The sequence below is a fragment of the Oryctolagus cuniculus genome, chromosome 6 (assembly GCF_964237555.1).
Source record: "Oryctolagus cuniculus chromosome 6, mOryCun1.1, whole genome shotgun sequence".
NCBI classification, from domain to species: domain Eukaryota; kingdom Metazoa; phylum Chordata; class Mammalia; order Lagomorpha; family Leporidae; genus Oryctolagus; species Oryctolagus cuniculus.
Genome location: NC_091437.1, coordinates 66510651 through 66632546, shown reverse-complemented (window position 1 = coordinate 66632546; position 121896 = coordinate 66510651). Strand labels below are relative to the sequence as shown.

At 41.1% G+C, this 121896-nt stretch overlaps 1 long non-coding RNA gene and 1 pseudogene across 7 annotated transcripts; one reads left to right on the top strand and one right to left on the bottom strand.

Moving 5' to 3' along the window:
* Positions 1-953: 953 nt before the first annotated feature.
* On the bottom strand, positions 954-70630 carry LOC103352428 (uncharacterized). Of its 7 annotated transcripts, none has more exons than XR_007914624.2 (10): positions 70462-70622; positions 58555-58616; positions 57891-57915; positions 39783-39893; positions 30247-30326; positions 29789-29813; positions 25799-25851; positions 25634-25658; positions 25119-25184; positions 954-1599 (listed from the first exon to the last, which is right to left on the bottom strand). It is a non-coding gene; the product is annotated as an uncharacterized lncRNA (long non-coding RNA). The 7 variants fall into 7 exon arrangements; XR_011389445.1 differs by having other exon boundaries at positions 1553-1599; positions 25799-25972; positions 70462-70630; XR_007914625.2 differs by lacking the exon at positions 954-1599 and adding an exon at positions 24016-24235.
* Positions 5043-11140, top strand: LOC127487620 (lysophosphatidic acid receptor 6-like; annotated as a pseudogene).
* Positions 70631-121896: the final 51266 nt, after the last annotated feature.

Below are 121896 nucleotides of genomic sequence, written 5' to 3'. Positions count from 1 at the left end.
TCTTCAATGATCTGCACTGGGTCAGGTTGAAGACAGGCCCTGTGTGTAGAATGCTGGTGATCATTCCTGGCACAAGGAAAAAGTATCAGGTGCCAATGCCCATGTGTTGAGACATGCTGTTTGGAGACTTTTCTATGACCAACAGTTATATTTAGGTGAAATCCTACTGCTCCCAGTACAGGCACAGCCCAAGTTTTGGTAAGTGTCTTTGACAGCACTGAGTTCACTCTTCCTGATAGCCTAGAGCAATAGTGTAGATTCCTCTCTCAAATGTACTGTGAAGATATTTTTAGTATGCAGCCCATTTCCTAATCCCGTACTTGTTAACTCACTGGTACTTTAAATGTGCTAGGTACAAATTCTTTCTTATTCAGTTAAATGATGATAAGGTGATTTCTTAGATGTCTTCCTTCTGGAGTGGTGCAGTGAATCTATTGCCTGGGACTTGTATACTAGAAACCGTCTCTGAATGTGAAATAAACCAAAGTGCTTTACTTATTACTTACATGTGCAACAAGAAGGGATACTGTGGCCAGAAACATTTCCAGGACAGCTGAGAGGGATTCAAGAGGACAGTAATGGCCAAGTGCAGGAACTGTTTCCACCCATGACCTCATAACAGGTGACTGGAGCCACACAACCCCTGTTCTGTTGGTGAGCTCCATGATCATGTAAAGAAGGCTGCCATGAGTCCAGTGAAACCCCAGAACCCTCTGCAGAAGGGAGAACAGGATTAGAAATGCTAGAAAAAAATTGAGAACATCATCCAGGAAGTCCCAACTTCATCCTGAATGTCTCTTGACTAAGAAAAAAATGTATATCCTTGAATTATAAAGTTACCAATAACAAAGTTACCAAAGCAGGAAGAGCAGCAATTTTTACATATTTATTTGGAAGTACACACATAAACACACACGCATATATCTTGCAACCACTGATTCACTCCCCAAATGCCCACAATAGGCTAGTGTGGGCCTTGTGGAAGCCAGGAACCAGGAACTCCAGTCAGGACTCCCATGTGGGTGGCAGGGGCCTTTGTTTTTCCAGCTGCATTAGCATGAAGCTGTATTATAAGCAGAGTAGCTGAGGCTCAAAACAGCTGCCTGATATGGGATGCCAGCATCACAAGTGGCACTATGCCTGCCCTGAGAATGCACATTTCTGCGTTTACCACCAGGACACTGGTCTCCTGGGCCCTGAAATATTACTGCAGTGTTGGTTTCCAAGTCCGGGTTACTATTGTATGCTCCAGTCCAAGCAAATCTTTCAGTGAATTTTATTTCATAGATATATCAGGGTGCTTTCATTTTTAGAATAAACAACCATTGCTGATATGGAGTTTATTGAGATTACTTTGATGTTACATTAAGCTTTGGACAATTAACAATTACCACAATTATTTTCTTTGAGAAATTGGCAGCTGTGGAAGAACAGATCCTCTGTTTCCCTGCTGGGGATGTTGAAGTGAAGCAGTATTGCATGGACTATCATCAGCTTTGGGTGGAGAAGGCCAGGACCTTGAGTCTGATGACCCTTTATTAATATAAAGTTATGTGTGTAAAGAAAGTAGATAATAAGTGTTCCATACTGTTTCCTCACCTGAAAATCAAAAATCAAAGTAATAATGTTACTAATCTAGGGAGAGTTAATACATAAATATGTACTGGTTCATAAAAATCCATCAGTTAGCTATACAGATACCTAGCAATGAACATATTTTAAACATATTTAGTGTGCTAGTTTTTCTTCTAAGAACATTACAAATTTTATCTCATCTAGCTCTTACAACAAATCTGATGGCAGGTGCTATTTTTTCTTTCTTTTTTGACTGGCAGAGTTAGACACTGAGAGAGAGAGAGAGAGAGAGAGAGAGAGAGAGAGAGAGAGAGAGAAAGGTCTTCCTTCCATTGGTTCACCCCCTAAATGGCCGCTACGGCTGGCGCGCTGCACCAATCCAAAGCCAGGAGCCAGATGCTTCCTCTTAGTTTCCCATGCGGGTTCAGGGCCCAAGCACTTGGGCCATCCTCCACTGCCTTCCCAGGCCACAGCAGAGAGCTGGACTGGAAGAGGAGCAACCAGGACAGAACTGGCTTCCCAAATGGGACTAGAACCCGGAGTACTGGTGCCACAGGCGGATGATTAGCCTAGTGGGCCTATTTTTTCTTCATTTTACAAATTGTTGAACACTTTCTTACAATCTTAATGCTATTAAGTTGCAGACTCAGGATTGGGCCCTAGCAGTCTGGCTCACAAACCTGTGTTCTAGAGTGATCCCCTAGGTGCACAAAAAGTATTTCATAGGAAATAGATTACACTATGTTTGCACCCCCATTTATGCTCTTTAGTTAGAAGAACTGTGGCCCAAGGGAAAGCCTGTCTCACAGTACAGCTGGAAACTGTGGAAAAAGCTTCCATTCAGCAAGTGCTAACATGCTTAGGAATTTATTTGGCAACTTTACAAAGAATTGCCTGCTAACTGCCATGTGGGATCCACTGCAGGATTACCGAAAAGGAAAGCTTCGTGTAAAAGAGGAAAAACTGGGAAGGTTTAAGTCTCTGAATCTCTGCACTGCAAAACAAATAAGGATTGAGAACTTCAGCTTAAAGAACTCAGAACCTCAAGTAACTTCAGTTTTGGAATATTCACCTAGACAATTTTATAGGAAATAGAACTTTACAACTGATTATTTTCCTGTATTGGAATACAGCTTTTTGTTAAGTTTATATTCCATTGTTGCTCCCCCATTCACGGAGGAACGACACCGGACCCTGCGCTGTTCTTGCTGCATAGAATTAGTCCTAGTTCCAGTAATTTAGTCTAAGTTGCTCTCCACAGTTCCCCCTTTCTTTTTATTCTTTGGCATTGACACACGCCTGTCTTCAGTGCCCCGCAGCGCACACTCTGCTCAAGTTGCCCACAGGTGCTTACAGCCCTACCAATCAGGCAGACCGAATCGGGGTCCTCTCTTTGCCATGTTGTGAGGAGGTTTTTAGGTGCTGATGCGTGCCTGTGTTCGGTGCCCTGCAGCACATGCTCTGCTCTGCTAGAACTGCCTGCAGGTGCTTACCGCCTTACTAATCAGGCAGACCGAATCCAAGCCTTCTCATTGCCGTGTTGTGGGGAGACTTATTGGTGTTGATAATGTGCCTGTCTTCGGTGACCTGCGGCGGATATTCTGCTAGCCGCCCGCAGGTGCTCACTGCCTTACTAATCAGACAGACCGAATCTGAGCCCTCTCATCGCCATGTTATGGGGAGGCCTTATTTTTCTCTATTTATCTCCGGGCATTCCTATCTCTCCTATTTTACTTCTATCTGCCAGCATTCCTATTTCTCTCATTTTACTTCTATACTTCTGTTTCTCTTATCCCCGCGGTTTCCCGGTACCCGCCCCGAGGCGGCTTCCCAGCTCTGCGCGGCTTCAGCCCGAGCTTCTCTCATCTGCTCGGCTTCCCGGCTTCGCGCGCGCTCCATGGTCTCCGCGCCAGCCCCGCGCTCTCCTATCTGCTTGCGCCCCATGCGCTCTCTCCGCTCGTGCCCCTGGATTCATGCGCTCTCTCTGCACTCGGCGGCTTCCGCGTATCACGGCCTAGCTCACGTTTCCGCTACCGGTTTAGTTTTCAGTCTAAGTTCCCTGGGCTAACCTGACGAATTCCAACCTAGCTTACGTCTCCGCTTTTTGGTTTGGCTTCCCGTCTTTTGCTCCCCGGGCTAATCTGACGGATCCCAACCTAGCTTACGTCTCCACTTCTGGTTTGGCTTCCTGTCTTTTGCTCCCCGGGCTGACTTGACGAATCCCAACCTAGCTTACTTCTCCACTTCGGCCTGCCCCGGCGGCTTCATTTTCCCTAGCTTATATTTTTCTCTACCCGGTACTTTTCCTAACTTTCTTCCAACAATATTTCTCTCTCATTTCTCTTGGCTTCTCCCCACAGTCCGTATCCGAGTCTGTTTCTTCTAGCTTTCACTTTCGCTTTCAACCTTAGATTTCTTTTCCTAACTTTTCCTAACTTTCTTCCAACAATATTTCTCTCTCATTTCTCCTGGCTTCTCCCTGTAGTCCATATCCGAGTCTAAGTTTCTTCTAGCTTTCACTTTCGCTTTTAATCTTAGCTTTCTCCTAGCTTCTTCTGGCATTTTTTCCATCCGGCTTTTCCCTAGGCTCTTCCCTAGTCTCTCTCCGGTATTTTCCTGCTTCTTCCCTCCTAGGTTTCATATCCGAGTCATGGCACCATTATGTCGCTCCCCCATTCGCGGAGGAACGACAACGGACCCTGCACTGTTCTTTCTGCCCGGCCCTTCCTGGGTTAGCTGCCGGTCCCTCACTCGTGGAGGAACGATGCCATCCCGGGTTAGCTGCCGGCCCCTCCACCTCCGTGGAGGGGTGGCACCCCCCGCCGATTTCTCCGCTTCCGTGGAGGAGCGGCACACTGCCGGCCGGCTCTCTCGGGGGCTGCTCAGATGTTCCTCAGGTGTTCCCTCAGATGTTCCTGGTGCATGTTGTCTCTCTCCTCCTCTATAGTCCTCTTCCACCAATCCCAACACTGCTACCCACATGCCGAGCATGCTGCTCTCCTCCAATCAGGAGCAGGATCAGCTCCTGCAGCTTATCAGTCAAACTGATGAGGCAGGTGTGTAGTTGTTTGCTCCTCCCCAGTGCCATATTGTGGGAGAGCAGATGCATAGAATTAGTCCTAGTTCTAGTAATTCAGTCTAGTCTCAGTTGCTCCCCATATTCCATAGATTTAGCTTTGTGGACTGCATGTTTTAAAAGTTGCTAGTCACTTAACTCAACCCTGGATACATGGATTTTCTGGAGACTAGAAAATGAAAATATTTTCTTGTTGAGGAACGAAGTGGAAAACTTACAGCAACAAATTTCATAATTTGGAGATTTTAGAGAATACAGAAATATTTCTAAAAACACTGCAGGATACAAATGATTTGCAAATAAATGAGATTGTAGTAGCTACAATTTCAATACCAAAGACGACTATGGGGACAAGAGGACTTCTATACTATCAACTGCCCAAGCCTTCATAATGGTAAACACTAACCACTCCCAGTGCTCCTATGATGACTCTTATAAGTGCATGTCCAGCATAGTGTTTCTAGTTGGGTTAATATCCAATTGTGTTGTCATATACATTTTCTTTCTTTCTTTCTTTCTTTCTTTCTTTCTTTCTTTCTTTCTTTCTTTCTTTCTTTCGTTTTCTTTCTTTCTTTTTTTATCAACAATTATTATGTTAATGTGATGTTAATACAAAGGGAACAAATTCAATGTAGCTTATAGATACAATTCTAAGAATGTCATGATAATTCCCTTCTTCCCTCCCTCCATATCCCCCTTCGATCCTTCCTTCCTTCCTTCTTTTTTTATTTATTTTTATCTAGTAAATACAAATTTCCAAAGTACAGTTAATGGATTACAATGGCTCCCCCGCCATAATTTCCCTCCAACTCACCCAATGACACCCCTCTCATCTCCCGCTCCCTCTCCCATTCCATTCACATCAAGATTCATTTTCAATTCTCTTTATATACAGAAGATCAATTTAGTATATATTAAGTAAAGATTTCATTAGTTTGCAAGCACACAGAAACACAAAGTTTAAAATACTGTTTCAGTACTAGTTATAGCATTACTTCACATTGGACAACACACTAAGGACAGATCCCACATGAGAAGTAAGTACACAGTGACTCCTGTTGTTGACTTAAAAATTTGACGCTCTTGTTTCTGGCATCAGTAATCTCCCTAGGCTCTAGTCATGAGCTGCCAAGGCTATGGAAGCCTTTTGAGTTCACCGACTTCGATCTTATTCTGACAGGGTCATAGTCAAAGTGGAAGTTCTCTCCTCCCTTCAGAGAAAGGTACCTCCTTCTTTGATGGCCCCGTTCTTTCCACTGGGATCTCACTCGCAGAGATCTTTCATTTAGGTCTTCTTTTTGTTTTTCCAGGGTGTCTTGGCTTTCCATGCCGAAAATACTCTCATGGGCTTTTCAGCCAGATCCGAATGCCTTAAGGTCTGATTCTGAGGCCAGAGTGCTATTTAGGACATCTGCCATTCTATGAGTCTGCTGTGTATCCCGCTTCCCATGATGGATCGTTCTCTCCCTTTTTGATTCTATCAGCTAGTATTAGCAGACACTAGTCTTGTTTGTGTGATCCCTTTGACTCTTAGATCTATCAATGTGATCAATTGTGAACTGAAATTGATTACTTGGACTAGTGAGATGGCATTGGTCCATGCCACCTTGATGGGATTGAATTCGAATTCCCTGGCATGATTCTAACTCCACCATCTGGGGCAAGTCCGATTTAGCATGTCCCAAATTGTACATCTCCTCCCTCTCTTATTCCCACTCTTATATTTAACAGAGTTCACTTTTCAGTTAAAAATTAAGCACCTAAGAATAATTGTGTGTTAATTACAGAGTTCCACCAATAGTACTAGAACAAAACAAAGAAAAAATACTAAAATGGGTAAAGTATTACATTGTACATCAACAGTCAGCACAAGAGCTTATCAAGTCACTGTTTCTCATAGTGTCCATTTTACTTCAACAGTTTTCCTCTTTGGTGTTCAGTTAGTTGTCGCAGATGAAGGGAGAACATATGATAGTTGTCCCTTTGGGACTGGCTTAATTCACTCAGCATGGTGTTTTCCAGATTCCTCCATCTTGTTGCAAATGACCGGATTTCATTTTTTTTGACTGCTGTATAGTATTCTATAGAGTACATGTCCCATGATTTCTTTATCCAGTCTACTGTTGATGGGCATTTGGGTTGGTTCCAGGTCTTAGCTATTGTGAATTGAGCTGCAATAAACATTAATGCGCAGACAGCTTTTTTGTTTGCCAATTTAAATTCCTTTGGGTAAATTCCAAGGAGTGGGATGGCTGGGTTGTATGGTAGGGTTATATTCAGGTTTCTGAGGAATCTCCAGACCGACTTCCATAGTGGCTTGACCAGTTTGCATTGCCACCAACAGTGGGTTAGTGTCCCTTTTTCCCAACATCCTCTCCAGCATCCTTTGTTGGTAGATTTCTGAATGTGAGCCATTCTAACCGGGGTGAGTTGAAACCTCATTGTGGTTTTGATTTGCATTTCCCTGATTGCTAGTGATCTTGAACATTTTTTCATGTGTCTGTTGGCCATTTGGATTTCCTCTTTTGAAAACTGTCTCTTGAGGTCCTTGGCCCATCTCTTAAGTGGGTTATTTGTTTTGATTTTGTGGAGTTTCTTGATTTTTTGTAGATTCTGGTTATCAACCCTTTATCAGTTGCATAGTGTGCAAATATTTTTTCCCATTCTGTCGGTTGTCTCTTGACTTTCCTGATTGTTTCTTTTGCCGTACACAAACTTCTCAATTTGATGCAATCCCAAATGTTAACTTTGGCTTTGACTGCCTTCGCCTCCAGGGTCTTTCTAGGAAGTCTTTGCTGGTACTTATATCTTTATTTCACCTTCATTCACAAATAGAGCTTTGCAGAATATAATATTCTGGGCTGGCAATTTTTTTTTATCTTTTATTTAATGGATATAAATTTCCAAAGTACGACTCATGTGTTACAATGGCTTCCCCCCCCATACCGTCCCTCCCACCCACAACCTTCCCCTTTCCCACTCCCTCTCCCCTTCCATTCACATCAAGATTCATTTTCGATTATCTTAATATACAGAAGATCAGCTTAGTATACCTTAAGTAAGTATTTCAACAGTTTGCTCCCACACAGAAACATAAAGTGAAAAATAATGATGATTTTTTTAAATGATGATGAAATCAGATCAGACCTATTGTCATGTTTAATCCCAGTGAGAGTCAAGTTGGGAATTGATAATTTCTTTCTTTTTTTTTTTTACAGAAGATCAGTTTAGTGTACATTAAGTAAAGATTTCAGTCGTTTGCACCCCCATAGAAACACAAAGTGAAATATACTGTTTGAGTACTCGTTATAGCATTAAGCCTCAGTGTACAGCACATTAAGGACAGAGATCCTACATGAGGAGTAAGTGCACAGTGACTCCTGTTGTTGACTTTACCAATTGACACTCCTGTTTATGGCATCAGTAATCTCCCTATGCACCAGTCATGAGTTTCCAAGGCTATGGAAGCCCCTTGAGTTCTCCGACTCTTATCTTGTTTAGACATGGTCATAGTCAAAGTGGAGGTTCTCTCCTCCCTTCAGAGAAAGGCACCTCCCTCTTTGAAGACCTGTTCTTTCCACTGGGATCTCACTCACAGAGATCTTTTTGCCAGAGTGTCTTGGCTTTCCATGCCTGAAATACTCTCATGGGCTTTTCAGCCAGATCCGAGTGCCTTTAGGGCTGATTCTGAGGCCAGAGTGCTATTTAGGAATTCCGCCATTCTATGAGTCTGCTGAGTATCTCACTTCCCATGTTGGATCACTCTCCCCTTTATTTATTCTATCGGTTGGTGTTAGCAGGTACTAGACTTGTTTATGTGCTCCCTTTGACTCTTAGTCCTTTCATTATGATCAATTGTGAACTGAAATTGATCACTTGGAGTAGTGAGATGGCATTGGCACATTGGGCTGGCAATTTTTTTCTCTTATTACCTGGGCTATGTCTCGCCATTCCCTTCTAGCTTGTAGGGTTTCTGATGAGAAGTCTGCTGTGAGTCTAATTGGAGATCCTTTGAGAGTAATCTGAGGTTTCTCTCTTGCACATTTTAGGATCTTTTCTTTCTGTTTCATGTGTTGAGTTTAATTACATCGTGTTGTGGTGAGGATCTCTTTTGTTCATGTTTACTAGGGTTCTATGAGCTTCCTGTACTAGGATGTCTCTGTCCTTCTCCAAACCTGGGAAATTTTCTGCTAATATCTCACTAGGAACGCCTTCTAACCCTTTCTCTCTCTACATGCCTTCGGGAACTCCTAGAACCCGAATGTTTTTTTTTTTTCATAGTATCCTGAAGATTGCTGACAATATTTTTTAGATTTCTAATTTCCTCTACTTTTCTTTGGTTTGACTGTATATTTTCCTGTGCTCTGTCTTCTAAGTCCGATAGTCTCTCTTCTGCTTCACCCATTCTGTTTTTAAGGCTCTCTAATGTGTTTGTCATTTGATCTATTGAATTCTTCATTCATTATGATTTCTCATCACTATCTATCACAGTTTTATGTTCTGCTAGTTGTTTCATTTCATTTTGATTCCTCCTTAATATTTCATTTTCATGAGAAAGATTTTCTATCTTATTCATTAAGGATTTCTGTAGTTCAAGAATTTGTTTTTGATAACGTCTAAATGTTCTTATCAATTTTTTTGAGATCTGCTTCTTGCATTTCTTCTATCTCATCATCTTCATAATCTTGAATTGTGGTGTCTATTTCATTTTGGGGTATCATAGTGTCCTCCTTGTTCTTGTTACCTCGGTTTTTGCATTTGTTGTTTGGCATATTGGAGATATTCTTTGGTTTCTTCACTGTGGTGTTTTTTCTTGTTATACTATGGCTCTAGATTAAGTGGACTGTCTGCTTTTGATGAAGCCTTAGAGGCTTGAGATGGGTGTGGCCTGAGAGCTCTGTTTGGTTCCTCAGGGTTAAGGGTGTGCCAAAGGTGACACTCCCAGGTTAGGCATGGTAAATCTGTCTCTCTTTCTTTCTTTCTTTTTTTGATTCAAAAGGGAAGGAATTCCGCACAGCTCACGTTCCAATTGTGTTGTCATATACATTTTCTCTTTCTTTCTTTCTTTCTTTCTTTCTTTCTTTCTTTCTTTCTTTCTTTCTTTCTCTCTCTCTCTCTCTCTCTCTTTCTCTCTTTCTCTCTTTCTCTCTTTCTCTCTCTTTCTTTCTATTCCTTCCTTCCTTCCTTCCTTCCTTCCATTTGTTCTTTCTCCCTCCCTCTCTCTCTCTCTCTCTTTCTTTTTTTAAAAGATTTTATTTACTTGAGAGGTAGAGTTACAGGAAGAAATAGGGGGAGAGACAGACAAAAAGATATTCCATCTGCTAGTTTACTCCCTAGATGGCTGCAGCAGGTAGAGCTGAGCTTATCTGAATCCAGCATCCAGGATCTTCTTCCAGGTCTCCCACATGGGTGTAGAGGCCCAAGCACCTGGGCCATCTTCTACTGCTTTTCCCATCCATAAGCAAATAGCTGGATCAGAAAAGAAGAACCAGGAATTAAACCAGCGCCCATATGGGATTCTGGTGCCACAGGTAGAGGCTTAACCCTCTATGCCACAGCCCTGGCCCTGCCACACACATTTTCATCTGCACCCTCAAAGTGTGAAATGAAACTACAACACATGTGATTAACTTGGCAGTGTCAGAGTTGCTTTCGTTTTCACTTTACATTTCAGGATTTTTTTACTTTGCAACATGGGACTGGCCATTTGGAGATTTACTTTGTAAGGTTTCTGTGATGCTGTTTTATATCAACATGTAGCGGAGCATTCTGTTTCCAACCTGTATTAGTTTTATTTCTGGCCATTGTTTAACCTTTTAAGTCAAATACTCTAGGAACCAAACAGAATGTAAAGCTTTTTTGCATTGCCTGTAGCTAACTATGATAGGAAGAAGCATACCAGCAGTATTTTTTTAATCAACCCGTCCTCGAGGTAGATACACCTCAGAAGCCTGCTTTGAAATTTTTCCAGAAGCCACATGGAAAATGCATTTCTCAAGGACTGTAATTTTCATCGAAATTGTGGAACTTTTAATTCCTCTACTTTTGTATGTAACTTGTTCTAGTATGGTGCTAAGAACTTTAAACAAACCCTTAATATTAAGTAGAAGCAAAATAAATAAAACTAAAGTTTTAAAAATGATTTTTGTACATTTGATTATATTTTGTTTCTGCTTAATGCCTTACATTGTCAATCTTATTTTATATTCTCTTATGAGAAAGCAGATATTAGTTAATTGCTCAGTAGTGGAAACAGTAAGGACTATTTATCCAATCTGGCTCTGCATTGCTGTTTCCAACTGCTGTTTTGACCCTAGAATTTACTACTTCACATCCCAAAAAATCCAGAGCTCAATAAAAATGAAAACCTGGTGTGTTAGAAGTGAATCCAGATTCTCTGAAGTTCAAGGCACAGAAGATACTATTCAGCACAGATTACAGCCTTTAAAAACCAAGATATTGGGAGGAGGAGGCAAGATGGCGGAATAGGAAGGGAGCACACAGATAGTCCGGGGAGAGACAGTTTAATAAAAGTGGAGATACTGCAGGTTCAAGGAAGAGTAGGCGAAGAAACAGCAGAAGAAACTCTTCCAGAACGCGTGATTCACAGTGGACCTGCGTGGAGAGCGTGGGAGCCCACAGTTCGGGACACCAGCGGCAGACTCAACACACCAGCGCTGGAACACGAGGTGAGCCAAACCTCAATAGCCCGAGACACCAGCATGCAAGCGGAAAGAGGAGACTAGAGGGAACGACCCCTGGAGGAAAAGTTCACCAGGCTAACTAGAAGAGAGAAAGAGAGAAAAAAAAGTGACTGGTATGGACACGGGTTTCTCTCTCTTCGCTCACCTCTCAAAGGCGAGCAAGACAAAGAGCAGGCACCATCTTGGACATACGTCATAAGCAGAGCAACCTCAGGTCTGCACCGGCCCTGAGCCTAGCAGAAAAACCTGACTCTGGGCGGGGCAAATTAACAGGAGATTAGGACCTAGTAAATCTGTGGTGCTACTGAACTGAGACTGTGAAAAAAGAGACGGTGAGGGAGAGAACTCACGGAATTCACGTGAGTACTCTCCAGAGACGCTACAATTGGGTAACTTTGGCAACCCAGTGGGACACTGAAGGAGAATTTGAGCCCACTCTGAGGGCAGAAGCATTTACATTCTTCTCAGCAGTACATGGAACCTTCTCTAGGATTGACCACATACTAGGCCATAAAGCAAGTCTCTGCAAATTCAAAAGAATTAGAATCATACCATGCAGCTTCTCAGACCATAAAGGAATGAAGTTGGAAATTATTAACTCAGGAATCTCAAGAGCATACACAAACACATGGAGATTGAACAACATGCTCCTGAATGAACAATGGGTCATAGAAGAAATTAAAAGAGAAATCAAAAATTTTCTGGAAGTAAATGAGGATAACAGCACAACATACCAAAACTTATGGGATGCAGCAAAAGCAGTGTTAAGAGAAAAGTTTATATCAATAGGTGCCTACATCAAGAAATTGGAAAGGCACCTAATAGATGAGCTTTCAATTCACCTCAAGGATCTAGAAAACCTACAGCAAACCAGACCCAAATCTAGTCAGAGAGGAGAAATAATTAAAATCAGAGAAGAAATCAACAGGATTGAATCAAAAAAAGTTACAAAAAATCAGCCAAACGAGGAGCAGGTTTTTTGAAAAAATAAAAAAATTGACACCCCATTGGCCCAACTAACTAAAAAAAGAAGAGAAAAGACCCAAATCAATAAAATCAGAGATGAAAAAGGAAACGTAACAACAGACACCACAGAAATAAAAAGAATCATCAGAAATTACTACAAGGACTGTATGCCAGCAAACAGGGAAACCTATCAGAAATGGATAGATTCCTGGACACATGCAACCTACCTAAATTGAACCAGGAAGACATAGAAAACCTAAACTGAGACAGAAATTGAAACAGTAATAAAGGCCCTCCCAACAAAGAATAGCCCAGGACCAGATGGATTCACTGCTGAATTCTACCAGACATTTAAAGAAGAACTGACTCCAATTCTTCTCAAACTATTCAGAACAATTGAAAAAGAGGGAATCCTCCCAAATTCTTTCTATGAAGCCAGCATCACCTTAATTCCTAAGCCAGAAAATGATGCAGCATTGAAAGAGAATTACAGACCAATATCCCTGATGAACACAGATGCAAAAATCCTCAATAAAATTCTCGCCAATAGAATGCAACAACACATCAGAAAGATCATCCACCCAGACCAAGTGGGATTTATCCCTGGTATGCAGGGATAGTTTCATGTGTGCAAAACAATCAATGTGATACACCACATTAACAGACTGCAGAAGAAAAAACATATGATTATATCTATAGATGCTGAGAAAGCATTTGATAAAATACAACACCCATTCATGATGAAAACTCTAAGCAAACTGGTTTTGGAAGGAACATTCCTCAATACAATCAAAGCAATCTATGAAAAACCCACAGCCAACATCCTATTGAATGGGGAAAAGTTGGAAGCATTTCCACTGAGATCTGGTACCAGACAGGGATGCCCACTCTCACAACTGCTATTCAATATAGTTCTGGAAGTTCTAGCCAGAGCTATTAGGCAAGAAAAAGAAATTAAAGGGATACAAATTGGGAAGGAAGAAGTCAAAGTATCCCTCTTTTCAGATATATGATTCTTTATTTAGGGGACCCAAAGAACTCAACTAAGAGACTGTTGACACGCATAGAAGTGTTTAGCAAAGTAGCAGGATCTAAAATCAATGCACAAAAATCAACAGCCTTTGTATACACAGACAATGCCACGGCTGAGGAAGAATTTCTAAGATCAATCCCATTCACAATAGCTACAAAAACAATCAAATACCTTGTAATAAACTTAACCAAGGACGTTCAAGATCTCTACGATGAAAATTACAAAACCTTAAAGAAAGAAATAGAAGAGGATACCAAGAAATTGAAAAATCTTCCATGCTCATGGATTGGAAGAATCAATATCATCAAAATGTCCATTCTCCCAAAAGCAATTTATAGATTCAATGCAATCCCAATCAACATACTGAAGACCTTCTTCTCAGATCTGGAAAAAATGGTGCTGAAATTTATATGGAGACACAGGAGACCTGGAATAGCTAAAGCAATCTTGTACAACAAAAACAAAGCTGGAGGCATCACAATACCAGATTTCAGGACATACTACAGGGCAGTTGTAATCAAAACAGCATGGTACTGGTACAGAAACAGAAGGAATAGACCAATGGAACAGAATTGAAACACCAGAAATCAACCCAAACATCTACAGCCAACTCATATTTGATCAAGGATCCAAAACGAATCCCTGGAGTAAAGACAATCTATTCAATAAATGGTGCTGGGAAAATTGGATTTCCATGTGCAGAAGCATGAAGCAAGACCCCTAACTTTCACCTTACAGAAAAATTGACTCAACATGGATTAAAGACTTAAATCTACAAACTGACACCATCAGATTATTAGAGAGCATTGGAAAATCCCTGCAAGATATAGGTACCGGCAGTGACTTCTTGGAAAACACACCAGAAGCACAGGCAGTCAAAGCCAAAATTAACATTTGGGATTGCATCAAATTGAGAAGTTTCTGTACTGCAAAAGAAACAGTCAGGAAAGTGAAGAGACTACGGACAGAATGGCAAAATATATTTGCAAACTATGCAACTGATAAAGGGTTGATAACCAGAATCTACAAAGAAATCAAGAAACTCCACATGATCAAAGCAAACAACCCACTTAAGAGATGGGCCAAGGACCTCAAAAGACAGTTTTCAAAAGAGGAAATCCAAATGGCCAACAGACACATGAAAAAAAGTTCAAGGTCACTAGCAATCAGGGAAATGCAAATCAAAACCACAATAAAGTTCCACCTCACCCCAGTTAGAATGGCTCACATTCAGAAATCTACCAACAATAGATGCTGGAGAGGATGTGGGGAAAAAGGGACACTAACCCACTGTTGGTGGGAATGCAAACTGGTGAAGCCACTATGGATGTCAGTCTGGAGATTCCTCAGAAACCTGAATATAACCCTACCATTCAACCCAGCCATCCCACTCCTTGGAATTTACCCAGAGGAAATTAAATTGGCAAACAAAAAAGCAGTCTACACATTAATGTTTATTGCAGCTCAATTCACAATAGCTAAGACCTGGAACCAACCCAAATGCCCATCAACAGTAGACTGGATAAAGAAATTATGGGACATGTACTCTATAGAGTACAGACAAAAACAACGAAACCCAGTCATTTACAACAAGATGGAGGAATTTGGAAAACATCATGCTGAGTGAATTAAGCCAGTCCCAAAGGGACAACTATCATATGTTCTCCCTGATCGGCGACAACTAACTGAGCACCAAAGAGGAAACTTGTTGAAATGAAATGGACATTATGAGAAACACTGACTTGATCAGCTCTTGTGCTGACTGTTGATGTACAATGTAATACTTCACCCATTTTAGTATTTTTTTGTTCTAGTACTATTGGTGGAACTCTGTAATTAACACACAATTATTCTTAAGTGTTTAAATTTTAACTGAAAAGTGATCCCTGTTAGGAATTTGGAAAACATTATGCTGAGTGAAATAAGCCAATTCACAGGGACAAATACCACTTGTTTTCCTTGATAGGTGACAGCTAACTGACCACCAAAAAGGAAACCTGTTAAAGTGAAATGAACACTAGGCGAAATGGTGACTTGATCAGCCCTCACTCTGACTGTTGATGAGCAGCGTAATATGTTATCCCTCTTAGTATTTTTGTTTGTTTGTTCTACTTAATACTTTTCGTTGAATACTGTAATCAATACAGAATTCTTATTAAGTGCTGAAACTTAACTGAAAAGTGATCGCTGTTAAATATAAGAGTGGGAATAAGAGAGGGAAGAGATGTGCAATTTGGGACATGCTCAAGCTGACTTACCTCAAACGGTAGAGTCAGAAACGTGCCAGGGGATTCCAATTCAATCCCATCGAGGTGGCATGTACCAATGCCATCTCACTAGTCCCAGTGATCAATTTCTGTTCACAATTGATCATAATGATAGGACTAAGAACCAAAGGGATCACATAAACAAAAATAGTGTCTGCAAATACTAGCTGATAGAATAAAAAAGGGAGAGAATGATCCAACATGGGAAGTGAGATACACAGCAGACCCATAGAATGGCAAATGTCCTAACAGCACTCTGGACTCATAATCAGCCCTTAAGGCATGTGGATCCGGCTGAAATGACCATGAGAGTTTTTCAGGCATGGAAAGCCAAGACACTCTGGGGGAAAAAAAAAACCTAAATGAAAGATCTCCACGAGTGAGATCCCAGTGGAAAGAATGGGTCATCAAAGAAGGAGGTACTTTTCTCTGAAGTGAGGAGAGAACTTCCACTTTGACCATGGCCTTGTCTAAAAATGATCAGAGTCAGTGAACTCAGGGGGCTTCCATAGCCTTGGCGGCTCATGACAAGAGCCTAGGGTGATTACTGATGCCATAAACAAGAGTGTCAATTTGTTAAGTCAACAACAGGAGTCACTGTGCACTTACTCCTCATGTAGGATCTTTGTCCTTAGTGTGCTGTACATTGAGATTTAATGCTATAACTAGTACTCAAACAGTATTTTTCACTTTATGTTTCTGTGTGGGAGCAAACTGTTGAAATCTTTACTTAATGTATGCTAAACTGATCTTCTGTATATAAAGAGAATAGAAAATGAATCTTGAAAAAAAAAACCAAGATATTTGACAATGAATCTATATTAATGAGCTGCCTTATTATTATTTCACAATTTATTCAACTGTGAAAAATGTGCTCTTTGATAAAATATTTCTTACTCCAAAAAATTAACTTGTAGACATTTCAAAGTTTTTAGTATAAAGAAAACTTGCATTCTACATATTCAATATTAAAATATTCTATTGTCTACACTCCATCCCTTTTCTGTGCCTGTTTGATTTGCTCCTTGTTTATTAAAAAACCTGTAAAAAAGCAAAAAAGGAAACAAAATGTATTGTGACCCACCACATCTGTAATTGAAGTGGACTGAGTTTTATAAATGGGATGAAAAAGGTATATTTTATTCCACAATGGAAATAAACAGTAATTTTATTATTCTGGCAGGGAGAGTGTTTTTCAACGCTAACCTACCTTTTAATTGCCCCTAATAGTGGATGGCAAGTGGGGAACTTGCCACAACTGTAGGTGCAAAGGAGCAAGCATTTGATTCTATGCAATGGAATAGCAACCTGTGTGGAGGTCTCTGTATGAGAGAGACCCACATGCTGATGACAGTGACTAGGATGATAAGGAATCTGTGAAGACAGCAAAAGGTTTTAACCGTTAAACCAATCACTATCTATAGTACTTCAGTTCTTGAAAAGATCGTTATGTTCATTCATTGGTTTTCTCAAACAAAATACGCTTACTGTCCTGCCATTAACCCATGCCAAGCTTGACAATTAGTCTAAAAAATGCCAGTAAGCCAACAGTTTGCCTGTGAGTACAATGTTCTGGCTGTGCTGTCAAATATCCACTCAGAATGGCAGAGTAGGATCAGATGCCAGCACTTGATTGTTATATGACCCAACGCACAGCTACCTTAATGAGAAGTGGCCACTGCACTACTGTTACTCATAAATACTGTGTGCTTAAGAAAACAGACACCCATTCTTAGACTGCTCCCATATGCACACATTAATATTATAAGCGCCTCTATCTGAGAATGCTGAATCAATTGGAAGGTGATACTAATTTGAGCATTTTACACTTGAACACTCTGCCAGGTAGAAAGAATCAGTTAGTAAGTGCTGGAACATATCAGATGCTCTTAGAGTATGGGGACCATGAAGTATTTACTTTGCAAGCTCTTGTGTGTGTTGTGCCTCTTTGTGAACAGAGGAATCCAATTCACTTTTTTTCTCTGTGCTCACCTGAAACAGAGAGGTGAGGGTTTGGAGAAGTAGAGGATGGACATCTGGACAGGAAATAGAAACCAAGTGTCTGTTTTAGATTGTACAGAATTTTCAACAAGCTTTCCCAAAGCAATGTAATAAGCAATGGATGGTCTGAGCAGCAGAGTTTCCAGAAGTTGGTTCAATGACTAACAGTTATTACTGTTATTACTGTTACTGTTAGAAATCCAATCATGTGACTCCTGGGCTCCTGACTCTGTTATCTCCAATTGCTTTTGCTCATGTGCAGAAAATAACTCTAGGCTGTTATGGGTGTAATGACCTTGAATGATTTTGCTGCCTGCCCCCCATTTGACTTTTTCTGATCACTCTCCCATTGGCTACTCTTGTGTCAGCCTCACTCTTGGTTGGATTCAAACACACCACATGTGTGACTGTGGGAGGAATGCATCACCTACTGCTCCTTCCTCAGGGCCATAGGGCTCTGCTCAAAAGCCACCTCCTCAGAAAAGAATCACTGGGCACCTGCACTGAGCATACACCGTGCCTCACCCTCTTTTAATTTTCATGGTAACATTCCTTAGTACCCAATGTTGCATACATCAAGTTATTGTTTGCTTTCTCCACAAATACAAAGTAGCATGAAGCAGGACTATTTTTCATATTTGTTATTTTTCCTAATGTGTGTCTTGGGATAAGGCAAGTTATTTAAAACTGCAGAAGGCAGAGAGATAGAGAGACAGAGATGTTGATCTAGACTGGATTTCATGAGGATCTGTGTTCACAATCATGAACCTACTGTGACCACTGCATCATGGGCTGCACCTAAGTAGAGGTGATATACTTCTCTCCATGCCCACATCATTTTTGCAGAAGCAGTTTCTGAGCTACACATGGCCCTGGTATTTCAAATCAAAGTTTTAATTTACTGAGGCACATACTACTTTAAAAATGTTACCAACAATTCGTCTTTTTGATGATGGTTATTCTTTCTTGATGTCCCATTTCTCTGAAAAGCTGGCACAGGTGCACTTGGCAGGAACTGGTCTTCTATGCTGAACTGAGGGTGACCTTACCATGCATCCACTGAGGCCTGGGTGCCCAGGTTACATTCTCAGTGAATGAACCATGAGAAGCCAGGTAGAACATGACAGCCTCCCCAGCCGGAAGCCTCCTATGGAAGCTGTAAGTACTAAACTGTGAAACATTTTTGTTACAGGATACACATATAAGTAGATAACCAACAAAAATGCAAGTCACTAAAAGGAGAAATGATGCATCGGTGATATTGCTACTTTAACCACATTCAGACTTAATATCACCACCATTTCTCTAATTTTACCATTATCTGCAATGCAATTTTTTAAACTTTTAACTTTTTTATTTATTATTTTTGCAGTTTAGTTTGCAAACAGACTTTTTATAATAAATTATTTTAAACTGAACCATATATTGAAAACTATTTATATGTAGAGTGTAGTTTTTATAGGAGTAAACTGAAATGTTCATTGTGGAAATTTTTAAATTAAATTATTACAGTAGACAATTTGTTCAATGTGAATTAATGCTATAACTAGTACTCAAACAGTATTTTACACTTTATGTTCTGTGTGGTGCAAACTGATGAAATCTTTACTTAATATATACTAAATCGATCTTCTGTATATAAAGATAATTGAAAATGAATCTTGATGTGAATGGAAGGGGCGAGGGAGCAGAGATGGGAGGGGTGCAGGCGGGAGGGAAGTTATGGGGGGAAAAGCCATTGTAATCCATAAACTGTACTTTGTAAAATTATATTTACTAAATAAAAGTGTTTATAATAAAAAAGATAAATAAAAAGACTAACACAACGTAAGATTCCAGTCTTAGCTCCTGTAGTTACTTAAAACAGGTTTTAGACACTACACCCAAACATTTCCAGTAACCATAGAAGTAATTAAAATAAAATTTGCCATGAAGGCCTTTGTATTATGCTTGAAATAGGGAGGTAGGAACATATAAGAACTAGGAAAGATGACATTCTATCTGTAAGTCCTGTTGCATGTCTTTATATGTCCTATTTTTCTTCTTATTATTTATTTCTGATTTTATTCCTTTATGGTCTGAGAAGATACATGGTATGATTTCAGTCTTTTTAAATTTACTGAACTTGATTTGTTGACTACTATATGGTAATTCCAAAAAAAATCCCATGTGCTGATGTGAAGAATGTGTATTCTGTAGCCATTGGGTAAAATGTCCTGTAAATGTGTGTTAGATCCATTTGCTCAAAACTATGGTTCAACTGTAATGTATGTTTATTGATTATCTGTCTGGCTTATCTATCCATTGATGAAAATGGAGTATTGAAGTTACCCACTATTATGTAGTGGAGTTTATCTATATTTTTAGGTCTAATAGAATTTGCTATATATATATATATATATATATATATATATATATATATATATATCTAGGTGTTCTTGTGTTGGATGCACAAATATTTATGTTTGTTATATCTTCTGTACTAAATATTTTATAAAAATATAATGTCCTCCTTTGACTCTTATACAGGTTTTGTTTTAAAGTCTGTTTTATCTGATACGAAGATAGCTACACTTGTTCATTTTGGGCTTTCATTTGTCTGATGTACCTTTTTCCAGTCCTTCACTTTCAGTCTATGAATTCTTATTTGTGAAGTGAGTTTCTTGGAGGCCACATACAGTGAGGTATTGGTTTTATTTTTAATCATTCAGCCAACTAATGTTTTTTGCCTGATGAATTTAATCCATTTACATTCAGGGTTAGTTCTGATACAGAAGAATTAACACCTGTCATTTTATGGACTGGGCATTTATTTTACCTGCTCTCTAAAGTGAATTTGGTGGTGCCATGTGTTTTCATGATGCTTACTTTTAAAATAATTTATTTATTTGAAAATTAGAGCTACAGAGTGCAAGGGAGAGCCACAGAGAGAAAGAGAGAAAAAATAGATAGATAGATCGATTGATTGATTGATCTTGCATCCACTGGTTTATTCCTCAGAAGGCTTCAACTGCTAGTGTTAGGCCAGGTTGAAGCCAGGAGCCAGGACCTTCTTCAAATTCTCCCATGTGGATGACAGGGGCTCAAGCACTTGGGTCATCTTCCTATTCTTTCCCCAGGCCATTAGCAGGGAGCTGGAACAGAAATGGAGCAACTAGTACTTGAATCAGTGCACATAGGGGATGCTGGTATCACAGGCAGCAGCTTTACTGCTATGCCGCAATGCTGGCCACCATGATGTTTGCTTCTAATGTAGAGCTCTCAACAAAATTTCTTGTAAGGCTGGTCTGGTGGTTGTGAATTCTCTGTTTTGGCTTATCTGGAAAATAACTTACTTCTTTTTCACTTTAAAGGATAGCTATGCTGAATATAATATTCTTGGTTGGGAGCTTTTGTCTTCTAAGATCTTGAATGTATTATCCCATTCTCTTTTGGCTAGTAGAGTTTCTGCTAAGTAGACTGATGTTGCTCTATTTTGATTTCCTTTACATGTAACTTGACACTTTTTTCTGTCTTCAGAATTATCTCCTTGTTCTTAACCTTTGACAGTTTGACTACAATATACCTTGGAGAAGCTCTGTTTTTAGTTCAATGTGCTTGGAGTCCTTTGAGCTTCCTGTATCTGGATGTTCATGCCTCTTTCAAGACTTAGAAAATTTTCAACTAAAATTTTGTTTAGCAGCTTCTCAATGCCTTTTTCACTTGCTTCTCCTTCACTATTTCCTATAATACCAATATTCAGTCATTTAATAATATTCCAAATTTCACATGGACTCTCTTCTTTCTTTTTAAACCTTTTCTCTTTATTTTTGGTGATATGGTTACTTCAAAAGTCTTATCCAAGAGAAATTCTTTCCCCAACTTGGTCTATTCTGCTGCTCAAACTCCTAATCATATTTTTTTACTTCACTGATTGAAGATTTGATTTCTAAAATTTCTATTGGGTTTTTCTTGATTATTTCTATCTCCTTAGTAATATTTTAATTTATGTCATTTATTGATTCCCTCATTTCTTTAATAAATATTTATGTATTATTTTGCATCATATTTGAGTTTCCTTATAGTCATTATTTTTAATTCTATATCTGGAATTTTATAGATTTCCTTCAGTTCCAGATATAGTTCTAGAGTATTACTGTGCTTTTTTGGAGGTGTTATGCTACTTTGATACTTCATGTGTCCTGTGTTCCTACATTGATGTCTGTGCACCTTTTCTAATTGTTCTTTCTTCTTTCTTGGAAAAGAATTTAAAGTCTATATAGAATGCAGGGTATGACTTGACTTGTTGCTTTGGCTTTTGTTCTAGGTGAGTCCAGATGTGTAGCCTCTGAGGGGTTTGTTTTGCTTTAATCATTATCAGCTGTGTCTGTAAGTGGTATAGTGGTCTAGTCTGCTGTAGCTTACTGGGTTAGAAATGTGACTTTGAGTTGATTGTCAATTTCATAGGTTACGTATCTTCAGTCCACAGAGAGTTGATGCTAGTTACACTATTGATTCTGATAGTCAGGGCCTTGTTCTTGTGCTAAGGAGGACACATCATGCTGTTCCTTTGTCTTCCTTGGAAGTCTGAGTGATCTTGTGACTTGTTGTACCAATTGTGACTCTAGGAATATGTGATGTGTATGGGCCCTTCCTCCAGTCTTGCTAGAAAAGCACATTTCATGCTGTGGCTTATAACACCAAAAGCCCTGGTTCTGAGACTGGCTGATGTGAATTGAACCTATTTCCAGTCTTGCAGGGTGATTACAAGCTATACAGGAGATTTGCCTCTGGCAAGTATGGGTGCAGAGAGGTGGAATGCAGGTAAGGCTCTTCCCTAGTCCCACCAGGAACATTCTAATGGGATTGAGGAAGAGCTGACTGTTACAGTTCTGGTATTTCAGAGTGAAGGAGGGGTATTACTCAAATGCCATGGTGGGAGCAGACTTTTTAAAGGCTGTTTCTATTGCTAGCCCCCTAGAAACTAAGAGTAATGACCCTGGCTCACATAGAATGAGTGATGTGATCATAGCTCCAGGATTAATGCCTAAAATATCCCACAGTTGCAGGATGTAGGGGATCTGTCCTGTGCCCTACAGGTTGTCCTGACTTTGATTGCCTCTGGTAGCAGCAGTACAAATCAGCTGTGCAAATTTCACAGCCAAACCTGGTATATTGCGGGGGTAAAGGAGGGGAGAAAGACAATGCAATTTCCTTTATTTGGTCTCAGTCAGCTCCCCAGGCTGAAGATAGTGGGTGACTCTGGAATTCTCCCTCAGCTACAGCTGTGAGTGGAGGGGCATGTGGCAATTTCTTCCTACCCAGCCACATATTTGTTTTCTTTCCTCACTGTCCTTCAGAGTCTGTTCTTTTTGTTATGTCTCCACTAGAAATTTCTGTCAATCAGACCCCTTTTATTTAATGAATATAAATTTCCAAAGTACAGCTTATGGATTACAATAGCTCCCTCCCACATAACTTCCCTCCATCCGCAACCCTCCCCTCTCCCGCTCCCTCTCCCCTTCTATTCACATCAAGATTCATTTTCAGTTATCTTTATATACAGAAGATCAATTTAGCATATATTAAGTAAAGCTTTCAACAGTTTGCACCCCCACAGAACCACAAAGTGTAAAATACTGTTTGAGTACTAGTTATGGCATTAAATCACAATGTACAGCACATTTAGGACAGAGATCCTACATGGGGAGAAAGTGCACAACGACTCCTGTTGTTGATTAACAATTGACACTCTTGTTTATGGTGTTAGTAATCACCCTAGGCTCTTGTCATGAGTTGCCAAGGCTATGGAAGCCTTTTGAGTTCACCAACTGGGATCTTATTTAGACAAGGTCAAGGTGGAAGTTCTCTCCTTCCTTCAGAGAAAGGTACCTCCTTCTTTGATGGCCCATTCTTTCCACTGGGATCTTACTCACAGAGATCTTTCTTTTTTTTTTTCTTTTTTTTACAGGCAGAGTGGACAGTGAGAGAGAGAGAGACAGAAAGGTCTTCCTTTGCCGTTGGTTCACCCTCCAATGGCCACTGCGGCCAGCACACTGCGGCTGGTGCACCGCGCTAATCTGAATGCAAGAGCTAGGTGCTTCTCCTGGTCTCCCATGGGGTGCAGGACCCAAGCACTTGGGCCATCCCCCACTGCACTCCCGGGCCACAGCAGAGAGCTGGCCTGGAATAGGGGCAACCGGAACAGAATCTGGCACCCTGACCAGGACTAGAACCTGGTGTGCTGGCGCCGCTAGGCGGAGGATTAGCCTATTGAACCGCGGCGCCGGCCTCACAGAGATCTTTCATTTAGGTCTTTGTTTTCGCCAGAGTGTCTTGGCTTTCCATGCCTAAAAAACTCTCATGAGCTCTTCAGCCAGAACCTTAAGGGCTAATTCTGAGGCCAGAGTGCTTAAAACAGGATTCTCTTACCATCCAGCTGTAAGGAGCTCTCTCTGATGTCTTATGGATGTTGGTGTAGAACTCCTTTGTGGAGAAGGTACCTGTGCAGACTGCAGTGGTCATGGATCTCAGATAAGGATGGAAAGCATCCAAGGTACCATGTTGTGGCACCAGAGTAGTGTTCACAAATGAGTGGGAGAGTGGGAAAGATGAATCACTGCACTCGAGGGCCCTTCAAAGAGAAAAGTGTGCTCTGTATCATTGACTGCTGAGTTGCCTATTGACACACTTTAACCTGTCACATTTTTGCATAGCTCTTGTTTATTTTATAAAATCCAGTCTAGAATTTGAGTTCTGGATATAAGCTTAGAGACTGAAGTTTATTCTTGGAAGACAGGAAAAATTTAAATATCATCTTTCTTTGAGGAGAGATCCCATGTCTTCTTGAAAAACTGCAGGATTGGTGAGGAAGTAGCCTTATCCCAGGGTTTGTGACTAAAATGGAGAGTTGAGCCCAGAAATGTGCTCAAGGTCAGAATTCTCCCTGCATTCCAAGGACACTGGGAGATTTAATATTTATTCTGTCATCAACACCTGCAAGTGTCCTTCAATCCAGGAGTAAATGTTGGAAGAAGCAGGAAGGTGCTGCCACAAGGCCTGAACCCAGAGGGAGAGCATCTGTTTCCCCTGCAGCCCTGGGAAACACACAAGAACTTTGTCTCTGGGTTCAAGTGAGTGCCTGTGAGAGTTGTGTCCCACCTGACTCCCTCCATGCCAGGTCAAAACCCAAAACCCAACTCCAATCTGTGCACAATTCCCAAGGAGTGCTAATAATCAAAGCAGAGACTACCATGTTTGGCAAGGATAGGAAAGAGCAGGTGTTTTGGGAAATATCATCTTTAAGTAACAAAGCAAGACAGGGTGGACTGATTCTCCACACACTCAATGCCATCAACAGAAAATCTCTTTCTGTTTTGTCATTGGACTATGAAAAGAACAAAAGCAGCCTCCACATACTGCCTTTTTCTTTCCGATTTCATATCCCCCTTGCTCAGCCTTCTAAGCAGCAAGTGTAAGCTGACTGCTCCTGGAAAACTTCTCCCATTGGATCTTACATGGGCTGCTGTCACCTACTGGAGGGCCATCCTCATCACTGCTGATGCTCTCCAGGGCCCACTCTTCTGGAATAGAAACAATGAGAAGAAGGTTGGTAGAGACCGTGCCACCTACAACTCCCTCTGCCAGCTGAGTCCACAGAGGCTCACACACAGGTCAACCAGCTCTTTGCTCTGGTTTTTAGGCCCTCCCCAGTGTCTCTCTGCCCATAACCTCTGTTCACGAAATCATTATCTCTCATGACAACATCAGTCCTCCTTCCCAGAAGGAACCCAGAATCAGGTTCCTATGAACTAAAACCAGTAAGTCGCTTTCAGAGACTGCGAAGGTGGGAAGGTCTGGGCTGAGGATGTCAGATTTGAATCAGCCCCAGCGCAGGAAGTAGTCAGATTTGAATCAGCCCCAGCATAGGTTCAAGTTCCCCTGCCCACCCCTTCAAGCCTCAATAAAGGACTTTGACCTCAAAAAAAAAAAAAACAACAACCCAGTAAGTCAGTGATTTCAGAACACATACCACTCCTAAATCTGGACAATGACACCTGAAATTACAAAGAACACAGCATGAGGATTAGATCCTGTTGTGCACTTTACACGGGGTGTTTTCCTCTTGATTTTAGAAAACCATTTGGTTGAAAACCAAATCTGCATTTATACACAAGACAAAGAAAGGTGACCTTACCTTTGAGAGAGGTGAGTTATCCTCAAAGCAGTCCTTTAGGACTTGAGAGTGATCTAGGAGGACAAAGAGGAACTTTCAGTGAGTTGGTTATTGGTGACTTTGGCTCAGTCAGGGATCTTTTCTTGGTATGGTTGTGGGACTGGAGTGTGTTCCTGGGCTGTGCTGTCCATTCCTCTAAGACAGACAAGGGCAGTTAGGGAGAGGATTGGGAAAGAACTGAAAAACAGAGGTTTTAGCCTTGAAACTAAAGCATATAAAAGAACACAAAGCAGTCCATCAAAAATGGTAGCAAATTCACACTGTGCTTCCATGTTATTCCCCCTACCCCAGCTCAGTTACAAGCATCTTCCTGACTTTTGCAAGACCATTTATGCCAAACAAGGATCAAATCATGCTATTATCATTTGTATAGAATTAATCACTTGATTAGACAGTTATCTGTGAAATAGATTTCATTCTCAGCAAACATTCTGTTTTTTTTTCACTAATTCTTTGTCATGAAGATGATGATGTATAGAATATCTGAACATATAAAAGTGTTGTAATTTTAAAACAGGATTCCCACCTGGAGGTGGTCCCTTTCACACGATGTGTACACATTTTACCTTAAGGTTCCCTGTGATTTGTGGGCCAATCAGCTTTTGTGTTATTCTCCCTAGACAGCTGCCTTCATTCAGAGGGGCCCAGGGTCACAAAGCTTTCTTTTTGTCTTTTAAAAATTTTTACTTATGAGAGAGAGAGAGAGAGAGAGAGAGAGGGAGAGGGAGAGAGAGATGTCGATAGAGAGCTTTCATTCGTTGGTTAACTCCTGAAGTGTCTTGACAGGATTCAGGTGGCAGGGACTCAATTAGCTGAGCTGACACCTGCTGGCTCCCAGGTTTCTCATGAGCAGGAAGGTGGAATCAGAAGTAGAGCTGGGACATGAATCCAGGCATTCAGATATGAGATGAAGGTATCCCAGTGACATCTTAATCATTAGGCCAAATGCCTTCCTGAAGCTCACAAGGCCTTCTGTACTACTCAAGTAAAGCTAAGAGCTGGGACTTTGAACACTGCTTGCAGTGAGTAGTTTCAAGTTTGAAGTATGCATCTCCTTCAGAAATGAGCAAAGACAGAAAAGGGTACCTGAGGAATGCAGGGGTACTTCAAAATTGTGAAATATAGAATTAAAAGTATATGCTTTAGTATTGCACATTTGGTCTAGCAGTTAAGACAGTGCTTGGGATGACTTAATCCCAAAACAGTATTTTTCACTTTATGTTTCTGTGTGGGAGCAAACTGTTGAAATCTTTACTTAATGTATGCTAAACTGATCTTCTGTATATAAAGAGAAACGAAAATGAATCTTGATGTGAATGGAAGGGGAGAGGGAGTGGGAAAGGGGAGGGTTGCGGGTGGGAGGGACATTATGGGGGGGAAGCCATTGTAATCCATAAACTGTACTTTGGAAATTTATATTCAATAAATAAAAGTTAAAAAAAATCCCATGTAGGAGTGTCTGAATTCCAACCAAGGATGAGCTTCTGACTCTAGCTTCCCTCTGTTGTGCACCTGGGAGGCAGCAGATGATAGTTTAAGCATTTAGGGTCCTTACTCCCCCCGTGGGAGATACAGAGTGAGTTCCTGGCTCCTTTGTTGGTGGATTGGCTTAGTTCTAGCTGTTGTGGGGATTCAGGGAGTAAAGTAATTGATGGGTTATTTCTCTCCCTTTCTCCCCCAAATATTAAAGACAAATTAATTATTTAAAATATGTTTATTTTGGTGTAAAAATTTTGAAATACATGCATAGCCTCTTCATAATATGTGATTATATGAACTCCTCAGTTCATGTATAATATTATGCTATGTATGATGAAATAGACCATCTGCACAAGGCCCTAAACTTTATGCCGCAATTCAGTGACAGAGTCGCATCATTGTTTTTGCCCATTTTGTAGTCCAGCTAAGCACCCCATCTTCTTTACATGCAGAACCACTGGATCCATGCACACTGTTGCTGCATTTATTTATTGCACAGGATTCACACTTGATTTAAAGCAAACTTTCGCTGGGGGACCTGAACAAATTATTGGCAAAATATCTTGAATTTATTCACTGATGCTAAGTCAAAAGAGAATCATTTATATAAGATTTCAAAATAATTGTATCTAAACAACTAAAACTAACCACTACGTTTTGACAGTTTTCTTTCCCATTTTTAGTTCTCCTGTAGAGTGTGTACTTCCATTGGCTTGGAGGCTGGACAGGCCATGGTAACCAGTCCACAGTGAGAGAGATGGTTATGGAGGAGAGGCCTGGCATGGCTGCTGATGCCCCTTAATCTAAGTATGCAGGAGAGTTGTAACAAGGGGAATGAAACCAGGCTGATATGCAAGGGGTCCTTTGAGTTTTCATTTGTTATTACCCTGAGGTTGTTAGCTGGAAGGTTTACAGAGATACAGAGATAGGTAGAGGTAGAGGTAGAGGTAGAGGTAGAGGTAGAGGTAGAGGTAGAGGTAGGAGGCAGAGGTAGAGGTAGAGAGAGAAAGAGAGAGAGAGAGAGAAAGTTAGTTAGTTCCCCAAATGATTGCAAATGGCCTCAATGGCTGGAGCCAGTAGCCAGGTCTCCCACATGGGTTCAGGGGCCCAAGGACTTGGGCCATACTCTGCTGCTCTCCCAGCCTCATCAGTAGGGAGCTGGATCAGAAGTGGAGCAGCTGGGACTTGAACAGGCATCCATATAGGATGCTGGCATTGCAGGCCAGGGCTTTAACCTGTGCCACAGTGCCAGCCCCTAGCTGGCAAGAGTTTATGGCTAACAGTGGCAACATTATTAAGCACACAAAAATATGTCATGAATTCTTACAGGGTGACGGCCACTTTCTAAGACACAATTCTAAGTCTTAGGGAGGTGGGTCACATTGTCCTACATAAAGTTTCACACTTCTTAGAATCTTTGCACTGATCAGAAACATGGGTATATAAGTGCCTTTCACACTAATGACCATCTAAAAGGTTGAAGAAAAATGCATCTGTTACTACCTGGTTTCTTGACAAGTGAAACAACTATATAACAACAATTGGTGTCTGGAACTCTGTGAGATGGGGTCCTAGAAGGCTCACACACAAATGCTGAACTCCCCAAATTCTCACTATTGGAGAATTGGACCACAATCCTGGATTCATGTTCATCTTGGTTCCATTGTTTCTGCACTTTAGTTTCTCCAATTGAGCAGTAGGAATAAAAATGTCAAATCTAGGCACAACTTTGTTAAGTATTGATTGAGTTAATTTTTATAAAGTGTGTGATAGTGATGGATTTTTAAAAAAAATCTGTCAAGGGTAAATATGCTGTTTAAGCGGGAAATATCTCCTGAGGAACACAAGACCTTACATACACAGAGTCACATAACAGTCATAACTCCACCATACCCATTAACAGAAGACATCGTCAGTACTCAAGCATGCAACCCCACACCAACCCACAAAGACTAGAATTGTTTCTAGGTCCTGGAGAAATGTGTCTGAAATTACCAAATCAATTTTTGTTCACCATTTATACAATCTTTTTTTTTTTTTTTGACAGGCAGAGTGGACAGTGTGAGAGAGAGACAGAGAGAAAGGTCTTCCTTTGCCGTTGGTTCACCCTCCAATGGCCGCCGTAGCCGGCGCGCCACGCTGATCCGAAGGCAGGAGCCAGGTACTTATCCTGGTCTCCCATGGGGTGCAGGGCCCAAGTACTTGGGCCATCCTCCACCGCACTTCCGGGCCACAGCAGAGAGCTGGCCTGGAAGAGGGGCAACCAGAACAGAATCTGGCGCCCTGACCAGGACTAGAACCCAGTGTGCCAGCACCGCAAGGCGGAGGATTAGCCTAGTGAGCCGTGGCGCTGGCCTATACAATCTTCATTCCCAACCAGCACCCAGAAACAGGGTTTTCTGAAAAGGATGCCACATTACTTTTGGTATCTTTTTTTTTTCTGAAGAAAATGAGTGATTCCAGAATACTTACTGTTTCTAGACTTTATAGAGGCCTCCTGTAATTTGAGAAACAAAGACACTATGAGGAAGACATCCTGTTGTGAGTTCATTGCCCATGAAGAGAATTGAGGAGTATTAGCCAGATCAAAGACTGCCTAAGCTAGCAGAGTATACAACTTTAAAGAAGACATGAGCTTTTACTGGCAGATGACTCTCTCCATGACATTTTGTTTTGGATTAGAAAATACTTAACCCAAGGAGGAGTTGCTGCTTCTGGAGGAAAGAACCCCTGGTACACAGTTTACAGCCTGGTTTTGCGGTTTATAAAATCCCTTTGGCTCATGCATCAGTTGTATTCTTCCACCAACACAGAAGATATGTGCTATCCATACTGTATGCTGTCATTTTCTTTCACATCTGAACTCAATTAAAAAAGCAGAAAACCAAGAAAGCACTGTTATTTTTTGAGGAAAAGAAAGGTGACCCTACCTTTGCAAGAGATGGCCTGTCTTCTTCCTCTACAGGTGGAGCCTGCTCTGATTTCCTCTCAACAGGATGTCCTGGAGAACCTAAGAGGGCATACAGCACCTGTTAGTTATTGGTGGTAGTGCTCATGATTTATTCAGGGATTCCTGATGATCTACCTTAGATAACAGTGCAGTGTGTATGGCCATGGTTGATGATTAAAAAGCATGGATTGAGCTGCTGCTGGAGCACTCTCCCCAGTGGAAATAGAGGTAAAAACCTCCAGGAAATAAACAAGAACCTGATCCCTTGGCATTGTGTTAATGACAACCTAAGGTCAGAATAAGTCAATCCACAAGTGTTGCTGACTTAACATGCTATGAATTGTTGATAGAGTCCCATCACTCATCATACATGATCCAAGATTCAGATAAATGGTATTCTGAAACCATGATGCAGTTTGAGCTGTAGTTTACACTAAGTGACATTAGAGTAAACTATTAAGGATAATTTATTATGTATTATAGTCCAAGGTTATTCAGAAGAGCATGTTTAAGGGAATGAGATTAGTGAACACATAGCAGAATAAAGAAATTCTCCCATAATATGTTAGGTAATTGAAAAGATGGCGGAATAGGAAGGGAGCACACTGATAGTCTGGGGAGAGATAGTTTAATAAAAGTGGAGATACTGCAGGTTCAAGGAAGAGTAGGGGAGGAAACAGCAGAAGAAACTCTTCCGGAACGCGTGACTCACAGCGGACCTGCGTGGAGAGCGTGGGAGCCCACAGTTCGGGACATCAGCGGCAGACTCAACACACCAGCGCTGGAACGCGAGGTGAGCCGAGCCTCAATAGCCCGAGACACCGGCAGGCAAGTGGAGAGAGGAGACTAGAGGGAATGACCCCCAGGGGGGGAAGTTCACAAGGCTAACTGGAAGAGAGAGAGAGAGAGAAAAAAAAAAAGAAAAAAAAAAGGGTGACTAGTACGGACACGGGTTTCTCTCTCTCCGCTCACCTCTCAAGGGCGAGCAAGACAAAGAGCAGGCGCCATCTTGGACATACGTCATAAGCAGAGCGACCTCAGGTCTGCACCAGCCCTGAGCCTAGCAGAAAAACCTGACTCTGGGTGGGGCGAATTAACAGGAGATTAGGAGCTAGTAAATTTGTGGTGCTACTGAACTGAGACTGTGAAAAAAGAGATGGTGGGGGAGAGAACTCACGGAATTCACGTGAGCACTCTCCAGAGACGCTACAATTCCGTAACTTTGGCAACCCAGTGGGAGGCTGAAGGAGAATTTGAGCCCACTCTGAGGGCCGAACAGATTCCCTGTGGGGATCTTGGGAAAGAGCTTCCGATCTCTGGCTCCTGTGGGTATATCATTTGCCTGCTAACTACCTCCAACTTCGTTCAGCTGTGCGGAATTACTTCCCTTTTGAATCAAAAAAAAAAAAAAAAGAGAGAGAGAGAGAGAGATTTACCACGCCTAACCTGGGAGTGTCACCTTTGGCACACCAAACAGAGCTCTCAGGCCACACCCATCTCAAGCCCTAAGGCTACATCAAAAACAGATAGTCCACTTAATCTAGAGTCATAGTATAACAAGAAAAAGCACCACAGTGAAGAAACCAAAAATCTCCAATATGCCAAATAACAAACGCAAAAACCAAGGTAATAAAAACCAGGAAGTCACCATGACGCCCCCAAATGAAAAAGACACCCCAATTCAAGATTATGAAGATGATGACATAGAAGAAATGCAAGAAGCAGATCTCAAAAAATTGATAAGAACATTAAGAAGTTCTCAAAAACAAATTCTGGAACTACACAAATCCTTAATGGACAAGATAGAACATCTCTCTTGTGAAAATGAAATATTCCAGCTCTCTGCTATGGCCAGGGAGTGCAGTGGAGGATGGCCCAGGTGCTTGGGCCCTGCACCCCATGGGAGACCAGGAAAAGCACCTGGATCCTGGCTCCTGCCATCGGATCAGTGCGGTGCGCCGGCTGCAGCGGCGGCCATTGGAGGGTGAACCAACGGCAAAGGAAGACCTTTCTCTCTCTGTCTCTCTCTCTCTCACTGTCCACTCTGCCTGTCAAAAATTAAAAAAAAAAAAAAAAAAAAAAAAAAAGAAAATGAAATATTAAGGAGGAATCAAAATGAAACGAAACAACTAGTACAACAGGAAACTGTGATAGTGACTGAAGTGAAGAATTCAATAGATCAAATGAAAAACACAATAGAGAGCCTTAAAAACAGAATGGCTGAAGCAGAAGAGAGAATATCGGACTTAGAAGACAGAGAACAGGAAAGGATACAGTCAGACCAAAGAAAAGAAGAGGAAATTAGAAATCTGAAACATATTGTCGGGAATCTTCAGGATACTATTAAAAAACCCAACATTCGGGTTCTAGGAGTTCCTGAAGGCATGGAGAGGGAGAAAGGATTAGAAGGCCTTTTTAGTGAGATATTAGCAGAAAATTTCCCAGGTTTGGAGAAGGACAGAGAAATCCTAGTACAGGAAGCCCACAGAACCCCTAATAAACACGACCAAAAGAGATCCTCACCACGACACGTTGTAATTAAACTCTCCACAGTGAAACAGAAAGAAAAGATCCTAAAATGTGCAAGAGAGAAACGTCAGATTACTCTCAGAGGATCTCCAATCAGACTCACAGCTGACTTCTCATCAGAAACTCTACAAGCTAGGAGGGAATGGCGAGATATAGCCCAGGTACTAAGAGAGAACAACTGCCAGCCCAGAATATTATATCCTGCAAAGCTATCATTTGTGAATGAAGGTGAAATAAAGACTTTTCATTGCAAACAGAAATTGAAAGAATTTGTTGCCACTCGTCCAGCCCTGCAAAAGATGGTTAAAGATGTGTTACACACAGAAACACAGAAACACGGTCATCAATATGAAAGAAGGTAAAGGAAGGAAACCAAGGAAGGAAACCTCACAGCAAAAGATCACAGGGAATTCAAAGCATATATTAGAACTTATCTTTGGCAAATGGCAGGGCAAAGTTACCACTTATCATTAGTCACTTTGAACGTGAATGGCCTGAACTGTCCAGTTAAAAGACACCGATTGGCTGATTGGGTTAAGGAACAAAACCCATCTATATGCTGCTTACAAGAAACACATCTTTCCAACAAAGATCCATACAGACTGAAAGTGAAAGGCTGGAAAAAGATATACCATGCCAACAGAAATGAAAAAAGAGCGGGCGTAGCCATCTTAATATTGGACACCATAAACTTTACCACAAAAACTGTTAAGAGAGACAAACAGGGACACTATATCATGATTAAGGGATCAATTCAACAGGAAGATATAACAATTATCAATGTATATGCACCTAACTACAGGGCACCAGTTTATCTAAAAGATTTATTAACGGACTTAAAGGGAGACTTAGACCCCAATACAGTAGTACTGGGGGACTTCAATACTCCACTCTCAGAAATAGACAGATCATCTGGTCAGAAGATCAACAAGGATACAGTAGATTTAAACGACACTATAGCCCAAATGGATCTAACAGATATATACAGAACTTTCAATCCTACAGCTAAAGATTTTACATTCTTCTCAGCAGTACATGGAACCTTCTCTAGGATTGACCACATACTAGGCCATAAAGCAAGTCTCAGCAAATTCAAAAGAATTAGAATCATACCATGCAGCTTCTCAGACCGTAAAGGAATGAAGTTGGAAATTAGTAACTCAGGAATCCCTAGAGCATACGCAAACACATGGAGATTGAACAACATGCTCCTGAATGAACAATGGGTCATAGAAGAAATCAAAAGAGAAATCAAAAACTTTCTGGAAGTAAATGAGGATAACAGCACAACATACCAAAACTTATGGGATGCAGCAAAAGCAGTGTTAAGAGGAAAGTTTATATCAATAGGTGCCTACATCAAGAAATTGGAAAGACACCAAATAGATGAGCTTTCAATTCACCTCAAGGATCTAGAAAACCTACAGCAAATCAGACCCAAATCTAGTAGGAGAAGAGAAATAATTAAAATCAGAGAAGAAATCAACAGGATTGAATCAAGAAAAACATTACAAAAAATCAGCCAAACGAAGAGCTGGTTTTTTGAAAAAATAAACAAAATTGACACCCCATTGGCCCAACTAACTAAAAAAAAGAAGAGAAAAGACCCAAATGAATAAAATCAGAGATGAAAAAGTAAATGTAACAACAGACACCACAGAAATAAAAAGAATCATCAGAAATTACTACAAGGACTTGTATGCCAGCAAACAAGAAAAAAATATCAGAAATGGATAGATTGCTGGACACATGCAATCTACCTAAATTGAACCAGGAAGACATAGAAAACCTAAACAGACCCATAACTGAGACAGAAATTGAAACAGTAATAAAGGCCCTCCCAACAAAGAAAAGCCCAGGACCAGATGGATTCACTGCTGAATTCTACCAGACGTTTAAAGAAGAACTAACTCCAATTCTTCTCAAACTATTCAGAACAATCGAAGAAGAGGGAGTCCTCCCAAATTCTTTCTATGAAGCCAGCATCACCTTAATTCCTAAGCCAGAGAAAGATGCAGCACTGAAAGAGAATTACAGACCAATATCCCTGATGAACACAGATGCAAAAATCCTCAATAAAATTCTCGCCAATAGAATGCAACAACACATCAGAAAGATCATCCACCCAGACCAAGTGGGATTTATCCCTGGTATGCAGGGATGGTTTAATGTGCGCAAGACAATCAATGTGATACACCACATTAACAGACTGCAGAAGAAAAACCATATGATTATCTCAATAGATGCCGAGAAAGCATTTGATAAAATACAACACCCGTTCATGATGAAAACTCTAAGCAAACTGGGTTTGGAAGGAACATTCCTCAATACAATCAAAGCAATCTATGAAAAACCCACAGCCAACATCCTATTGAATGGGGAAAAGTTGGAAGCATTTCCACTGAGATCTGGTACCAGACAGGGATGCCCACTCTCACCACTGCTATTTAATATAGTTCTGGAGGTTCTAGCCAGAGCTATTAGGCAAGAAAAAGAAATTAAAGGGATACAAATTGGGAAGGAAGAACTCAAACTATCCCTCTTTGCAGATGACATGATTCTGTATTTAGGGGACCCAAAGAACTCTACTAAGAGACTATTGGAACTAATAGAAGAGTTTGGCAAAGTAGCAGGGTATAAAATCAATGCACAAAAATCAACAGCCTTTGTATACACAGACAATGCCATGGCTGAGGAAGAACTTCTAAGATCAATCCCATTCACAATAGCTACAAAAACAATCAAATACCTTGGAATAAACTTAACCAAAGACGTTAAAGATCTCTACGATGAGAGTTACAAAACCTTAATTAAAGAAATAGAAGAGGATACCAAGAAACGGAAAAATCTTCCATGCTCATGGATTGGAAGAATCAATATCATCAAAATGTCCATTCTCCCAAAAGCAATTTATAAATTCAATGCAATCCCAATCAAGATACTGAAGACCTTCTTCTCAGATCTGGAAAAAATGGTGCTGAAATTCATATGGAGACACAGGAGAGCTCGAATAGTTAAAGCTATCTTGCACAACAAAAACAAAGCCGGAGGCATCACAATACCAGATTTCAGGACATACTACAGGGCAGTTGTAATCAAAACAGCATGGTACTGGTACAGAAACAGATGGATAGACCAATGGAACAGAATTGAAACACCAGAAATCAACCCAAACATCTACAGCCAACTTATATTTGATCAAGGATCTAAAACTAATTCCTGGAGCAAGGACAGTCTATTCAATAAATGGTGCTGGGAAAATTGGATTTCCACGTGCAGAATCATGAAGCAAGACCCCTACCTTACACCTTACACAAAAATCCACTCAACATGGATTAAAGACCTAAATCTACGACCTGACACCATCAAGTTACTAGAGAACATTGGAGAAACCCTTCAAGATATTGGCACAGGCAAAGAATTTCTGGAAAAGACCCGGGAGGCACAGGCAGTCAAAGCCAAAATCAACTATTGGGATTGCATCAAATTGAGAAGTTTCTGTACTGCAAAAGAAACAGATAGGAGAGTGAAGAGACAACCAACAGAATGGGAAAAAATATTTGCAAACTATGCAACAGATAAAGGGTTAATAACCAGAATCTACAAAGAGATCAAGAAACTCCACAAAAACAAAACCAACAACCCACTTAAGAGATGGGCCAAGGACCTCAATAGACATTTTTCAAAAGAGGAAATCCAAATGGCCAACAGGCACATGAAAAAATGTTCAAGGTCATTAGCAATCAGGGAAATGCAAATCAAAAGCACAATGAGGTTTCACCTCATCCCGGTTAGAATGGCTCACATGCAGAAATCTACCAACAACAGATGCTGGCGAGGATGTGGGGAAAAAGGGACACTAACCCACTGTTGGTGGCAATGCAAGCTGGTCAAGCCACTATGGAAGTCAGTCTGGAGATTCCTCAGAAACCTGAAGATAACCCTACCGTTCAACCCAGCCATCCCACTCCTTGGAATTTACCCAGAGGAATTTAAATTGGCAAATAAAAAAGAGGTCTGCACCCTAATGTTTATTGCAGCTCAATTCACAATAGCTAAGACCTGGAACCAACCTAAATGCCCATCAACGATAGACTGGATAAAGAAATTATGGGTTATGTACTCTTAGAATACTATATCGCAGTAAGAAACAACGAAATCCAGTTATTTGCAACAAAATGGAGGAATCTGGAACACATCATGCTGAGTGAAATAAGCCAGTCCCAAAGGGACAAATACCATATGTTCTCCCTGATCGGTGACGACTGACTGAACACCAAGAGGGAAACCTGTTGGAGTGAGGTGGACACTATGGGAAATGGTGGCTTGATCAGCATAGCCCTGACTGTTAATGAACAACTTAATACATTATCCCTCTTAGTAGTTTTTTTATCTGTTCTACTTAATATGACTGGTTTAGATCTGTAATTGATGCACAGTTATTCTTAAGTGTTGAAAATTAACTGAAATGTGATCCCTGTTGAACATGGTGGTGGGAATGGGAGAGGGAAGAGATGTATAATTTGGGACACGCTCAGGCTGACTTGCCCCAAGTGGTGGAGTTGGAAGCATACCAGGGGATTCCAATTCAATCCCATCGAGGTGGCATGTACCAATGCCATCTCACTGTTCCACGTGATCAGTTTCAGTTCACAGTTGGTCATGGTGAAGGGACTGGGAGTCAAAGGGAGCACATAGACAAGTCTAGTACCTGCTAACGCTAACTGATGGAGTAAATAAAGGGGAGAGTGATCCAACATGGGAAGTGAGATACTCAGCAGACTCATAGAATGGCAGATGTCCTAAATAGCACTCTGGCCTCAGAATCAGCCCTAAAGGCATTCAGAGCTGGCTGAAAAGCTCATGAGAGTATTTCAGGCATGGAAAGCCAAGACACTCTGGCAAAAGATCTCTGCGAGTGAGATCCCAGTGGAAAGAACAGGTCATCAAAGAAGGAGGTACCTTTCTCTGAAGGGAGGAGAGAACCTCCACTTTGACTATGACCTTGTCTAAACAAGATAAGAGTCAGAGAACTCAGAGGGCTTCCATAGCCTTGGAAACTCATTACTGGAGCATAGGGAGATTACTGATGCCATAGACAGGAGTGTCAATTGGTAAAGTCAACAACAGGAGTCACTGTGCACTTACTCCTCATGTAGGATCTCTGTCCTTAATGTGCTGTACATTGAGATTTAATGCTATAACGAGTACTCAAACAATATATTTCACTTTGTGTTTCTATGGGGGTTCAAACTGTTGAAATCCTTACTTAATGCATACTAAACTGATCCTCTGTAAAAAAAAAAAAAGAAATTATCAATTCCCAACTTGACTCTCACTGGGATTAAACATGACAATAGGTCTGCTCTGATTTCATCATCATTTAAAAAAAATCATCTATTATTTTTCACTTTATGTTTCTGTGTGGGAGCAAACTGTTGAAATCCATACTTAATGTATACTAAGCTGATCTGTATATTAAGATAATCAAAAATGAATCTTGATGTGAATGGAAGGGGAGAGGGAGTGGGAAAGGGGAGGGTTGTGGTTGGGAGGGACGGTATGGGGGGGGAAGCCATTGTAATCCATAAGTCGTACTTTGGAAAATTATATGCATTAAATAAAAGTTTAAAAAAAAAGAACAATTTAGAATAGTAAAGGCTTGGGCAGTGGGAATAGGGTACTGGAACAGGCAAAACTCAAGTGTGAAGTGTGGTGCCATAGAATTGAATAAATGAAGTTATTCCAATTCAATCCATGAAAAAAAAAAAAGAAAAAAATCCAAATTGAACATATGTCTTTTGAGAAGTTTAGAAATTAAATGCCTTTTTAAGCACTGAAAGAAGTCATTATTCAAGAAAAAAACATGAATCATAAAAAAGGTAACATTTGTGGCATTCTGAGTTGTCCTACCTCATCCTCCAGTTTCTAGTCCTGTATGTAGCATGATTTGAGAAGTTTCAACATGTTTCCAGTTATCTAAAAGCCCACACTCACACGTACAACTATTTAAATAGAACTATGCACATAGCCAGGAAAGACACTGAGAGTGAAAGGCAGACACACACACAGAGATTTCCCGTTTGTTGGGTCATTCGCTAAATGACCTCTACAGCTTGTTCTGGCTGAAGTCAAAGCTGGGAGCTGGGAACTGAACCCAGGTCTCCCATGTTACTGCAAGAGACCCAATCTATGGAGTCATTACCAACTGCATCCCAGCATCTCCCTGATCAGGAAGCTTAAATGGGAACAAAGCCAGGATTCAAACTCAAATGCTGATTCAAACGGTGATACATGATGTACCTAGCAAGTATGATCTGTGCCCAAATCAAAACATCAAGACCAAAATGACTTTTAATATTTAATTTATTTGAAAGGCAGATATGTTCACATATATGTATGTATATGTGTATTCATGCATATGTATGTATGTGATATATATACATACATATATACACACATACACATATATATATATAAATATGAGAGAGAGAAAGAGAGACACAGAGAGAGAGAGAGAGAGAGAGAGAGACCACCTACTGATTCAATAGTCTTCAAAAGGTAGCCAGGGCTTGGACAGGCCAAAACTGGAGCTAAGTGCTACATCTGTATCTACATGTGGATGCCAGGGACTGAACTATTTGGGCCATAACCTACTGTCTCTCAGGGTTTATATTTCATGAATCCTGATTGAGGACTTGGAACCAATACTCAAGCACAGTAACTCCAATAAGGGATGCTGGCATCTCAATCAGTGTGTTAACTGCTATGCCAAATGCCCATACCCAAACTTAACTTTCAAAGACTTTTTAAAAATTCTGTGGTTTTAGCAGTTGTGATTGACTAGGTAAAATAAAATTTCCACAAATTAAAAACTATGATTTAACCTTTTCATAATTTTCATTGATATAAAATTTTCTAAATGTTCTATAATTATACTTGAATCATTAATTACTTGAATACTTAATTACTGGATTTTCACAGTACCTTCATTTGAATCGTTTATAGGGTGCATCCAGAAGTGTTGGATGGTGAAATTTTTTTTGATCCCCCTCTGTGAGCAGGTTGAAAATCTAAAAAAATCCATTAATGATGTTCCTGAGAAATGAATTTATAACAGAGAGAGCTGTTGACATCTTGCTGGCAGGGGAGCAGCATATTTTGTGTTTTATAAACCTTACTTTTTCTTAATGATCTTTTGTTTTATTTGGAGTTTTCTGGCCTCCAAGTGAACTTTACATATCAATGCATGCAATTCTTTATTGACATTTTTTACATTTTAAAACTAAATATGAAAAACCATGCATATTGCATCTCTCACTTAATAGTACAACAAATTATTTGCACATTCAAAAAAATTAACAAAAAGGCTGAAATCAAGTTGAATAACCTATGTGTTCTAAATTTTTCACATTCCATACCTGAATAAAGAAATACTTGTTCAAAAAAAAAAAGAAATACTTGTTCAAGGTGGCATGTACCAATGCCATCTCACTAGTCCCAGTGATCAATTTATGTTCACAATTGATCATAATGATAGGACTAAGAGTCAAAGGGATCACATAAACAAGAATAGTGTCTGCAAATACTAGCTGATAGAATCAAAAAGGGAGAGAATGATCCAACATGGGAAGTGAGATACACAGCAGACCCATAGAATGGCAGATGTCCTAAACAGCACTCTGGCCTCAGAATCAGCCCTTAAGGCACTCAGATATGGCTGAAGAGCCCATGAGAGTATTTTAGGCATGGAAAGCCAAGACACTCTGGGGGAAAAAAAACCTAAATGAAAGATCTCCACGAGTGAGATCCCAGTGCAAAGAACAGGTCATCAAAGAAGGAGGTACCTTTCTCTGAAGGGAGGAGAGAACTTCCACTTTGACATGGCCTTGTCTAAATATGATCAGAGTCAGTGAACTCAGGGGGCTTCCATAGCCTTGGCGACTCATGACAAGAGCCTAGGGTGATTACTGATGCCATAAACAAGAGTGTGAATTTGTTAAGTCAACAACAGGAGTCACTGTGCACTTACTCCTCATGTAGGATCTTTGTCCTTAGTGTGCTGTACATTGAGATTTAATGCTATAACTGGTACTCAAACAGTATTTTTCACTTTATGTTTCTGTGTGGGAGCAAACAGTTGAAATCTTTACTTAATGTACGCTAAACTGATCTTCTGTATATAAAGAGAAACGAAAATGAATCTTGATGTGAATGGAAGAGGAGAGGGAGTGGGAAAGGGGAGGGTTGCAGGTGGAAGGGCCGTTATGGGGGGGAAGCCATTGTAATCCATAAGCTGTACTTTGGAAATTTATATTCATTAAATAAAAGTTAAAAAAAGAAATACTTGTTCAGTGTTATATATTGCTGTTGTCTAATAAGTCAGATTGTCAGAGATGCTTCAGTAAATTATCTTGATTTTAAAATTATATCTTAATACACTTCAAAAGATGATTTGGTCAACATTAAACATTGTACATTACTCAATATTGTCCCAAATGCTTAAATAAGAATAAATCTTGAAGATTTAGACTGAATATTTTAACCTCAAAATTATATTACTATGTATACACATATGAAGGCTGCATATTAAATTATTTAAGTAACTTAAATATATTTAGCAAGCATTCAGCAAACACTCTTTCAAAGGCTTATTTAGACATCAATGTCTAGACATAGTACTATGCCTAAGAAACTTGAAAATCCAAGAAAAGTCATTCTGCTCTTCGGTTAAACCACAGATTCAGTCATTATCATTACCTTCATTTAGTAAAAAGAAGTGAGCAGAATGAAAAATAGGTCTTGTTCCAGTTTCAAGTAAATTATTGGAATTCTGTAACTGCCTGCCACCTAGTCTACTGTCACAGTTTTGGGTATGAGGCTGGGTGCTGTCATCATCCCATGACTTTCAATGCTGTCATCTTCAGCCTTCATGTCTTGAGAGGAACCTTCATTGTGCTAGCTGCTGTCATTAGCTGTAGCTAAGTTATTCAGTTCTGAGTGTGTCTCTGGCAAATGCTGATCATATCTTTGAATCCCTGAATCATATTCATTCTCCATTAGAGAACTCAGTTCTCCAAACCCATTAATGAGCTGCCTTAAAATTGACCTCAGAGCAAATGATGAAGGTTCAACAAGTTCTTTCTCAGAAATCCTATGAGGAGGAACAGTTATGGTACTAACATAGGTTCAAATCCTTGACCTCTCTAAATGAGAAATAGTTTGATGAAAACCTCACTATTCCTTTCAATAATAACTGTATTTTCTGTTAGCCCTACTCTCAATAATTTATTCTTAGTTTAAAGTTTTGATATTATTGTTTTCTGCCTTATGATCAGAGCCACCCCGTCAGATATTGGCTCCAGGTAGACTGATGTCCGTTGAGCTCTCAAAACACCTGTTGGGATAGATTGTGTGGGCCTTGCATTTATGTAGAAGGGACAATGTTGAGAGGCAGCTGAGCAGGTGCCCGAGAGGTGAGTGCTGGTTCTTGGGGGCTTGGGATCCGATCCCTTGTGGAGCTGTGTGAATCTGGGAAGATACTGCCATTCCTCTGGCTGCAGTGTTCTGTAATATCATGTTCCAATTCTTTTAGGGCCTACTTATATTCATTACATTATGACTGTAAAAGGTCTAAATTCAGATAAACCTATGAAGAGGACTGGTACAGTTGAAAGGCTCTCCAAGTGTTAATTACGCTGGAGGAGGAATAAGCTGCATGAATCCAGAGAGGGTGCATAGATGGCTCCAGGGCAGGGAGGATGGGATTTCCTTTCCAACCCATATTTTGGTGTGATGATTTAGAGCTCATGAGGAACACCTGTCATTAACTCCTGTGATTCTCTAATCAGCCCAAGGGGCTGGTCCCAGGAACCTGATTCCAGAGCTCCCCTCATTCTTTTTCAGACCTTCTAAGCCATATTTTGTGACACGACAAGTTTGTACCCTGTAGGGCGATGACTAAGACAAGGTCAGATCACACACAACAAACTGCTCTTATGTCTAATGTTTCCTCTCTGACCCCAAATACAATTTTTTTTTCCAAAATAAGTCTTCTGGGTGTATGTAGCAACACAGAAGAATGTAGGGTCTTCGTCTTTCATTTCCTTTGTGATACCATTGCCTCTCAGTTACAGTTTTGATGATTAGATGACCACATTGAACAACCAGTGTCTTCAGGTCTACAAGAATGGTTCAAACTCCAGCACATTCCAAGCCAACTGCCACATGGCAGATCTTAAAACAATAAACTTCCCTGCAACTCTAGAATGCTGGATAAGCAGTTAATGTGAATTAACTGTGAATTGGACATCCACACGGATGCTGTGATGGGTTAATGAGTTGTCTGCAATCCACACTGCCCTGTGAAGTCTGGACTAAGGTCAGGAGGAGAATGGACATGAGCTGTATTGGCACTCGGTATTCACTTTCTCACTTCATTTTTTTAAAAAAAGATTCATTTATTTATTTGAAAGACAGAGTTACAGAGAGGCAGAGGCAGAGGCAGAGAGAGAGAGGGAGAGAAGGGGAGAGAGAGAGAGAGAGAGAGAGAGAGAGAGAGAGAATCTTCCATCAGCTGGTTCACTCCTCAAATGGCCGCAACAGCCAGAGCTGTGGCAATCCTAAGCCAGGAGCTTCTTCCGGGTATCCTACGTGGCTGCAGGGGCTCAAGGACTTGGGCCATCTTCTACTGCGTTCCCAGGCCACACCAGAGAGATATATCAGAAGTGGAGCAGCTGGGTCTTGTTCTAACCAGCGCCCGTATGGTATGCTGGCACTGCAGGCAGCAGCTTTATACATTAAGCCATAATGCCAGCCCCTTCTCAGTTCATTTCTTTCTCAGTAATCTTCAGGGTCTTCTCTACAGAGTCTCCATCCACCCCTGATGCCTGCTGTGGCAGAGGCCATGGTCCTCTAGGGGCACCCTGACCCTATTCCTTCTGTTGCTGAATGATCACTATACTAGAAGTGTCCCCTTCTCACATCACTCCCAGTCCTGATTTCAATAGGCAAGGATGATTTCTGCATAAACCCTATGGAAATTTCATCCTGCAGTCACCTTTCAGTCTTTTCTGAAAAGTCTTTCATTCTAGATTGGTAATGTCTGATTTCAGATGTTGACTTCTACATTGTGAAGAGTTTCTCTCTCATCCATTCCTGCTGTGGTGGAATCAAAATTCTGCATATCTGATGAAAGTAGCAGGGATGTGTTTGGTCTGCGTATATTCTGGGAATATGTGTATAACTTTGTTACCACTTCTGTTTTCACGACTGATAGAAACTGGGAGAGAACACCAGTTTCTGATATTTGCATAGTGGAATAACTCATTTTTTTGTAGATGCAAATTTTACATATTTTAAGATACACATCTTGGTGGCTTATTCTAAATATATAGATGTGTATTTCCAAAATCCAGAACAATATAAATATGTCTGAAAGATCATGGCAGCCTTTTTGTTCTGACTTCCCCATCACTAGCCCCTAATGTATCCTCATTCTAACTATGATCGTGATAGCTTACATTTTTCAACATCATATGAATTAAAACATACAGGATAAAATCTGTCATGTCAAGTTGAATATTGTCTCTATACTGATTAGAATTCATCTGTGTTGCTTTGTTAAGCCCAAGTATGTTACTTTGAATTGTTCTGACAATGTTCAACATTTGAAATGTATAGCACAAAATTTATTCCATCCCCTCTTTTCAGACCCTGTTTTCCATGGCAATTGCTGAGAACGATGGTGCAATGCCTGACTCTGTAAAGGCCTTCAGTAGACAGAAATGTTCCTGTGTCATGCATATCTTTTGGAGACAGTTTGCTGGGCCATAGGTACAGACAACTGTAATAGACAGTTTACCATTGACCAAAGAGGCTGAAAGAATGTTCAAAGAAAGTATGTGACAGTGTCAGTTCCTCTACATTATCACCAATTCTTCATATCCAATATTTATTCTAGTGGGTCAGGTGAGATGTTACAATTTTAATTGCTTGTTGCTAATAAAGAGATATATTCAATGTATTTTCTTTTACTTGGACTGCTGAACTTATGGGTATTTCTATAGTTTATGGTACACCAAACTGGGGGCATTGCAGATTATCTCTTTCAATGACACAACATCCTTATTGAGCCCCTACTTTCTTTCATAGAGGTCCAAAATTCCTGAATTTTGCAGTGACATTGCATACACTGTACATAAAATTGCCTTAGAAAGTCATGCATTTAGTGATCAATTTCAGTTCACAACTGATCACACTGATAGGTCTAAGAGTCAAAGGGATCACACAAACAAGACTAGTGTCTGCTAATACTAGCTGATAGAATCAAAAAGGGAGAGAACGATCCATCATAGGGAAGCGAGATACACAGCAGACTCAAAGAATGGCGGATGTCCTAAACAGCACTCTGGCCTCAGAATCAGCCCTTAAGGCATTCGGATATGGCTGAAGAGCCCATGAGAGTATTTTAGGCATGGAAAGCCAAGACACCCTGGAAAAAAAAAAGAAGACCAAAATGGAAGATCTCTGCTAGTGAGACCCCAGTGGAAAGAACGGGGCCATCAAAGAACGAGGTACCTTTCTTTGAAGGGAGGAGAGAACTTCCACTTTGACTATGACCCTGTCGGAGTAAGATCAAAGTCAGCGAACTCAAAAGGCTTCCATAGCCTTGGCAACTCATGACTAGAGCCTAGGGAGATTTCTGATGCCAGAAACAAGAGTGTCAAATTTTTAAGTCAACAACAGGAGTCACTGTGTACTTACTTCTCATGTGGGATCTGTCCTTAGTGTGTTATCCAATGTGAAGTAATGCTATAACTAGTACTGAAACAGTATTTTACACTTTGTGTTTCTGTGTGGGTGCAAACTGATGAAATCTTTACTTAATATATACTATATCGATCTTCTGTATATAAAGAGAATTGAAAATGAATCTTGATGTGAATGGAATGGGAGAGGGAGTGGGAGATGGGAGGGGTGTGAGTGGGAGGGAAATTATGGCGGGGAAGCCATTGTAATCCATTAACTGTACCTTGAAAATTTATATTTACTAAATAATAAATAAAAATAAAAAAAGAAAATCATGCATTTATTTGGAGTATAAGAATTTCCAAATGTTTTAATAGCTTAGACACCATTAAAAACCTATTGTATGAAATTTTGAATGTAATTTAAACAATGCAATATTGTTCCTAAATTGAAAAGTAGTCGTAACAGTCTGTTGAAAGCAGTCAGTAACCCTACGTTATAATCAACTACTAAAAGTTTGTAAATAATGAAATCAATGCTATATGTAAATTTGTTGAATATGGTGACTCTTGTGCTGGGACTTGCCTATCAATGCTGAGATGGCCATGAAAGAGGAAGGTGCTGTGTGAGCTCTGACGCTCTACAGCCCAGTTTTAAATTTTTTATTATTATAGAAAGAATACATTTCATGAATTTCATGGATACAAGTCTAAGTAGTTCACCATACTTCACACCTTCCCTCAATCCCCCTCTTCCCTTTCTTTCTTTTATTCAGTTAATTTTTGCAATAATATAATTTCTGTTTACTTTGTGTTCATGGGCTTAATAAATGCTCAGTGAGCATAAAGTAGAAAGACCATTAATTCACTGGAATACGAAAAAGGGCTACAAACAACATTCAAATCAATGTTTCATTCTTATACATTTTTGTATTCTATATTAACTATCATGCATCACAGAAGTTATTATACTTATATATATATTTAACTTTTATTTAATGAATATAAATTTCCAAAGTACAGCTTATGGATTACAATGGATCCCCCCCCATAACTTCTCTCCCACCCGCAACCCTCACCTTTCCATCTCCCTCCCCACTTCCATTCACATCAAGATTCATTTTCACTTCTCTTTATATATGGAAGATCAGTTTAGCATATATTAAGTAAGGATTTTAACAGTTTGCTCCCACACAGAAACATAAAGTGAAAAATACTGTTTGAGTACTAGTTATAGCATTAAATCACAATGTACAGCACATTAAGGACAGAGATCCTACATGAGGAGTAAGTGCCCAGTGACTCCTGTTGTTGACTTAACAAATTCACACTCTTGTTTATGGCATCAGTAATCCCCCTAGGCTCTTGTCATGAGTCGCCAAGGCTATGGAAGCCCCCTGAGTACACCAACTCTGTTCATATTTAGATAAGGTCGTAGTCAAAGTGGAAGTTCTCTCCTCCCTTCAGAGAAAGGTACCTCCTTTTTGATGACCTGTTCTTTTCAATGGGATCTCGCAGAGATCTTTCATGTAGGGTTTTTTTTCCAGAGTGTCTTGGCTTTCCATGCCTGAAATACTCTAATGGGCATTTCAGCCAGATCCGCGTGCCATAAGGGCTGATTCTGAGGCCAGAGTGCTGTTTAGGACATTTGCCATTCTATGGGTCTGCTGTGTATCTTGCTTCCCATGTTGGATCATTCTCTCCCTTTTTTATCCTATCAGCTAGTATTTGCAGACAGTAGTCTTGCTTATGTGATCCCTTTGGCTCTTAGTTCTATCATTATGATCAATTGTGAACAGAAATTGATCACTGGGACTAGTGAGATGGCATTGGTACATGCCACCTCGATGGGATTGAATTGGAATCCCCTGGTATGTTTCTAACTCTGCTGTTTGAGGTAAGTCAGCTTGAGCATGTCCCGAATTGCACATCTCTTACCTCTCTTACTCTCACTCTTATATTTAACAGTCATCACTTTCAGTTAAGTTTCAACACTTGAGAATAACTGTGTATTGATTATAGTATTCAACCAAAAGTATTAAGTAGAACAAATAAACAAAAAAATACTAAGAGGGATAATGTATTAAGTTGTTCATTAACAGTCAGGGCTATGCTGATCAAGTAACCGTTTCTCATAGTGTTCATTTCACTTTAACAGGTTTCCTTTTTGGTGCTCGGTTAGTTGTCACCGGTCAGGGAGAACATATGGTATTTGTCCCTTTGGGACTGCCATATTTCACTGAGTATAATGCTTTCCAAATTCCTAACAGGGATCACTTTTCAGTTAAAATTTAAACACCTAAGAATAATTTTGTATTAATTACAGAGTTCAACAAATAGTACTAGAAAAAAATACTAAAATGGATAAAGTATTACATTGTACATCAACAGTCAGCACAAGAGCTGATCAGGTCACATTTCTCACAGTACCAATTTCCCTTCAACAAGTTTCCCTTTTGGTGCTCAGTTAGTTGAGCAGAACAGAGAGAACATATGATATTTGTCCCTTTGCGACTGGCTTAATTCACTCAGCATGATGTTTTCCAAATTCCTCCATCTTGTTGCAAATGACTGGGTTTTGTTGTTTTTGACTGCTGTATAGTATTCTATAGAGTACATGTCCCATAATTTCTTTATTCAGTCTACTGTTGATGGGCATTTGGGTTGGTTCCAGGTCTTAGCTATTGTGAATTGAGCTGCAATAAACATTAATGTGCAGACTGCATTTTTGTTTGCCAATTTAATTTCCTCTGGGTAAATTCCAAGGAGTGGGATGGCTGGGTTGAATGGTAGGGTTATATTCAGGTTTCTGAGGAATCTCCAGACTGACTTCCATAGTAGCTTCACCAGTTTGCATTCCCACCAACAGTGGGTTAGTGTCCCTTTTTCCCCACATCCTCTCCAGCATCTATTGTTGGTAGATTTCTGAATGTGAGCCATTCTAACTGGGGTGAGGTGGAACCTCATTGTGGTTTTGATTTGCATTTCCCTAATTGCTAATGATCTTGAACATTTTTCATGTGTCTGTTGGCCATTTGGATTTCTTCTTTTGAAAAATGTCTATTGAGGTCCTTGGCCCATCTCTTAAGAGGGTTGTTTGTTTGATGTGGTGGAGTTTCTTGATCTCTTTGTAGATTCTGGTTATCAACCCTTTATCTGTTGCGTAGTTTGCAAATATTTTTTCCAATTTGTCGTTTGCCTCTTGACTTTCCTGACTGTTTATTTTTAAGTACAGAAACGTCTCAATTTGATGCAATCACAAATGTTAATTTTGTCTTTGACTGCCTGTGCTTTGGGGTATCTTCCAAGAAGTCACTGCCGGTACCTATATCTTGCAGGGATTTTCCAATGCTCTCTAATAATTTGATGGTGTCAGGTCGTAGATTTAAGTCTTTAATCCATGTTGAGTGGATTTTTGTGTAAGGTGTAAGGTAGGGGTCTTGCTTCATGATTCTGCACGTGGAAATCCAGTTTTCCCAGCACCATTTATTGAATAGACTGTCCTTACTCCAGGAATTGGTTTGGTGTCCTTGATCAAATATGAATTGGCTATAGGTGTTTGGATTGATTTCTGGTGTTTCAATTCTGTTCCATTGGTCTATCCATCTTTTTCTGTACCAGTACCATGCTGTTTTGATTACAACTGCCCTGTAGTATGTCCTGAAATCTGGTATTGTGATGCCTCCGGCTTTGTTTTTGTTGTGCAAGATAGCTTTAACTATTCGAGGTCTCCTGTGTCTCCATATGAATTTCAGCACCATTTTTTCCAGATCTGAGAAGAAGGTCTTCAGTATCTTGATTGGGATTGCATTGAATTTATAAATTGCTTTTGGGAGAATGGACATTTTGATGATATTGATTCTTCCAATCCATGAGCATGGAAGATTTTTCAATTTCTTGGTATCCTCTTCTATTTCTTTCTTTAAGGTTTTGTAATTTTCATCGTAGAGATCTTGAACGTCCTTGGTTAAGTTTATTCCAAGGTATTTGATTGTTTTTGTAGCTATTGTGAATGGGATTGATCTTAGAAGTTCTTCCTCAGCCATGGCATTGTCTGTGTATACAAAGGCTGTTGATTTTTGTGCATTGATTTTATACCCTGCTACTTTGCCAAACTCTTCTATGAGTTCCAATAGTCTCTTAGTAGAGATCTTTGGGTCCCCTAAATACAGAATCATGTCATCTGCAAAGAGGGATAGTTTGACTTTTCCTTCCCAATTTGTATCCCTTTAATTTCTTTTTCTTGCCTAATAGCTCTGGCTAGAACTTCCAGAACTATATTGAATAGCAGTGGTGAGAGTGGGCATCCCTGTCTGGTACCAGATCTCAGTGGAAATGCTTCCAACTTTTCCCCATTAAATATGATGTTGGCCGTGGGTTTTTCATAGATTGCTTTGATTGTATTGAGGAATGTTCCTTCCAAACCCAGTTTGCTTAGAGTTTTCATCATGAACGGGTGTTGTATTTTATCAAATGCTTTCTCGGCATCTATTGAGATAATCATGTGTTTTTTTTCTGCAGTCTGTTAATGTGGTGAATCACATTGTTTGATTTGCGAATGTTGAAGTATCCCTGCCTACCAGGAAAAATCCCACTTGGTCTGGGTGGATGATCTCTGATGTGTTGTTGCATTCTATTGGCGAGAATTTTATTGAGGATTTTTGCATCTGTGTTCATCAGGGAAATTGGTCTGTAATTCTCTTTCAATGCTGCATCTTTTTCTGGCTTAGGAATTAAGGTGATGCTGGCTTCATAGAAAGAATTTGGGAGGACTCCCTCTTTTTTGATTGCTCTGAATAGTTTGAGAAGAATTGGAGTCAGTTCTTCTTTAAATGTCTGGTAGAATTCAGCAGTGAATCCATCTGGTCCTGGGCTATTCTTTGTTGGGAGGGCCTTTATTACTGTTTCAATTTCTGTCTCAGTTATGGGTCTGTTTAGGTTTTCTATGTCTTCCTGGTTCAATTTAGGTAGGTTGCATGTGTCCAGGAATCTATCCATTTCTGATAGATTTTCCTGTTTGCTGGCATACAGGTCCTTGTAGTAATTTCTGATGATTCTTTTTATTTCTGTGGTGTCTGTTGTTACGTTTCCTTTTTCATCTCTGATTTTATTGATTTGGGTCTTTTCTCTTCTTTTTTTTAGTTAGTTGGGCCAATGGGGTGTCAATTTTTTTATTTTTTCAAAAAACCAACTCCTCGTTTGGCTGATTTTTTGTAATGTTCTTTTTTTTTTTTTTTGAATCAATCCTGTTGATTTCTTCTCTGATTTTAATTATTTCTCTTCTCCTACTAGATTTGGGTCTGGTTTGCTGTAGGTTTTCTAGATCCTTGAGGTGAATTGAAAGCTCATTTATTTGGTGCCTTTCTAATTTCTTGATGTAGGCACCTATTGATATAAACTTTCCTCTTAACACTGCTTTTGCTTTTGTTTTGAATTTGCTGAGACTTGCTTTATGGCCTAGTATGTGGTCAATCCTAGAGAAGGTTCCATGTACTGCTGAGAAGAATGTAAAATCTTTAGCTGTAGGATTGAAAGTTCTGTAGATACCTGTTAGATCCATTTGTGCTATAGTGTCGTTTAAGTCTACTGTATCCTTGTTGATCTTCTGTCCTATTGATCTGTCTATATCTGAGGGTGGGATATTGAAGTCCCCCAGTACTATTGTATTGGGGTCTAAGTCTCCCTTTAAGTACCTTACTAAATCATTTAGATAAACTGGTGCCCTGTAGTTAGGTGCATATACATTGATAATTGTTATATCTTCCTGTTGAATTTTCCCTTAATCATTATATAGTGTCCCTCTTTGTCTCTCTTAACAGTTTTTGTGGTAAAGTTTATGTTGTCTGATATTAAGATGGCTATGCCTGCTCTTTTTTCATTTCTGTTGGCATGGTATATCGTTTCCCAGCCTTTCACTTGCAGTCTGTATGGATCTTTGTTCGAAAGATGTGTTTGTTGCAAGCAGAAAAGAGATGGGTTTTGTTCCTTACCCCAATCAGTAAATGTGTGTCTTTTAACTGGACAGTTCAGGCCATTAACGTTCAATGTGACTAATGATAAGTGGTAACTTTGCCCTGCCATTTGCCAAAGATAAGTTCTAATATATGCTTTGAATTCCCTGTGATCTTTTGCTGCGAGATTTCCTTCCTTTACCTTCTTTCATATTGATGACCGTGTTTCTGTGTTTCTGTGTGTAACACATCTTTAAGCACCTTTTGCAGGGCTGGAGGAGTGGCGACAAATTCTTTCATTTTCTCTTTGTTGTGAAAGGTCTTTATTTCACCTTCATTCACAAATGATAGCTTTGCAGGATCTAATATTCCATGGCTGGCATTTTTTGTCTCTTAGTACCTGGGCTATATCTCGCCATTCCCTCCTAGCTTGTAGGGTTTCTGATGAGAAGTCAGCTGTGAGTCTGATTGGAGATCCTCTGAGAGTAATGTGACGTTTCTCTCTTGCACATTTTAGGATCTTTTCTTTCTGTTTCACTGTGGAGAGTTTAATTACAACGTGTTGTGGTGAGGATCTCTTTTGGTCGTGTTTATTAGGGGTTCTGTGAGCCTCCTGTACTAGGATTTCTCTGTCCTTCTCCAAATCTGGGAAATGTTCTGCTAATATCTCACTAAAAAGGCCTTCTAATCCTTTCTCCCTCTCCATGCCTTCAGGAACTCCTAGAACCCGAATGTTGGGTTTTTTAATAGTATCCTGCAGATTCCTGACAATATGTTTTAGATTTCTAATTTCCTCTACTTTTCTTTGGTCTGACTGTATCCTTTCCTGTTCTCTCTCTTCTAAGTCTGATATTCTCTCTTCTGCTTCAGCCATTCTGTTTTTAAGGCTCTCTATTGTGTTTTTCATTTGATCTATTGAATTCTTCACTTCATTATGATTTGTCATCACTATCACAGTTTCCTGTTGTACTAGTTGTTTCATTTCATTTTGATTCCTCCTTAATATTCCATTTTCACGCGAGAGATTTTCTATCTTGTCCAGTAAGGATTTCTGGTGTTCGAGAATTTGTTTTTGATAACTTCTTAATGTTCTTATCAATTTTTTGAGATCTGCTTCTTGCATTTCTTCTATCTCATCATCTTCATAATCTTGAATTGGGGTGTCTTTTTCATTTGGGGGCTCATAGTGACTTCCTTGTTCTTATTACCTCGGTTTTTGTGTTTGTTATTTGGCATATTGGAGATATTTGGTTTCTTCACTGTGGTGCTTTTTCTTGTTATACTATGACTCTAGATTAAGTGGACTGTCTGTTTTTGATGGAGCTTTAGAGGCTTGAGATGGGTGTGGCCTGAGAGCTCTGTTTGGTGTGCCAAAGGTGACACTCCAAGGCTAGGCGTGGTAGATCTCTCTCTCTCTCTTTCTTTCTTTTTTTGATTCAAAAGGGAAGTAATTCCGCACAGCTGAACGAAGTTGGAGGTAGTTAGCAGGCAAATGATATACCCACAGGAGCCAGAGATCGGAAGCTCTTTCCCAAGGACCACACAGGGAATCTGTTCGGCCCTCAGAGTGGGCTCAGATTCTCCTTCAGTCTCCCACTGGGTTGCCAAAGTTACGGAATTGTAGCATCTCTTGAGAGTGCTCATGTGAATTCCGTGAGTTCTCTCCCCCACCGTCTCTTTTTTCACAGTCTCAGTTCAGTAGCACCACAAATTTACTAGGTCCTAATCTCCTGTTAATTCGCCCCACCCAGAGTCAGGTTGTTCTGCTAGGCTCAGGGCCGGTGCAGACCTGAGGTCGCTCTGCTTATGACGTATGTCCAAGATGGTGCCTGCTCTTTGTCTTGCTCGCCTTTGAGAGGTGAGCGGAGAGAGAGAAACCCGTGTCCATACCAGTCACCTTTTTTTTCTTCTCTCTCTCTCTCTCCCTTCTAGTTAGCCTGGTGTTTTCCTCCCCGGGGTCGTTCCCTCTAGTCTCCTCTTTCTGCTTGCCTGCCGGTGTCTGGGGCTATTGAGGTTTGGCTCACCTTGCGTTCCAGCGCTGGTGTGTTGAGTCTGCCACTGGTGTCCCGAACTGTGGGCTCCCACGCTCTCCACGCAGGTCCACTGTGAATCACTTGTTCCGGAAGAGTTTCTTCTGCTGTTTCTTCCCCTACTCTTCCTTGAACCTGCAGTATCTCCACTTTTATTAAACTGTCTCTCTCCGGACTATCAGTGTGCTCCCTTCCTATTCCGCCATCTTGCCACCTCTCCGCCTGTAGGGTTTCTGATGAGAAGTCAGCTGTGAGTCTGATTGGAGATCCTCTGAGAGTAATGTGACATTTCTCTCTTGCACATTTTAGGATCTTTTCTTCATGTTTCACTGTGGTGAGTTTAATTACAACGTGTTGTGATGAGGATCTCTTTTGGTCAAGTTTATTAAGGGTTCTATGAGCTTCCTGTACTAGTATGTCTCTGTCCTTCTCCAAATCTGGGAAATTTTCTGCTAATATCTCACTAAAAGGGTTTCTAATCCTTTCTCCCTCTCCATGCCTTCAGGAACTCCAAGAACCCGAATGTTGGGTTTTTTAATAGTATCCTGAAGATTCCTGACAATATGTTTTAGATTTCTAATTTCCTCTTCTTTTCTTTGGTTTGATTCTATATTTTCCTGTGCTCTGTCTTCTAAGTCTGATATTCTCTCTTCTGCTTCAGCCATTCTGTTTTTAAGGCTTTCTAATGTGTTTGTCATTTGATCTATTGAATTCTTCACTTCATTATGATTTGTCGTCACTATCACAGTTTCCTGTTGTACTAGTTGTTTCATTTCATTTTGATTCCTCCTTAATATTTCATTTTCACGAGAGAGATTTTCTATCTTGTCCATTAAGGATTTCTGGAGTTCGAGAATTTGTTTTTGATAACTTCTTAATGTTCTTATCAATTTTTTGAGATCTGCTTCTTGCATTTCTTCTATCTCATCATCTTCATAATCTTGAATTGGGGTGTCTATTTCATTTGAGGGCATCATAGTGTCTTCATTGTTCTTGTTACCTCGGCTTCTGCATTTGTTTGTCATATTGGAGATATTCTTTGTTTTTTTCTCATTATACTGTGACTCTAGATTAAGAGGACTGTCTGTTTTTGATGGATCCTTAGAGGCTGTGATGGGTATAGCCAGAGAACTCTGGTTCTACAGGGTTAAGGGTGTGCCAACGGTGATTCACCCAGATTGTTCTCTCTCTCTCTCTCTCTCTCTCTCTCTCTCTCTCTTTTTGACTCAGTTGGGAAGTAATTCCACACAGCTAAGTGAAATTGAGAGTAGTTGATGTATGAAATCTGGCCCCTGTGGGTATTCGTTTGCTTACCAGAGTCAGGTTTTTCTGCTTGGCTAATGAGAGACACCTACTTTACATATGCAAAATGGCACACACCACTTTACTTACTTAAAATGGCGCCTGCCCTTTGTCTTGCTCGGCTTTGTAAGGTGAGTGGAGAGAGAGGCTAAATGTCCATGCCAGTTCCCCTTATTTATGCGATTTTTTCTCTCCTCCAGCCAGCCTGGTGAACTTTCCCCAATGGGGTTTCAGGCCTCATTCTCTGCAGGCTTTTTCTGCCTTTCCCTGCCAATGTCTCAGGTTACTGAGAGGTTTTTAGTTCACCTCCCCTTCCAGCACTGCCACGCAGACTCTGCGGCTCCAGCGGGTCCGGCGGGTCCGGCTGCTCCGGCAGGTCCGGTGGCCCTGGCGGCTCCTGCAGCTCAGCTTCCATGCAGTGGGCGACCTTGCTCTCCCCTTAGGTCCTCTGAGTCACAGCCACTAGATCCAGAAGAGTTTCCTCTGCAGTTTTTCCCTGATCCTTTTCCTGAGGCTACTGTAACTCCACTTTATTAAACTATCTTTTCCCGGACTGTCGGTGCGCGCCCTAACTATTCCGCCATCTTCATTATATTTATATTTTTGTACAATCCAGTTTTTTTTTCTTTTTTTTTCTTTTTTTTATTATTTTTTTTATTTTTTGACAGGCAGAGTGGACAGTGAGAGAGAGAGACAGAGAGAAAGGTCTTCCTTTGCCGTTGGTTCACCCTCCAATGGCCGCCGCGGCCAGCGCGCTGTGGCCGGCGCACCGCGCTGATCCGATGGCAGGAGCCAGGAGCCAGGTGCTTTTCCTGGTCTCCCATGGGGTGCAGGGCCCAAGCACCTGGGCCATCCTCCACTGCACTCCCTGGCCACAGCAGAGAGCTGGCCTGGAAGAGGGGCAACCGGGACAGAATCCGGCGCCCCGCCCGGGACTAGAACCCGGTGTGCCGGCGCTGCAAGGCGGAGGATTAGCCTAGTGAGCCGCGGCGCCGGCCTTGTACAATCCAGTTTTAAAACAGAGTTGCAAAAAGGAGGATGGGTACCACACTGATATCTAGCAGGTAACAAGAGTTCCAATGAGCACTGCCTATATAGTGTTTAACTCACAGAACTTGTGGAGACAATGTTGTCTGATATTCTAAAGCACTTCCCCAATTGTTATTGTGTTTGGATCTCATTTCAATAGACCCCACTATGACATTTGTCCACCATTTGGTCTATCTTAGTTTCTTCCATTTATTTATTTATTTATTTTTGACAGGTAGAGTAGGCAGTGAGAGAGAGACAGAGAGAAAGGTCTTCCTTCCATTGGTTCACCTCCCAATGGCCGCTGCAGCTGGCGTGCTGTGGCCAGCACACCTCACTGATCCAAAGCCAGGAACCAAGTGCTTCTCCTGGTCTCACATGCAGGTGCAGGGCCCAAGGACTTGGGCCATCCTCCACTGCACTTCTGGGCCACAGCAGAGAGCTGGACTGGAAGAGGAGCAACTGGGACAGAACCTGCGCCTTGACTGGGACTAGAACCTGGTGTGCCGGTGCCACAGGTGGAGGATTAGCCTTTTGAGCTGCAGCACCAGCCTCCTCCCTTTGTTTTAAAAATACTTGCTTATTTATTTGAAAGGCAGAGTTATAGTTGGGGAGAGGGAGAGAAGGTAGAGATGTCTTCTGTATGCTACTCTCCAAATTGCTGCAATGGCTGGCGCTGGACTGGGCCAAAGCCAGTAGCCAGGAGCTCTGTCTGGGTCTCCCACCTATGGGTAGGAAGGGCCCATGTACTTGAGCATTCTTCCACTGCCTTTCCAAGTGCATTATAAGGGAGCTGGATTGGAAGTTGTGTAGCTGGGACTGTGACTGGTGCTCATGTGGGATGCTGACACCACAAGTGGCTGCTTAACCTGCTGTGCCACATGCCATGCCAGGGTCTTCTCTTTTTAAGGTCTGTGATCTGTTATGAAACATGTAGGCAAGGCCGGCGCCGTGGCTTGATAGGCTAATCCTCTGCCTTGCGGCACCGGCACACCAGGTTCTAGTCCTGGTTGGGGCTCCGGATTCTGTCCCGGTTGCCCCTCTTCCAGGCCAGCTCTCTGCTATGGCCCAGGAGTGCAGTGGAGGATGGCCCAAGTGCTTGGGCCCTGCACCCCATGGGAGACCGGGAGAAGCACCTGGCTCCTGCATTTGGATCAGCGCGGTGCGCCGGCCACAGCGCGCTGACTGTGGCGGCCATTGGAGGGTGAACCAACGGCAAAGGCAGACCTTTCTCTCTGTCTCTCTCTCACTGTCCACTCTGCCTGTCAAAAAAAAGAGAAAGAAACATGTAGGCTGTCTATGTGTGTTCCCAGTAACAGCTGTTGGAATGTGCAGAAATATTCCCAGATAGCTACATTGGGCTACATGATCAGTGAGCCTATTTTATATTTGTGACAGTGTTTGGATCTCTGTGGGCTTGGGAATTTCCAGGAACAGACTTGGATGAGAGAACTCCCCTGTAATGGTGATGAATAATACATGACTGGGTGATATCTGGAAACTGTAGTTCAGAACATCAAAACTGCAACCACACATGTAGGTATGCATATTGGCTATTCTATACAGTATCTAGTGGGCTTAGCTGCATTTTTGTGGCTTGGATTTCTCCATCTGTGGGCTAGAATTAGTAAATGATAAAAAATGAGATTTGAATTAGAGAAGATAAGATGTGTAATTTAATTGATAAAGTTACCACTGAAAAGTGTGCTGAGTGATCTTGGCACTCATCTAGGGGAAATATACACATAGACACACATTCACACATTCACAAACATGTCTCACTGTATAACACATACACTCCCCACTCTGGTGAACACAAATTCACACCATGAGAGGAAACACAGCTGATTTCAGGGACTGCAGACACATAGAGTGTTACCTGCAACCAGTTTCTTTGGCTACATTCCCGCCATCCTCATTCCCACTGAAGACTGTGACCTTGGTTTTTCCCCAGATAAAAGCCAGCAAATAAGTATCATATTCTAATCTATATCATGTATTCACGCAGTGAGTGAATGTAAAATGCATACATACCATTTCTTCTTGTTCTTGGGACCACCTACAATAAAGAAAACACTGTGAGAACCAGAAATTCTGGACTCTGTTTGCCATGGTCTTTTGTTCTCTTGGTGACTCTAAGTAACCATCTGGGAACCAGTAGACAAGTCAAATAATACAAAACTAGAGGAGAGGACAGTAGTGGAAAGGGCATGCAATTTTCCTATGATATGATAGTCAAACTATGATAGGTATGATAGGTATGATAGTCAAAGGGCATGTTGGCAGGCAACCACAAAATTGTTAAAGAGGAAAAGTTACTAAAGAAAAGGTTCCCAATGGAAGGAGGGAGGGAGAGGGAAAGGGGAGGGTTGTGGGTGGGAGAGAAGTTATGGGGGAGGGAGCCATTGTAATCCATAAGCTGTACTTTGGAAATTTATATTCATTAAATAAAAGTAAAAAAAAACATACACACAAAAAGAAAAGGTTCCCAAATACAAAAAGTATGACCCGACAATGTCAATGATGCTTGTTCTCTTGAACCAGGAATCAGTTGGTAAGATGCTCCTCTTCCACCTCCACTGCAGGTAAACACTACCTACCTTACAAGGTGCACACAAACAGTTTTTGCTTATCTGATATCAATTTAAAAATAAAGAAGAAAATAATTTCTATCTTAGGCAAATAAAGGCTATCTTACCTTGCCAATTTTCTCATTTGCTTTCTTTTTTGCATCCTCATTTCCCTCATCTTGTGGTAAAGCTGGAAAGATGCAGAATAACTGAGTACCTAGTGGAGTCACTCACTAATTACTCAGGAACTTGCTTTATATGGATAATAGACTAGAATTTAAAGATGTATTTTTAAGAAAGATTTATTTATTTATTGTTTTATAAATTATTATCCTTCTTTGAATATTTTAAAAAATTTGTTATACAAGTTCCATGTATTTCATATGTAGAGATTTAGGAACACAGTGATACTTCCTACCCTAAACTCCCTTCCATCCATGCTCCAACATTTCTTTCTCTTCCCTCTCATATTCTCACTCTTTTGAAAAGATTTATTTTATTTACTTGAAAGAGTTACACAGAGAGGTAGAGACTGAGAGAGAGAGAGAGTCTTCCATCTGCCTGTTCACTCCCCAAATGGCCGCAATGGCCAAGTTGAGCTGATCTGAAGCCAGGAGCCAGGAGCTTCTTCTGGGTCTCCTACATGGATACATCTTTTGTTATTTTCCCAGACATATTATCTGGGAGCTGGATTGGAAGTGGAGCAGCCAGGACTTGAACCGGCGCCCATATAGGATGCTGGTGCTGCAGGCCGGGGTTTTAACCCACTGTGCCACAGCACCAGCCCCATCTCACACTTAATTTTTACAAAGATCTATTTATTTATTTTGAGAGAGGTGGAGAAATAGAAAGAAAGATAGGGGAGAGAGAGAGGGAGAGAGGGAGAGAGGGAAAGAGGGAGAGAGGGAGAAGGGGAGAAAGGGAGGGAGAGGGAGAGGGAGAGGGAGAGAGAGAGAGAGAGAGAGAGAGAAACTATCTTCCGTCTGTTGGCAAGAAGATGGCCACAAAGGCCAGGACTGGGCCAAACTAAAGTCAGGAGCCAGGAGCTTTACTATGGTCTCTCATATGGGTGGCAGGGACCCAAACACTAAGATCGTTCATTCTCCCATTGCTTTCGTCAGGCCATTATTTGGGAGCTTGATTGGAACTGGAGCAGCCAGCACATGAACAGGCATGCATGGAGCATGCTGGCATTACAGGTGGCAGCTTTATCCGCTATGCCACAATGCTGGCCCAAAAGGGTGGTTTTTTTTTAACAGGCAAGAATCAGCTGCTGCTGAACCATCATTCATGGTAGGTAGATAAAGAGAGGAGCAGGAAGCAAATGAAAAAGGAAACTTTTGATTTTCCAAACAGTGGCTACTCAAAGGAACATGGAATAATCTGAAACTGGGGTAACATTACAATAATGCTATGATTCAACGACAGAATCCTACCAATTATTCAGGCTGATTAATGTTCAATAATATTGCCTCTTTGCACATTTGCCAAGTCTATTTCAATACCTATAGGTACACATGTGTTATTTGTGAATTTATTGTGTCAGTTATAGGATCTGCCATCAATTATAAGCAACGTTATATTGATAAAAATATATCCTGTAACAGGAACAAAATTAAATTTATTTTATTCACAATTTTTAGTAATAATAATCAATAATTAAAGAGTCAACAATATTGAAATCTTTAGAAATAATCGATAAAAGTCAAGGATGTTTTTCCTTCTACTCCCCCTTTCCTATGTCATATGTTCTTTTTTTAAAGATTTATTTATTTATTTGAAAGACAGTGTTAGGAAGAGAAAGAGAGGCAGAGAGAGAAGAGAGAGAAAGAGAGAGAGAGAGAGAGAGAGAGAGAGAGTCTTCCATCCACTGGTTCACTCCCCAGTTGGCCACAATGGCTGGAGCTGCGCCAATCTGAAGCCAGGAGCCTGGAGCTTCTTCCAGGTCTCTCACGTGGTTGCAGGGGTTCAAGGACTTGGTCCATGTTCTACTGCTTTCCCAGGCCATAGCAGGGAGCTGGATCAAAAGTGGAACAACCGGGACATGAACTGGTGCCCATATGGGATGCCTGCACTGCAGGCGTGGCTTTACTTGCTATGCCAGAGTACCGGCCCCATATGTTTCTTTTTAAATATTTATTTATTTGAAATTAAGAGCAAGAATGAGAGCAAGAATTAGGGTGAGAATGAGAGTGAGTGAGTGAGTGAGTGAGCAAGAGAGGGCTATCTTTCATCTGCTGTTTCACACAGCAAATGGCTACAAAAGCCAAGGCTGGGCCAGGCTGAAGCCAGGAGCCAGGAACTCCAGCCAGATCTACAATGAAGGTGGGAAGGTTCCAAACATGTAGGATATCTTCCAATGCCTTCCCAAGAACATTAGCTGGAAATTAGATGGAAAGCTGAGCATCTGGGACTGGACTCAGTGCTCCTATATGGGATACCAGTGTTGTGATGGCTTAATCCTCTGTACACACCACTGGCCCCTGTGCCATGTGTTCTACTGTATGAGGAGGCTGTTTATGCTCAGAGAGGGAACAAACAGTGAGATGTGGCATAGGGAGCTGGATCCTATTGAGCACTGAGGCTCTGTTGCCCAGCTATCACAAGAGTTACGAGGAGCTTGATGCATAAAGACAGAAAGCAAAGTGGTACTCTCCAGTAATGCTTGCCATTTTCCCCAATGTGTGTAGTTCACAGGATTTCAGCATCCCTACTCATCGTTTCTTCCATGCCTTCAAATGTCACTTCTTAACAACTTTGGGATAGATGCTAATGAGTGAGCCACACTGAAGGGGTTTGAGTGATTTGTCAAGTCGTGTTTTCCACCTGTCAGTACCTACAAACTATCTAAAAGCATCAGGGCTTTATATATGCATTTTATATATTTGCACAATATTCTGAAAATGTAGTGATGATGGTGATGCCTGCCCTGGCATTAACACTGAGTAACACTCAGTAACACTGAGAAGGCTTTATAATGTGAATAGAGGGTAAAGTCTATATGTTTGGACAATTCCAGGTATCTATACAGACTTGGAACCCTTGTCCATGGTGAATTCCAATGCAATGCCACAGCTGAGTGATGAAGGCAGGTAAGTAATTCAGAGTGTCAGCACTGGGGATACATGCTTAGATTCTTTTGTACCTGGGAGCTCATGAGCTTGTGCACATTATCTGACTTCTTCTTAATCCAGGTGGTGGAGTTTTCAAAGAAAGCATGCCTTGTGTTCGTGGTGAGTGTTGAGTGATTTCATATCTATAAAGTGAGCATTGTAAAATCCCATGGGGGTAAATTCTTGGTGAAATGGCCTGCCTCTGCTCTCACAGCTTGACAGAACTCAGAGACTCTTCTTGTGTAGACATTATATACATACACAATATGCTTCCTTAAAAACAGAAATATTAATATCTCAGAAGGAGATATTAAGGTGAGATTCATGACAATGATCATACTATGAGAGAAAGAAGGACCTATTGTCATGCACACGGTATAATTCAGTGAATCAATATTTATAAGTATATGACAAATGTTATGGTATCCATACAATTTTTATACTCGATATACCAACTTCCACAAATAAGAAAAAAAATGTGATATTTGTCTTTTTGGGTCTGGCTTATTTCAGTTAGTATAATGATCTCTATTTCCATGTATTTTGTTGCAAATTTCAGGTTTTCATTCTTTTTTGTGGCTGGGTAATATTCCATTGTGTATATATACCATGCTTTCTTTATCCAGTCACTAGTGAATGGACATCCAGGTTGATTTCATAGCTTTACTATTGTGAATTTAGCTGAAGGTATCTCTTTCATATGCTTATTTTACTTCTTTGGGATATATTCCCAAGAGTGAGTTAGATGGATAATATGATAGATCCATTTTTAGTTTCCTAAGGAATCTCCATGCTATTTTCTATAATGTTTGAACCAATTTGTATTCACATCCACATTGTATTAGGGCACTCTTTTCTCTGTTATTTTTGATTTTTGGATAGCAGCCATTCTAACTGGAGCTAGGTGATGGTGTTCTACCTTTTGGTTTTTATTTGCAATTCCTTGATGGCTAGTGATCTTGAGCATTTTTTCAAGTTTATATTGTATATTTGTATTTATTCCTTTGAAAAAATCTATTCATACTCTTTCTCATTTCTTCACTGGATTGTTGGTTTTGTTCTCAAGTTTCTTGTACTACTTAAGTATTCTGGATATTAATGTTTTATCAGATGCATAGTTTGAAATTATTTTCTCCTAATCTGTCAGTTGTCTCTTGAATTTGTTAATTGCTTCTTTTGCTGTGCAGAAGCTTCTTAGCTTGATGCTATTCCACTTATCTATTTTTGCTTTTATTGCCTTTGTTAATTGTATTTTTCAATAATCTTGCAATCATTCTTTTGAATTCTTTTTCAGGCATTTTGTCAATCTCTGTTCTCAGTTCAATGTAAATGTGTTATTGTGTTCCTTTTGGGGAATCCTATTGACTCCCTTCACATTTTTTTGTGTTTCTACATTGATTTTTATCCATCTGATCTTTTCTTTCTATAATATCCTATAGGATGGTTTTAGTTGATTGAAGGCTTTATTCCTGGAGATGTGTCTGTAGTAGCATTCTTTATCTTTAGTGCTGGTTAGATTTTGTAGTACAATCTCCTCATGCCTTTATTTGCTAATGGTGATGAAAGTCACATTAGGGGCCTGGGCTGTTCCTATGGTACAGTGTGGTCATTGAGACTGCTGTTATTGCAGGTATCCAATCGTCTCTGGAGGGAGGGACTGGGGTGATGTGCTTCATGGGTATTGGGATCAATGCTTGCTGATGTTCTGGGTGTGCCTGGCACATGGATTGCCACAAAGTTTCCACATCAGGTACTAGGGTTGCAAGATCAGTGTTGGTTAAGTGGGTGCATGGAATTAGCGACACCTAGCCACTGCTCCAAGTTCCAGAGCTTTGAAAGTTGCACTAATGCTGAGTGGAGAAGGTGGAACCAACAGATGCTGTAAAAGAGAGTAATTGCATCTGTGAGTTTTCCCCCAGAAATTTTTTGTTTAATGTATACAAACTTCATTCACTTCATAAATACAAATTCAGGAACACAGTGAACTTTCACTCTATAGTCTCTCCCATCCAGACTCCCACACTTATTCTTCCTCCTTCTCATGTTTCCATTATTATATTTTACTAAGATCTATTTTAAGTTAATTTCATACACATAAGATTAACCATACACTAAGTACAGAGTTCAACAGATAGTATGAAAAAAAAAAAACCCAACATGTTCCTAAACAGTTGAGAATAGGGCTTTGAAAGTCATTGCATTTCAAAGTGTCAATTTCACTTACATAGATTACCTTTTAGGTACTCCATTAGTTATCACAGATCAGGGAGAACATATGGTATTTGTCTTTTTGGGACTGGCTTATTTCACTAAGTAATGGCTTCCAGTTGCATATATTTTGTTGCAAATGAAAAGATTTCATTTTTGTTACCACTGTGTAGTGTTCCATGGGTACATATCCCATAATTTCTTTATTCAGTTTTCAGCTGGTGGGCATCTGGGTTGATTCCAAATCTTATCTATTGTGAATTGAGCTGCAAAAACATGGGAGTACAGATGACTCTTTCATATGCTGACTTCATTTCCTTTGGGTAAATTCCCAGGAGTGGGATGTCTGGGTCATGTGGTAGGTCTATATCCATATTTCTGAGGTCTATCCATGCTTTCTTCCACAGTGGCTGCTCCAGGTACATTCCCACCACAGTGGATCAGGGTACCCATATTCACCAGCCATTGTTGTTTGCTGATTTATGCATCAGAGCCATTCTATTGGGGGTGAAGTAAAACCTCATTATGGTTTTGATTTGCATTTCCCTGATGGCTAGTAATCTTGAGCATTTTTTTCATGTGTCTGTTAGCCATTTGGATTTCTTCTTTTGAAAAATGCTTGTTCAAGTCTTCTGCCAATTTCTTAACTGGGTTGTTTGTTTTGTTGTTTTTGAGTTTCTTAAGCTCTTTATGTATTTTGGATATTAATCCTTTATCAGTTGCATAGGTTGCAAATAATTTCTTCCATTCCATTGGTAGGCTGAGTGTTTCTTTCGCAGTGCAGAAGCTTCTCAATTTGATGTAATGCCATTTATCAATTTTGACTTTGTCTTTCAAAGAATTCTTTGTATATGCCAATGTATTTCAGGGTTTCCCCAATGCTCTCTAATAATTTGAAAGTATTGGGTCATAGATTTATGTCTTTGATCCATTTTGAGTGGATTTTTTTTTGACAGGCAGAGTGGACAGTGAGAGAGAGAGACAAAGAGAAAGGTCTTCCTTTTGCCTTTGGTTCACCCTCCAATGGCCGCCGCGGCTGGCGTGCTGTGGCCGGTGCATTGTCCTGATCCAAAGCCAGGAGCCAGGTGCTTCTCCTGGTCTCCCATGGGGGTGCAGGGCCCAAGCACTTGGGCCATCCTCCACTGCACTCCTGGGCCATAGCAGAGAGCTGGCCTGGAAGAGGGGCAACCGGGACAGAATCCGGCGTCCTGACCGGAACTAGAACCTGGTGTGCCGGTGCTGCAAGGCGGAGGATTAGCCTAGTGAGCCACGGCGCCGGCCTTGAGTGGATTTTTTGTAAGGTGTAAGGAAGGGGACTTGCTTCATATTTCTGCATGCAGAGATACATTTTTCCCAATATCATTTGTTGAAGAGACTGTCTTGCTCCAAGAATTGATTTTAGCTCCTTTATAAAAAAATTGATTGTAGATGTGTGGATTGATTTCTGGAGTTCCTATTCTGTTCCATTGGTCTATGCATCTCTCTTTATACTAGTCGCAGGCTATTTTGATTAAAACTTCCCTGCAGTATGTCTTGAAATTTGAATATGGTGTTGTGATGCCTCCGGGTTTGTTTTTGTTGTATAAGATTGGTTTAAGTATTTGGGGTTTCTTGTGTTTCCATATGACTTTCAGCATTATTTTTCTATATCTTAAAAGAATGTCTTTGGTGTTTTGATTGGTATTGAATTGAATCTGTAAACTGATTCGGGCAGCATGGACATTTTGATAGTATTGATTCTTCCAATCCATCAATATGGAAGATTTTTCCACTTGTGGTTTCTTATATTTCTTTCTTTAGTGTTTTATAATTTTTGTCATAGAGATAAGATAAGCTTGATTAACTTTATTCTAAGTTATTTGATTATTTTCTAGGTATTCTGAATGGGATTGATCTTAGAAGTTCTTTTTTTTTTTTGACAGGCAGAGTGGACAGTGAGAGAGAGACAGAGAGAAAGGTCTTCCTTTTTTTCATTGGTTCACCCCAAAATGGCTGCTGCGGCTGGTGTGCTCCATGCTGATCTGAAGCTGTTTTCCTGGTCTCCCACATGGGTGAAGGGCCCAAGGACTTGGGCCATGATCCACTGCCTTCCTGGGCCACAGCAGAGAGCTGGACTGGAAGAGGAGCAACCAGGACAGAATCCAGTGGCCCGACCGGGACTAGAACCCCGGGGTGCAGATGCCGCAGGTGGAGGATTAGCCTAGTGAGCCACGGCGCTGGCCAGAAGTTTTTTTTTTAAATATTTACTTATTTGAAAGAGTCACACGGGGTGGGGAGAGAGAGAGAGAGAGAGGTCTTCCATCTGCTGGTTCACTCCCCACTTGGGTGCAATGGCTGGAGCTGCACTGATCTGAAGCCAGGAGCCAGGAGTTTCCTCTGGTTCTCCTACATGGGTGCAGAGACCCAAGGACTTTGGCCATTTTCTTCTGCTTTCCCAGGCCATAGCAGAGAGCTGGATCAGAAGTTGAGCAGCTGGGTCCTGAACCGGTGTCCATATGGGATGGTGGCACCGCAGGTGGTGGCTTTACCTGCTATGCCACAGCGCCGGCCTCCAGTCTCAGTTCTTTCTCAGCTGTGGCATTGTCTGTGTGTACAAAAGCTATTGATTTTTGTGTGTTAATTTTATATCCTTCCACTTCACCAACCTCTTTTATGAGGTCCAATAGTTTCTTAGTGGAGTCTTTGAGTTCCCTATATATAGAATCATGTCATCTGCAAATAGGGAGAGTTTGACTTCCTCCTTCCCAATTTGTATCCCTTTGATGTCTTTTTCTTTGCTAATGGCTCTGGCAAAAACTTCCAGGATGATATTGGATAGCAAAGGTGAGAGTGGGCATCCTTTCTGGCTCTGGATCTTAGTGGAACTGCTTCCATCTTTTCCCCATTTAATAGGATGCTGGCTGTGGTTTTGTCATAAATTGCCTTGATTATGTTGAAGAATGTTCCTTAAATACCAAATTTGCTTAGTTTTCATCATGAAAGGGTGTTTATTTTTATCAAATTCTCTCTTTGCATCTAATGAAAATGTCATATGTTTTTCATTCTTCAGTTTGTTAATGTGATGTATCACACTGATTGAGTCTCAAATTTTGAACCACCCTTGCATTGCAGGGATAAATCCTGCTTGGTCCAGGTGAATGATTTTTGTGATGTGTTGTTGGATTTTAATTGAGAATTTTTGCATGTATATTCATCAGGGAAATTGATCTGTAGTTCTCTTTCTCTGTTGTATCTTTTTCCGCTTTAGAAATTAGGGTGATACTGGCTTCATAGAAGGATTTTGGAAGATCCCCTCCCTTTTGATTGTTTTGAATATATTGAGAAGAATTGGAGTTAATTCTTCTTTAAATGTCTGAGAATTCAGCAGTGAAGCTATCTGATTTGGGCTTTTCTTTTTTGGGAGAGTCTTTATTACTGATTCATTTTCCATCTTGGTTATTGATCTGTTAGCTTTTCTATGTTTTAATGGCTCACTTTAGGTAGGTTTTATGTATCCAGGAATCTATCCATTTCCTCTAGATTTCCCAATTTGTTGACATACAACTTTTCATAGTAATTCCTGATGATTCTTTTTTTTAAAAAAGATTTTATTTATTTATTTGAGATGTAGAGTTATAGACAGTGAGAGGGAGACAGACAGAAAGGTCTTCCTTCCGTTGGTCCACTCCCCAGTTGGCTTCAATGGCCGGAGCTGCGCTGATCCGAAGCTAGGAACCAGGTGCTTCTTCCCAGTCTCCCATGTGGGTGCAGGGTCTCAAGGATTTGGGCCAACTTCTACTGCTTTCCCAGGACACAGCAGAAAGCTGGATTGGAAGAGGAGAAGCTGGGACTAGAACCAGCACCCATATGGGATACCAGCGCTGCAGGTGGAGGATTTACCTACTGTGCCTTGGTGCCGGCCCCTGATTCTTTTTATTTCTGTGGTATCTGTTGTTATATTTCATTTTCTTCTCTAATTTTATTGATTTGGGTCTTCTCTCTCTGTTTTTGTTAGTTGGGCAATGGTGTGTCAATTTTGTTTATTTTTTCAAAAAACCAGCTCTTCATTACTTTGATTTTTTGTATTGTTTTTTTTTTTGTTTAAAGTTTGCTTATTTATTCTCTAATCTTAATTATTTCCTTTCTCCTACTAATTTTGGGTTGTGTTTGCTGTTGCTTCTCTAGGTCCTTTAGGTATATTAGTAGCTCATTTATTTGGTACCTTTCTAATTTCTTAATGTAGACACCAATTGCTATAAACTTTCCTCTTAACACTGCTTTTGCTGTATCCCACGTTTTGATATGTTGTATTGTGTTCATTCATTTTCCGAATTTTTTTGATTTCTCTCTTGATTTATTCTGTGACCCACTGTTCATTGAGTAACATGTTGTTCAGTGAGTGAGTGCATCTTTGAAAGTGAATTTGGCTTTGTAATAGCGGAACATGCACTCTTGAGTTACTCTCTGTGTGTTGCTTTCTGGGTTAGGTCTGGTGCATTCACAACATTCCTGAGCATCAAGTGAGCAGCAGTACCCAAACTGGCAACTTTTGGACCACATTGTGTTATCTCAGGTCAAGGTTTTTTTTTGTTTGTTTGTTTTTTCTTTCATTTTTTTGACAGGCAGAGTGGACAGTGAGAGAGAGAGACAAAGGCCTTCCTTTTTCCGTTGGTTCACCCCCCAGTGGCCGCTGAGGCTGGTGCACTGTAGCCAGCGCACCGTGCTGATCCGAAGCCAGGAGCCAGGTGCTTCTCCTGGTCTCCCATGTGGGTGCAGGGCCCAAGCACTTGGGCCATCCTCCACTGCATTCCCGGGCCACAGCAGAGAGCTGGCCTGGAAGAGGAGCAACGAGGACAGAATCCGGTGCCCTGACTGGGATTAGAACCCGGTGTGCTGGTGCCGCAGGCAGAGGATTAGCCTATTGAGCTGCAGCACCAGCCCTCAGGTCCAGTTTTTAAGGAACTGATGAGGGTGTCAGAATTGCTTCCTGTGGCCAACTGAGAGCATAATTAGTGACTCTTCACAGAAGGGTAGCATTGTTCTACAAAATGTCCCAAATGCCTAGCTATGGTCAACAGATACCTGTTTACAAGAGATTAGGAGCTGTTTATTGGGTGGAGCAGCATTATCTATTACAACATATGGTACTCTAAAACCAGGGAAGAAATATCATGTTGCATTATTTTGCCTCGCAAATCATATGTGCTTCTAAACTTTGCTGCCATGTCATGGAATTTACTAGAGCTCTTTTGTAAAGATCTCTGGATGATGGGTCAGGAGAACTAAGTAACACAATACATCAAAACAGCACCAATGATGAATGGTTTTTTTTTTTTTTAAACTTTGATCATTTTGCAAATTTATAAAGTTATATTCTAATAAAAATTGTTTATCTTGAAATCTTTACCTCTTATCCACATGTGTCTCATTTTAAATGAATCTCTCTGTTCTTTTCTATTAATTTCTACCAATAAATCCTATTCCCCTGTCTTTGGGCTGGATGAATGGCTACTCCTTTAGCAACAAAGGAAAAATGGGCACTGTATGTAATCATGCTTAAATCTGGGAAATCAGTGGTTTTGGTGATAGGTAGAATATCTGTAATTTTAGATAATACCCAAAGCAAGAATGTAGGTTTTTGCTCACACACTTACACCTATGTGATACACATTGTTAAGATTTCTTTTGAAAACTAAGGGTATGAATGGAAAGAAAATGCCACAAATTGATGGAAAACCTTGTAGAAAAAAAACAAAATTGAAGAGAAGACATTTGGCACAATGGTTAACATGCAGTTTGGTACATTCACACCCATATCAAAGGGCCTGGGACTTCAGATTCTTGCTAATGCACTTCCTGGAAGGCAGCAGGTGATGGCTCAAGTGCAGGATCACTGCTACCACATAAGAAATTAGGATTGGGTTCTGGGCTGGCTCCTGACTATCTTGGTTTAGCCCCAGCTATTGTGGACATTTAGGGGACAGAACCAGTAAGTGGAATCTCTCCCCCCACTCCCTTTTGAGTACACAAAAATTATTTACTTAAAAATATATGGTAGTGTTCGACACGTGATTGGGTTCAGGAGTTTGAGCCATGACTCTGCTTTCAATTCCATCTTCATGCTAATGTAGATCCTGTGAGACAGCAGGTTATGACCCATATCTTTTGATCCTTGCCACCCATGTGAGAGACCTGGTCTGAGCTCCAGGCTCCTGGCTTTGGCCTGGCCCAGTTCCAACTTTTGTGGTTATTTTGGGAGTGAATTAGCAGATGGAAAATCTCTCTCTCTCTCTCTCTCTCTCTCTCTCTCTCTCTCTCCTATCAAATAAAGTCTTTTTACAAAAGCAAACTCAAGTATACCTTATTTTGTGAAGTCACTTGAAACCATATACACCATTCTATATTTGTTTCAAATTTCTGATATTAATTATTTTAATAAGCACTTATTTAGGTAAAAACTATATGAAAACAGGTTTTGCCATATTTTCCCCAGAGGTTTGATGTGTCAGAATGTAATAGGGAACAATTTACTTTTTTAAGTGTAAAAAAGGCTAAAGTCGACTTGCATGATAGAAGAATAAAATATAAATTTGAGGAATAAAACAAAACTATAAAACATGTCTATAACTGTCCATGACAAAATGCAAATGGTAACATTTTCAAATCAGGAAGTATTCTAAGAAATATTAACTTGTATTTGAAGGTACAATATTTAATAGTGTAATATTAACATACCTTTAAGACAGGTACACCCCATAAAAAGGGGTCTATGGGCACAGAATAAATCAATTCTCTGTCAAAATGAGTTGGATTCCCAACGCAGCCAAGATAGTGGCAGTTAGAACCAAGGGCATGCTGTTAACAATCACAGCCATTGAAATGAGGCAACACAGAACTTTCTGAGAGATTCTATGGCCCACGCTGTGAGGTATAGCTGCTGCTGTGGAGACAAGGGTGTTCTTCTATGTATAATGATGCCACTTAGGAGTAAATATATTGTTTCAGAAAGTTAATCCCAAATTCACATTTTTTTCTGTTCTGTTTCTGAAAATAAGCTCAATAAGGGAAGATGCTGTAGACTTATATACATTTGATAGCAAGATTTCACTCAACAGGAGTGGAAGAGAACAGATGGGAGAGAATGCCTAGAGGTTTCACTCTGGATTGAAATGCTTTCCTAATTCACCTTGACCATTCCTCAGCCTCCAAAAATTTCTAAAAGTGATAATTAAGCTTAGTTCTGAAATAATTGAGACAAAATAAACAAATAATTAGATATAAAAAGTGATCTTTAGCTTCATTTTATAATTTCATTTTTTATTTATATAAGGGGAAAATTTTATGTATTTCCTATTTATACAGTTTTAAGAGCATAATGATACTTCCTATTGTCTTCCCTCCATCCCTGCCTTCTGCCCTTCTAGCTCAACCTTTTATTATTTTTTTAAAATTTCTACAATGACATAATTTCAATTTAGTTTATAATCACAAAATTAGCCCTCCATTAAATTAAGAATTCAACAAGTAGTAAGCAGAAAAATCATTGTTCCTTAAGAGTATAGATATGGTTTTTAAACAATAATTAATATCAAAATATCAATTTCACTCACAAAATAACTTTTTTTTGGTACTCTGTAGTGTATTTGTTACCACCAATCAGGGAAAACACATGATAGTTGTCATTTGACGACTGGCTTATTTCACTGAGCATCATATTCTCCAGCTGTATCTATTTTATTGCAAAAGTTCTTTTTATAGATGGGTAGTGTTTCATCATGTAAATATACTACAACATGTTTTTGTAATTAAAGAAATAAAACACAAACCATGGAGAGCTGTCTTATATATGTCTTCTGGTACACATGGTTGAACTGAACCTGACTGATGACCTTTGACTTTCTGGTGCCTAGACAATTGTATCTTTCACTAGGTTTGGAATGCTTTCTGGTGTCTCTTTGAAGTTGTGTTTTTTTTTTAAAGAAATGATTTATTTACTTATTTGAAAGGCAGAATTACAGAAAGGAAGATGCAGAGGGAAAGAGAGAGAAGTCTTCCATCTGCTGGTTCATCAAATAGCCACAATGGTCAGGGCTGAGCCAGACTGAAGCCAGAAGCCAAAGGCTTCTTCCAGTTCTCCCATATAAGTGCAGTGGCCCACTTGGGCCCATCTTTCATTGCTATCCCAGGCAAGAGAAAAGCAGTAAATAACACATAAAATAGTCTCAATTCAGCTGAATGCTGACTTATCAGCAGAAACCTGCAGCCCAGAAAGAAATTAAATGAGAATTTCACTTTACATTTCACTTTACTGAAAAGGAAAAGATGCCTGCTGTGCAAAACTATCCTTAACATGAGGGAGAGAGAAAAACATTCTAAGATAATCAAAACTTAATTTGCCACCACCAGACATGTCAGATAAGAAATGCTAAAGGGACTTCTTCAAATTGAAAGAAAAGATGCTAATGAGTAAAAACATCTCATAAATTGGAAAACATCTATAAGTGTATAAAAAGTACATAAGGCTTTAATATTTAAAACATAGTGCATAAACTATTCATATTTATAGTGTGAAGACTAAAAGTAATAATAGGTTTATTAAAATGTTAAGGGACACACAATATAGGCAAGGTAAAGTGGAATATCAAACTTTCAGAATGTGGGAAGGAATGGAATACAAGTGTAAAGTTCTTTAATAACTTAATTTCTTATCCCTTTCTATTGTTGATATCTTTATAATCATTGTTAAGTTTCTCTCATTTCAAAATAGCTTGATAAAACTAAAAAAATCTTTCTGTATATGCCTCATGATAATCACATAATAAAAACCTATAGTAGACTTACCAAAGAAAATAAACAATAAATCCAACCACACAATCCGAGTACAAAATAAGAGAAACTCAATTAACTAAGAGAGGGAAAAATTAAGAAAGGAACTAAAAAAATCTTTGTTCTTATCTATACATACTAATATTTATTATAAATGGATTAATTCAACAATAAAAAGACTTAGGTTGGCTGAATAAATGAAAAATAAAAACCAAGACCCTACTATATGCTGTCTACAAGGGACTCATCTCAAAAACAAAGATATACCAGGCAAACAGAAACCAAAAGTGAGCAGGCATAGCTATCCCGATATCAGATAAAACAGACTTTAAATCAAAAACTGTAAAAAGAGACAAAGAAGGACATTGTAATTCGATAAAAGGTTCAATTCCGCAAGGAGACATAACAGTCATAAACATATGCACCCAAAAAGGCCATCCAGATATATTAAAAAATACTATTAGACCTAAAGGGAAAAGATAGACTACAATATAACAGTGGGTGACTTCAGCACCCCACTGTCATGAATGGACAGATTATTCAGACAAAAAAATCAATAAGAATATATCAGAGTTGAAACATACATCAAGCAAATGGACCTAACAGACATTTACAGGACATTTTCCCAAGAGTTAGCATAAGACATTGAATATTTTTTAGGATAGGACCAAATACTAGGGCACAAATCACATCTCTGCCAATTTAAAACAATTTAAGTTATATCATGTGTCTTCTCAGACCAAAAAGAAATAAAACTAGAAATGAACATTCATAAATACTTGGAAATTAAACAATACGCTACGGAATGATCAATTGAAGACACTAAAAAAGATATCAAAAACTTTCTTGAAATAAATGAAAATGAAAACACAATATATCAAAGCCTATTGGATATAGTAAAAGACGTATTAAGAGGTAAGTTTATAACATTAAGTGCTTACGTTAAAAAAGAGAACTATCTCCAAAAGATCTAATGACACATCATGAAGACTTAAAAAACAAGAACAAACCAAGCCCCAAATCAGCAGGAGGTGAGAAATAATAAGGATCAGAGCAGAAATAAATGAAATTGAAACTAAAAAACAATACAAAAAGTCGACAAAAAAAAAGTTGATGGTTTTCAGAAGATAAACAAAATAGATAAACCTTTAAGAAAAAAGGAAAAAAAAAACCTCAAATATATAAAAATAGAGATGAAAAAGGAGACATTACAATGACATCACTGAAATACAAAGGATCATAAGAAAGTATTATGAAGAACCATATGCTAATAAACTGGAAAACCTAGAAGAAATGGATAAATTCCTGGGTTCATATAACCCAACATTAAGATTAATGTTAATTAAGTTAGTGCTAATTAATTAATGTCAATGAAACACTAAGATTAAATCAAGAAGATACAAACAACCTAAACAGGCCCATTATAAGCAATGAGACTGAAGCAGTAATCAAAAGTCTTTCATCAAGGAAAAAGTAGTCGGAAGTAATCAAAAGTCTTCCATCAAGGAAAAGTCCTTGACCTGATGGCTTTATTACTGAATGTACAAAACATTCAAAGAGAATTAACTCCAATACTCTTCAAACTATTTCAAAATATTGAACAGGATGGAATTCTGCCAAACATTTTATAAGGCCAGCGTTTCTTTTTTATTTTGTTTTAAAGATTTATTTATTTATTTGAAAGGCAGAGGTACAGAGAGGCAGAGGCAGAAAGAGATAGAGATCTTCCAACCATTGGTTCACTCCCTGGATGGCCACAACAGCCAGAGCTACGCGGATCCAAATCTAGGAGCCAGCAGCTTCTTCCAGGTCTCCCATGTGGGTGCAAGGGCCCAAGGACTTGGGCCATTTTCCACTGCTTTCCCAGGCCATAGCAGAGAACTGGATTGGAAGTGGAGCAGACCTGAGACTATGAAGTTACTGGAAGAAAATGTAAGGGAAACACTCCAAGACCTTGAGGCAGGGGATGACTTCTTGGACCCCCCAAAGCAAGGCAACAAATGCAAAACTAAACAAATGGAACTATATCAAACTCAGAAGCTTTTGCACAGCAAAGGAAATGATCCATAGAGTGAAGAGACAACCAGCAGAATGGGAAAAATATTTACAAACCACCTATTTGACCAAGGATTAATACTCCAAATATATCAGCAACTTAAATACCTCAACAACAAAAACTAAAACCAATCCAGTTAGGAAATGGGCAAAGGAATTCAATAGACAGTTCTCAAAAGAAGAAATATAAATGGCCAACGAATATTTGAAAAATTGTTCAACATCACTAGCCATCAGAGAAAAGCAAATCAAATCTGCAATGAGATATCACCTCACCCCTGTCAAAATAGCTAAAATTAAAACACAGAGAGTAACAAATGCCAGTGAGGATGTGGATAAAGATGAACACTTAAATACTATTGATAGGAATGTAAATTAGTGCAGCCACTGTGGAAAACAGGGTAGAGACTTCTTTAAAAACTAGAAAAATCTTGCCCTATGATCCAGCAATCCCACTACTGGGTATATACCCAAGTCTAGTAGGAGGTTTCTCCCTCCCCTGCAACCTACTGAATAAACTATAATAATTACTCTTGATTCACCCTTAGTAACTCAATTCCCACAGTTACTTCACTGGAAGGTTGTATGAGATGATATTTGAGGCTAAATCCTGCTCTTTGGCCAGAGCCCATTCTGATGTTGCTGAATGACTGTGGGGCCAGGAGCAACATTCTCTCCCCAAGGATCAATCCCTATGTATGTTTGTGTGAATGAATGATTCCCATTACCCATTGATTCTCCCATCTGCAGATTCAAACCTTAGATAGAGAATATTCAGGAAAAAATATTACATCTGAACATTTATGGACTTTTTTTCTTGTCATGAGTCCCTGAACAATAGTCTGACAACTTATTCACTGCATTTACATTGTGTTGGATAATTTAATAACCCAGAGATGATTTAGTGTATATGAAAGTATTATATACTTTATGCAAATACTATGCTATTTTGTATCAAGGACTTGAGCAGATGTGGATTTTGTTAAGTGTGGAGTAGGAGTGAGTCCAGAAAACAGAGATTTTGAGGCTAACATGAACACTGCATTGTCTTTTTATTATTAGATTCCTGCAGTGTAGTGCATGGAAATACATTCACTAAAAGATCTATGGACATCTTCCTTGAAAAACTATAGAAAACTATCCTCAAGTCAAATTTTGGATTTCATTACTCCTAGCTGTCTAGAGTCACCTGTGTCAGTGAAGAGCTTAAGAAGGTCTAGCAGTTGGGTGTGCACGTGAAACATCCAACTGCCTGATTTCGTGGGGATGACAACTGTGCCTGGATGACACAATGTAGAAACTAAGCACAGGCCAGTGCCATGGCTCACTAAGCTAATCCTCCGCCTATGGCACCAGTAATCCGGGTTCTAGTCCCGGTTGGGGCACTGGTTCTGTCCAGTTGCTCCTCTTCCAGTCCAGCTCTCTGCTGTGGCCTGGGAAGGCAGTGGAGGATGGCCCAAGTGCTTGGGCCCTGCACCACATGGGAGACCAGGAGAAAGCACCTGGTTCCTGGCTTTGGATCGGTGCAGTGCACCAGCAGTAACGGCCATTTGAAGGGTGAACCAACGGAAGGAAGACCTTTCTCTCTGTCTTTCTCTCTCTCACTGTCTAACTCTGCCTGTCCAAAAAAAAAAAAAAAAAAAAAAAAAAAAAAAAAGAAAAAAAAGAAAAAAAGAAAAGAAAAAAGAAACTAAACACAGTGCACTTAGAGACAGCTTGGAGCTTGGAGTGCTGCCACCTTCTGGCCTGATGTCAAAGTCACCTGTACCTGAGAAATGTTCCTTGATTCCTTGGATGGGGCTTCCTTTTCCACAGAGGCATGGGAGACTTTCCACTTCATGGACAAGTTCTGTTATCTTTTGTGATGCAGGGTGGGCAGACTAGAGGTTGTGTGTGTTTTATGGTTTCAAGGCACTGACCTTCAGTGATATTAAGTGGCTAGCCCAATATTATATCACTGATGAGTAACCAATCTGAGGCAGGAGGGTAGTTGGATCCCTGGGCATCAGATCCCTAAACTTGTGAGACCACTGGATTGTGTCCTGGCTATGGAAGCGAGGACTCTCTTTTCACTCTTTCCAAAATTCTCTCACCCCAAAGGTGACTGCATGGAGACAGTTGATGTCCTTGCAGAGGCATCTGGTCTTAAAACCTGACCCAGCTCTGGACTGCATATTTCAATCCCTGACAGAATATGCAATACCCTTATCCCACATGAAGCTGAAGAACCATGGGATCCACATTAGTGTCCGTCACCCCGAAGCATGTGACTCCATTCACTGCCCTACAGTGAGGCTTCCATGTGGTCAGGTAACCTCCCTGAATGCCCAGCAACTACTCAACTCCCAACAGCCCTAACCTAGGACATTCCAAACTAACTGCCCATGTGACAGTTGGCCAAGAATTGGCATGGCCTTTAACTGACCAGAGCTGGGTGATGAGCAGTTAGGAGTAATCAACTTGGACAGTGGCTTGTGGGGCTGGTGGTTCATGCAGTCCACAAGCCCAGTGTCTCCCTGAGCAAAAATCTGAGCAGCTGGTGAAGGCCTGGCTGAGAGAGGGCAGCAACCACACCAGCTCAAAGTGTGCACCTTTCTGCAGATGCCCTTCCTTCCCAGAGCTCAGTCCTTGTTGTCAAACTGCAGCCAACACTCAAGAATCTACTTACAGGCTCCATTCCCACAGGGTGGCTGATATTTGTAGCTCTCTCCTGGTGCTGGGCCAGATATCCATGTCTGCTGAAGGCCTGTTGGGAATAGGCATGTAGTGTCCTTTACCAGATCACCTTCTTTGTGCTTGTTTTTTTTTTTGTATCCTTGATTCATGATCCTGGAAAATAAATTTAAAACAAACTGTTGACATGTTGGTGGCAGAAGACCACCCAAGCGTGTAAATCTATTCCCACACCCTGCTTCTGTTCTCTTGTTCACCCTCTGCTAAGTGAGCCATTGTGTCAAAGCTGGGTTTAAGAGACTGGGATTTTTGCTGAGTGGTGCACACTCAGAATGCCTACAATCACACAGCAGACACGCTGGAATGACCACACAGTGGTCAGGCACAGTGGCCAGGCACAATGACTGGAACCCAGTCTCATATCTCATGCAGAAGCCACACAAACTCAGGAAAGTGACCTCACTCCTTTGCCCTCAGTTCCCTGTCCTAGCATAGGAAAAGTTTCCTAGGACCTACTTTCTGGTATCATGTTAAGAAGCTTAATATAAGCAAATACACAAAAACTCTGAGGAAAAACACCTGGTACTTCCTAAGCCTCACAGTAGTGCTCATACAGTGACTGGAAGAACGAAGCTGACAGATGTGGGGCTTGCCTCAATACGGGCACCGGAGGGCTCTAAGTCATCAAAGATGGGAGGGGACTTTCCAGTATTCGCATGGGTGCAGTGCTTCACAGCTCATCAAGAATATCTGGTGGTATCTCCTGGGATCCCACATCATAGCCATGAAGGGAACAGGGTAGGTCTGTGCCCCACAGGCTATAGACCAGTATGTGAAGAGGGTGAAGGGACTTGCACAATTCACACACTGAAGAGTGATGGACCTGAGACAGGAGATATGGTTTATACCCTGATGACAGAGATCCCTGAATGATCCAAGAGCTTCTCCAAGCTCATTTTTCAAATTGTCCTGCCCCAAATTTGCTGACGGGAGAGGGAATGCCCTACAGGGGTGCCAAGAGAAAGGCACATTGCTGATCCAGCTTCCAGCCTCACCAAATTTTGTGCAGTTTTCTTGAAGGACCGGGGAAGCCCACCTGTGCTCCTCATCCTCCAACCCTTCCACACTGAGCTGCCCCAGGTGAGCCTCCTGGAGGACAGGTACTCCCTGATGAACCAGTGGTCTGCTTGCCTCCCAGAGCTCACCACACCAACTCCTCACATGGTGTCCCTAAATGGTTTAGCTTTGTCTTTAACTGACAGACTTCACTTGAGGCCTCTGGCAGGGTGGGATGCAGCCTTTCTGACACCTAGCGCAACTCCTTGCCTGGGCCATTCAGAGTAGCTCAGTATGATTTCAGTGGTTAATGTTTGGGGTCAGAAATGAGGGCAAGGTTAAGAAAATGGGAGAGGAGGGCTGCACAGAGATGTTCCAGATACTAAAACGAGACCAGAGGTTTTAGGATGAGCATATAAAAAGTGAGAGAGGATAGGGAGGCGAGCTGCAAAGAACTTGCAAATAAGCAAAAAGCAGATAAAAAGAAGTGGGAAGAGTAAATACCTTACAGGCAGATGGCTGAACTGAGTTTCTGAATCTTCACTATCAACAAAACAATCCTCTGCCTTGACAGTAACAGGAATGGGGATGGTATGACCTTGGGAAAGGAAAGGGGAACATTAACACTGAGGTAAGAACTTGCAGCCCTGTTGCTCCTGACATAAGGAAGCCTGACCTTAGATCCCATTCTGTCCTCATTTCTGCACTCCTCTCCTAGGCCTCAATCATATCACCTCTACAATAGAGTAGATCTAGGATCTCCAGTTCTTTCCAGGCCTCACAAGCTATACTTGTGAGAAGTAGGGGATTTCTATTCCTCCAAGAAGTCAGCCCCTGTCCCCATGCCTTCCTATGAGTGAAGTTGGCTTTCTCCCCTCCTCTTTCCCTCCTTTCGTATTCTTGTTTCTTTTCTCTCCCCCAGTTACTACCCATTTCATATTTCCTTAATCCACCAATCATACTGTTCTCCAATATGAGTGTGTTGGAAGAATGATCATTGGCCAAATATCATTCTCTCCAATTGGTCAATTTGTGACTTATCCAATCCACCTTACCCATGGAGCACCTGTCACTAGCCCAGAGTTATGGTGAGCTCTGTAGAGTGGAAAACAACTCTACATATCTAGAGACTGTCACATGCCTGAGATGTCCTTGGCCACTTGGGAGATAATCTTTATAACAATCTCATTGAGTTTTCTAGCTCATTGGAGAGGATGGCTGTGAAAATAGAGGTAATATAACTTATCTGATGCCTTTAGACTGCAAGTGATGCAATAGGATTCCATAGGGGTGGATTTGTGGTCACATAAATAAGCAAGAACTGCCAGGGTTTATGTCAATCTATGGAAGGAATGCAAGGCGGGACACCAGGGCATGGATGAGGACAGGGAGCAGATATAGCCTTGGCTGAGGAAGGAAGGGAGTCAGGGCATCTCTTGTCTAGAAGAGCAGCAACTCTTCAGCCCTGCCACTTGGCTCTGTTATGGCTCAGCTGATTCCATGAGACAAGGTCAATGATACTATGAGGGTCAATATATGTAACCAGCCTGGCAGCTTTCTCACATGTGCTCTCTAGAATTCCTCTCTGGCCATGGTGGGTCTTGAGGAGCATCTGGATATGGGCCTTTCAAATGGGACAGATTCAAGTTTCATTTCACTTGATCTTAGCCAAAAGGCCCAGAAGCGAACAAGTTTCTTTTTTTTAAAGATTTATTTATTTGAAAATCAGAGTTACACAGAGAGAGCAGAGGGAGAGAGAGAGAGAAAGAGAGAGAGAGAGAGAGAGAGAGATCTTCCATCAATGGTTCACTCCCCAGTTGGCTGCAACAACTGTGCTGATCTGAAGCCAGGAGCCAGGAGCTTCTTCTGGGTCTCCCATGCAGGTACAGGGGCCCAAGCACTTGGGCCATCTTGTACTGCTATCCCAGGCCACATCAGAGAGCTGGATTAGAAGTGGAGCAGCTGGGTCTCAAACCGGTGCCCACCTGGGATGCCGGCACTTCAGGCCAGGGCGTTAATCCACTGCATCACAGCGCCGGTCCCCAAGTTTCATTTCTATTCCCAGGATTTGAGATTGGGTAAGCAGCAAAGGCCAGAATTGTGGTCAAAGTTATGTTCTGTACCTGTTTTCTAAAGTATATGGAAATATTCACAAGAAACCCCCATTAGATATCATTTGCCTCATCTGCCCCTGGGAATGCCTTGTGAACCAGTAGCAGACACTGGGGATAGTACACAAAGATGCTTCTCCAAGATGTGAAAGTGCAGGGTCCATTTCATATTCACCACTGGGCACGTGCTGGGAGAACTTGGTCTCCAGATCCATGTGGTACATTTTAGGGAGTATGTTCCACAAGATTCCTTCCATTTTTTGCACCAACACCCAAAACTCAAACTAAACTGCCCAAGATGTACTACCACACATGAGCAAAATGTTTCAAGTTTGCTATGGCAAAGGCTTGATCTGGCTTTCTAGGTTAGATCATCTTTAAATATATACCTCACAAATACATTTTTAAAACTTTTTAAACAAGTGAATGAATGAAAGCACATCAAAACCAAGATAGACGATTCCTCTTATTTTTCTTGTCAACCACAGGCTTAGAAAGAAGACTGGGATGGATATGACAGTGATCACAGGAGCTCTGAAGACTCTTGTTATTACTGTTACCTCCCTTTCAGGACCTGTGTTACATGGGTAGGAACTCCAATATCAGATGCTTTGTCCATTTAGGGCTGCAAAAAAAACTGAAGCTGGGTGTCAGTTGCACAAGTTATTCAGTAGCCAAAGACCTAGCTCACAATTCAATTTCCCAACCAGCTGAAGAGTCACAGATATAAGGAAACAGGAATGAAGGGGAGTAATATGCTAATATTAGGAGGAATATTCAGTATTTCTCTGGGAAAGGGAGGCATAATTCTCGAAATTGGAGATCTTGCTTCTTTTTGTTCTTTATGCTTCCTTCCAATGGTTGTTATGCTGTCAACTGTCACGGTGCAAGTGAGAGTATAATAATTTAGCATGGAAATTAGGTTCTAATGAATGTGAAGGTGCAGGTACCTATATTGGTCTTTCTGGTTCTAGCAAGTTAGCCCATGGGGAACAGTTGGCATCTTGTTCATAGAAGGAAACAGTATTAGTTGGGGTTGGGGTAGAAGCAGAACTAGGTAGGCCCAGCAGGCACTGCCATAGACAACCAAAAATTTTTTTCTTATTTTCATCACTTGCTCTGTAGGGGTGCTGAAAGGTGGGTCTTCTGTAACTTCTTGCCCCTGAATTTGGACATCGTTAGAGGACCTGTTGGAGGAGTGACATCTCTTTCTAATCTCATATAAATCTGATAACCACCTTGCTGAAGGCCTAGCTGTTCATACCCCTGGGTAATTATAATTTATAACTTTATGGCCTCATTTGTGTGAATGAGACTAATTTAGCAGACAGGGCCCCCAGATGAAGAAGAGCAAGATTGCATCCAGAGGGCCCAGGAAAGGTAAAACACAAGCAAGTTTAGGATGGCTGGAAGCTGCTTTATGATGTCCCACAACCCTGAGGGCCAATATCCTTTCAGTTAATCTGCTTTAGCCATCTGGCCTGCTTGTATATTTATTTGACATTATTTTCAATCAGCCTGAATTGTTTACCCCAGCAGAACAGGAAGTATTGCTGACTGTGTAAACCCTTCCCTGTTCTGCCAACAAGAAGTCAATCCAGAACCCAACAGTTGTGAAGGATGATACTGGACAACCAGTCTAAGGAGACTTTAAGGTGCATCACCAGTCTTATAGACCAAGGTTTCTGCAACTACCACAACACTGGAGAGGGCAGCCTCATGGCAGTAAAGCCATCACTAAGGGATTGGGGGACCACCTGACATCCGGACGTACAAGGCACCAGTCAGAAAATGCCTTACTGGTTTTTTAGCTCTCACTAGGGAGGTTTAGCACTGTACTGGTCATTTGCTCTGAACTGTCCTTAGCAGAGCTTCCAAGGAGAATATCTTCTACAAGTTGAATCATGGCCACCCAAGGACCAAGTCCCCAAGGTCATTAATCAAAGCCACACAAAAATGGTAGAGTATTTGAAGCCTTGAAGAAGAACCAGCCCATGTAGCCTTTTCCCTTTGTGCTCTGGAGGTTCCACCATCCAAGGCAAAATAAACAGTTTCAGAAGCCGGGGGCACACAGAAGAAGACACCACCAGGTCAAAAACAGAGTGCCACATCCCATTGGATGGAGGGCAAATAGCATGGCACAAGGAACTGGGCATTACTGAGTGTAAGTCACCATAGTCCCATCTACCCCCAAGGTCCTAGACTAGTTCACCTCTGCAATTAGGCTCTCCTGTGGGAAGCACAGGATAACCACAGGGAGATCAACAGGATTTGAGCAACCACCACCCCAAAAGACCATCTACAATAGGCTCAATTCTCATATTACTTTCCAGCCACAGGGGACACCCTCCTACCCCAGGACAAGCACCTTCTGGCCCCAGCTCTATCAGACATGGTAGTGATAGGGGGTGGACATCCTCCATGTCCCTCCTGGCTGCAAAATGCTGGCCTCTGCCTCCAGGGGTTTTGCAATCTGCCTGGCAACACTTTGGAGCTGCAGGTCCTGTCCCTGAAGGGGGTGGGTTTGGGTATCTCCCTGTCCGCCTTTACCATCTCCCCACCCCCACACTGACTTTCAAGGATGGTCTTCCTACCACTTGGAAGTCCAGCTCTGCAACTTCTGGAACATCAGAACTATTTAGGGATACAAAGTGGCTTCAGAAGACAGCTGCCTCTCTGTGGACTCATGGACTCATGGACAATGTCCACACAAATGTGAAGTGGACCCCTGTTGAAGCCTTCCCACAAGACAGAAGGCCTTACTGGCCTCTATACCCCAGTAACCACCTTGGAACCATTATAGTAACCACATTGGACCTATAGGCCCCACCCCTGCCACTACCTCCCTGCCACTGATACCTTTCACCCACAAATCAATAATCCCCCCCTTATGCCTCCTAATAATCCTTTCAGATGTGAATGTCAGGGGAACCAAAGGGGATACAGACACCAACTCACCTAATTTCCACTGAACACCTCCTCCAAATTAGAAGTGTCCAGTTGACAGCGTGACCTATAGCTCGCTCTCCCAGAGGTTGGGAGAGGGGTCTATACAGGAGGGACAGAGTGCTCAGATGTCAGGTGGCGGGGGTTGGGGGATGCCTGTTCATATGTGCCTTGGTGCTATGGATGCAGAGAGCCTCAAACTCCATACAGAAAATGGTGGGATGCAATGTCCTGAGCAGCCCAGTAGAGCTGTGGGCCCAGGAGTAGGCAAGGGCTTGCAGTGCTGTTCAGATGTGTTGCACCTCTATCCCCTGTAGTGTTGCTGGTGGTTATTCCTGGAGCTTGTGCTGGGCTCTGGAGAAAAGAGAGGGAAGTCATAGAGGACAAGTGGAAAGCAGAATTGTCTAGAAGGATATGGGTGTCCATTGGAGGATAGAGGAATGTGCACATAAACCCCACAGAAAATGCGCACAAATGCTGTGCAGCCAGAATGCCAGATAGGCATTCCCGTGTGGGATGCCCACTCAACAGAACTCGTTCAGGTTTTGAAACTTCCACTCAGGACAGGATTGAGGACTTTGGGAGAACCTTACATTCAGCCCTGGTCCTGGATGGCAGCGTCTCCTGTCTCCTTATCTCAGGGGTCTTTTCCTTGGCACTCAGTCTTGGAGCTCCTGGGAACCTGATCTTTTCTTGATTGCTGAGAGTAACTTGGACTTTCACTGAGGAAAGTCCACAGTCCTCTGACTTTGGGTCAGAGGAGCAGATGTGTTTCCACAAATGGAAGAAAAGGGTATAATCTCATAAAGGGGTTGGCGAGAGTGTTTTTTTTTTCAGATCACTCAGGCAGCTGCAGGGGTGTGGCTGGTGCTGACCCTTAGCTTGAGGCAGAACTGTTAACAGCAAGGCATCTTGTTCTTGAAGAGAAATGGTGTTCTGGTGGGTATAGAAGCACAGCTGACAGCAAGGTGTGCTGTTCTCAAAGAAAAATGATACTAACATGTAAAGGAGGCAGGGGGTGGTAGGAACACATCTAGGCCCTGCAGAATTAGGCTGCTGAATAAACTCCTATTAGCTTTTTTTTTTTTTGCTTCTTCCTCTGTAGGGCACCTGAGGCTTAGGTCTTCTAGATTGGAGGAACCACTTTGCTCATACCTCTTAAGAAATGCTTGTAGTATGATCCTGATTGGCTCTGAAATTTTGGAATAAAATCTCCTTTCAGTTAACATATATGTTCTATCCCTCTTTTTTTTATCTTGTTTAGCCTGCAGCATTCAGCTTTGAATCCTGGGAGAGGGCCTTCTCTTGGGGGTCACAGCCTAGGGATCTATCCTGGCAGGATTCACTGATCAGTGGCAAGCACCATGCTTGGTACTGGTGGTAGTGATAAGACAGCAGACTTGGGCTTAATGTTAATGTACTGGTGACTGCAGGTCATTGAACAGCCAAGAGGAGTGCTGGAAAGAAGAGTCAGCTTGCATAGCATGGTGTTGGGGCAGAGAGTGAGACAAGACTCTTGCCCATGGCTCCAGACAATGCCCAGGGAGCACACCCTGGATGGGCCACAATTCTGCAGCTGCTAGCTCCAGCTAACCAAGGTATCAGTGAGATGGACCAGTGAGGAAGTCAGGATCTCTGATGTGATCCTGAGCCTTAGGAAATGGAGATCATGGAAATACCACAGAGAGCTATGGCAAGGACTGAGATAGTAAATGTGGAGAGCCAAACATGGTGCATGAGTCTTTGCCTCTCTTTTTCCCTCAGACATAACTTACCTTCTTTCATTTCTGATTATTTGTACAAGTTCGTGAGGCTTTAAGAGAATAAACTGGGGACAGGCACTCAGCCTGGTGGTTCAGATGCCCACATTCTATATTGGAGTGCAGGGTTTGATTTCCAGCTCCGGCTCCTCACTATAGCTTCCAGGGAGACAGAGGTAACAACTCAAGGGACTGAGTTTCTGTTACCCACATGGGATACCTGGCCTGAGTTCTTAGCTTCAGTGAGGCCCTAGTCTCAATGTTGCAGGCATTTGTGCATGGAGTTCTCTTTCTCCCTCAAGTGAATTTTTAAGAGTTTAAAACAAATTCCAAAGTGGGAAGAAGTCAGTGTGTTTATTTGGTTTTAAAATGCCCTCTCCATAGGCTTGTCATATATTGCATTTTTTGTAAATAATATAATGCCCAATAAAGTAATAATGCCTTTTTAGTTGCAAATATATCTGTGTTAAATTGTATATCTAAACTTTTATTCATAATAACAGTGGGAAAATGACTCTTCAGAGAAAAGGCGAGATAATTAAAGGAACAGAGTGAACATGATCTCAGAATGCACGTTGGAGAGTTCAAAATCATCATTCAACAAGTATTGATAAATGTTCTGGCAATAATATAAAATCATATTTTTTTCAAATGAGAAGTAAAAAAAGAAGTAGTCCATGAGATAAAAAGTAACATATAAGGTGAAAGGGATGACAATGGGATAAAGTGTCCTGGTTTTGTGTGGAGGAAGATTATTTCCCATTTTAAATTACATTTGAGTTAAATTGTAAGGGTGACTTCAAAAGTGACAGAGTATGTAAATTCCATTACAAAATAATTGTAAAAATTTTAAAAATAAACTACTGGGAATTAATCCAAAGGAAGTAAGGGGGGGCACAGAAACTTATCAGGACAAATAGTAAAAAAAAATACAGTGTATGTAAATGCAAAGGTTTTGGTAGTCACAATAAATCTAAATGAACTTAACAGAGTTTAAAAATTAATATTGGATAGACTAAAAAGCATAATGAAAAACAGGTACATGCAAACACTGGAAAGATAGTCGAAGCAAATACTAATAAAAGTGAGAAGATGAAGCTATATTAATAAATAGATTAAGTAGGCTTGAAGAAAAAGGCACTATTTTGTCTTTCTATGGTCAATACCTAGTAATAAATTGGTCAGTTTGAAGAATTATCAAGAGTTCTCTTGGCTCCAATTTAGGAAGGGTGACGGTAGACATGAGCTGATGTGTGGTTAAGTGAGAGGAAGGACCTAGATGTCTTAGAAGCATGCCTAGAAAACTACTCTACACTTGCACATCAAAAGTCCCACCCAGTAATATCACAGGGGTGGTCCAGCACCCAGAACCCTTCCTGTGCAATAGCACTCCAGGAGAGCATCGTGTCTCCACTCCCAGGGATATCCTAGGAAAATCTTCCTGGCCCAAGGATCTTTCTGTCGAAAAACACTGCAGGATGATACCCCCAGGGTGAATCTCTCATGGGGGAAGACCTCTGCCTGACAAAGTCCAGAAGAAGAGGAGAACGCAGGAAAACCAACAGAAAAAATTTTGCTCCACACTCATAAACACGTGGTACATGCTCAGATCAGGTGTTTGGTTTTCTGCTGAGCTGCCCACCTCAAGTGTCAGGTGTGTACCCTCACTAAACTTGGTCAACTTGCTTACCACTAGTCTTTGTGTTTCTCTTCTGAGTTCTTATACGGGGAGACAGGGACCTCTGTTCTAGCCTGACCATTAGAGCTCTCAGTAGTAATTCTGCCTCCATGGGAGAATTAAGGATTATCCCAGTAGCTGCCAAGGCCTAGTTGCATGTGGGAAACTCCATTTTAGCCTCTGTTGGAGACACAGCCACAGTTTTCTCCATGTTTAAGATCAGAAGTGGATCTGGCAAGAACCAACCTTCAGGGACCAGCTACAATGATATCAACCATGTTGCCTGATGCCTGATAAGTGGAGATGGCACTTTTACTTGCCTTTTTCTTCAATTTTTGGAGTAGTGACTTTCCCTGTGATTCAACTCTGATAGAAGAAGAGGGGTTGATTATCAGTTTGTTCTGCTTTATACTTATTTGGAAGACAGGACTTGTGACTTCCAAGTTCCAAATCTATTAGACAATAAACATGTAGTCTTCATGCCTTTTATTCCCTTCTATCCTATTTTGGAAAAAGGATGAGATGTATTCAGGACATCCTTCCGCTTCTTTAATACTCAATAACACAAAAGTCTGAAGAACAGTACAGCCCAGAATCATGGTTGTCTAGGGTTACCGAGCACAAGTGTTTTCCTTTCCTGATTCTCCCTGGCCCAGGAGATTTGGTGCCAGGCTCATACTCTGTGGGTGAGACGAGTTTTGAGGTGGTATACTGAAAGAAAAAGTCAAACAAGAAATTGATAAATGAAAAAGACTGAATAAATAGGGTATGCAACCCACTCTAGGTCAGAGAGGAGGTAAGAAGTTGCAGCTACAAGGTCAAGGGTGAATCTTCCTATCAACTTTGTCCCTGGGCTCATTTGATCCTGGATATAAGCTCTGAAACTCAAAACACATCTTTTATGCTCAAGAGACAATTATTGGAGCCATCCAGTTGTGCTCCTCACACACCTATCAACTGGGCCCCAGCACACTTGCCCACTTTGATCTGACCTCCCTTTCAGCACTCACACCAGCCAATACTTCTCATACTTGGTCAACAGAGCATAGACAGGAGACATTAATATGAACCAAAAGGAGCAGACTATTAAATGTGGTAGGTAGAGGAGACTTATTAGGGTTCTGGGAGGTACACAGGGAGAAGGGAGGTACACAGAAGGTAGGGGCACCCTACCTGCTCTGGACTAGAGGGAATCGAGAGCCAAGAGTGTGGATGTATTGTTGTGAGGACATTTAACAAGATGGCAGCCTCAAATCACGCACCTCTGAGAATCAGCTTGTAGGAAAGAAAGTAGAAATGGAAAACTATATTCCTGGCCTTCCTCATTTCCCCAGGACATCAGAATCAGGGCTAGTGACTTGTAAGTCACTTCAAAATATGTCTCATGCAAGGTCTGGATTGGGAGCACAGACATTGGCTACCTCTTTAGTACATTAGTAGCCAGCATTAGTCTCTTGGACCCTGGGAGAATAAATCCAAACACAGAGGAGAGCCTAGAAGTTCTGTGTCCAGCAGAGCCCTAGACAGTGGAGAGGGGTATCTGAAAGGTAAGTTCTTTACTTGCTGTGAGCTCATAAGAATAAGGGATAGTGGGGTTAGAGGTAGGAATTGATATGTACCTAGAGGCAGGCTGCCTTGCTTGCACTGGCGAATTCAGGCTCGAACTTCTTGAATTGGAGGGATTTTACTGGGATGAACCCTCAGAACGGGACTAAAAGTTGGGTCACAGTGCATTTCATCATAGAGTTCTTAGTGTTTCTGGATCCTCTGGTTACCTGGGGATGCTCTGCTAGAGGAGCTTCAGGTGATGCTTCTCCTGAAGTGGTGTGTGGGCATTGAGGTCTTGTTCATTTTCCTATAATGCTGAATTATCAAAATCTGGAGCTCAGATCTCAGGCTTCCACTGTGCTCCAAAACCCTCCGGGGCTACTGAAACCCTCAGCCTCAAGGGGGCCTGGCTCAGGCTCCAAAATGTTGAGCAACAGTGCCAAATGCCTAGCTGAAGATTGTAGTTCTGAATGTGTAGCTGGCAATTGCAAATCTAGAGGCGCTGTTTATGCGAGGGAGGAACCCAGCTAGTGGGGCAACAAAGGCTGCCTGAGCACTGGCCTGGGAGCCCACAGTTTAAGTGGTACATAGTGTGCTCCCTATGGATACATGTGTTGGGCTGATCAAAGTGGACTGGCCTGGAGTAGAGGCTGGCACCAAGACTGGACATGAAGCTTCCAAACTTCCTGTTATGGGGGCTCTTCCCAGAGACTCCAAATATGAGCTGGGCAGAGATTGGAGGAGCAACAGGAAGTTTCAAGGTTGCAGTGGGGCCACAGAACTTGAAGGCAGGCAGATTGGTGGTGTACATGAATGAGTTTATACTGCCACTTGTGAGGGGACTTGGGAAAGGCCTGAGAGGAGGGCAAGAAGATCTCAGTGGAGTCAGATGAAGGCCTCAAGAGCAGAGTCTGAGAAGGAGAAGTGGTGTCCATTGGCGTGACCCATATCCAACACTGGCTGGGAACCAAGTCTGCTGATGCACTGGCTTAGTGACTGAAATCAATGAAAGAAGCAATTGGCAGATCCATGGATAAGGGGGTGTTAGTGCCACTGCTGGGAGGGTGGTTCTAAAATAGGCATACAGGAAAATCAATACATATGGAAAATGTGGAGTTCCTTTCAGAGGTGTAGGGAAAGGTGGGCAAGAAAAAGTGGTACCTGCTGCAGTTGTGGCCAAGCACCTGGGTAGAAAGGGCACCAGTCCTCTCTTTCAGAGGAGACCTCCACATGGGCTTTGAGCTGGAGTTAAGGGCCACCATTGCTCCAGCAGCAGACAAGGCAGGAGCAGGACTTCTCTTTATGCTGTCCATGCCTATGCTTTGTGTCAAGTAAGGGGCAGGGGCAGATGGGTTTGGGGGCCTACTTAACAGACCAGATCTGTGTCTCCCTGATGATGCAGAGGGAATAGCAGTCCATGAAGTGATGGGACATATCAGGGAGGTGCCTGGGATGGGCTTTTAGTGGGAGTGGGTGCACCAAGTGAGTTGTACTTTTTCCTAGAAACAGGATGCATCAATGTGGGCAATGGCAGACCCCAGAAGGGCCACTGGACCCAGGAATGTGGTAGTAGCATCTTGGGGTTTCCTTGCCTATGTGCCAGCGAAAGAATCATGGCATCTTAGGGCCTAGAATTGTGAGAGGTAGATGAACAATTCTTTTAGTATCAGTCCTGTTGTTGAATCTGCCACCTTTTCTCACTGGATCTTCTTCCTGGCAACCTCTGAAGTGGTGGAGGCAGCTAGAGGGCCCTTATCACTCACAGTCACAGGGTATCTGAGGGGTAACCTGGAGTGGGGTGAGATTGGAGCCCATGCCCTGAATAGTGGTGAGATTCATTCAATAGAGCTCTATGAGCTCATGTTGGCCTTTAATCTGGGGCAGGACGTCTGGCATTTCTTGTTGGATGTGCCTGCATAATTCTGCAGAAGCCTAGGCCTGGGTACAAAGCATGAGAGGCCTCCATTGACTGCCAAGGGCATAAATGCTGACTGTGCACCCCATTGTCATGCCTTTCTCCACAACATAGCATTTCCTCTTACTCACCCTCCCTCTATTGGTATACTCAAGGGCACTCAATACAGTTTTCCCTGTGAGGTACTCCTGGGTGTTGTGGATCACAGAGGTGATTAGCTGCTCCTGTGTACCCAAGAGAGAAGTATTGTAGTTAGTGATCTGCAGGACACAATGGAATTGCCAGAACATAGCCTCAGCTTCCTCTGAAGTGAGGCTTGTAGATTGAAGCCAGCATGTCAAAGAGTCACAAAGGGTCATCAGGATCGTGGAATATCATCTTGTAGCTATTTTGAGAGACTGTCCTCTGTGGGTCATTGGATATTCTGGGATGGCCTGCCATTCTGTCCATTGATATGGTCAGCTGGGAGACTGCAGCCATCCAAGGGAACTCTGTGGATGTGGTGAGTGGGCTTCAGAGAGCAGAGCCCTTCTCACTGGTCCTTGCCGCCTAGAGCTTTAAGCAGGAATGAGGGACGAAGTTTGCCCCAGGAACTGCCCATGATAGTCGGGTAAAGTGTGATCCTTAGATAGGGACTTGGGCTCTGAGCATTTTCCTTTAGCTGCAAACTCAGACAAGGGCAAAGCAAACAGTGCTGAGCCTGCAGTTAGGAGATGACTTTTAGAACATAGAGCAAAGAATGGGTGCCCACAGCAAGCTCTTTATGAGTAGCTGTACACAGGGCCCAGTCCAGAAATTGTGCATGCAGAAGATAAATAAGGAAGATGTGGGCATGCAAACGACACAGCAGGAGTGGTGTCAACAAAGGTTGCAGATTGCCTCAGACTCTTCTTCCCAATCTCTTGCTGAGGGTGAAGTGTGTTGAGCTATTGGCAGTGCAATGGTCTTTTTCCCCCTTGGACAGGCCCAGAGTTGTCAGGGTACTGTGCAAGACCCGGTACCCACTCTGCAATGGAGGAATTTCTGGGGAGCAGGGTTCCTGGCTGAGCAGTGCCTGCATAAGGTGGCAGCTTTGGGATCAGCACCTATGTGTCCTTCTGGGACCTTCTTATTCTGGGAACACGGGAAGGGAGGGTGCCCCAGAAAGTATGAGCACTCCTTCTACCTGCTGGGCTGGCAGAAGAAGTGGTGGCCAGGGCAGGATGAGGGGGACATCCTTACTGCAGAAACTGAGATCCTATTCCTCTGTTGGTACATGCTGCATCCGCTCTTTTCATACTGTCTAGACCCTGAGTTGATCCAACTTTGCTTGAGTGAGTTTTTCATTGTCTTTCTGTTCCGGGAATAAACTGTGTCCTAATCATCTTCCAGTCTAAAATGTTCCTCCTTTCCTATAAAAGTGAGCAGCATACCCTTAAGTTTCTCCTTAAGTGAACCCCTGGGCCCCTTCCTCACTTTTCTTAACATACTTACTTCAGGAAATTTTTCAGTGTAAATCGTTTCTTCCAACTTTTGAGGTGCCAATGTTTTCAAACCTCTTATCAGACTTACACGACAGGAATGTCTTTCTCCAAGGCCTGGGAGAAATCATCAAGAAATTTTAAAAACCATCAATTTTAAAATCATCAAGAAAGATGTGACCCTGGTTTCCTTGTATTTGTGTAGGGTGTGAGAGCCAAACTGCAGTGGGCACCAATTAGCAAACACAGGTGGCCTGGTCACAGTGGGAGACATTTGCAACTCATGAATAATGCAGCATCCAGGACACACCCTATGGATCAACTTCCCCATAACATCCTCCATCACTTCAAAGCTCTTCGGTATTTGTCTCCATGGACTTGTTATCCAGCTTCAACCCAGCCTTTCCCTGCCCTGTCTTCTTTGTTGTTGTACTTTCCCCAGGGCAATTTTGGCTTTCACAGCCATCTAGATTATTTTATCACCTATTCCTTCTATTATAAGTTATCCTGTGTGCCAGATAAACATTAATTGAACCACAAATTCTTGATGTGATATTATTAATATCTCTGGATGGAGATATTATTTTTGTATTCAAAACATACACATACATAAGGGATTAGAGAAATTCAGGCTATTCCATTTATCCAAATATTTAATACATTTTTTTCTTTTTTCTTAAACACAGAAATTGGTCATCTGTTGAGGTCAGTGTCATAAAATACCTGTTCTCCCCTCAAATTCCTATTTTGAGGCCCTAACCTCTGAACTGATGGTCTCAGGGGGTGGGACCACAGGGAGACAGTTAGATGTAGGTGAGGTCATGACAGGAGAGGTCTGTTTATGGGATTTTGTGTCTTTTTTTTTTTTTGGAAAGGCAGAATGGACAGTGAGAGAGAGAGACAGAGAGAAAGGTCTTCCTTTGCCATTGGTTCACCCTCCAATGGCCGCCGTGGCCGGCACGCTGTGACTGATGCACCGTGCTGATCTGATGGCAGGAGCCAGGTGCTTCTCCTGGTCTCCCATGGGATGCAGGGCCCAAGCACTTGGGCCATCCTCCACTGCACTCCCTGGCCACAGCAGAGAGCTGGCCTGGAAGAGGGGCAACCGGGACAGAATCCGGCGCCCCGACCGGGACTAGAACCCGGTGTGCCGGCGCCGCAAGGCAGAGGATTAGCCTAGTGAGCCATGGCGCCGGCCAAGGATTTTGTGTCTTTTTAAGAAGATCAAGAGACACCAGGGTTTCTTTTCCCTGCCACGTGAAGACACAAGAGAAGGCAGCCATCTACAAGCCAGGAAAAGGAACCTTCCCACGAGCCAAATCTGCCAGCACAATGATTTTGGACTTCCTACTCTCTAGAACTGTGAGGACTAAATTTCTGTTGTTCAAATCACTCAGTCTATATTGCATTGTATGATAGTAGGTTGAGCTAGCACAGTGACTCTGAGACCATGGTAACCTAAGAAAATCCTTGCTCCTTGAGCAGCTCAAAAAGCACCAACATTTTTCTGTCCTGATTGTAATGAGCAACTTCTCTTTCTTAACGAATTATAGCTCCATTCTTGCTCTTGTCATCTTCCAGATACATAAGATGTAGGGAGATAACCATACATAAAATTCTTCTTCCTTCTGACAGGGTCTGATCAAGAACTACCTTAGAATCCCAACCAAATTGCAATACAAAGTCCATACAAACTTCCTTCTACTATCCTTTTGTTGAGAAAACCATGGCTCTCAATGATGCATTCTCTCCTGTGCTACAATGATGGATAAATCCAAATACTCATCTACAAGTGTGTTCTGGAAGGCATTGACTGGGTCCTTTGAGGGACAGCCCAGCCCTGCCCCCTCTGGTCACATAATGATGATTAATATGATGGTCAGGAGCATGCACACAGCATTGACTGGGTGCCATGCACTGTTATGAGTCTTCTGGGGATAAAGTGCATGTAGTTCAGCTACGAAAGTATGTCCTGCCTATTGCTGGATGCTCGCTGCCCTGACACAATAGCTGATTGTAGACTGATGCTGCCCTGAGCAGAGAGTTTCTTTGAATGGACCCCTCAGATGAGACAGATAAATAAAGGGCAGGGCTCTCCTAGCTGCTGGACTCAGCATGGGGCCCTCTTTGAGACAGACCAAAAGCCTCTGTGTTGCTATATAAAATCAAAGTAAAAATGAACCATAATGAAGAAGGAGATGGGGGAGGGAGAAGGAGATAGAATGGGAGTTGTAGGGGGGAGGGTGGGTATGGGGGAAAGAACCACTATATTCCTAAAGTTATTCCTATAAAAAATGCATTCATTAAATAAAAACTTAAAAAAGTGTAGGGATGGATTAAGTCAAGAACTAATATTACGAGTGAAATTAATGTTATTAATTAAAAAATACACTGGTTCCTGCTAAGTCAAAAAATATATCTACAACTTATGGTTATTTCTTAAAATTTATTTTTTGAATGGCAGAGTGACAGAGAAAAAGAGGGGGAGGTCCAGAGAAAAAGGTCTTTCATCTACTGGTTCATTATCCAAATGGCTGCAGTGATTGGGGCTAGACAGGCCAAAGCCAGGAGCCTAGAACTCCATCGAAGTCTCCCATGTGGGTGGCATGGGACCATATACTTAAGAAATCTTCTACTGCTTTCCCAGGTGTATTAGCAGGTAGCTGGCTTGGAAGTAGAGCAGCTGGGACTTGAAAGGGCCCTCTGATATTGGAAGTGTCTTCAACTGTTGCACTACCATGCTGGCCCCTGGTGATTCTCATGGAGCAATTCTTCTAAAAAGACTAAATTCTACAAGCACATCAATTTCTTGGTTTTAAAATTATGCACTTTTCCCGCAAACTTTTGGAGATCTCTTCTAAGTCATAGTTATTTGACCATAAGAAAATCTAGAAGGGACTAGATTGGCAAGATAGACTTAGATACAACCCAGATTGATGAAGCTCTGCTATGAGTTTCCCTTGACACTCAGATTCTGGGCATTTTCCCCAGTGGTTCTATTACTTCCTCTTTTGCTGGAAACAAGAGGGCATCCTTCTTGTATCGATTCATCAAAGTGTGATGGGTTACATGCAATTGTTCCCTCCTAGGGGTGAGCTTTATCACAGTGTTTCAATAGCTTACTGGGATGCTCATATCCCATATTGGAATTCCTGGCTTGTTTGCTTGTATTCCAGATTCCTGCTAGTGTGCATCCTGGAAGCCACAGACGATGGCTCAAGAACTTTGGTCCCTACCAGCCACATGGAGACACAGATTAGTTCCAGGTTCCTAGAGTTGGTCTGGGCCATCCTTGGCTGTTGCAGGAATTTGGATTGGTGCCCAAAGAAGGAAGATCCCTGTCTATCTGTGTCCCTGTCTCTCTGTGTGTGCCTCACTTTGTGTTCCTCTATATTTCCAATAATATAAATGTGAATTTAAGGAGTTTAAAAAGCGTTAGCTCTCATTTTAAAAAAGTGACAGGGTTTTCCCTTGAGTTTGTCTAGATTGAGTTCCCAGCAAATCATCAATGAGAGTTTGCATTTTCCTACTCACATTCTAGCTACAAAAGAAACCTCTGTTCAGTTCAGATGCGATTCTCTGCATCTGCCAGGAATGCCTAATTTTAGAGGAGTGTTTGCCTATGGCCCCAATTCTCTGGATCAAAGAAGAGAGTAGCTGATTGTCAGTTCTTACATCTTTTTCAATTGTGAGACTGGGAGTGCTAACCACCATGTTTTGCATGTATTAGTGCACAAATTGGAAATCTACTAGTCTTTTCTTTTGTTGGCAATCCAATATTGTTTTTCTCCCTGAAAAATGGTTTATTAGAATTGATTTTCCTGAATAAATGGGAAGAGATATACTTAGGAAGTCCTTCTCCTTTTGAAAAGTAGGGTGCAATAAATTACCCAGGAGTGTTCCATCCTAGAATTAAAGTTATCCTTAGTCACAGAGCAGCAGCGGGGGTTCTTCCCCATTCTTCCTTTCCTGTGACCTTTGATATCAGGTCCATCTTCTGATTGAGGTGTGTGTATAGGTTATATGCCTAAGAATGTCCAAATGCATAATGTATAGACTCATGGTGTATGCAAGGGATGATCCAGCTGACTCCATGTCAGAGAGGAGATGAGAAGTGCGAACTCCATCAGCCAGAATGAGACTTTTTATCTACTCTTCCCCCTGGGCTCACTTGATCCTGGGCTCCTACCCCTTCAGTTGATTGTTATTTTTTTAGATTTATTTATTTATTTGAAAGTCAGAGTTACACAGAGAGAGGAGAGGAAGAGAAAGGGAAAGGGAGAGGGAGAGGGAGAGAGAGAGGGAGAGGGAAAGATAGGTCTTCCATCTGCTGGTTCACTCCCCAATTGGTCGCAACAGCTGGAGCTGTGCCAATCTGAAGCCAGGACTCAGGAGCTTCTTCTGGGTCTCCCACATAGGTGCAGGGTCCCAAGGACTTGGGCCATCTTCTAATGCTTTCCCAGGCCATAGCAGAGAGCTGAATTGGAAGTGGAGCAGCCAAGTCTTGAACTGGCACCCATATGGTTAATGCCAGGGCATTAACCCATGTGCCACAGTGCCAGCTCCACCCCTTCAGTTAAAAATGTACCTTTCTGTGGTGGAATGAGAAGGCCATGCCAAGGTGGCCACTGGCAAGCGAGCGTCAGTTACTCAGGAATGGCTTTGAAACCCACCTGGCAGCGGAAACTGCCTGGCAACAGGCTGTGATTGGATGGCTTTGGAAACTGCCTGGCAACAGGCTGGGATTGGTTGGGGCATAGACCACCCCTTGACCAGATTGGCTGGTCTTGGCTATACAAGATGTTGTTCCAACTGAAATAAATGAGTCTGCGGGCTGCTCGCCTCAAGCCTGCTTTCACCCAACTCCCAGGGTCTGTGTGGTGTCTCCGTGCCTCTTGCCCCCACCACGCTGCTCCTCTCAGAAACGAATCCACTGCAACATTGTTGAGAAATCAACGGCAACACCTTTTTTGCTCATGTGTCAGTTGTTAGAGCCATCCAGTTGTTCTCCTCCCCAACCTCTACCCATTCCCTGGGCAGCATTAAATTAATTCTAATAGAGTCTGACATCCCAGTCATCATACAAGTCAATGCTTTCTCACAATGGATCTACAGAGCAGAGGCACACAAGAATAATAAATTGTAAGTCTTTAATAGTGGAAATTGCCATGCAATTTGACAGTTGAGCTACCAGGAGGCCACAAGAAGAGGGGCTGACCAGGTGAGACGTGTGCAATGTATCAAACAGGGGATAAGAGATGATCAGATGGGAGATTCTACAGACATGGAGACTCAGGAATTGAGTCTAGAGGTGCAGAGAAGTCAGGCTGGCTGGGGGAGATGTATTCATAGCTACTTCCCCCTCAGCAGATGCTGCCTTGGCGGTAGGATAGGATCTGACTGAAGGATCCATAGACATAGGTACTAGGTCATTGTGTCTAGATGTGCAGGGGAAGGCAGGGAAGGCAGGCAAAAAGATCTCTCTGATACCAGCAGAAGATCCCAAGAGAGGCTGACATAGGGTGAAGTGATCATGGTTTCATCCTTTTTGACCTGGTATGAGAGTGAAGTATACATGGGCTTATCTTCCACAGTTTGGTAAGCGAAGCCTGCAGTGTATTTTATCACCTCTGCATTTGTGCTTGTTGCTGGAGGGGCAGCTGGGAGCAAGCAGTTCCTGAAGCAGACAGGCAAAAGTGGGGAAAGGCTTCAGGCTGCTGTGGTCCTGGCTTCACTCCCAATCTGCTTTTGATCATCTGAAGCCCCATCAGGTTCTACCATTCTGGGTATTCTCTGATGTTGCTGTTACTTGGATTGTGGGTGTGGCAGACTTGGCTTGATGTGCTTGGTGAATCATAGGGCAATTTGGCCAGCCAGAAATTACCTCGCAGGGAGATCAGGATAACCAGTGTAGCATCAGTGTCTTGAGGATGGTAATTTGACCCCTGGGTGCCCAGCTGACACACCTGTACCAGTGCAACTGCCAATGGGGCATGGAGTATATCTGTGGTGGCCTGCCTACCAGCCCATGGTTGTGAACATGGGCGCAAACCTGACCTGTCAAATGAATTCTGGGGGAATAGTGATCAGGCACTGGGCCACTGAGTACCCGTTGCCCACCCATGCAGGGTTGAGAGTTAAATTTTGCACTCAGAACTGCCCTTAAGGGTATTGGGTTCAATTGGGATGCTACCAAAGAGGGCTCTCTTGGGAGACTTCACCTCTGGCTACCAGCTCCACTGAACAACAGTGAGTCACAACTTTGGAGCTTTGAGCACACAATGGAGTGTGTGCACAGAACACACTGATGGGGCAGAGAAGGTGGGCAAGCAATGGGTGCACCCAGGTTAGGAATGGTGCATGCCAAAGGTGCTGGAGAGATATGTGCACAAATGACACTGGAGGAAGTGGTGCCAGTAAAGGCTATAGGTCCCCCCTGACCCTTACACCTCTTCAATCTCCTGCTGAGGTTGGAGAGTGTTTGCTTTCAGTGCCAGGAGCTATAGGCAGTGCAGTGGCTCCTTCATCCTTTGTCCAGGGCCCAGAGTTGTCAGGGTGATGTGCAGGACCTGTTCCCTGTTCAGCAGACACAGAAATGTTCCCTGCTCAGTAGAACTGCAGGCTTATGGGTGTAGCAGCTCCTGCATGAGATGCCACCTTCGAGATCAGCTCCTTTGAGATCATCCCCTGAATGTCTTCCTGCTCTTACCTTGAGAACACTGGAGAGGTTGTATGGGACCTTCCACCTTAGTCCTCCCAAATGCTTATGGCTACTTTTAAAAAACATTGTCTCACAGGGCAAAGTCTTTCTGTAAGAAGGTTGGGAAATATTCTACTGTGTCCATACATTGAAGTTTCTTTATGTCTTCTTCCATCAGTGGACATTTAGGTTGTTTTCATAATGCAACTGTTAAGGATAATGCTGCAGCAAACATGGGAGTGTGTATGTTTTTGAATTCAATTCTGGTTTCAATTCTTTTTTTGTATATACCTAGAAGAGGAGTTGTTGTATCATGAAAAGAGAAAGAAGTCAATCAAAGAAGGACAAATGCCATGTGATTCTACTTACACACACATGAAGTATAAACCAGCCATACTTATAGCAAGAGGGTGGGAGGGGGTGTGCTATGAGCTGGGGCTGGGAATGGACAGTTGTTCAATGGGAATAGAGTTTTAGTTATGAAAGATGAGAAAGTTCTAGACATACCTTGCACAACTTTGCAAATAATTTGACATATTTGTAAGAGGATGTGTTAGGTGGATCTCAAGTTGTGTTCTTCCCACAATAAAAAACTAGGCAATTTCTTGGAATCATCATATGCTTAGACTACATAACTTAAAGGGTAGTACATTAAATAAATATCAAATTATATGATCAGGTAAAGTCCAATAAATAAAAATTATAATTGTTTCACAACTAAGGAATTAATAACTATCTCACAAAAATGGGTGATCTGGAAATAATAAATGAATTTATAAATTCACACAAATGAAAAAACTTATAAAGTTATTTCTGTATAGTACATTAAACTCTGCTAGCACTTTTCTGTGAATACCAAGATGTTTTGATATGTGCTTTATTTTTCTATAATATGTAAAGATATTATTTGGGCTATTTTTCAAAAACTCATGAATTTTGACTTTTGACATACCACTAATTCTGATTTAACAATAATTCAGGCATTGTGTTCATTCACCCAAGGAATCAGAATGGTAGGAAAAAAATAATACGAAGATTCTTGAAAAGTTAATGAAAGGGGCTGGTATTGTGTCATAATGGATAAAACTGCCACCTGTTGCATATAGACTTCATTTAAAGTCCCAGCTATTCTACATCCTATCCAGCTCCCTGCTAATGGCTTAGGACCCAATAGAAGATGGCCCAAGTGCTTGGGCCTCCACCATCCAATGGCGACCTGGAAGAAGCTTCTGGTTCCTGGTTTCAGCCTGGCCCAGCACTAGCCATTGTGCCCATCTGGTGAACTAGCTGATGGAAGATATCTCCCTCTCTCTCTCATTCTCTCTCTCTCTCTCTCTCTCTCTCTCACCAGGGGGGTACAGACACCGGTATTCCAAGGGTATATAGATTTTCCAAGTGCAGGGAGGTCCTGCGAATGGCATTTTCCAGTGCCCTGCATCAGTGCTGGACAGCTGTAGATGCCTCCTTATGCTTGTGTCTGGGCTGAAGGCCAGGGAGCAGCTTTGACCCCAGGATGCCAGGGTCAACCCCAGAGTTCAACTCTCCATCCTGGCTTCAGGCTGTCTCATGGGCTCAGCATCCAAGACCACTTTTTTCTTAGTTATCTGCAGAGAACATACCCTGCCTCCCCCTTCACCTGCACTATCTTGCTCCATACCTTTGGGGATCACAGGACTCTGAGATCCGGGCTGCAGGCCTGAAACACGGGCCCTGCTTACACCATCTCTTCTGCATTAGAATTAATAAAATGACTTATCATTTCTGTTGGCATGGTATAACTTTTTCCAGCCTTTCACTTTCAGTCTGTATGGATCTTTGTTGGAAAGATGTGTTTCTTGTAAGCAGCAAATAGATGGGTTTTGTTCCTTAAGCCAATCAGCCAATTTGTGACTTTTAACTGGACAGTTCAGGCCATTAATGTTCAATGTGACTATTGATAAGTAGTTACTTGGCCCTTCCATTTTCCCAAAGATATTTTCTAACATATGCTTTGAGCTTCCTGTGATCTTTTATTGTGAGGTTTCCTTCCTTTACCTTCTTTCATATTGATGACCAATGGAACAGAATAGAAACACCAGAAATCAACCCAAGCATCTACAGCCAACTTATATTTGATCAAGGATCCAAAACCAATCCCTGGAGTAAGGACACTCTATTCAATAAATGGTGCTGGGAAAATTGGATTTCCATGTGCAGAAGCATGAAGCAAGACCCCTACCTTTCACCTTACACAAAAATTCACTCAACATGGATTAAAAACTTAAATCTATGACCTGACACCATCAAATTATTAGAGATCATTTGAGAAACCCTGCAAGATATAGGTACCAGCAAAGACTTCCTAGAAAAGACCCTGGAGGCACAGGCAGTCAAAGCCAAAATTAACATTTGGGAATGCATCAAATTGAGAAGTTTCTGTACTTCAAAAGAAACAGTCAGGAAAGTCAAGAGGCAACCGACAGAATGGGAAAAATATTTGAAAGATAAAGGGTTGATAACTAGAATCTACAAAGAAATCAAGAAACTCCACAACATCAAAACAAGCAACCCACTTAAGAGAGGGGCCAAGGATCTCAATAGACAGTTTTCAAAGAGGAAATCCAAATGGCCAACAAACACATGAAAAAATGTTCAAGATGACTAGCAATCAGGGAAATGCAAATCAAAACCACAATGAGGTTTCACCTCACTCCAGTTAGAATGGCTCACATACAGAAATATACCAACAATAGATGCTGGAGAGGATGTGGGGAATAGGGACACTAACCCATTGTTGGTGGGAATGCAAACTGGTCAAGCCACTATGGAAGTCAGTCTGGAGATTCCTCAGAAACCTGAACATAACCCTACCATATAACCCAGCCATACCACTCCTTGGAATTTACTCAAAGGAAATTAAATTGGTAAACAAAAAAGCAGTCTGCACATTAATGTTTTTTGCAGCTCAATTCACAATAGCTAAGACCTGGAACCAACCCAAATGCCCATCAACAGTAGACTGGATAAAGAAATTATGGGACATGTACTCTAAAGAATACTATACAGCAGTCAAAAACAATGAAACCTGGTCATTTGCAACAAGATGGAGGAATCTGGAAAACATCATGCTGAGTGAATTAAGCCAGTCCCAAATGGACAAATATCATATGTTCTCCCTGATTGGCAACAACTAACTGAGCACCAAAGGGGAAACCTGTTGAAGTGAAATGGACACTATGAGAAACAGTGACTTGATCAGCCCTTGTCCTGACTATTGATGTACAATTTAACACTTTATCCCTTTTATTATTGTTTTTGTTCTAGTACTATTGGTTGAACTCTGTAATTAACACACAATTATTATTAGGTGTTTAAATTTAACTGAAAAGTGATCCCTGGTACATATAAGAGTGGGAATAAGAGAGGGAGGAGATGTGCATTTTGGGACATGCTCAATCGGACTTGCCCCAAATGATGGCATTAGAAACTTGCCAGGGGATTCCAATACAATCCCATCAAAGTGGCATGTACCAATGCCATCTCACTAGTCCCAGTGATCAATTTCTGTTCACAACTGATCACACTGATAGGTCTAAGAGTCAAAGGGATCACATAAACAAGACTAGTGTCTGCTAATACTAACTGATAGAATCAAAAAGGGAGAGAACGATCCATTATAGGGAAGCGAGATACACAGCAGACTCATAGAATGGCAGATGTCCTAAATAGCACTCTGGCCTCAGAATCAGCCCTTAAGGCATTCGGATCTGGCTGAAAAGCCCATGAGAGTATTTTAGGCATGGAAAGCCAACACTCTCTGGCAAAAAGAAAAAAAAAAAGACCTAAATGAAAGATCTCTGTGAGTGAGATCCCAGTGGAAAGAATGGGGCCATCAAAGAAGGAGGTACCTTTCTCTGAAGGGAGAAGAGAACTTCCACTTTGATATGACCTGTTGGAATAAGATTGAAGTCGGTGAACTCAAAAGGCTTCCATAGCCTTGTCAACTCATGAAAGAGCCTAGGGAGATTACTGACGCCATAAACAAGAGTTTCAAATTGTTAAGTCAGCAACAGGAGTCACTGTGTACTTACTCCTCATGTGGGATCTGTCTTTAATGTGTTGTCCAATGTGAAGTAATGCTATAACTAGTACTGAAACAGTATTTTACACTTTGTGTCTCTGTGTGGGTGCAAACTGATGAAATCTTTAGTTAATATATACTAAATTGATCCTCTGTATATAAAGAGAATTGAAAATGAATCTTGATGTGAATGGAATGGGAGCGGGAGCGGGAGATGGGAGGGTTGCAAATGGGAGGGAAGTTATGGGGAGGGTGGGAAGCCTTTGTAATCCATAAACTGTACTTTGGAAATTTATATTTACTAAATAAAAGTTAAAAGATGAATTAATAGAATGGCTTGAAGTTGGATTCATCAGGAAGGATTTTGCATTTCAAAGTATTTTTGTCATGTGTGGATAGCGTTCTTGATTCCCTCCATCTCTAACCCTTCACTCTCTGTCCTTGTCTTTCCTCTGTTGGATGTATGTTCCATGTGGGAGCCTGTTGTTTCCTTGTGTGAGTTGATCTTGTATTTCTCATCCCTTCCTCCTTCCTTCTCCTTGCTTACTGTTGTGTCATGCTTGGCATCCTGTTCATGCCTGAATCTGTGCTGTTTGTGTGAGCGTGTGTGTCCATGTGTCTTTACATGTGGTGTGTGTAGCAAGGAGTTGTAGTATGTTAATTCTATATGGACTGTTTATGGCACAAAGGTTGCTTGTGATTGAAGATGGCAGTGGTTTTGGGCATTCAAAGTATATGTGGTTGTTCTGATAGCTTTGACATAGTCTGATGTATTACTAGGAGTGTGAAAAAATGTCTGCAAGTAAAAAGAGATGTGGTTAGCCTGAAGAAGCATATTAAGACCCACAGAAAAAGCGTTAGCTAGCTTTGATTACAGTACTTAAGTGCAAGAGCACCTAATCTTGGGTTGAAGAAAATCTGTATAGCAGCACTAGTCATTCCAAAGCCCCTCCCCCAACAAACATGAAACCAATTTTAAAGCTACTTTTCCTGGGGAGACTAAGAATTCATAGATTAGCCTTCCTTTCTGCTTTGAAATGGCCAGCTCCAGTAGAATGAGAGTCTTGCAAAAGTTTACATCTCCCCACCTGGTAGATATGAGAAACTTACGTTGGTTCAGGGGCTTTCTGACCTCCATAGCCTTTTAGTGATGCCATGGCCAGACACAATTCATATATTTAACAGTCTGAAATTACACATTGCCACACAAGTCCAGCCCACGTTCACTATACTTCTGACACATCCAAATCTGGAGATTTCACTGATCTCATTAACTTTAACCTAATTTTCTTCTCATTCACCTGCTCTGTGGCATCTGTTCCCACTTTCTAAAAATCTTCCGTGGGTCTGGGCACTGAGTGGCCATCCACAGATCTTTCTCCTCCTTTCTGAACAGTTCTGTAGGGCTCAATATTCTCTATAGTTCTATAGCCTCAAAGCCCTATTGGGGTAGGGTAAGAAATAAGTGGAACTGGGACTAAATGCTCCAGGAAACGAATATAGCAGGGGTAACATGGATGGCTAAGCCAAGAATAAGGGTGGGAGGTCAGAGGGTGGAGAATGACTCAGAGGAATCAGGAGTAAATGGGGATTCTGGTGAAACTGACAGAACAATTTCCTGCTGGCCACAGGCCAAGTGATCAGACATCATCTGGAAATGGTGAAAGTTGATAAACCAGGTCAGATGTTTAGGGTCATCAGATAACAGGAGTGAAAATGTTTTTTAAAAATATTTATTTATTTGAAATACAGAGAAGAAAGAAAGAGAGAAAGAGAGGGAGGGAGGGAGGGAGGGAGGGAGAGAGAGAGAGAGAGAGAGAAATATCATCCATCAGCTGGTTCAGTCCCCAAATGGCCAAGATGGCCAGGGCTAGACAAAGCTGAAACCAGGAGCCTGGAACCCCATCCTGGTCTCCCACATGGATGGCAAAGGCCTAAGCACTCGGTCATCTTCTGCTTTCCCAGGTACATTAGTGGGGAGCTGGGTCAGAAGGGGATCAGTTGGGACTAAAACACTCTCATACATAAATGAACCAGATGTGATACCATGAACTGTTTGAATCCATTTTTTTGAAATATCAAGAGTAGGCAAGTACTAGAGAAGAAAAGCTGACTGGCAATTTTCAATGGGTTGAAGAAGGTTAAATTGGAATGGAACAATTTACAGCTCTGGGGTCAAGGATTGTATTCTATTTGTAGGTGAAGGAACTGTTCTGAAATTAGTGATCATGGTTGCACAACTTTGTGAATAGACTAAAAACATTTCTGAAAGATTGTTTTTTTGTGCAATGTGAATTCTACAATGAAAGGCAAGAAGGAGACATGCACAGTGAGGGTCAGCAAGACAGACAATGGATGTGTTAACAAAGCTATTCTGATTTATTTATTTCCTGAACTACTCGCATGCAGTGCTGACACAGATCATTAGAGAGTCAGAGCCTCCACCAAGACTTGCTTGCTTTAGCAAAACCTCAAAGGCAGGAGGAGGAGTGAGAGAGCTAGATGGTGGGCAAAGGGCAGGGAAAGGCCTGATGGGAAGTGGGGAGTGTGCTTTGGAAGCCACTTGCAGGCAGATTAGAAGAGAGGTGCCCTGAATGGCTGATAAAAGGATATGCTTGGCTCTCACCTTTGGGTGCTGTTTAAAGTGGGGAAAATTGAGGGAAATTGTTAGTATAGCCTTTATAATTTGGAACCATTGATGTAGAGACTGGTGCATTCCAGATTGTTTTTTTAACTATTATTTAATGAATATAAATTTTTAAAGTACAGATTATGGATTACAATGGCTTCCCCCCCATAGCTTCATTCCCACCTGCAACCCTCCCCTTTCCCACTACCTCTCCCCTTCCATTCACATCAAGATTCATTTTCAATTCTCTTTATATACAGAAGATCAGTTTAGCATACATTAAGTAAAGATTTCAACAGTTTGCACCCCCATAGAAACACAAAGTGAAAAATACTGTTTGAGTACTCGTTATAGCATTAAGCCTCAATGTACAGCACATTAAAGACAGAGATCCTACATGAGGAGTAAGTGCACAGTGACTCCTGTTGTTGATTTAACAAATTGACACTCTTGTTTATGACATCAGTAATCCCCCTAGGCTCTTGTCATGAGTTGATAAGGATATGGAAGCCTTTTGAGGTCACTGACTCTGATCATATTTAGACAAGGTCGTAGTCAGAGTGGAAGTTCTCTCCTTCCTTCAGAGAAAGGTACCTCCTTCTTTGATGGCCCCAATCTTTCCACTGAGATTTCACTCGTGGAGACCTTTCGTTTAGGTCATTTGTTTTGCCAGAGTGTCTTGGCTTTCCATGCCTGAAATACTCTCATGGGCATTTCAGCCAGATCCTCATGCCTTAAGGGCTGATTCTGAGGCCAGAGTGCTGTTTAGGACTTCTGCCATTCTATGAGTCTGCTGTGTATCTCATTTCCCATGTTGGATCATTCTCTCCCTTTTTACTTCTATCAGTTAGTATTAGCAGACACTAGTCTTGTTTATGTGATCCCTTTGGCTCTTAGACCTATCAGTGTGATCAGTTGTGAACAGAAATTGATCAGTTCGACTATTGAGATGGCATTGGTACATGCCACCCTGATGGGATTGAATTGGAATCCCCTGGTATGTTTCTAACTCTACCGTTTGAGTAAGTCAGCTTGAGCATGTCCCAAATTGCACATCTCTTCCCTCTCTTATACCCACTCTTAAATTTGACAGTGGTCACTTCTCAGTTAAGTTTCAACTCTTAAGAATAACTGTGTATTGATTACAGAATTCATCCAAAAGTATTAAGTAGAACAAACAAAAATACTAAGAGGGATAACGTATTAAGTTGTTCATCAACCGTCAGGACAAGGGCTGATCAAGTCACTGTTTCTCATAGTGTTCATTTCACTTTAACAGGTTTCCTTTTTGGTGCTCGGTTAGTTGTCCCCGATCAGCGAGAACATATGATATTTGTCATTTTGGGACTGGCTTATTTCACTCAGCATAATATTTTCCAAGTTCCTAACAGGGATCACTTTTCAGTTAAATTTAAACACCCAAGAATAATTGTGTGCTAATTACAGAGTTCAACCAATAGTACTAGAACAAAAAATTACTAAAATGCATAAAGTATTACATTGTACATCAACAGTCAGCACAAGAGCCGATCAAGTCACTGTTTCTCATAGTGTCCATTTCACTTCAACAGGTTTCCCCTTTGGTGCTCAGTTAGTTGTTGCCAATCAGGGAGAACATATGATATTTTTCCTTTTGACTGGCTTAATTCAGTCAGCATGATGTTTTCCAGATTCCACCGTCTTGTTGCAAATGACTGGGTTTCATTGTTTTTGACTACTGTACAGTATTCTAGAGTACATGTCCCATAATTTCTTTATCCAGTCTACTGTTGATGGGCATTTGGGTTGGTTCCAGGTCTTAGCTATTGTGAATTGAGCTGCAAAAAACATTAATGTGCAGATAGCTTTTTTGTTTACCAATTTAATTTCCTTTGAGTAAATTCCAAGGAGTGTTAGGGCTGGGTTGTATGGTAGGGTTATATTCAGGTGTGTGAGGTATCTCCAGACTGACTTCCATAGTGGCTTAACCAGTTTGCATTCCCACCAACAGTGAGTTAGTGTCGCTTTTTCCCCACATCCTCTCCAGCATCTATTGTTGCTAGATTATTGTATGTGAGCCATTCCAACCGGAGTGAGGTGAAACCTCTTTGTGGTTTTAATTTGCATTTCCCTAATTGCTAGTCATCTTGAACATTTTTTCATGTGTCTGTTGGCCATTTGGAATTCCTCTTTTGAAAACTGTCTCTTGGTCGGAGGCAAGATGGCGGAATAGGAAGGGAGCACACTGATAGTCCGGGGAGAAATAGTTTAATAAAAGTGGAGATTCTGCAGGTTCAAGGAAGAGTAGGGGAGGAAAGAGCAGAAGAAACTCTTCTGGAACTCGTGATTCACAGCGGACCTGCGTGGAGAGCGTGGGAGCCCACAGTTCGGGACACCAGCGGCCGACTCAACACACCAGCGCTGGAACGCGAGGTGAGCCGAACCTCAATAGCCCAAGACATCAGCAGGCAAGCGGAGAGAGGAGACTAGAGGGAATGACCCCCGGGGGGGGGGGAAGTTCACCAGGCTAACTGGAAGAGAGAGAGAGAGGAAAAAAAAGGTGACTGGTATGGACACGGGTTTCTCTCTCTCCGCTCACCTCTCAAGGGCGAGCAAGACAAAGAGCAGGCGCCATCTTGGACATACGTCATAAGCAGAGCGACCTCAGGTCTGCACCGGCCCTGAGCCTAGCAGAACAACCTGACTCTGGGCGGGGCGAATTAACAGGAGATTAGGACCTAGTAAATTTGTGGTTATACTGAACTGAGACTGTGAAAAAAGAGACGGTGGGAGAGAGAACTCACGGAATTCACATGAGCACTCTCCAGAGATGCTACAATTCTGTAACTTTGGCAACCCAGTGGGAGACTGAGGGAGAATTTGAGCTCGCTGTGAGGGGCGAACAGATTCCCTGTGTGGTCCTTGGGAAAGAGCTTCCAATCTCTGGCTCCTGTGGGTATATCATTTGCCTGCTAATTACCTCCAACTTCGTTCAGCTGTGCGGAATTACTTCCCTTTTGAATCAAAAAAAGAAAGAGAGAGAGAGAGAGAGATTTACCACGCCTAACCTGGGAGTGTCACCTTTGGCACACCAAACAGAGCTCTCAGGCCACACCCATCTCAAGCCCTAAGGCTCCATCAAAAACAGATAGTCCACTTAATCTAGAGTCATAGTATAACAAGAAAAAGCACCACAGTGAAGAAACCAAATATCTCCAATATGCCAAATAACAAATGCAAAAACCGAGGTAATAAAAACAAGGGAGTCACCATGACGCCCTCAAATGAAAAAGACACCCCAATTCAAGATTATGAAGATGATGAGATAGAAGAAATGCAAGAAGCAGATCTCAAAAAATTGATAAAACATTAAGAAGTTCTCAAAAACAAATTCTTGACCTACAGAAATCCTTACTGGACAAGATAGAAAATCTCTCTCGTGAAAATGAAATATTTGATGCAATCCCAATAGTTGATTTTGGCTTTGACTGCCTGTGCCTCCCGGGTCTTTTCCAGAAATTCTTTGCCTGTGCCAATATCTTGAAGGGTTTCTCCAATGTTCTCTAGTAACTTGATGGTGTCAGGTCGTAGATTTAGGTCTTTAATCCATGTTGAGTGGATTTTTGTGTAAGGTGTAAGGTAGGGGTCTTGCTTCATGATTCTGCACGTGGAAATCCAATTTTCCTTGCACCATTTCCTGGCTTTGGATCAACCCAGCTCCAACCATGTGGGGCATTTGGGTAATGAACCTGTGGATAGAAGGTTTCTCTCTTTCTCTCTCTCTCTCTCTCTCTCTCTCTCTCTGCCTCTGCCTCTCTGTTACTCTGCCTTTCAAATAAATAAATAAATCTTTAAAACAAAATACAATAAAATACTACATATAATTTTTATCATATAAATAATACAAAATGTTTTCTTTTAATCAAAATCTTTATATCACACATTTAGTAGGAAACAATTGCATTACGTAATTACGTAAGTTATGTAAAATGTCCAGCAAGGAAAATTTTATTATCTTTCAAACTGTATAATTCTTATTCACAATATTTACAAATTCTTTCAAAGCTTTGAAAACAGAGTCTTGATTTCGGTTTGACTTATCGAATGCCAGAGGAAGAGTCTGTAAGGTCTGGATCCACGCCAGGCAATAGCTAGGAAGAAAAAGAAAGAATTCTGTTTTGTATCTCAAAGACATCAATTTTAACTAAGTCTCAATCAGTATAAGAAAGCTGAGAACTTTATCACAATTAAGAAGAAAACAATATGTGTGACTATGGTACAAAATTATATTACTTATAATTTTCCCATAGCTATGCACCGAAATACCAATCTGGGTAAAGTACATGAAAAAAACGACATAGTTACCACTTATATTTAGAAAAAAGAATCCTAGTATTAAGCTAGAATGTGAAAACAAATTAAAATTGAGCAAAACATGTAGTAGTAAATTATCGTTACAATGGTATTAAGTGGCAAAGCTAAACTCTTGTTACTTCTGCTGGAAACTAAGTTACAATATAATGTGCAATTTCAAGGAATCACATAAACAAGACTAGTGTCTGCTAATACTAATTGATAGAATAAAAAAGGAGAGAATGATCCAACATGGGAAGCGAGATACTCAGCAGACTCATAGAATGGCAGATGTCCTAAACAGCACTCTGGCCTCAGAATCAGCACTTAAGGCACTCAGATATGGCTGAAGAGCCCATGAGATTAGTATAGGCATGGAAAGCCAAGACACTCTGGAAAAAAAGAAGACCTAAATGAAAGATCTCTGTGAGTGAGATCCCAGTGGAAAAAACGAGCCATCCAAAAAGGAGATACCTTTCTCTGAAGGGAGGAGAGAACCTCCACTTTGAATATGACCTTGTCTATAAAAGATCGGAGTCAGCAAACTCAGAAGGCTTCCATTGCCTTGGCAACTCATGACAAGAGCCTGGGGGATTACTGATGCCATAAACAAGAGTGTCAATTGTTAAGTCAATAACAGGAGTCACTGTGCACTTACTCCTCATGTAGGATCTCTGTCCTTAATGTGTTGTACAATGTGAATTAATGCTATAACTAGTACTCAAACAGTATTTTTCACTTTGTGTTTCTGTGTGGGTGCAAACTGTTGAAATCTTTACTTAATATATGCTAAACTGATCTTCTGTATATAAAGAGAATTGAAAATGAATCTTGATGTGAATGGAAGGGGAGAGGGAGTGGGAAATGGGAGGATTGTGGGGAGAAGGGAAGTTATGGGGGTTAAAAGCCACTGAAATCAAAAGCCATACTTTGGAAATTTATATTTATTAAATAAAAGTTAAAAAAAGAAAACACATATAAACAATCCATAGGTAATGGAATCAGCAAAGACATTCTTGTAACATACGACAGTTGCTGAAAGTAAACAATTGGTGCATTTATTGTATAATTTTCTCAATCGTGGCATATACTTAATGTTTTTCATAAAAAATTTAAATAGAAATCATTTTTAAAGATTCATTTATTTGTGGGGGGCAGAGCCAAGATGGCAGAACAGTGAGGGCATGCACCGATAGTCCGGGAAAATTTAGTTTAATAAAAGGGGAGTTACGGTAGCCTCAGAAAAAAGAACCAGGAAAATATTGCAGGGGAAACTCTTCTGGATCGAGTGGCTGTTAATCGGAGGACCTACTGGGAGAACAAGGTCGCCCACGGCGTGGAAGCTGAGCCACGGGACCGAGCCATGGGAGCCGAGGGTGCCGCGGAAGCTGCAGGGTCTGCGCGCCAGTGCGGGAAGGGGAGTGCATGTCACACAGACAACAGTGGGGAGAGTTGCGACGTCCAGGGCTCTGAGTCCACACATCGGCGCTGGAAGGGGAGGTGAGCTCAATAACCCGAGACATTGGCGGGGAAACGGGGGTCAGAATCTAGAGGGGGGCCGGAAAGTGCAGCAAACTCACTACCAGAAAGAAGGAAAAAAAAAAAAGCTTGGGGGTTTCTCTTTCCCCTAACCTTGCAAAGGTTGCAAGGCTGCAAGGCTTGAAGAATTCGCAAGAGACAAAGAGCAGGCCCCCTCTCTGGATTTACATATCAACAGGGGAGAGCTAAGGAACTGAGTCACTACAATTCAGTAGCCTAGGCAACCCAGTGGGAGTCCAGAGGAACCTAAACAGACTCTTTGGGTAGAAGCCAGAGACTGGAAGCTAAATACCATAAATTCTGCACAGCTGTGCCATGCAGTGTTACTTACCCCCTGAATAAATAAAATAAATAAATAAATAAATAAATAAAAAGAGAGATTTACCACGCATAACCTGAGGGTGTCACCTTTGCACACCCTTAACCAGGAAGAACCAAGCAGAGCTCTCAGGCCGCACCCATCTCACGCCTCCAAGCCTCCTCCAACAGCAGGCAGTCCACTTAACAAGGACATAGTATAAAATAAAAAAAAATAAAAAAAAATGCACAGTGATGAAAGAAGAATTAACTATGCCAAGTAACAAACACAGAAATCGAGGGAACAAGATCAACGATGACACTATGATGCCTCCAAATAAACAAAACACTCCAAACCAAGATTATGAAGATGATGAGATAGAAGAAATGCAAGATACGGATTTCAAAAAATTTATGATAAGAACATTTAGAAGTTTTCAAAAGCAAATCCTTGAACTACAGAAATCCTTATTGGACAAGATTGAAAATCTCTCTAGTGAAAATGAAATTTTAAGGAAGAATCAAAATGAAACTCAGAAACTAGTAGAACAGGAAAGTGTGATAGTGAAGAGAAATCAAAATGAAATGAAGAGCTCAATAGATCAAATGACAAACACATTAGAAAGCATTAAAAACAGAATGGGTGAAGCAGAAGAGAGAATATCGGACTTAGAAGATAGAGCACAGGAAAACATACAGTCAAACCAAAGAAAAGAAGAGGAAATTAGAAACCTAAAAAATATTGTTGGGAATCTACATGATACTATTAAAAAAACCAACATTCGAGTTCTAGGAGTTCCTGAAGGCATGGAGAGGGAGAAAGGATTAGAAGGCCTTTTTTGTGAGATACCAGCAGAGAACTTTCCAGGTTTGGAGAAGGACAGAGACATCCTAGTACAGGAAGCTCATAGAACCCCCAATAAACATTAGCAAAAGAGATCCTCACCACGACACGTGGTAATTAAACTTACCACAGTGAAACATAGAGAAAAGATCCTAAAATGTTCAAGAGATAAACCTCAGATTACTCTCAGAGGATCTCCAATCAGACTCACAGCTGACTTCTCATCAGAAACACTACAGGCTAGGAGGGAATGGCGAGACATAGCCCAGGTGCTAAGAGAGAAAAACTGCCAGCCCAGAATATTATATCCTGCAAAGCTCTCATTTGTGAATGAAGGTGAAATAAAGACCTTTCATAGCAAACAGAAATTGAAAGACTTTGTGGCCACTCGTCCGGCCCTGCAAAAGATACTTAAAGATGTGCTACACTCAGAAACACAGAAACACGGCCATCAATATGAAAGAAGGTAAAGGAAGAACACCTACCAGTAAAAGAGCATGGGAAGCTCAAAGCATATACTAGAAAATATCTCCGGGAAAATGGCAGGGCAAAGTCACTACGTATCAATAGTCACATTGAACATTAATGGTCTGAATTCTTCAGTTAAAATACACCGTTAGGCTGACTGGCTCAAAGAACACAACCCAACTATTTGTTACATACAAGAAACACATCTCTCTAACAAAGAGGCATGCAGACTGAAAGTGAAAGGTTGGAAAAAGATATTCCATGCCAACAGAAACCAAAAAAAGCAGGTGTAGCCATATTAATATCAGACAAAATAAACTTTAATACAAAAACTGTTAAGAGAGACAAAGAGGGACACTATATAATGATTAAGGGTTCAATTCAACAGGAAGATGTAACTATTGTAAATGTATATGCACCTAATTACAGGGCACCGGTCTATTTAAAAGATTTGTTAAGGGACTTAAAGGGAGATTTAGATTCCAATACAATAGTACTGGGGGACTTCAATACTCCACTCTCAGAAATAGACAGATTATCCGGACAGAAGATCAACAAGGAAACAGCAGATTTAATCGACACTATTGCCCAAATGGATGTAACAGATATCTACAGAACTTTCAACCCTACATCTACAGACTTCACATTCTTCTCAGCAGTGCATGGAACCTTCTCTAGGATTGATCACATACTAGGCCATAAAGCAAGTCTCAGCAAATTTAAAAGAATTAGAATCATACCATTCAACTTCTCAGACCACAGTGGAATGAAGCTGGAAATTAGCAACTCAGGAAACTTTAGAAAGCATGCAAACACATGGAGACTGAACAACATGCACCTGAATGAACACTGGGTAATTCAAGAAATCAAAAGAGAAATCAAAAACTTTCTGGAAGTAAATGAAGACAACAACACAACATATCAAAACTTATGGGATACAGCAATAGCAGTATTGAGAGGCAAATTTATAGAAATTTAATTATAGAAAGGTACCAAATAAATCAGCTTTCAGCGCATCTCAAGGACCTAGAAAAACTGCCGCAAACCAAACAGAAATCTAGTAGGAGAAGAGAAATAATTAAAATCAGAGAAGAAATGAACAGGACTGAATCAAAAAAAAAACACTACAAAAAATCAGCCAAGCGAGAAGCTGGTATTTTGAAAAATAAACAACATTGACACCCCATTGGCCCAACTAACTAAAAAAAGAAGAGAAAAGACCCAAATCAATAAAATCAGAGATGAAAAAGGAAACATAACAACAGACACCACAGAAATAAAAAGAATCATCAGAAATTACTACAAGGACTTGTATGCCAGCAAACAGGAAAATCTATCAGAAATGGATAGATTCCTGGACACATGCGACCTGCCTAAATTGAACCAGGAAGACATCGGAAACCTAAATAGACCCATAACTGAAACAGAAATTGAAACAGTAATAAAGGCCCTCCCAACAAAGAAAAGCCCAGGACCAGATGGATTCGCTGCTGAATTCTACCAGACATTTAAAGAAGAACTAACTCCAATTCTTCTCAAACTATTCAGAACAATTGAAAAGAGGGAGTCCTCCCAAATTCTTTCTATGAAGCCAGCATCACCTTAATCCCTAAGCCAGAGAAAGATGCAATACTGAAAGAAAATTACAGACCAATATCCCTGATGAACATTGAGGCAAAAATCCTCAATAAAATTCTCGCCAATAGAATACAGCAACACATCAGGAAAATCATCCACCCAGACCAAGTGGGATTCATCCCTGGTATGCAGGGATGGTTCAACATTCACAAATCAATCAATGTGATTCACCACATTAACAGACTGCAAAAGAAAAACCATATGATTATCTCAATTGATGCAGAGAAAGAATTTGATAAAATTCAACACCCTTTCATGATGAAAACTCTAAGCAAATTGGGTATAGAAGGAACATTCCTCAATATAATCAAAGCAATTCATGAAAAACCCACAGCCAACATCCTATTGAATGGGGAAAAGTTGGAAGCATTTCCACTGAAATTTGGCACCAGGCAGGGATGCCCACTCTCACCACTGCTATTTAACATAGTTCTGGAAGTTTTAGACAGAGCCATCAGACAAGAAAAAGAAATCAAAGGCATACAAATTGAGAAGGAAAAGTCAAACTATCCCTCTTTGCAGACGATATGATTCTTTACTTAGAGGATCCAAAGAACTCTACTAAGAGACTATTGGAACACATAGAAGAGTTTGGCAAAGTGGCAGGGTATAAAATCAATGCACAAAAATCAACAGCCTTTGTATACACAAGCAATGCCATGACTGAGAAAGAACTGCTGAGATCAATCCCATTCACAATAGCTACAAAAACAATCAAATACCTTGGAATAAACTTAACCAAGGACGTTCAAGATCTCTACGATGAAAATTACAAAATCTTAAAGAAAGAAATAGAAGAGGATACCAAGAAATTGAAAAATCTTCCATGCTCATGGATTGGAAGCATCAACATCATCAAAATGTCCATTCTCCCAAAAGCAATTTATAGATTCAATGCAATACCAATCAACATACCGAAGACCTTCTTCTCAGATCTTGAAAAAATGGTGCTGAAATTTATATGGAGGCACAAGAGACCTCGAATAGCTAAAGCTATCTTGTACAACAAAACAAAGCCGGAGGCATCACAATACCAGATTTCAGGACATACTTCAGGGCAGTTGTAATCAAAACAGCATGGTACTGGTACAGAAACAGATGGATAGACCAATGGAACAGAATTGAAACACCAGAAATCAACCCAAAATCTACAGCCAACTTATATTTGATCAAGGATCTAAAACTAATTCCTGCAGCAAGGACAGTCTATTCAATAAATGGTGCTGAGAAAATTGGATTTCCACGTGCAGAATCATGAAGCAAGACCCCTACCTTACACCTTACACAAAAATCCACTCAACATGGATTAAAGACCTGAATCTACGACCTGACACCATCAAGTTACTAGAGAACATTGGAGAAACCCTTCAAGATATTGGCACAGGCAAAGAATTTCTGGAAAAGAACCGGGAGACACAGGCAGTCAAAGCCAAAATCAACTATTGGGATTGCATCAAATTGAGAAGTTTCTGTACTGCAAAAGAAACAGTCAGGAGAGTGAAGAGACAACCTACAGAATGGGAAAAATTATTTGCAAACTATGCAACAGATAAAGGGTTAATAACCAGAATCTACAAAGAGATCAAGAAACTCCACAAAAACAAAACCAACAACCCACTTAAGAGATGGGCCAAGGACCTCAATAGACATTTTTCAAATGAGGAAATCCAAATGGCCAACAGGCACATGAAAAAATGTTCAAGGTCATTAGCAATCAGGGAAATGCAAATCAAAACCACAATGAGGTTTCACCTCACCCCGGTTAGAATGGCTCACATGCAGAAATCTACCAACAACAGATGCTGGAGAGAATGTGGGGAAAAAGGGACACTAACCCGCTGTTGGTGGGAATGCAAACTGGTCAAGCCACTATGGATGTCAGTCTGGAGATTCCTCAGAAACCTGAAGATAACCCTACCGTTCGACCCTGCCATCCACTCCTTGGAATTTACCCAAAGGAAATTAAATTGGCAAACAAAAAAGCGGTCTGCACCCTAATGTTTATTGCAGCTCAATTCACAATAGCCAAGACCTTTAACCAACCTCAATGCCCATCAACGGTAGACTGGATAAAGAAATTATGGGATATGTACTCTTCAGAATACTATACCGCAGTAACAAACAAGGAAATCCAGTCATTTGCAACAAGATGGAGGAATCTGGAACACATCATGCTGAGTGAAGTAAGCCAGTCCCAAAGGAACAAAAACCATATGTTCTCCCTGATCAGTGACAACTGACTGAACACCAAAAAGGAAACCTGTTGAAGTGAAATGGACACTATGGGAAACGGTGACTTGATCAGCATAGCCCTGACTGTTAATGAACAACTTAATACATTATCCCTCTTGGTAGTTTTTTTTGTCTGTTCTACTTAATATGACTGGTTTAATTCTCTAATTAATACACAGTTATTCTTAAGTGTTGAAAATTAACTGCAATGTGATCCCTGTTAAACATAAGAGTGGGAATAAGAGAGGGAAGAGATGTATAATTTGGGACATGCTCAAGCTGACTTGCCCCAAACAGTAGAGTTAGAAACATACCAGGGGATTCCAATTCAATCCCATCAAGGTGGCATGTACCAATGCCATCTCACTAGTCCAAGTGATCAATTTCAGTTCACAATTGATCATAATGAAAGGACTAAGAGTCAAAGGGAGCACATAAACAAGTCTAGTACCTGCTAACACTAACCGATAGAATAAATAAAGGGGAGAGTGATCCAACATGGGAAGTGAGATACTCAGCAGACTCATAGAATGGCAGATGTCCTAAACAGCACTCTGGCCTCAGAATCAGCCCTAAAGGCATTCGGATCTGGCTGAAAAGCCCATGAGAGTATTTCAGGCATGGAAAGCCAAGACACTCTGGCAAAAGATCTCTGTGAGTGAGATCCCAGTGGAAAGAACAGGTCTTCACAGAAGGAGGTACCTTTCTCTGAAGGGAGGAGAGAACCTCCACTTTGACTATGACCTTGTCTAAACAAGATAAGAATCGGAGAACTCAGAGGGCTTCCATAACCTTGGAAATTCATGACTGGAGCATAGGGAGATTACTGATGCCATAGACAGGAGTGTCAATTGGTAAAGTCAACAACAGGAGTCACTGTGCACTTACTCCTCATGTAGGATCTCTGTCCTTAATGTGCTGTGCATTGAGATTTAATGCTATAACGAGTACTCAAACAATATATTTCACTTTGTGTTTCTATGGGGGTGCAAACTGTTGAAATCTTTACTTAATGTATACTAAACTGATCCTCTGTGAAAAAAAAAAGAAATTATCAACTCCCAACTTGACTCTCACTGGGATTAAACATGACAATAGGTCTGATCTGATTTCATCATCATTTAAAAAAAATCATCTATTATTTTTCACTTTATGTTTCTGTGTGGGAGCAAACTGTTGAAATCCTTACTTAATGTATACTAAGCTGATCTTCTGTATATTAAGAGAATTGAAAATGAATCTTGATGTGAATGGAAGGGGAGAGGGAGTGGGAAAGGGGAGGGTTGTGGGTGGGAGGGACGGTATGGTGGGGAAGCCATTGTAATCCATATGTCATACTTAGGAAATTTATATTCATTAAATAAAAGTTAAAAAAAGAAAATGAAATATTAAGGAGGAATCAAAATGAAGCGAAAGAACTATTACAACAGGAAACTGTGATAGTGACTGAAGTGAAGAACTCAATAGATCAAATGAAAAACACAATAGAGAGCCTTACAAACAGAATGGGTGAAGCAGAAGAGAGAATATCGGAATTAGAAGACAGAGAACAGCAAAGGATACAGTCAGACCAAAGAAAAGAAGAGGAAATTAGAAATCTAAAACATATTGTCAGGAATCTTCAGGATACTATTAAAAACCCCAACATTCGGGTTCTAGGAGTTCCTGAAGGCATGGAGAGGGAGAAAGGATTAGCAGGCCTTTGTAGTGAGATATTAGCAGAAAATTTCCCAGGTTTGGAGAAGGACAGAGAAATCCTAGTACAGGAAGTTCACAGAACCCCTAATAAACACGACCAAAAGAGATCCTCACCACGACATGTTGTAATTAAACTCTCCACAGTGAAACATAAAGAAAAGATCCTAAAATGTGCAAGAGAGAAATGTCAGATTACTCTCAGAGGATCTCCAATCAGACTCACAGCTGACTTCTCATCAGAAACTCTACAAGCTAGGAGGGAATGGCGTGATATAGACCAGGTACTAAGAGAGAACAACTGCCAGCCCAGAATATTATATCCTGCAAAGCTATCATTTGTGAATGAAGGTGAAATAAAGACTTTTCATAGCAAACAGAAATTGAAAGAATTTGTTGCCACCCGTCCAGCCCTGCAAGAGATGCTTAAAGATGTGTTACACACAGAAACACAGAAACACGGTCATCAATATGAAAGAAGGTAAAGGAAGGAAACCTCACATAAAAGATCACAGGGAATTCAAAGCATACTTAGAAAATATCCTTGGCAAATGGCAGGGCAAAGTTACCACTTATCATTAGTCACATTGAACGTGAATGGCCTGAACTGTCCAGTTAAAAGACACAGATTGGCTGATGGGGTTAAGGAACAAAACCCATCTATTTGCTGCTTACAAGAAACACATCTTTCCAACAAAGATCCATACAGACTGAAAGTGAAAGGCTGGAAAAAGATATACCATGCCAACAGAAATGAAAAAAGAGCAGGCGTAGCCATCTTAATATTTGACAACATAAACTTTACCACAAAAACTGTTAAGAGAGACAAAGAGGGGCACTATATAATGATTAAGGGATTAATACAACAAGAAGATATAACAATTATCAATGTATATGCACCTAACTACAGGGCACCAGTTTATCTAAAAGATTTATTAACGTACTTCAAGGGAGACTTAGACCCCAATACAATAGTACTGGGGGACTTCAATACTCCACTCTCAGAAATAGACAGATCAATAGGACAGAAGATCAACAAGGATACAGTAGATTTAAACGACACTATAGCCCAAATGGATCTAACAGATATCTACAGAACTTTCAATCCTACAGCTACAGATTTTACATTCTTCTCAGCAGTACATGGAACCTTCTCTAGGATTGACCACATACTAGGCCATAAACAAGTCTCAGCAAATTCAAAAGAATTAGAATCATACCATGCAGCTTCTCAGACCATAAAGGAATGAAGTTGGAAATTAGCAACTCAGGAATCCCTAGAGCATACGCAAACACATGGAGATTGAACAACATGCTCCTGAATGAACAATGGGTCATAGAAGAAATCAAAAGAGAAATCAAAAACTTTCTGGAAGTAAATGAGGATAACAGCACAACATACCAAAACTTATGGGACACAGCAAAAGCAGTGTTAAGAGGAAAGTTTATATCAATAGGTGCCTACATCAAGAAATTGGAAAGGCACCAAATAGATGAGCTTTCAATTCACCTCAAGGATCTAGAAAACCTACCGCAAACCAGACCCAAATCTAGTAGGAGAAGCGAAATAATTAAAATCAGAGAAGAAAGCAACAGGATTGAATCAAGAAAAACATTACAAAAAATCATCCAAACGAAGAGCTGGTTTTTTGAAAAAATAAACAAAATTGACACCCCATTGGCCCAACTAACTAAAAAAAGAAAAGACCCAAATCAATAAAATCAGAGATGAAAAAGGAAACATAACAACAGACACCACAGAAATAAAAAGAATCATCAGAAATTACACAAGGACTTGTATGCCAGCAAACAGGGAAACCTATCAGAAATGGATAGATTCCTGGACACATGCAACCTACCTAAAATGAACCAGGAAGACATCGAAAACCTAAACAGACCCTTAACTGAAACAGAAATTGAAACAGTAATAAAGGCCCTCCCAACGAAGAAAAGCCCAGGACCAGATGGATTCACTGCTGAATTCTACCAGACATTTAAAGAAGAACTAACTCCAATTCTTCTCAAACTATTCAGAACAATTGAAAAAGAGGGAGTCCTCCCAAATTCTTTCTATGAAGCCAGCATCACCTTAATACCTAAGCCGGAAAAAGATGCAGCACTGAAAGAGAATTACAGACCAATATCCCTGATGAACATAGATGCGAAAATCCTCAATAAAATTCTCGCCAATAGAATGCAACAACACATCAGGAAAATCATCCACTCAGACCAAGTGGGATTTATTCCTGGTATGCAGGGATGTTTTAATGTGCGCAAGACAATCAATGTGATACACCACATTAACAGACTGCAGAAGAAAAACCATATGATTATCTCAATAGATGCCGAGAAAGCATTTGATAAAATACAACACCAGTTCATGATGAAAACCCTAAGCAAACTGGTTTTGGAAGGAACATTCCTCAATACAATCAAAGCAATCTATGAAAAACCCACAGCCAACATCCTATTGAATGGGGAAAAGTTGGAAGCATTTCCACTGAGATCTGGTACCAGACAGGGATGCCCACTCTCACCACTGCTATTTAATATAGTTCTGGAAATTCTAGCCAGAGCTATTAGGCAAGAAAAAGAAATTAAAGGGATACAAATTGGGAAGGAAGAACTCAAACTATCCCTCTTTGCAGATGACATGATTCTTTATTTAGGGGACCCAAAGAACTCTACTAAGAGACTATTGGAACTCATAGAAGAGTTTGGCAAAGTAGCAGGGTATAAAATCAATGCACAAAAATCAACAGCCTTTGTATACACAGACAATGCCACGGCTGAGGAAGAACTTCTAAGATCAATCCCATTCACAATAGCTACAAAAACAATCAAATACCTTGGAATAAACTTAACCAAGGACGTTCAAGATCTCTATGATGAAAATTACAAAACCTTAAAGAAAGAAATAGAAGAGGATACCAAGAAATTGAAAAATCTTCCATGCTCATGGGTTGGAAGAATCAATATCATCAAAATGTCCATTCTCCCAAAAGCAATTTACAGATTCAATGCAATACCAATCAAGATACCGAAGACCTTCTTCTCAGATCTGGAAAAAATGGTGCTGAAATTTATATGGAGGCACAAGAGACCTCGAATAGCTAAAGCAATCTTGCACAACAAAAACAAAGCCGGAGGCATCACAATACCAGATTTCAGGACATACTACAGGGCAGTTGTAATTAAAACAGCATGGTACTGGTACAGAAACAGATGGATAGAGCAATGGAACAGAATTGAAACACCAGAAATCAACCCAAACATCTACAGCCAACTTATATTTGATCAAGGATCTAAAACTAATTCCTGGAGTAAGGACAGTCTATTCAATAAATGGTGCTGGGAAAATTGGATTTCCACGTGCAGAATCATGAAGCAAGACCCCTACCTTACACCTTACACAAAAATCCACTCAACATGGATTAAAGACCTAAATCTACGACCTGACACCATCAAGTTACTAGAGAACATTGGAGAAACCCTTCAAGATATTGGCACAGGCAACGAGTTTCTGGAAAAGACCTGGGAGGCACAGGCAGTCAAAGCCAAAATCAAATATTGGGATTGCATCAAATTGAGAAGTTTCTGTACTGCAAAAGAAACAGTCAGGAGAGTGAAGAGACAACCGACAGAATGGGAAAAAATATTTGCAAACTATGCAACAGATAAAGGGTTAATAACCAGAATCTACAAAGA